The sequence below is a fragment of the Tetrao urogallus genome, assembly GCF_951394365.1.
Source record: "Tetrao urogallus genome assembly, chromosome: 2".
Taxonomy (NCBI): domain Eukaryota; kingdom Metazoa; phylum Chordata; class Aves; order Galliformes; family Phasianidae; genus Tetrao; species Tetrao urogallus.
Window position 1 is genome coordinate 7,386,890 of NC_136814.1, and position 115,004 is coordinate 7,501,893.

At 45.0% G+C, this 115,004-nt stretch overlaps 1 protein-coding gene across 1 annotated transcript; it reads left to right on the forward strand.

The window, feature by feature from the left end:
* Nucleotides 1–40,312: 40,312 nt before the first annotated feature.
* Nucleotides 40,313–88,683, forward strand: SPRED2 (sprouty related EVH1 domain containing 2; the record flags this gene model as incomplete). The annotated part of the gene is made up of 6 exons (XM_079550896.1): nt 40,313–40,359; nt 68,292–68,469; nt 69,699–69,867; nt 72,123–72,187; nt 87,308–87,457; nt 88,033–88,683. The coding sequence occupies 6 exons, from the start codon at nt 40,313–40,315 to the stop codon at nt 88,681–88,683; spliced, it is 1,260 nt and encodes a 419-aa protein (XP_079407022.1).
* Nucleotides 88,684–115,004: the final 26,321 nt, after the last annotated feature.

The window sequence follows — 115,004 nt, forward strand, 5'->3', positions numbered from 1 at the left end:
GATCTGTGCCTTGAAAAGCTGACAGTTTCTCTGTCTGTGCAGAAACCTGAAGGACACAACGTCACATGGAACAGTCTGTCCCAGCAAGAGGCTGAGCTACTAATATTCTCTGGTATTGGATAAAAGTAACAAATGCTCCTACTCTGGAAGAACTGTTAGGTGCAGATCTCAGTCAACTCAAGCTAACTAACCTTAAGGAGAAGTCAGCTCAGCATCACAGCCAGAGCTGGCCTGAAACATGGTTGGTCTCCCCACTTCTTTTAGCCCATAATCTACATACCCTGATTCCAGACCACAATGATGCACGGGTTGTCTCCCTACGCTAGGATATACACTTCTTGTTCTCCAGCAAGCAACGTGCACCTAAGACCAACTCTGAGCTCTGCACTCCAGTGCAGCTCTGCAGTACAAACATTTATACTCATTGACCCAAGAGATAGTAAGCAAAACCATCAGCTGTGACTGATTCACCTGTAATTTCTCTTTCTAGCTCCAGGTACGTCCTGTGAAACTGTTCGGGAGCTTTTCTTTGTATGAAACATTAAATGCACATAATTAAAGAAGTATTTGAATGAAGCAAAGCATCAAGTTCTTACCTTGTCATCAGAAAGCCTCTGATTGACCTTAGAATGTGGTTTGCCTTCACTCTTTACTGTAAGAACAGCAGTAATCCTCACAAAAGGCAGATTACTCCAACCTGCCGTTCTGTTTTAGACTACAGCAATGAAAAGAATGTCCTTGGTAATTTGGACTACTGTAGAATACGCCAACAGGTTTGTTTTGTACTCTAAAAGGAAAATCGTATAATTGCTTTGGCAAGACTGCACACCCTTCATTGTGTGAGGTTGTTGCAAAACCAGCAGTAAAGACATTTCAATACATTTATCTATGGCTTTGAAAAACTCCTAGGCCTATTCCTTTGCCCTCGGCACCCTCTTTTTTCTCATCCCAAAAGCCTCACAGCTTCAGTTCACCCCTGACTGCAGAACCAGCATCAGAAGTGAAACCTGAAAGGAACTGGTTGGGGAGAAGCAAGGGGGTAAGCAGTTTTTAACTAAAGGAGAAATAAAACTTAAATGGATTTTAGCCATTTTTAAATATTAAAGGCTGCAACCACAGAATCAAAGTTTTGTGTTTCAGACACTTTTATGTACTGGTCTAACTGAAAACAGCTTTGCATAAAAGTACAGTTTTGCAAGTCAGCCCTCTCCCATAAGGAGAACTAGCCCCTCAAGCTACTGCTAAGAGGTTGTTCGGCCTGCAGAGGTTCGGCTCCTTCTCTCATATGCTCCTGTTAGCAAAATAGGAATGAGCCAGCATCCCATAAACCCCTACACCCTTGAAATACAAGAGGCACCCAAGTCAAAGAGTAAGCAAAGCCATTAATTCGGCATTCATTTCCCTTTGAGATGCTTAGTGCAAGCTGTTTCTGGACTTGGATCTCACGAGGGCTCCCACACAGGTTTAGTTTTACACACTTTGTGGGGTTCCATTTACTTCAACAATTGCTAATGTTGGGAGGCTCAGGGACTCCAAGACAAACTGGAAATCAGCCGCTGTTTTCTCTTTAAAAAAAAAAAAAAAAAAAAAAAAAGACCCCATCTATCTGGAAAGCCCATTTGCATCAAGGGGGGGTTGGGGTTGTTAACCTATTACAGTTACATTACGCCATGATTAGTCCAACTGAAAGAAAACAGCAGGAAGAAAAAAAATAGCTCCCACTTCCTCTCCACTCCCAAGTTAGTTTATTATGTGTATTTGATGGCCCTTCATGACGAGGCAGTAAGACCCTGAACCTGCAATGACCCCTGTTTCCACGCAGAACATATGGACCTCAGCACAGGGGTTTGCCTGGACAGGGTTTGTTGTCAGTTCAGACTCCAACATCCCTGAGCGAGCAGAAAAACAAAAACATCTTTAACATAAAGTCCAGCAGATTTTGAATACTGTATGACAGTTCCTACCTTGTTGTTTTATAACTCGACACAACTCTGTAGGTGCTGAGTGCTCTGCACCCTCTGCACGTAAAGCACCATTCTGCACATGTTGAGCAGCATCACTCAGCACCTTCAACTCTTTTTGAACCCTGCTACAACTGCAGGCATTCAGCCCCTCTCCGGATGGGACACAAAACGAAGTTTACTTTGATCTTAAGTGCTGGAATTGTTTGTGATTAAACTTAATTTCTTCAAATCCCCAAATTTATCCATTCCCCTAACAATTGCAACTTCCCTGAAAACAACGCATGCAGAAATCACTAGCATCATGCATTCTATTGAAGATGAAGTTAATTTACACAATCTAGCCTTTAAAACACAAGGGTTTCACAACAAATGTGTTGCTATAGCAACAGAGTAAGCTTATGTGAACTTCAGGCATTCATATTCATAGAAACTCCTGAAGCAAGACTGACTGTTGGCCATAACATCCTTACTCTTGCCAAGATTCAAATAGTGCATGAATTATGCCAAAAATAAATGGGTGTGACTAATACAAGCACATAGAACACCAAGGGAAAAAGAAACACCCAAGCTTTTGCCTCTAAGGCAACATTTGTTGATAGAAAAGATGGGCATTTGGAAAGCATGCCTTTTCCTTCCTTCTATCTTTTTGCTTTACTTGCACTTCATAAAAGCCCCACATGCACATTTGCCTCCCATAAATTGTACGACTGCTAGTAATCGCACATCTTTGCAGTCTATAGAACAAATCTTTTTTTAAAGACTTGCTCCCTTTGTACTCCCCTGGTATTTAAGGAGCACGTGTGTGTTGGAGGAGGAAAGCCAATCTGTTTTAACTCATACACTTCTTTCTCACAGGGCTGCAAGCAATTCTATTTGCAGCCCCTGGAAAAAAGAGAAAAAAAAGCATGCCTAGCCTTAGCCTGTAACAAGCTCTGCAACGCTGAATTCGTTGAATCCCTTTCTCACATTCTCTCTTTCCTATATAATCTCTGCACTACAGCCCAACCAGCCCACTCTCATTTACCAAGGTCAGACTTTTCTAAGGGCCAGCCATGCATTTAACATGATGGATCCAGATCTGGAAACTTCCTGCTAATTACTGTGGTCACACTTCCTGATCCAACAAGCTTCAAACTGCACAGTAGTCTCTCAAGTGGAATAGGTCACCTAGCTGCTTGCTGCAGGTCATTCAGTTGGCAGGTTTCTCTTGATGAAAGATAGCTCTTCAAGGTAGCTGTTCCAACATGAACAGCAATCTTGACTAATTATATGTGATACACCCACTCTGACTCATGAGATAGCACAAAAGGGAGAGAGTAAAGGAAAGAAGATGAAGAGAAAAGAGAAGATAAATAAGGTAACTTCATAGCTCATCTTGTGCCACAGCCACTCTAAGTTTCACTCTTGATTCCATTCCCCATGGAACAGAAATTTATTGCAAATTTCAGATTCCAGGAACTTATTCCAATCAAGATGTGTCCTCTCTGTCTCTTCCTTGCCCAGCTCCTCTTCCTGGGCCATACAACAGCTCTGTTTCGCATTATACTTTAGCCAAAACCAACATTTGCTTCTCAGAACTCAGGAACTGCTCTCGGGTCTGAGGAACTCTATAGAGGCTGAACAACACATTGTTCAAAACAAACACAAAGGCAGCAAAAGCCTTCTTTCTGGCTGTCATTTCACTCCACATTCCCAGGGATGACTTTACAGAGTCTTACTCTGCCCAAAACTTGATTTTTTTTCTTAGTAGTGGAATTTACTCAAACACATGTTGAGAGAAGAATATGATGACATGAGAGGTCTCAGGATACTGTGGTAGGCAGCTATGAGCAGAGGTCTTGCTATAGGAAAATATACAGCCCATAGTATTACTGTTAAATTGACTTTGAAGTTTGGTGTGGGGATATGGAAGATGAGGTTCTGTGCATGAAGTGCTTCAACACTCAGTACACCAACGTCAACTTGCTTTCCTTTCTTTCAGAAAAAGTGACAGCAACAAAAATTCAGCTCAGCAGTTAAGTTCTGTGTGAGCAGCATTTTATCCAGGCTTTAAGATGATCATCTTTTGTACCCCAGAAATTTATTAGCATTATTATTTTTCATTTACCTCGACAGTAAATGGTTTTCAAGTCATTTGAATAGCCATTAAGGAGTCTGGAGAAATAGCCTGTTGCAACATGGTTGCTTCAGGACTGGGGTCACTTGATTGGATTTCCTTGCATAGATCCTGTTTCTGGTGTAGGTTGTACTGGTCTAGATACTAGTCCAAGTTTGTAGTTTGCTAATGCAAAACAAAAAAAGTCTAAGTCACCTACAAGCTTCTTGCTAGTTATAGTGACTTCTATTAAGATGGCTATGAAAGTTCAAGAGTGAAATATAGTAGGACTTCACAAAAACTCAACTTGTTGATCCATTTTGACCATCCATTAACAAGCCCCCTTGTGCATAGTAGAGAAAATTATTTCTGGTTTCCAGGAGCTGGCCTGGAAGCCAGGAAATCTTGTGTGAAATATAAAATCCATGAAGAATAAGGGGGAGGGGAAAAAGTTGATAAATCACAAAGGCTACAACTTGAACCACAGATTATTTAAGAGAACCTATGTCTGTGCTACCTGAATGCCTGACCTTGCTTTGCCCTGGATAGCTCATAATGTTGACAGCAAGTCACAACTTGTCAGTAAAATCATATTGTGTTACTCATATCAAGATGGGCCTGCCTCCAAGCAGCACAGATTCAACCAATGTCACAAATGGCACGTATTCATAATACTTTGCCAACCGACTGCCTATTTCCCAGCCATGAAGATTCTGGTAGATTGCCCTCCAGCCTCACTACTAACAGCTCTTCTGAGCATGCTGGGGCATTAGCAGGCAACACGCAGCCAGGCCTGTTCCTAAAAGCTTGCTTGAAGCTCTTTGAAAGGCTCACCTTGACTAACAGATACCTAGGTAAAATTACAATTCCCTTCCCATCAGGCCACAATAGTCAACAGAGAGGAAGAAACACAGATGGCACAGTGGAGCCATCCAATAGACTACTACTGAACATAGTTTACTTTTTATTTACAGTAGACAGATCATTCTAATCTGAGCCTAATCATTTAATTCTGAAATGTTGGCTATGAGTTTTGCCTTCTTTTTTTCCACAGTCACATTTGATTGATATGTTCATGAACTCTCCTGCAGTGCTTCCACTCCATTGTAGCCACAGTGTGTCACTATACCAAGTATATACATCTTCCTTCGAGAGTCCTTGTAAAGGATTTAAGCAGGATGTAAACATCACTCAAGCTCTAAATGATCTCTTCTTTCAGCACAATACCAGCACCTTGTATACAGTACAGACTAGCAAAAGATTCTGGAACTTTATTTCATTTTTACCTGTTGCATGTTTCTGGTGCTCTCAGCCCTCTGATGTAAATATTGAACTACTGAAAAGGAAAAGCAAATTCCCACTGTCTTCGTTCCACTAGTAGCCATGGCTGTATTTGTCTGGACAGATTTGAACATTGTCCACAAATGGATTTATCATGCTCTTTGGAGAAGCATGCACATAGGTCTTGGCAAACCTGGAGTTAAGATTTCAAATACACTGCCCTGTAACAGTAGTTCAGCTTGAAGAATTACAGGTTTTTCCAGATGTGAGCCACCATATTCAATCTGGTATTCATGAGATCAGAGAATCACAGAATGGTTTGGGTTGGAACAGATCCTAAAGAAGAGTTGGTTTCAGTCCTTCTTTGAGAGCAAGAACAACTTCCATTAGATCACTTTGCCCTTCTTTCAAGACAAGTATTTCATACAAGACAACATCAAATGTTTTGCACAAGACCTGGTCGATGATGTCAATCGCTCTTCCGTTAACCACTAATGCTGTAATCCCATCATAGAAGGCCACCAAATTTGTCAGGTCAACAAGAATTGACATTCTTAACACTAATTCCTCAAACAGCTCAGAACTTGTAGTTATGCCTTTCTTCAAGAGTCGTGATAAGTTGACTTTTCTGGAGGTGTGAGATTTTGACCCAGGTAAGCTCCCTTTTTCATTTCTTCCTTTTCTCCAGTATCCACCATCTCCATAGCTATGCCAGAGACAACTGATGTAAGCAAAACAAAAAAACCTCAACTAATTGCATTTGCAGGCCTAACTACTCCTAAGGGACATGAATTTGATCTCAAGCATCTGAAAGTTGCCCTTTGCTTCCTATACAGGCAACACCCAAAAGCTCTTCGATACTTTTTTCCCAGATAAGGGAACAAAAACTTCTGGGAATCGAGGAATCCTCTGCAAATATACAGTGTTACAAACATGACAATAAACATGTTCAGGGCTCTCAGGATTCCCTTGTTTCCTGCTCGCAGGATCCCAAGGGCTATGCATTTCTTAGCAGAGATCATACTGACCTCATCATCAATTACTAGGGACCAAAGGAAAAGACGACCACGAATATGTACGGACGTGAAGCAGAGCCACTGATGAGTATCTGAAGATGAGTCCTATAACTTGTACTAATAGAGGAGCTTAACTACTTATAAAAGAAGGGAAATAAACTACATTCCTAAGTCCTATTTAAAGCACTGGAGTTATTTAAAATAAGTACACTGAATATCCACTGAAGTGCCAGATTCAAAATGACTCTGCTCTTGGTAGATGAAGGCTTCAGTTTTCCTGATAGCAAGATGGAGATCTGGTGCTTAGAGATTTAAAAAAAAAAAAAAAAAAAAAAAAAAAAAATTCTCATTTAATTCAGTTGGTCTTCCTGTAGATCCAAACCTCGAGCACGTGCTCATGTATTTGATTTAACACAGAAAGGACTTAAGCACATGTTTAAGTGTTTTGTTGAGTGTTGCCATATGAATTTCAACATGAATTTACAGATCTATGGCTTGACTGACAGACTCAACCCTTTTGAACATGTATTATCTAATTAGTGCCCAAAGGGAAAGGCCTAGATATAGAACGTTTGTCTTTTAGCACACAGCATTTTATGACATCTTGACACTTATTAATTGCATTCAGTTTGAATATAAACAGTGTCACATGATTCTTAATTGAGAGTTGGCTCAAATACCATAAACAAAGGATTACAAGCAGAGAGCATGGAAGATATGTCTCAGGGGATGCCACAGGGAATTTTGGTTGTGTCCAGTCTTGTTTATTTTTAATTCGGTTTTCCTTATTTGAGGACACTTGAAGATGGTTCAAAACAGGCATGAGATGAGCCTGAAACATCACGTGCTTAGAGATGCTTGAAACTCCACATTTCAAAGAAAGAAAGAGTTATCATAGAAAGGTGAAAGGAAATTTCTATCTTCTTCCTCTCAGCTAGAGCAGATAGAACATTCTTTAACAAGGCCTATCTGAAGAGTAAAACTGAAGATAAGAAAACATGGATGAACCAAAATATACACAGAGTGATAACACAGACAGTACCACAGCTCTACAGAAAAACAAGGGTGAGATGCTGTCTCCAGGAAGCAAGGAACAAGGAAGAGGTTTCTGAAAAACCGCCTTGCCTTCTGAAAAAGAACAGTCAGCAGGAATGGTGCCAGCTTAAACCCTCGCCCCCACCTCCGCTCCATCTGCCAGCCTTCCCTCTCAAACGTGTTGCAACTTTATCACCTCCAGGTGCATAGACTGCAGCCTGGACCGTGGACTTCAGCCATCTCAGCTCAACGCGATACACTGAAACTTGTGACAGAGGCAAGATAAACTGCTTTTCCTAGCTTCATTGTTACATCTGGGAAACTCCTTCCTTGCTCAAGCAATTACAGACTCACAGGACTGACACCAACACGTGGTAGAACAAGTGGATGACAAACAATCCATTCTGGGTTTTAGGCTCTCCTACAGGCGGGTATGACACAGCATATGTTCAGAAAAACATGGAAACTCCTATGGGATTGCAGTACACAAGTCTAAATTCACATGGGAAACTAAGGACAGCAAATTATAGTACCCTCTTCATGGATGGATTATGCTGTATCATTATGCTAAGATGAAGAAAAATGCTGGAGCCTGCATTCTGGATTTGTAGAGCTGCGTGAGGCAAGCCCAAAGACATCTTTTCACATTAGCATGGCATTTATTAACAGGCACTGGAGTTGCATTTACAGCGTATCGTTCTTCAAATGACTGGACAACTTATTTTCATCTGCCTGTCAATTAATTCATTTATCATTTGGACCCTCCCTGTAAGTAAAAGTGTTCTCTCATAACTTTCATAGCATTGTACATTTCTACCATGTGAGGGAATCAAGTACAATTCATCAGAGCTTTCAATCCAAGTGAAGTATATATAGATATATAGAGACACGAAGAAACAGTGGTAACAGCATTAAATTTCAGAGCAAAATCATCTATTCTGCCTAACAATGAAGCTGTTCTCTAGGAACAAGACAGATTATTTGTAATGCTATCCACTGCTATTACCAGGACTCTTTACAACCCCCGATAAGCTTTTATCTAACATGTTTAACATGTCAAAGTCAATTTTCCTTTCCGCATGTATATTTCATAATGTTACTTAAGTATGCAGCCAAACACCCAAGTATTATATAGAGCATACATTTATTTATATTTATTTAATATTGTCCTAGCTCTTGAGAACTTTAAAAGAACACAAGACTTGGAAATAACTGAGGTCTCTTTAGGAAAACTGTGCCATGAAAAATTGTTGTCTCTCTCCCCCCCCCCCAGTAGCTTAATAGTGGAGAATTACTATTTTAAAAGTAAGAAATATTGTGTAATTGTATTTCTTTGAAGTTACATGTTGCAATATACAATACAATTTACACAGCCAGAGAACAAAGGATGAGGATATCTGGAATTCTCTATATGTTAGGGGAGATAACTTGAGAAATAAGAGATACACTCAGGTTCTTCCTGGAGCCATCAAGGTTCTTGACTTCAACAACAGCACCAGTCCCAAGCCAGCTCCTGGAACTATTGACAGTGCACTGTTCAGCTGAGGAACAAATGTTCAAGTATAGCTACAGGATGGCCATGACACAGATCAGGCTCAGTACAGTCATTGCTGAACTAGATTAAAAGCCCCCAGTGTCACAAGGGCAGGATGTCTCTGCCCTTGCTCCCAATCCTGCAGGCATGCATATATCAGCTAATCTAACAAAGCTACCACTTCTGGTGTCAAGCTGCTCCTGGCAGTACATCATTATTCTCAGCTAGCCCTGTACCACAGATAACACCCCACCATACCCAAAGCTGACTCTACATTGTGCAAGTTCAGGTGGCCCCACGTCCATTGCACAGTTATAAGCTACAACCCTGTGGCACTCACAGATCTACGACAACATCCTGCACGTGCCTGCATCTGTCCAAGGAACACTACACCTTTGCCCAGAGCACCTGCAGAGATACCACGTTGCTTCTTCTTACTGCTCACACCAATATTCATCACAAACCCATCTTCATCAGCTCACAACACAACAGTGGAATTAACAGGAGAGCCCTATCAGCCTCAGGATCCTGCTGCAACCCTTCAGGTCATGGAGCAACGGCATTGGTGGACAAAGGAAGGGCAAATGTTGTCACCTACCTGGACTTCCGCAAGGCCTTTGATATGATTCCACAACTCATAATTATCTCTTAACTGGAAAGATACGGGTTTGAAGGGTGGACTATTTGGTGCATAAGGAATTGGTCGGAAAATCACAGCCAGGGTGGTGTTGTCAATAGTCCAATGTCCAAGTGAAAGTCAGTGGTAAGTGGTGCCCCCAACAGGTATCTTGGGATAGGTACTCCTTAACATCATTATCAATGACGTAGTGCATGGGATCGAGAGCACCCTCAGCAGATCTGCACATGACACCAAGCTGTGCAGTGGTGTTGTGGTTTAACCCAGCAGGTAGCTGATCACCACACAGTTGTTCACTCACACCACCCCCCTTCCCAGAGGGATGGGGGAGAGAATCAGGTAAAAGTAGAGGTTGAGATGAAATTAGTTCTTAAGATAGAGAAAAGGATAATAGTTATGCATACATGAATGTGTGTCACAGGTGATGCACAAGCAATTGCTGGGCCTGCTCCAACAGCCCCATAGCCTTCTTGTGTTGGATGCTCCAGAACTGGATGCAGTACTCCAGGCGGGGTCTCGTGAGAGCAGAGTAGAGAGGCAGAATCACCACAGTCAACCTGCTGGTCACAATTCTCTTGATGCAACCCAGGATACTCTTGGCCTTCTGGGCTGCAGATGCACTCTGCCACCTCATGTTGAATCTTTCATCAACCAACACTTCCAAATCCTTTTCCTCAGGGCTGCTTTCAAGCTATTCTCCATCCTACCTGTATCTATGCTTGCAACTGCTCTGACCCAGGTGCAGCATCTTGCATTTAAGTTACTTTAGAAAAGCTCCTGAAGTCACTCTTTCCACCTACTGAGTGGATTCCTCTAATAAGCAACATTGAGTTTGCGTCACAGAGACACGTCTTTACAGCTAAAAAGAGAAGCATTAGCAAATGGAGACTCTGCATTATTATCTTCCTTTTGGAGGAGGCCTGACCTGCACACATGATGAATTCTGAAATCTCGTCATGAAATAAATAGGCACTCTCTTTTATTTGGAGCACCAGACAGACATTACTGTTTGAGATTTAAACAAAAAAAAAAAAGTCACACTTTCCCATTCATAATTCATACCTTGGACAGCACTGACAACAGTTAAAATGAAATAAAAAGGCTTCCCAACTATTTTGGCATTGCCTGGATGGTCATTGCATTTTAATAACAATTTCAATTAAGACAAGAAAACACCAGAATCATAACAACAGTGCTATTTTTGGAAGGTAACTGGGGGAAAAAAAAAAAGAAAGGAAAATGATTCATCAAAATAATTGCAAATTGCCTCGGGTTTAGATTCTGCCCTTACTTACACCACCCAGGTAATTCCATTTATTGCAGATGGATTACTCCAGGCAGGTACTGCAGTCATGTAGCTGTTGAACACCCTGTGCAGAATAGAGGCCCTCCAAGGCAAATACAGCTCCATGCATTTATACTTTTCATCAGGCACATATCCCAAAAGGACTATACTGAAAATAAAGTGAAATAAAAATTGAGACATCTGGCCCAGGTTTTAATTCTGCCTTCCTACACAAGGTTCTAACTGATTAACCAAGTTAGCACTGTGCCTCAGAGGCATGGGAAAGTATGGTGGTAAAGAGCTCATTTGCCCATTACTAATTCTTATTGTTGTTAGCTGCCAGAGTTAAGGATATAATGATTTAGAATTAAGATGTCAGAAATAAAAAAAAGATTAAAAACTTGAACACGCAACAACAGCATGCAGACTGGCTGTAGTGGCTAGATAACAGGCGGTAGTCATTCTTCCAGAAAAATGACTGGCACAGGAAACAATTTTCAGGGTAAAACACAGGATGTTGCTCAGGAGAGTGAGAAGACACAGTCTTTGAATTAATTCTCCATTACAGATTCCGAAAGTGAGATATCTTCATATATGGAGGAAGATAGGCCTTGTATTTTCATGCACCCTTGTGATGGCTTATGATGCCCCTTATGACTGCTCATGTTTCTCAGTCGCTGCATTCAAAATAAGTAGATGAATGAGGAGGAGTGTATCAGTGGAAGGTAAGAGAGCAACACGGCTGAGGGTCTCTTCCTTGCAAATGGTCTTTCTGTCAAGGCACAGATGATGACATCTTTGGTGAAATGCTACCAAAAAAGTTTTCACATGCACAGCTGTAGTCCAAAATGGTGATAACCAAGAAAGAGTCTTGAACTCCTGACCTCTTCTTAGTTGCGGCCCAGTGGTGGAGCATATAAAACAGATGTACCTGCCTCCATTAGATCCCTGGAACAAATGATCTGCAATGTAAAAGGACTCCCAACCAAACCGATTGGATTTTACAGGTCTTTAAGGACTAAATGCTTAAGGATATGGTTTCAAGAGAATGTGCACAGACACTTTTAATTAGATGCAGAAAGAAGTGCTTCACGGAATGAGAAGCTAAGGTGCAGCTGTGAAAATGAAAAGTTGCTTGTTAAGTGCAAGATTTCTCTCATACCTGAACTAATACACCTGCTTAGATTTGAAAGCAATAGCTGTTCTGTACCTATACTTCCCACTGAAGGCCAGGCAAGCATGGTTTTTGTCTTTGCTAAAGTTGCAGAAAAGACATGGGCAAACAGCACAGAAGAAAACAGCATTCCATTGCACAGCGTGGATGACATTTTTCTTTGCAAAACACTATGGGTTGATGGCAGGGTATTGGCACAGAGAAATTACATGCACTCAGTGACTAATTCAGTGTTGGAAGATACTGCTCCTATAGCTGATAGTTGAGACTCAGGCATCCTACCCCGAAATCATTTCCCATCAATCTTAATCACTCTGAAAGGATCAGCCACCAAAGGTTCCCAAGTCAGCTGGCACAAAAATGCCCAGACGCTGCCAATGTTTTGCGATCTACTTACTGTAAACACACAGCTAATGAATGTTCATTCCCTTGATGTTTCCTTTGGAAAGGGGAGGCATGTCTAAGATTGTTTAGGAGATATGTCGTACTCCAGAAAATGGATTAACATTCTGACACATCTTAAAACAGAAGCAGCAATGTCTTCAGCCAAATAAATAGTGCTATTGTTGTATAAAGACATGATTTATCTCAGGAGACTCATTGTATTCATCTCATTATGACTGAATATTATCATTGTTATGTATTTTGACCCCATAGATTGGAGAAGGGTAGGAACAAGTTTGATGCAGATGAAAATACAACGTTGTTATGGAAGCTTTTGCATGATATAGTAGCTTTGTGTCAGCCTGTACACTGCACATTTCCACCATCAGCAGTGGCCATTACTAACCCATGATACCCTCTTAGCAACGTCTGAGAGCATTGCTATTACAGCAAGCAGCATCTCCAAGTCTTTGCAAAATGCTGTCCTGCAACTGAAAATGAAGTTGTCACCTTCCCACAAAGCTAAGCTAGAGTCCGCTAAAGACTATCAGTAACCCACAGGGAGACTTGAACCCTCGCCCTTGATACCCAGGAGGACTACTCTTCTGAGTACTGATAGAAATTGTTAAATAACAGCACTTATACACAGATTTGTATTCACAGAGAGAAGGCTGAGAACTATGTTTTACAGAATCACAAAATCGTAGGGGTTGGAAGGTACCTCCAGAGACCGTGTCCAACCCCCCTGCCAAAGCAGGTTACCTACAGCAGGTAGCACAGGTAAGCATCCAGGCAGGTCTTGAACATCTCCAGAGAAGGAGATGTTTTAACAGTATTTTGCTGAGAACAGCTATTACAAACAAACAAACAGTTATTTGACTTGAGTTTCCTTCCACCCTGCAGAAATCCCTCCAGATAGATGATGGGACTTTTTGAACACAGGAAGAATCCAGCAGTAAGTAACTTGCAGATGCAGAACACAACACGCCTATAAGGCTGCTCTCACTGTCTGCAATCTAAAGCTTCAACACATCAAGAAAGTTGGAGACAATCATCCCATCCTCTCAGTTCTTCCACAGTCTTCCAAAAGGAATGGGAATCCTGCTGCGTGTGTGATCATGTTGCCATCTAGTGACCACAACCTGGAGAATACCCAAGCCCTAACACTCCTGCACAGGCATTGACAATGCCATGCATGGGACAACTGAATCTTGTATAACACAGACCTCAGGGAGAAGTCTAAGCTACCAAGACATACAAAATTATTTCCCCTAACGTTACAAGTCTCCCTTTAAGCAGGAACAGCAAATGCCTTGAGCAGGGTAATGAACTGAAAGCTCATAGAGATTGTAGCTCTTCCAGTAATTTGTGCCACCTTTCAGCTCCAAGGCCAACATGGGGTTCCCTTGCCTGAAATCGCATGGAAGGTTGGCAAAACCAACTACAACAGTTGGTCATAACAGCTGGGGTCTGCCACTCCTGTGGGATTTCCTCAACTTCTCCTTTTAAATACAAAAGAGAACAAAATCCCAGATATGTACTAAACAGCATAAAGTCTCTTCTACTGCTCCTTGAGCTTGGATTCAATAGATTTTCCAGATGGGGGGGGAATGCTACGATTTTACTGAGTCAAGAGGATGTATCAGCACTACTTGTTTTTATTTTTATTTTTTTTTTCCAATGGCCAAGATGCGCAGCCAAATAAGCTGAGGATTCCATACACAGGCACTTCTGAAATTCACAACTCACTGCTCTTAGGCATTTTGTACCAATCTGAGCCCAAAAAACTTTCACTGACAGAGTTGCTCAAAGCGTTTTTCCGACTTTGAATCACGGGGGGTACAAGTCTAGCAATTTTAGAAGGCCAACATCCTTGCCTAAATCCATATATGCTAAGACTATTTACATGTAGAGGGCTCTGAGTGTATACACGGGTGTGTATATAAGTATGTGTGTAAATATGTACACACAAATGGAGAATCCTTTCCAGGAACAAATTTATTTCATTCCCTCCCTCCCCTTATACACACATTGCTACAAAGTCACTTGTACAAACTGGCCAAAGATACAGATGGATTTGTATGCAGCTCTCTACAGCTACTATTAAGAGATTTCTACCCTGCCTAAGTTCAAGACATTATTCCAAAGTCTCTGTGTCCTGAAAATGACTTTGACACTCCAGATCATGTTCTGTGGAATTCCTGTTTTTCCTCATGCTGAGAGAATGCCTTCTGTCTTTCAGATTCTTTACAGATCTGTCTAGATCAATATCACCATGTTGGTTCTGTCTACATATGCAGTGTAACAAAGGCAGCTCATGTATTTTCCTCCTATTAATCTCTGTACTCTTTCTCTTGCTTTGGGATCTGAAAAGGCACTGATTTTTCCTTACTAAAATATAAATAAATTGTAAGCCATGTATTTCCTGATGAAATGCAGAAAATAGGCTGATTTTAGCATACTTTTCTCCTTACTCTGTAATAGAAGTCTCAATGTGGCTTCCTGAAAGGTACAACACACCCAAGAATTCCTAGCAGATATAATTTACTGGCTCTAATTTATTAGAGATCAAAGAACAGGGTAAATTGGCCTCATCTTTCTTGTTCTCCTTGGCAGTGGAACTTTTAGATCGCTCAGAAAAATCAAAAGGCAAGAGGAAGAGAAATGACGTAACAATATACAATTGCACTGGAGAGAAAAATCATAATCACATTGAAATACTTAAGGGACCCAAGAATGGTTTCTAAAAGCTTTCATGATAGTTAGATGCATAAGCAAACTCAGATGAAGACTATGAAGCACCACAGGCCTTATCCTCAACAGACACAAACCAATCTCAGTGCAGGTATGCCAGCATGCAATAGCTGAAGGCCTTCCTCCATTGCAGTGACGTTCTGGGGATTGGTGGGTAGGTCAACTCTAGAGAAACATGGAGGAAAGCACACAGCTACACACATTCCTGTCTGTGAAATATGGGAATTACATTTCTTATAACCTTTCCCAGCAAAATTCACCAGCCCATGAAGACCTCTGCCATTCCTGTGGGATTTGCATGAGTATTCCCAAAAGAAGGAAAAATAAACAAATAGAAGAATGGCCATATAGCTATATATACACACACACAGAATTGCTATTTTTTTCCCCCTACTATGCTATATTTGATTATTTCTACAGTCAATTAGCCTCTCACAAAAACATTTCACTAGCTGAAAAAACAGGCTGAAATTTTGTTCTCTTTTCTCCTGTGAGAACTTATATTCCTTTGGCAATTCCTTGAACTAAGATTTTCTTTTAGTCTTCAGCAAGCACTTCCATTCCAGAGAGGCCACCCAGAAGAAGAGAGGAAGCTCTATCATTTCATGATCTTTGAGAAGCGGAGTTCTGAATTCAACCCCATACTTACCCAGCTATCAAGGAGTTAATGTGTTGAGCAGCTACTTCATGATCTGCAGTTATGTATGTACTGATTAGTGGTGGTTGGAATAAAAGACTACAGCCCAAGGAAGGCGGAGCATTCTCAGAAACAGCAGTCTGGCAAGAAGCTGTCAAGGGAATAGATCCAGAACCCCCAAGAAGAATGAGACGGACTGACTGGGAACAATTAAGGAAAATAATCCCATTCTGTAGTTGTGGGGTCCCTGGAAATTCATGCTAACTCAGAATACAGAACAGACCAAAGGAAGATCAGACTGGACAACTCTTAATCTCTTGAGGGATAACAGTAACACTCCCCACTAGGAGACTGGCAAGCCTACTCCACTATTACCTCCCTATCAAATGTGATAACACAGCAGTGTTTCTATAGTGCTCCTATAGCAGGTTTCACCCCACTACAGATCAGGGAGCTGACCTGCTTGTTTGGGGGGGATTATTGAGCCAACAGCAGGGTAGCCGTTGTCTATCATCACCGAGGTATGCAAACTCTCAATCAACAAAGCAAAACTCTCCAACAGCTAGTGCCTGTCTCTACGTTCAACCATTTATTATCTGGCCTACATTATGCTGCTGGAAAAGTTATCCCAAAAGACAATAGGTAAACACTCACACCTAAGCCCATTAGTTCTTTGATCAGTCAGTTGACAGTGCTAGCAATTAGCAGTTGCTATGGGAAAAGCTCTGGTTGAATTTGCCAACATTACTGACTCATTTAATGCAGACCTACCCATAAGAAAACCCCATCACACCAAGGGACTTTCCTACTGAAAGAACTCCAGCAGCAGTCATGTCCAAGAAAGATAGAGAACACTGTATCTATTCCCCATTCTTGTATATGGGCTTCAGCGCCATAGCACAATGGAAAACACAGCAAAGACAGCACAGTAGCAAAGTCCTAGACTGGAGCAAATAAGCACATACTCAAAGGGAGCAGCTATAGACACAGAAACAAAGGAAAGGAAACAAAATGAAACAACAACAACAAAAACTACTTACCTTAGAAGACTTCAGGTAAGCAGAGATCTCCAAAAGATGCCCTCAATTCCATTGCCAACTCTTACATGAGGTCTGGGAAGGGGTAGATCCTGGCTCCAGCCCTTCTGGTCACTCAGATGTCCTGCATACAACTGTACTCCCCTAGGTTGGCCCTGCCTTCCTATAGGTGCTCAATCAATGCACCTGTGCTCGCCTGGGTTGGCCCTGCCTTCCTACCAGGTGCTCAATCACTGCTTCAGGCCATGACCCAGCATTTCTGTTACAACCATGAATCCATCAGTTGTTTTATCTTTTTCAAAACACAGTTTTGGCATAAATTAATATGAATCTGATTACCTCGATTCTCAATGCTTTCTTCTCTCTGTCTCTCAGTGAGTTTCAGTCCTCATGTAATCTGATGGCAATGAGATCCACAGACTATCTCCATGTGATGTGAAGAAGTGTTTCCATCAAGTGGCTGTTATCCCTTCTAGGAACTGGCTGCTTTGAAGGTTTTCTGTTCCAGCCAACATGGCTCTATGGCCACCTCTGCTTCTTTCTTTCTTCCACGTGACCTCACGTGAGAAGGGCATGTTCCTGGCTGTGCCCATGTCACAGGGCAGCAATCACAATACAAAAGCAGCACCTTCCCACCACCAATCCCACAAGTCAATTTATTACAACTATAAATGAGTACAAAGGAGTAGGTTATCTTTAAAGGCCAAAGACCCAAGTGGATCCACATGTCAAACCAGTGTGAGGAAGGACTGCAGATGAGGCCAGGCATGAGGGGGACTCTCAGTCATGAAAGTGCATCATGGGAGGGTGCAATGTCAAACACAGTTACTGCATTGGATGTGCCAGCAAATCACCTTCCACAGAGCATGGAGCAAGCAGAAAACTCCTGCCAGCATTCCAAGTGCTGTTCTTTATTTGGGGGACGCTATCACATTCCATCTTCCTGATCCTTGCACAGCAACGAGTCACTTCTACAACAGCGACTTCCTTCTGGCACGAGGGCACTCAAAAAGCTGAACGGGCTGCATATCCCCAGCGCTATTTTCGTACCTATGCTCTTCCTTTGTGGGAGGAGGACAATACCAAAGTTCATGGTTTGCATCCAGGCCTTGGGTATCCTCGAATCCCCCTGAGAACAGCGCGGCTGTGTGGAACAAAGAGGGACGGCCGCCTCGCCACGAGATGTCGCCCTCCCCTCAGGCAGGGCCGGGCCGAGCGGGGACCCCGCGGGTTGCCCCGCAGCCTTCTCCTTACATAGCGTGCTACGAGCAACCAACGTCCTCAAGGTGAAATCCCCCAAACCCAACAATCCAAAAAGATGCCGACTCTCTCGTTGTTAGGAGCCCGCGGCATCGTCTCGTGGTGACTCAGGGCTAAGCGAGCATCCCTCCTGTATCCCCATACCTGGAGAGAGCATCCCTCAAAAAATGACTAAGTGCAATAACTTGATCCTAAAACGAGTCTCTTGCAAAACTACACAGCCTCTTGTTGACTTCTGGAAGGTGGCTGCAAGTTGGGACTAAAAGAGTTGGCTGGGATGCAAACAGCTGCTGTGCTGGAAGGTGCAGCCACCTCCTACCTGCATGTCAGCTCCTGCCTGGTGCAGGGTTACCACCTTCCCAGCTCCACAGGTGGGATCATCTTCTCTGCACCCACTCCAGGCAGGCACACAGGCTAACGCAAGCAGCCTGACCCAATGGGCTGAGCTCAGCCTGCAGATAACTCCATTAAAGTAACAGTGCTAACAACCCTTCCGTAGGTCCAAAGAGATGGAGAACTGTTATTCCCCAGTGGTATCAGTGCACGGCCCAAATGGATGACCCGTTTCTGAAGGATCACAAATTCCTCACTTCCACATCCTTTTACCTGGGGACTGCCTGTACGGCTTTGCCCCTTTCGCTGTCCTGCTTCTGTCCCTTTATCTCTAAAACTAGTGAGATTTAGCAGGATAGCACCTGGAACCCAAACTGGGTGCCTACAGAAGCAGTTGTTAGGAGCAGAAAGCAGACTCTGAAGAAGTGACAGAATAAATAGAACTGCTGGATTTCTGAACTGCTGAGCAGCTTTCTTCCTCAGCTTTGAAATTCTACTCTCAGAAACAGTGTGAAGCGATGGAGCCAAGAGTAAGGTTAACTTCCTCTAAACGTACCAGTAATACGTCACTGAAGGTGTCTTTGTGGTCCTGGAGGAAGCCTCCTATCCCCTGCCGTGCATAACAGCTTCCTATAGCCCAACCAAATGTGTCAGTATTCATTCTGTTGTCTGAGACGCTCACACTTGTGACAGTAAGCGTGGGAGAGATGGGAGGAAAGAGGTCACCCACAGCAGGCTCTGAGCAATCCTGTGTGTATGGAAATGACGTAGGAAGGCTCAGAACAGGAATCTGCTCTCAGAAAACTTTTGCCCTCTCTGACATGAGGAGTCCCGTTGATGTCAGTGAAACAGGAGTGGCAAGTCCTGGTGCTTACTGAGGAGTCAGATTTCCCCTTTATGCATAGATAGATATTCACAGGGTTATTATGAACATCTGGAAAACAAATTCTTAACGATTGACAAGATCTTGACCATTTCCTTTTGGACAGCTGGCATAGAAGAGTAAGACTGACTGTAGGGTTTAAACTCACTCTTTTTTTCATACATAGCTTCATACAGAACCAAACAAGTTCTCTGCTTACACATAATTGTACTCATGAGCAAATTGTAACTGCTGTGGGTAAAGTTTTACCCATTTAAGTCCAAACACCTTCCTTTCTTCGGAAAACCATGCTCATTACAAGACAGACACAATGGTATTAGCTTTGTACAGTTCAGTGTTTGGTGCTTCTGGAAATGAAAGCTTAAACGATCCTAAACAATGTGCAGAAAGCTAGAGAGCAGAGTTATATAGTGATTCAATGCACAATGAGGAGATAATTAAACATGGAGCACAGGAGAATCCTATCTAATTGACTCCCTGGATCAGATTTTGTTGGCAACCACTGGTAGTGAAAATTAAAAGGCTAACAGATTCCATTTTCAAGAAGTGACTTTTAAGAGGAATGTATCACGCCTCATTAAGAATTTCTTTGGAGCTAACATGAATTATGCTCAGAACAAGAAATACTTCATTGCTATCTTTACTTACACTAGTTTGGTAGATTCAAGTGCCTCATAAGGTGGTTATTTTTGTTGCCATGGCGAAGATGATATTAACTATATATGATCAGCAATAGCTTCTCTATTTGCTCATAATCTACTCCTCCACTTTCCTCTTCCAAATACATGAGCATCAAGATTTTTTCTTCGTTCTTTTACTCACACAGGTAAGAATAATCTCTCAAACACATGCAGTGATGGCACCTGTTTATTAACCAGTCTGAATGAAAAGAAAAAAAGAAGAAAAAAAAAAGCAGCTCTGTTTGAGTAGCTATTTCAGACATCCAAAAATTTTTTATCACTGGAAGTTTAAACCTCCATTTTTTAGCCTAGCTTTCCAATGAAATGAAGCTTATGTGATTCTGCTGCCTGTTTACCTCGCTTTTACCACCCTCCTCCCCCAATTCACGTGTGTTTAAACCTGTTGGCCAATTCCAGCTAAATTTGGCGGAGAGGCAGGAAAAGAACATCCTTGCAGCCTCACCAAGCTTAATGAAGATCAGCACTGGGCTGAGGAGAGATACTGGAAAAAACACCCTCATTTTAGGAAAGACCTCACAGGTCCTCCATTACATGTTCAGCTCATGGGCTAACCAAGCAGCACACACACTCTCACCAGCTTGCCTGTGTCCTGGTGACCTGAGGTTTCCCACAGCCTGTGTCTGCTGCTTGCTGGCTGTAGGTGTGCTCATGGGTAGCTGGTGGGATATGTATGATAGATAGGGGTGGCGTGGTGTTGTGCAAGGCACTGAGGAAAGCTGTAGTTAACACCCACTTGGCAACAGGCACCTTCAAAGCACAGTAGTCCAAACTAGCATGATTCTTTCCCCATGATACTTTTCTCCATTCTATATAAGTAATTTGGGTAGGAAACGTATGGGAAAAATTCCTATACAAAATACTGCTCAGGAATATTCCATACCTTCCATAGCCACTGCCTCCAGATAGCCTATATTCTGCCCTTTGCATTCTGGCTGGGAGTCAGGACTGCTAGAATGATGAATCAAAAACATCCATAAGGAAAATGAAATGGAGGACACTCCTATTCAGTACATTCCTCCTTTGTTAATTGTTACTATATTTCATTCCAGCCCCCCATCCTTCCAAACTGCTGGGACTGTGACTCAGCTCCAGCAGTTTACACGCTCATAAGAGAGAGTAGTCCCCTCCTGGGGCTGATTTCACTGTCACTTCAGAAGCCCTGTTGCTCAGCAGGCTTGTCCATCATGCAGATCCTTCTGTGGGTCTTTCCTGCCCTGGATCCTGGATCCCTGTCTCATCCCAGGCATTTAACCACAATGGACAAGGACAAGGACACTCACAGCGTGAGGGCCCAGAAGGACAGCTGCATGAGGAAACTTCAGCCTTGCTCATCTTGCATCCTAGCATGGTCCAACCCTCACTGGATGTGTAACCTAAATGCCAGACTGTGAAAACCAGAAAGAAACAAAGCCCACTCTGCAACTCTGCTGCAGAAATGACAGCACATGCTGGCCAGGCAATGCTGCTTTGAAAGGACAACTATTTCTTTGGCTGTGGCACTTAATTTCAATAGCTTTTGTTTGTCAGGCATGAGTCAGCTCTGAAGCAAGCTTGTACCTTCAAGGTATGGTATAGATACTTCAAAGTTGACACCTCATAAGTCACTCTGTATATATGGGTAGCTTAACACTGCTGTTCCTAGGTAGCAATTACACTAGATGGCAGGTTGGAAGGAGGATTTTGCATAGCTGGTAACCAGAAAGAAGGAGCCAAAAGCAGAAGCTACTGAAATCTGTTTATAAGATAACTGCTGTGTCCTCCTCACTGAGAGATCACATAGATCAACACTGATCAGATGGAAACTGAGGAAAAAACCTAGGGAAAGCAAAGCAAAACAAAACAAAAAACAATGAATAGCAACAGGAAAGTAAACTGGAAATATATGCAAAAAGAAAAGATAGAGGGAAAATGGATGAGCCTGCCCAAGCTTCACCCCGTAAGTCCCAGTCCCTGGAGCAAGGGGATTACATGCAGTCCCCAGTGACACTAAAGCTATTTTCTCCACTTCCTATCCTCTGCAGAGAAGACTTGGAAAATGTGAAATAAAATAGAAAGCCTGGAAAGGCACTAAGATTTGGGTAGCAAACGTTGGATCTTTAAAATCAGAGCAACCTGATGATTCTGTGATGAATACCTGATGAGTACCTGATGAGTGCTGTGTTCAGTGTCAGGCCTCCCACTACAAGAAAGACATCGAGGCCCTGGAGAGTGTTGGGAGAAGGGAACAGAGCTGGTGAGGATATTAGGAAACGTTTCTTCTCCAAAAGAGCAGTCAGGCACTGGAATGGGCTGCCCAGGGAGGTGGATTTTGAGTCACCATCCCTGCAGGTGTTCCAGAAACATGTAGATGTTGTACTGAGGGACATGATTTAGTGGGGAAATGTTGGCAGTAGGTGGACGGTTGGACTGGATGATCTTGGAGATCTTTTCCGACCCTGGTGGATCTGTGATTCTTTGAAATTTGCCCCACAACTTTTGAACACTGAAGAAATGTTTGTAACGCTGGTAATATTGCACTGGTTGGATGAGTTAATAGTTTGGGCCCTAGAAATACTATACATCCATGTTGCTTTTTGGACAAAGAAGACCATTTTCATTATAAAGGTGTTGAAGTACAAATATGTAGTTTTCAAGTCAAAGATATCAGAAAGCAAATGACAAGGACAGAGATGTCTATGGACATGCTAAAGCCTGTAAGGCTTTGTATTATAAGGCTAATATTTCCAAGAACATCTTTAGATGGTACTTTCTTATTGGTAAAAGAACCAGCTCACACCACAATGACAATGGGACACTGTAATGATATTGGCAGCTGACAGCAAGTCTTCTACTGCTGTTTTAGAATAGGTCAGACACCACAAACCAGATTTAGAGCATGCTTTCCAGAGACATTGGCCACCCACAATTCCTACAGGGTTGGGCACAGACATCAAGCCAACAGCTGTAGAGCTCTTATTTCCAATGTTGTGTTTCCAGTCAACACAAAAGCTTAGGTAGGGAACATATTGTCAGGAATGTCTTCTGGGTTTCTCTTTTTTATGGTTGGGGTTTAGTTTTTGTTGTTTTGTTTTGTTTTGTTTTTTAAGCTTCTTTCCCAGCTAGTCTTACTAAGGAACAAGAAAATCAAATGACTTGCATGGAGGTCACAGAGTGAGTCACCAGCTCAGCCCAGTGACGGTCAAATAAAGCTTATTTGTAAAACTATAATTTTATAGTGCTCTACTGCATTGCTTTAAAAATGAATGTATGGGAAAAATACACCCACATATGACAAATGTACTTATGCTCTCTCTGCTTTGGGTGGACGTTCTGTTAGTCACAGAGGAGCATCTGTGCAAAGCTTTTTTTGTTGCTGCTTTTTTGCTTCTCTAGACATTTCATCAAATGGTCCCTGAGTCAGAAGAAGTGGGTTTTGCTATTAAAGTCTGTGTGGAGGCTGCATTCCAAAGCTGTTGGAAGATTCAAAGATAAATATTCTTTCTTTGAAAAAAATTTTAAAAAATTAAAAAATTAAGCATCTTCAGGTTTAAAACAAAACAAAACAAAACAACAATCCAAACTGAATGTAATGTTTATGAAGACAGCAACCAATGATCCTGCCTGTCACTTGCTTTGGAACCGAAACCCAAGAGGCACTTCATTAAAGCTTGAGTCCCTTTCAACTTGCTTTCAGTTGTATAACGTATGCGCCCACTGTGCTAAAAAAATGGTATTGATTCATATTGAAACTAATTCCAACAGCAACAAAATATTAGCCAGCAACCTCATCCAGCTACTGTGTGATGAACAAAGCTCCTTGGAACAGAAGCCATCTCTGTTCTGTGATTTGTATTTTATGTGGTGAGGGTGGAATTCAAGCCTGTAATAATCTGTCTCAAGAAAATACATGGGGGTGAGCGTATGGGGTACTGTTCTCTTGACTCAGTGTTTAGAAACCACATGCATCCTCTCAGATAGGTGGCTTACAGCCACAAAGGGAGAGAGAATGCAGTGGGGGATGGAAGAACCACACCGTCCCATGCAACTATGTACCATATACATACAATAATGGCAACACACATCAGAGGTGTAATATCAGGAGGCCAGGCTTTTATTTGACATTAATCTTGGTATGTTGCTCTGAGCAGCATCCCTGCCTTAGTGCAGAGCTGAGCAGCATCTCCAAGCCCAGAGCTACAGGGTTCTCCATGCTGTGGTCCACCATTTAAAACAGAAATAACAATGGAAGTCTTTGCTCACCATTCTACTGTTATCTTCCCTTCATGGCAGTACCTAAGCCAAGATGAGCTTGGAATTATTTTGCCCTCCTACATGAGGTAGAATAAGTGTTTCCTCCCTTGCACCCTGGGTGTGCTGAAGAGCAGGTGATTGCTCAAGGACAGGGACATCCAAAAGCTGAGTGCCAAGTTGAGTTCTTACCACATCCCACTTTGCCCATCTCCAGCAAAATCTCACAGCCGAAATGACCTACTTTGTGCTAAAAAGAGAACCCAGGATGTGGGGAGGGTCAACGTGTCAGCTCTGCTTCACCAGGCATTCAAGGGAGGACTTTATGCAAAGGGAAGGATGAGCCTCTGAAAGCAGAGATCCACAGAAGGAAAGCTGTTGGGCAAGACTGCACAGGGAAAGAGGACAGCTTTGTTTGAGCTGGCCTGGTCCCAGCATCGCATTGCCATTCTGACTGTGGTTGAGGCAAAAACAGTCCTCAAGCAACATTACTTAGGCTGGTGCATCTCATTTCTGATAGTCAGATCACCACGGCAATTATAGCTCATGTCCAAGAAAAGCCAAGAAGATGAATGAATAAAAATGTTGAAATATTAGATCATCAGTAGAACAATGAAAACCCCAAACAGATACAAACAATGTTACTGCCTTTTTTTTTTTTTTTTTTTTTGTTATCTTCAAGCTGAAAACCTGTTTGGGCCAGAATGAATTCTTTGGAATAGTGCTACTGAATGTGCCTATAGTTAGGAGATAATTTTTTTTTTAAAAGAGGTGTTAAAGCTGCTAGGAGATGTGATCATCACAATGAGGGACTGGTTGCAGCCTGCAGGAACCTGAAAAGAAACTGGTGAGTACAGGAGTTAGAAGGCATTGCTATGACAACAAAGCAAACCACCCCTGAAGAGAATAGAAAATATGTACAACCATGCCAAGATCATAAGCAAAGAAATGTATATTCTAAGAGGAGGCAAATGAAACATTGACTTGGAAAACAAAATTACGCCTTTAGCATGATTTCTCCTTTACACATGGCACCTCTTCAGGAAAAGCATGCATTTAGCAGAGGGAAAGAAACTTTCCTCAGAGCACTTCTTTGCCCGTTGCTTATGCTTCAAGGAGGCGGCAGAAATATCTGTGCTGTGCGTTTGCACTCCCAGATTTTGGTTAGTTGTGGTTGTTTAAGCCATCCATAAGGTGGTCTCTATGCTTTTCTTCCAACCAACGCCTACAAGTACTTGTGAACAAATGTACTGCTGGCTTTCTTACATTTTCCCTCCTAATAAAATTAATCTCATTTACCAGAAGCCTTTTTATTCACATTCAAAGCCTGAGATGCTCCATGGAGGGTTAAACCTAGAAATTCCTCTAGCATTCTGGCAGAGAACGTTTCCATGTTCTTCTACAGCTGCACATAAGTCATAAGCCAGATTGGTCCAGGCATTTGTCTGGACCATACCTAGCAGCAAGCTCCCTGGTGACACTGATGCTTGGTGACATTCAGCTCTTGAAATCAGAGCCAGCATGGATATTGACACAAAGATCCATACTCCGTGTGCCCAGTCAGGAGGGGGAAAATCCTCGGCTCCTCAAAGTGAAGGAGCAAATGAGCAGGCTGGAGAAACACACCACAGAAGCGTGTGCTGAAGAGGTGGTGAGCAGCATCTAGGGCTTGTTGCAGGAGTGGAGATGGGAAGCTTTGTGCCTCAGGATTGTTCTGTGCAGGGGATGTCCTACACAGGGAGAATTACACAGTTACTGCTGGAGACAGAGCCGTGGTGGTCCCTACCTGCACAGTCTTGTGTCTTCTGAGACATGCTGTACTGTGTGGAGTACATCAGGAACATCAGCAACCTAATGTGTGAACCACATTGTCCTGGATAGAAGCTATGTTGCAACAACAACAGCAGTGTTGGTGCTCTTGGCCTCCTGGGAGAGCTGCTGCCACGGAGCAGCTCGGGTCAAAGACCCCAGGAGGAACACGGCCAGTGCCACCAAAGGGAATTTCAGCCTACAGCAACGCCACCTACATACCCAGACATGCTAAACTGTCAGAAACACTCATCTGTCAGCAGAGCTCTGTCTACACCAGCCCTCTGCCAGCAGTGGGGGAGTTGATTTCTTTCCACACCCTAGAATTACACTGGCAACGCTCTGTAGGTTACACTAAGCCACAGAGTGCAGGCCACGTGTGCATACGCTTTGTTGGCCTTTATTTGATCCTGTGCATTAAAGGCAGCTGGGCTTCCCCTCTTTCCAACGAAATAATAATTACGCCTATTGTTCCCAGTGGGCATGGAGACCCTGTTCACACCTATCCAGAAAGACAAGGCATACAATCAACACCTTGCTGGGATAGAGAGCTTTTGTTCAGGTTAGTTATTACATGCCTTTGCAGACTGAAAACAGTGTTTCTTACATCCATTTCAGCTCATTTCCTCCCTGCTTCAGAGCTTAACTCCCTGCTTCTTCTCAGCTCTTTGTGCATGGATGTGTCTTTGTGCAGCAAAGAATCACTTCATCTCTGGGCCAAAATCCTTTAGGAAAAAAAAACACCTAAGTATATTGCTTGAGTAAGGTCTATCTGCAACCCCAATGTGGTGTTTTGCCCACTGACAACTTTAGCTATAAATATCTGAATCATCATATGCGACCTGAGTGAGAGGAACACTGACATCAGCTGGAGACATCGCAGCACCGAGCTGCTTGGAGATGTAGCCACTCTCTGCTGCCTGTCATCAGCATCAAGCCCATATCAGCCCATATCAGAGCACTCCCAAATCAGCTGGATTAACTTAAACCTCCTTTGTCAGCTCCATAAACTAACACAGTGCATAGCTGGGTGGATAGGCATAGCATTTTCTCTGCCTTAATACAGATAAAGCAGTATCAGTGCTGCAAAGGGAGAGGGTCTCAAAAAGGCCATTTTCCACACATATTATGTTAGTAAAAACACTAATAGCTATCTTTTGTAAAAATAAAGTGCAGCCACACTCATGCCATCATGGCAAACTAAGAAGTCCCATAGAACACGGTCCTGTCTCTTTTTGCAGCTGGCTCTAAATGCAATAGCATTTGGTGCCCTGGGGCCTCAGCCCTCCAAATTAACTAACAAGCTTTGTCTCCCACTGGTGCAACTGAAAGGTGATTCTCTGATCTCAGGAAACACTAATTGCTCCTTTTTCTTTGCCCTGATTTAATTTAAATAACATCCAGACCCGCCCTACCAAATAGCCACTGTAAGGAGATTTAAAAAGGTCTGTACTTAGAACATAGATTGCAGCAGTCAGGTGAGCAATTAGGCAAAAGTAAGCAACAAGTTCTAATCCAACAGGCGTTCACTGTTTGCTTCCTGTGACAACTGCTGCACCTCACTGATGCAGGATACTCAGCTGGATTTGACACAGCGCTTTGCTAATGAACTCTGTTTTCAGACTTCAGTGTTGTGAAGTTGGGCAGAGGTTTGGGATTTAAAGCAGGTAAAATGAAAACCTTCACCATTCAGCCCAGCACAGTGGGACTCCTATGTGCTTACACATCATGTGTGGTAGGAGCTAGATGAGCACTTCAAACCACTTTGGCAGCAATGTCCATGAAATACATGGAGGTCACTGTCATTGGAAGAGGGGCACTATGAGTTAAGGTGTTTCTCTTACAATTACCGGCTTAAAGCCTGATGATGGAAAAACAAAAGCAGACAAATAACAAGAACAAAACCAGCCCCAGCCTCAGTTCTCTTTATTTTCCCATTTTACCATCATCAGTATCTCATCAGCAGCCTGTGGAGAGGCTGAGGTAGCCCTGCAGAACACAGGCTGTCAGAGATTGGCAATGCTATCCCATGGGGTAGCCATGGAGCCCCGAGGGCAGGACCACAGCACTGTTACTTTGATCCTTTCGGAGCAAAAAGGTACAGCATTGCTCATGATGCTCCTTTCCTACTTCCATGGGATGTGCCTTTGCTTCTTGTGGCTGGAGATAATGCTACTTGCACTGCCTTGGACATTCTTCTCCAGGGTGATTCTCCTGAATGGGGACAGAGATGCACTTCCCCAGGCTCCCACCCCGCCGCCTGGATGACAGGGTTAAGTATCCAGCTAATGGCTCTGGGAAGTGCGGCTCAGCCCTTAGAAGAGCTGTTGTGAGGAAAAAGGGGAAGAAAGATTAAAGAGAAAAGAAGCAACAAAGCAGGACGGGCGACATCTGATTGAAATCTCAGGTTTCAGTCACAGTTTACTGAAACTCCCCCTACACACACACTTCGAAATAGTCTCATGACAGAATGAATTGTTCTACCAACAAGTGTAAAAGGAAATGATTAATTAACCCCTCCCATGCAAACTGATTACCAAGACTTCCATATCTCCAGGACCTGAGCAATGAATGAGCTTCCTGCGACTTCAGCCAAGCACAGGGAGGGTGCTGCTGTTAGCACTCACACTCCTGCCTCAGAGCTGTAGGGACTGCATAGCACATCTCTGCTCATCAGCAGTGCCATGAGCAGTAATTCCTGCAGTCTTTGACCTCGTGCACCGAAGCAGTCTTGGTTTGAATAGAAAAAAATAAGAAGAAGCTGTGCTTCATGCCCCACAGCATGCAAATGGAGCATTGGGCTAATGAGGGGATGGATGTTGCAGTCCATCCCGCCACACGGACGGGAGCCTTGGAGGCTCCAAGGGTAGCATGCCAGCTTGGGCTTTCTTTGTGAAACATGATGCTCAGTTTGCTGGGAACACCACAAGAGCAACTGGCCTCCTATCTCGCAGAAAGATAGAGTGCTACCAGCAGTTAATGGCAGGTATCTCACTCTTGTACACAACAGCTTTTGCTCCTGGTGATATGGGAATCAGGCACGAGTGGGATGCTCCTGCTTCTTGCAGCTCCTTCTCTCATGGTGGCATGGTTCCCAGCTGCTGATCTTACCATGCATCAGTCAAAATCCACCCCGCTGCTATCTTTGGCCTCCATGCTATCAGAGGCTGACCCTGGTTCAGAACTGCTCTGCTTCCACCCGCGTGGCACAGCCACAAGGCAGCAGGAAAACCAGGCTGTGTGCCCACCCTCATCCATCCCATGCTTCAGGTTGAGTGTCGAGCCTCTGCTCCTTCAAGGCAGAAATCACAAAACGTCACTGCCATAGGGAGTAAGAATGTAACCTCAGTCCCAGCGCACAGGCCAGCATCCCCCCTTCCCCCCTGAGGAAAATGGTTTCTGTGTTAAACTTTCACAACTAAACCTGAAACCCAGTGGTGTTTGCTTTAGGTTTTGTTACAAACCTAGAACACAGGCCAAGTTTGCTAAGAAAAAAAAAATGCTGGGCAAAGTTTCAAGCAAATCAAGACCGATTTATGGTTTCGAGTGGAAACCATATTCACTTCACTACTTTCACAAGGGTTTGATCTGAAACCAGGCACAATCTGGCAGCCAGGAGATGCCTTTTGTTTGGAGGCCCAAGTTAAATGGGAGCCCAAAGCAGCACATCCCCTAGCACCAACACTCCGGGGTCCCTGCAGAAAGCAGGAAGCTCACTGGTGCTCTAGGGATGCCCCATTGCACAGCCCCATAAGTCATCGCAGCAGCTGAGCACAGTGCAGCAGCAGTGATCCAACTCACCAGCTTTACTGAGCGATAAGGAGAATGCCTCACGGTGTGCACGTACTGCTTTATCTTTGGGCTCTCTCTCCCTCTGCCTAACACTGATACTTGTGTGTGTTTTAGGTCTGCTTTTGAAATATAAAACAAAAACAACTGTCTGATAAACGTGACGGCAACTGTGCCTTTGCTGAAGTACAGTGCAGCACAGGCAGAAAGCTGGGGAAATAATGGACAACCATTGCTTAACAACCCTGTGCCTGGCTCCAACAATCATGTCACGTCATTAAATATAATGTCTTGCTTTTCCCTGCCAGTTCTCCATCTCCCAAGTCCTACTTAATGCCTTATAGGTCCAGACAGTGGATGTTTATGGATCCTTGAGTCTGTTGAGATGCTGTGGACACGCAAGGATAACCCAACACCCCCAAGCCATGCGGCACCATTAGGGCCATGCCATCCATGACATACCAAGACATACATTTCTGCTTGGCTATACACTGGGAACAGATTTCATGGGATTAGCTACTGGGAACATTAAGTGCATTTTTCAGTTTTTGTGGGACTGGCAGGCCTATCTATTGACAAAAGAAACAGATGCATAAATACTGGTTTGCACATACCCATACCCATACTTGCATTTGAGATTAGACTTTGCAGAAGCATAGTATTTCATGACAAAAAAACCACTTTGTATAGGAGATCAAAGAATCAGCTTGAGATGCAGTGCCAGTCAAGTTGGCAGGGGAGAGGCGCAGCATCTCCAGCCATAGGCACCCCCTGAGACAGTACTGGAAGCCCCCCAGTACTTACAGAACATTGTCAAATAGATGGACACTGACTTTATACACGATGTCAGTGATGCCACCATTCTGCTTGGGCAAGTAGCAGGCCAGATTCCCAGAGAAAGGAAGGCTATTCCAGCAGGGGCAATTCTTGCTCACTCATGCCAGCCACTTCTCAAATCCAGTTTTCCATTTATATTTTAAGTATCCTCCTCAAAGGAGAAGCATATGAGGCTGCTCTTTAAAGGCTGACTGGAAAACAACGAAAAGAGAAAACTACTCCAGATGAAGCACAGCTGGACCACTTCTCTTGCTTGTATTATTGACTGCCCTTCGGGATATAAAGAAAGTTCGTGCTCCATTGTTCCAGTGACAGAGCAAGGCCTGCTGAGACCCCACCACTTCATCACAAAACACTGCATGTTGGAGAGACCACAAAAGACCACATCTGGCCAGCTGTGGGAAAGTCAGAAAAAGAATTAGCTAACTTTAAATGGCACAGATTCAGAATTTCTGCCTCCTGTTACTTGGAGCCCACAGCATCACTCTCTTTGTCTGGAAGGACACATGGCATTACAGGACATGGTTTAGTTACAGGATTCAATAGGTCAGGTTGGTGATGATGATAATGATGATTTGATGATGTTAAGTGTCTTTTCCAACCAAGGCACCCCTGTGATTCTATGTTGTGACCATCACCTATGCTGATGGTTACCTAACATCTGGTTTTAAAGTGCTACTGTGCTCACATCAGATATTAAACTGCAAAGGGAAGCCCCAGGACATGGCTGTCAGACCAAAGAAGTGCTTAGTCCAGCAGAGGCTCTGTGACCAGTTATTTACACTGGTCCTACCAGACCAGATTCCACCCACCCCTATCCACAGGTGCTAACAAGCCAGGCAAACATTTGAGCTGCAAATCACAGTGCTTCTTCAGTTGTTTGCTAGGGATGTTCCCCTCTTGCCTATCAGCATCACCTCTCTTATATGAGGTAAGCACAAGGCACTTTCTTCCTCTGCACATCCCTTGCCTGCCTGCTGCTGGGCAAGCAAGCCTCCAGCTCACAAAATCACAGAATGGCTCCTCTAGCACGACCTTGCACATCCACCCATGCATGACCCACCAGCAAACCAGAAGAACCTCCAGGATGTTGGGATGATGGGCACTACTGTGAGCCCCATCCAGAGCACTCAGGATATGAGTTGAAAGAGGACAAAAAAGCAAAAGATGTCCATTAAAAATTGCAAAATCAAACCATGCAATTTTGGAGCTTCCAAGATGAATGAAACATGCCAAATGTTTTCAAGCATATCTCAAATATAGGGGGAAAAGACATTCATATCTACAATCTTTGGGAAAAAAAATGGTTTGAAAATGCCACAGCATCTTGTTGCAATGCCTCTTAAACACAACCCTTTGGTTTGCTATTTTGAAGTGGCATTTTCCATTCAAAAGAGACCTGAAATAAAAGAAAGTGTGAGAAGCAAGAGGGGTGACTAACCTCAAAACAAAACATTGCATTCAGAATATGATTTGGGTTGACCCCAAATAACGTGTTGGGGTTTTTCTCATTTCCCCTGAACAAAACAGAAAAATGGGCGTTTATTTCGCTTTGACCCAATCCGGTTCTTTTTCTTCTGTTTCCCGGCCCCTGGAGGCTGCTATTATTTTCCTCAGATTTTCCAGGCTCTTTAAGCCTCCCTGCCATGCACTGCATGGACAAACATGTGACAAGAAGCCTTTTTCAGAGGCTTCAGAGCAAACCTAGACCTCAGGTACCCACTTTTACTCCATGTTAACTTTCCCCATAAGGAGCTAATCAATACTATCGATTCTGCCTGACTCACTAATTTCAGGAGTGCATACAAACCACAGTGCTGATATAGCATTTGTGTACGTGCAAGAAGCAGGCAGGGCAGGGAGAATCTGTTCCTATTTAATCTTCTCTCTAACTGCGGCATGAAGATCTGCTCCCAGGGCTCAGTTTCCACGACCCCAGAGCCAAGACAAGCTTTATCAGCACTGGAAGCTGCTGTGTCTGCCGATGGGTGCATATCCCCAAAAACAACAGCTGTGCTGTTGTGCAGCAAAGCTTTCGTCTGCTACAACATCCCAGATCACAGAAAGGCTTGTCGGGTCTCCACCTAACCTGTGTCTTTTTAGCAGCATTACCCCCTTGCAAGGGCAGCCAAGCATCAAGAGAAACACCTTCTTCCTTCCTCCCTCTTTCCCTTTTTCACACTTTTGGTGTTTTTGCATCCTCCTCAGTGGGTTTCCGGCAGTTCCTTTCCACCCCACAAAACAGACAGCTGTTCTCACTGTACCTGCGTGCACTCTGCCTTTTCCTCCCTGCTTTGTTTCATCTAGAAGATAAGCACAAGCGTGCAGAAAACCTTTCACACCATCCTCAACAGCTGAGATCTCGATGGCATTTTGCCCTCCTGGAGGTCCCACCGGTGTGTGCAGCTGTGCCTTTTTCAGCCCACCCAAACCTGAAGCTAAGTGTCTTCCAGTACTGGAAGCTCAGAGTTTTTGCTGTAGCCAGACTCACACTCATTTTCATGTTGCACATCGTTGGCTGGGGAGCCCTCAGCCCAAAAGCCACTGCTTGCTAGTGACTTGAGTATCCCCAAGAGTATTCCCAAGAGCTACCATCCCAAGAAGCAGGAGTAGAGCCTGGGGCTGGGGTTACAAGAGCATAAAAGGAGACTCCTGAGGGCCTGATCCAGCCGTCTTCTCCTTCACAACACAATAACACTTCCCAACACTGGCTCTACTGTATTCATCACCTGCTGTATTCATCACACATGAAAAGACAAAACCAAGTGCTCCTTTCCCCACAGCTGGCACTGAGGGACTACATGTCAGACTGTGCACTTTCTACCCCAACCGAAAGAGCACATGTATGCATTTTTTTCCTAGTTTAGAAAAGCAAAAAATATTTCTCAGGCTTTTGTTTCAAAAATCACCAGCTCAGGCATTTTTCAGCAAAATATTTCAATTAGAGCTTTATTGTTCTTTTTTTTTCTTTTTTCTTTTTTTTTTTTTTTTAAATTTAATAAGACAGATTTAGCCAGGGACAGACTCAGCAACAGACTCAATCAGAATCTATAGGATGCCATCACGTCCAAGACGGACACACCTGGGTAGCAAGCAAAGATTTAAGACTTATCTGAGGGCATGGAAGTAAAAAGAACAACATTTCCTTTTGGCTCCCATATTCATGGCTTCCAGATTGAGCAGAAGTGCCCTCCTGCAGTAGGCCTGCATGACACAAGACCTGGGAGATGGAGTGCAGATGGGGAGGGCAAGGAGGGAAATGCTGGGGACTGGAGGACCAGATGCTGTTGTACAGGAAACAAAAATCAAAAGAGGAAAAGGGAAAACATCAACAGCACCTTCCAGTTCAAAACTGCCTGTAACTGTTGCTCTGCAGATGAAATGTCAAAAGAGGCAGTGTCTTTTTGCAGTATTCCCAGACTGCTTTGGTAGTGAGCATTCCCATGCTTCCTTCTCCTCGTGAGCTTGGCCAGTATAATTGTGTCAAGCCTGGTAACCCCATGGGTGACTAGCTAACATCCACCATCATGGCACACCACAGAGCACTGCACCTCCGAAATGAGCCCAGCGTGCTCTCCAGCCATAGTGCTCAAGAGAGGGACACCCAAGGTCTGATACTTGAAATGGAGATTCCAAAACCCTTCCTCCCAACAGCAAGTTGTGGATGAGGGCTGTTTTAAACAGAGGTAGAAGAGGAAGGTGACTCCAGCTCCAGGCAGGGGTTTCACAGCCGTGCACATCTCCCAGCCAGAGGGAATTCCACACCAAATGACCACATAGTGTTTGGGCATCTTTCATGTCACAGTGCAGTTTCCACTATGAAAGCATATGCTGCACTCCATTATAGTAAGCGTGCTTTAATTTAGACTTCTGTGATGCAAGATCCTGAGAAGTGCATTTCAAATTGAAAAGGCAGATGGTTTTAGACACAAAAGCACAAATATGATACCACAAAACACTTTCTGAAGGGTGTGCCTTCTTCAAAAACACCTTCTTTAAAAAGACTAACATTCAGAGAGATGGCATGTGCCTGACAGTCATTATTAAAATAATAACAAATACAAAAAAGTAGGGGGGAAGCGTTGTAATTAGGAATCTAAGTCTAATTCTTTATCCAAGTTCCATGTTGGCACAGGTGCAAAGGAAAGGGCTCTTGTTTAGGCAGCAAAAAATATCTGTAGGTGAAAACACATCTTTGGATTGTGAAGAAAAAAAAATGTGTTTCATCTTTATGGAGATATTTTAAAACTTGGAAATCAAGATGTAAGGAATTTTTCCTAGGGTGGCAATGCAGACTGGAGCACATTCACTCAGGCAGCACCAGGCAAAAGATTAGAGCCATGTACAGTCTGATTGAGCGGCTCCACAGCACAGTGCTGTTTTAATCCATGCTGATATAAACCACAGGAAGAAAAGAAGCAGTGTAGTATTAAGCTTGAAATATTCGATATGATTCCAAAATCCTCCTAAGTTTGGAGTCATTCTGGTATTTCTTGAAAATTTGTTGGTGTAGATTTCTGTTCTTTCCGATATGAAATTGCAGAGAGGGTTCTAGGTGATTAAATACCAGTTGCAGTCCAGTGATTAAATGTGTAAAGGAGGTTTCCTTGTCCTACATGACTCCTGGTGCTCCCGAGGCTGACTGGTACCGCAGACACCTGGGCATTTCTTTGTCCCTCATTTCTCATGCTCTTCTTGTCCTTACCAAACAGTGTGGGAGATATGAGTGACAATCAGTATATGACACCTTATGTTAAGCCATGTACCATTTATGACCACAATGAGAAAATGCTGTATGATGAAATTTAAAGGCCAAAATCTGGATTGCAATCTCCCAGGCCTTTGATGAGTTTGTTTGAGTCTTGAAAGAGAGATTCCATGTTCATTACTTCCTTGGAACCAGAAGACTCAAGAGAAGACCCAAATCTCCTCAGAGCAGAAGCTGGTTTATAAGCAGCTTTCCAAAGTCAGAGCTATCCAGAGCACTTTGTGTGGCAATAAAGCAAATAGTGCAGCAATGATTTTGGTGCAGAAAGCAGCCATTATATACTAGGCAATGCATATATGGAAGGAAGATATCTGGAAGGAGAGAAGCAGCAAGGAGAGAAAAATAAAGGAGGGGCCCAGATTCTGCAATAGGTCTATTGAAGGCAAAACCAATGACAGCAGTGGGGCTGAACCAGGCAGCAATGGAGCCACGTGCCTTCCTCCTCCTGCACAAACCACCCCTCTGGCCATCCTTTGCAAAGCTGCAGCCAAACAATAATCACGTGGCAGAAGTACGTGCAGGAGGGGATGAAGTTCTCTCTTCCTAAACACAGCTTTCAGCACATCCATTTAAGTGTAAATGCTAGGGTTTATAGACTTCAAGAGAAAAACAGAATCAAAGGCAAATGGTTACCTGCCATGGACCTAAGAAGTCACCTTCACAATCCCTGAAACATAAACCAAATTCCTCCCAGGATGGAAATAAAGCCTGTTTTCCACAATAGCTTCCATCTGCAGTTTTTCAGCAAAATTCTAGATAATTCTTCATCCACAACCCTTCAATTGAACAAACTTCAATTTGCACTTTTAGCACAGGGATATAACAGCAGAAAGAATGAAGGCAGCCCTTTGGTGGCTACTTTGGCACACCAGTGCCTTGGGTTATTTCACTTTGCTGGCCCATACCTTGAGCTGTTTTGCTTTGCTGGCCTGAAGCTCCGATCCTCTGAACTTGCAATTGCAGGCTTCGTTCATCACACCAGCAAGTACTGAAGGAAATGTCACTGGCTGTAAGCGCAAGAGGTTGCAACCAGCTCCTGCAAAAGGCAGCAACTAACAGACAACCAGGGAGAAGGGCTGTGCGTCCCTATTCCATGTAGGCAGAGCTGGAATACATACCAAAGCACATGTGCCACCCCAAAAGACTTGTGTGGGGTGACTAATTACTTTTTCTCTTTAGAAGTGGGCAGGGAAGCATAATGTGTTCACGATTACAAGGACATAAAAGCAGCCTGTGATTATTTTTCATGGGAATTCTCGGGAGCGGCGATGCAGGTGTCTCAGAGGATAGCAGGGCCAGGTATTGCTCTCTGTGGGATGCTGACCTGCCCTCCCTGCCTCCTCACTGTGTGCTGTGGCCTTATCCCAGCCAGAGCTATCCCATAGCAAGTGGAGCTCCCCAGGAACTTATCTCCTGGCCAATACCCTATGGCGGGTACCACCCCAGATGGGCCAGGATGGGATGAAACTCCCCACCAGAGCTGCTCAGGCACTCAGCCAGGACTCTCTAAGTTTGGCTATAGGAAAGCAACTTTCTCAAAGTCAGCACTTGAAGGATCCAGGCATAACTCAAATAATCCCTCAGGATGGAAGAATAGATGAACAAAGCTCCGGTGTCTTCCCCACATCCACCCATTTCTGCTCTCTCTGAAGGCAGATCATTTGGCATCTGTTTGTTTGGCTCCCATGAGACTCTGGAAACAGCTGTAGTATAAACACAGGAAGCTCCCAAGGGTGGAAAGGCATCCCAAGGGAAGGCAGCTCTTCCCTGGTGCCACCACAGCCTGACTTTAGGACTAACCCCAGGACTTCCAGTGCATCAGTGCAGCAGTTGTGCACACTTCTCTCTGGATGCAAAGGGGCAGTGAACAACTGAAAGCAAAGCTCTGCCCACCCTGGTAGAGCCGCTTTCTGAATTCACCGGGTCTATTTTGGGGTGTGGGAAGGAGGCTGAAGCACTGAACACCAGATCAGAGCAGTTTCCTGCTATCTGCACCACAAAGACAATGTGTCATGTGCTCGAAAGATTAGAATTTGGGTTTTGTTATCATCCCCTTCTATCAAAAGGAAGTTATGCACACAAAGGAAACACCAAACCAGCATGAAAGGAGGGCTATAAATCATTTACTGATGAATGCTAAGAGGACGACAGAGAACCCAATAGGAAAGCAAGGGTTTTGAAAAGCCCCTTTTAACTCACAGTCACTACATTTCAACAACCCTTGCTTTTATTTTGGGAGAGGCTGAAAGAGAGTGCATGGTTTCAGAACTCAGAAAGCAGTGGGTTTGTTTTTGGGGGTAAAGCAACCAGTTTGGTAGTGAGATCCATTTTCTCTCACTTGTCTTGGTGTCCCTCAAAATAACCTCCTGGGAAGAGTACAATCATTGCAGGTCATTTCTGCAGCTTTTACATTCTGAGCTGTTGCAACAGGGGAAAAAAATGGGTGTAGATGTGGTACTGAGGGACATGGATAGTGGGCATGGTGGGCATGCGTTGGTGGTTGGATTAGATGATCTCAGATGCCTTTTCTATGGTTATTGTTGCCTTTAAAATACGATTACTACTCAGAAAAATGATCGGGTGAGGGGTAGTCATCAGGAGAATGGCGTGATTCAGGGCTGCCAACTTCTACTCTTCCCTCATTCCAAGTCACAGAGTGAGTCAGTGGAAAAGGCACTGAAATCAGTGCAGTCACCAAGGTGCCAGCGCTCATATGGGGGCTCCTACACCAGCAGTGTGGGAGTCTCCAGCCCAGAGGGGACATGTTGTCAAAGCAAGAATGTAGGAAGGCAATGGCAAAACTGCATTCCAAGCTCTGCTATGCCAAATCCTAGTGCTTCTCACCCTAAATCTGTGTCAGCTGAAGGTATAGCAGCCCGTGGGGAAGTCCATTTCCTGCTCAAATGTCCTCACATCTAGTTCTCTGCAACAGCTAAAATACTGCCTTGCACAAGGCACTTCCCATTCAAACATAAAGTGCGGAATATTCACAGCATGCAAATCATTAGTCTAGAAGCTCTGCCACCAACGGCTAATTAACTGGAGGTGCTGTAATGATCACATCTCGGGGAAAGGCTATATATGAGCAGTGCATGAGCAGAAGTCTCCCTTCAGCGAGCTGCTCCATTCAGAAAAAAAGCAGTCATTCTGCAAATGCTGCTCAGAGGAACCAGCGTGGTAACCTGTACAATTGGAACTTACCATGCAATTCTTGCCCATACAAACAGCATGTATGCAATCATAAGAGGGTTGCGAAGTGAGATGAATGGATCATTTAGCAGCACCCAAATTAGCATGTGAGTGAAAGCAGAGATCAAATGTGAGATCTCACAAATCCACAGGAAGTGACTCAAGAAATGAAGTATCGGGTAAACCTTCAGCTACCGTGTCTGGGAAAGGGTGGCTGCTCACCGCTGGGATGTGAAATACACTCTAAGTGCTGGGACCAGAACACCAAGCTCCCAGCACCAACATCAATGCACACACCCTAGTCGTCCACAGCAGGATGTGCATTACCATGATCTTTTAGAGATGGGATTTTAGTGACGGGCTTCTCGCCCTGCTGCGGCTCTGCGGGAGGCAGCAGCTACATGCTGTGCTCACTGCTTCACACGTATCCATGTGATGCTGCAGCTGAACACTGAGGAGCATGGAGTTAATGAGGAAGTTAGGAGCCTGTGTAATCCCAGCATCATTTGAAGAGAAAAAAAAAAAGGCAGGGAAGCCCCCAGCCATGAAAACCTAATATGGTGAGACCACCACAGCCATGGTCCTGGTCCCACCTCTGAAGGATGCACTGCTGCTCCTCAGGGTAACCACCCCACAGGCCATGGAGCTTGCAGAGGCTCTCGCCTCCACCATGCTGCTGGCACACAGTCCATCCAGTTTTTCCAAGTTTTCACTTCTGTTCCTGAAAAGAGAACTGATGCCGTCGGAAAGTCGCGAGTGCAGCAGCAGACATCTTCCCAACGAGGTGCAGAGGCCGAGAGCGGGACAGACAGGTCTGCCGGGACTGCTGGGCGGCAGCAGAATCATACATTACCCACAGACACCTTGGGCCTCATCATGAGGCTACGGGCCTCATCCCGCACCCACGGCGGGATTTCCACTCGCCCCGACGCCTTTCAGCACACGCCAACCGGGCTTACGCGCCTCCTGAAGAAGCGCCTCGCGGGTAAGGCCCCGGAACGAGGGGTCGGCGCCCCGACCTCGATCGGGGCCGGGCCGCGGGAGCCGGGCGGGGCGGGGCGTGGGGGGCGAGGCGAGGGGAGCGGCCGCACCCCGCCGCCTGCGTTTCGCTGCGGGGCTCGGGGGGCCGGGCCGGGGCGGGCCGCGCCGCCGCGGGGGAGGCGCCAGCAGCGGCCGCGTCCCCTCCTTCCTCGCCGCCGCCGCGGCTCCCTCCCTCCTTCCCTCCCTAGGTCCGGCGCTGCCCTGCCCGCCGCCGCTCGGCAGCGCCGCCGCTTCCTGCCGGGCCCCCCCCCCCCCTCCCTTCTCCGCCGCCGCCCGCGGCGCCCCGCCATGGCGTGAGCGCGGCCATGGGGCTGGCCCGGCGCCGCCGCCTGCCCCCGGGCGCTGCGCCGCTCCCCCGGGCCCGAACCCCGCGCCGCCGCCGCCGCCGCCGCGCCCCCGCGGCGCCCTCCCCGCCGCCTCCGCCGCCTCCCCCGGCCGCCGCCCGCCGCCCAGCGCGGCCGTAGCACCGCCGGACCGCTCCCCCCCGCCCCGCCCCGCCTCAGCCTCCCGCGCCGCCGCCGTCCGTCGGGCCCGGCCCGGCCCGGCGCGGCCGCCAGCCCCGGCCCCGCCGCGGCGCGGCCTCCCCCGCCATGTGAAGCGCAGGAAGATGCGGAGGCGCAGCCCGGCCGCTCGCGGCGAGGGATGAGCCGAGACGGGGAGAAGATGACCGAGGACGCCTACCCAGACGAGTGAGCGGGGGAGGACGGGCGGGCTGGGGGGGGCTCTCCGTGTGTGTATGTGTGTGTTTGGGGAGGGGGGGGTGCCGCTCCGTGGCCCCGCTTGGGGCTCCCCCCGGTACCCCCCCCACCCGCGGACGGACGGTCGGTCGGACGCACGGACACGCGCGTGCGTGAGCGCGCGGCCGCCCGCCCGCACATCCGCCGCCATTTCGCGCTCCCCCCGGGCCGCGCTCATTTGCATACCGCATCTTCATTCATAAAAAAAAAAAAAAAAAAAAAAAAAAGGGAGGAAAAAAAATAATAATAATAATAAAAAAATATCCCTCACACCGCGACGTGTGTGGGTGAGGGGGGGGCTCCAAACCTCTTCTTCCTCCCTTCCCCCATCCTAAAAGAAAATTATATATTTTCTGTTGGGGGTGGGGGGGAAGGGGGATCGGCCTGCAGCGTGGGGGCGGCTGTGCCCCCGGGACTCGGAATTTTTTGGTGGCTTTCTTTTTTTTTTTTTTTTTTTTTTTTTTTTCCGGGGGGGGGGTCGGAGCCCCGCCCCGGCTGCCGTTTTGTGAATAGGAGGCGGCCGTCACATGACGCCGCATTCATAAATCCGGTCACCGGCGGCCGCCGTGCTCTGAGGCCCCCCCCCCCCCCCCCCTCCTCATCCCGGAGCTCGCGTGTGCGGGGAGCGGCTCTCAGACACCCGACCCCTCTGTAAAAACCCCCCACGCAAATAAATGGCGGTGCGATGTGTGAAGGTTGTGGTGCAGAGCTGTGGGCTCGGACCCCGCGCGTTCTCATCCCCAGTTTTGCCTCGAGGGTTTTATGACAGCCGGGAAAAGGAGGCACTGAGCACAGTGCTGGGTGGGTGCCAGGTGCCGTGGGGAGTTTGGGGGCTGTTGGGTGTGTGGGGCTGGCACCCATAGCATTGGAAACAGTAACTGGCCAAGGAAATGGCCTCTGCCTGCAACACTTGTATAAGGAGGAGTGGTGGTTGGGGCACCTTGTAGCAAAGAGGCTGTAAAGCCGCGTTTCTGCGTCGCTTCTGACATTGTGGTTATTTTGAAGTCAGCGCAGTTCTGACAGGAGAAGCTGGGTTTCTCCTGCTGCTGCTGTGGAGCAGGATGGGAGGGGTGGTAAGCTCGCTTCCAGCAGACCCCTCGGAGGGCTCACAGTTCTCTCTCCAATGGGACGGCGCAGAGGTGGCTATGTGCAAAGCTGGCAGCTGCTGAGGGATGTGGGCAGCGGGCACGGTGGGGACGGCTTGCTGATTGGGCTAGTTGATCTTAGCGGTCTTTTCCAACCTTAACGATTCTATGATTGCACCCCGCGCCCCAGGCCTGCACTTGCCAGCCCGTTGGTGGGCATTGGGGTGAAGGACGCTCTGCATTGCAAGTGGAGGCCGTGTCGGAGCTGCTGCCCTGATCTCGGTGCTGCTGTGGGTACCGCTCCCTCCCGGCCCTTCCCTGCGCTGATGGATAGCACTGCTGCAGGTGACTCATGCGCCGTCCTTCCTGGCGGCGGTGGGTGATGTTTTTCAATCTATGTGGTGTTAGAAGAAATAAGGATGGGCCCTTTCCATAAGTTTGCTTGGGCTGTCGGAACAGCGGCAGCATCGCGTGCTATTTGCCCCAGATATCTGGCTTTGATTTGCATAGCTCTTCTCGTTTCACTGAGTGCACTGTGAACAAATGTTAAAAGGCAGATTACAGACGAAGCACCGCAGCCAGCGTGTGTTTAAAATCAGTACGTTGTCTTTTTCCCCATCGTTGGCTTTTTTCATTTTGCTTGGGGAGCTTTTCTTCCATATTTAGAGTGTTTGAACCATTTGATGAAACCAAAGAGGAGTGAGATGAGGCTCCGGCTGCACAGGCTCCTTCATGACTGCACCATTTCCGATCGATACCCAGAGGTCGATTTGTCATTGCTGGAGGATGTCTTGTTCTGCCCCCCGGGCTGCGTGCTGCCAGGGACCGGGCGATCGGCCGGCGTGTCGCGGCTGTATTTCTGGCTGCGAGTGGGAGGATTCAGCTGAATCGGAAGGCATAAAATGATTCAGTTACGCCCGAAGGCGGCCGCGGCACATCATTACGATGCAGGCTTCCAAGAAAGTCACAGGAAGTAATTAAATGGAAAAGGTCAGAGAATGAGGAAGTGTCGCTCCGCGGCGTTTCGGGATGGAGCTGGGAGCCCTGTGCCGGAGCTGGGGTGGGAGCTGCAGGCATGGCTGTGGCAGTGAGCTTATTCCTTCCAGCAAAGGGCATGGAGCTGAGCTGCTGCCCGGATCCCACCTCCTTCCATGGCTGCTTCAAGCACTCACCCCGCCAACGTAGCACTTTGCCCTTTACACTGAATTTTTTATTTTTTATTTTTTTCCCCCATTTTGCCCATTACTACTGATTTTTCACTGTTATAAGCCATCCATTCAGCTAGCTGTGTTTTTTTTCCTTTTCTTTCAAGCTTGAGCCAGAGAGAAAGGCATGGGACATACTTTGTGTCATGACATTATTGCTTGCAAATAGGACAGGAAATGAAGGGTTGCCAAAATATAACTGTTTATTTCTTGGCCTGAAAACACGGCTGTTTAAAATACTACATGTAAGTAGCTGCTTTGTTCGGTTACTTGGAGAACTTGCTGTTTCTAAGGGAATAATAGGTCTGTCGGATGGAAAAAGGGAAAGAAAAAAAAAAAGAGAGCACCCTTTCTGCTTCTGTCTTGGAAACAAGTTGAGAAGCAGCTGTAGATAGAGAGATTTTGGTGAGGGTTTGGTTGGTTCACATGGAGAAGGACCTGGGGAAGAGGATTGTTCTTTAGCCCAAACCGTCAGAAAACCCCAATCCTGTTCTTGGCTCAGAGAAATCTGAAAAACTTGCCTTTGGGCCAGAAAGTGGGTTTTTCAGCCAGAAGCAGCGGGTGATGGATGGTGCTTGCCCGTGGCATGGATGCAGCCGGGAGCTGCTTCGACCTGTTTCTGCATCGCGTTGTAATCTCGACCTGGCACACTCTCTAGCGTGGGTTAAAAGGTGGCTTTATCTACCCGCTTAATTAAATCCCGAGGCTGCAAACAAAAGCACGTTGCACAGCAGAGGCTCTTCCTTAACGTGGACTTGCTTGGCTGGTAGCTGGCTTGAAACCACAAAATTGTTTCCTTGGGGCCACCAAACCACAGGGAGATGGCGGTGGTTGTCATTCTCCAGGACGAGGGTGGAAGGCAGGAGCTCAGGAAAGAGAGGCAACGTCACCGCTGGCTCAGTCCCTCCATCACATACATGCTGGTATGCTTGAAGAATTGATAAATTCAATTCCCTTTCCTCCAGCAGAATTGGAACAAACGGTCCTCTAAGATACTGAACCTGGGAGAGATACACTTGTCAAGCTCTGGATATCGTTGTGGTTCTGTGCAGGGTGCTGGATCCCAAAAGAAGTGTCCCTGCTGGTGAATTCCACCCATTGGATGGCTTCACTGGGGTTCTGCAGAAGTGCAGATGCTGTGGCCCACTGGCTGAGGTGCACCTTGCACATTCCCAGCTGCTGAAACCAGCTTTGGCTGCAGGAATTGTTCCTTTCACTGTGTCCATTGAAAAATGTACTTTGTTTCCTTTCTTCTTCCTCTTTTCTCCAGCTTGCTTAACACTAGAAGATGATCCTTCTGGTGAGAGATGCTCAGGGGAAGAGAGAACAAAGATGAGTAAAATCCTAAGTACAGCTCTAGATACTGCACTGATGATACATGCCTTCTTCAGTGTGCAGAGTGTTTGGTATTTTGGAGGACTTAATGCTCCTGAAGAGGCATGGAAATGAAAACAAAAGTAGCTGGATGGCTTGTAGTATGAGGGTACAACTACCTTGCTTCTGCCTGTTGCAGTTGCAACCTGCAGTTGCAGGAGACTCTGATGTGTCGGTTGTCAATGGAGGGAGCCCAGAACTCGTTATGGATGGGATCAGCATGTTGGTACCTGTGTGCATCGCATCTGTGCTCTGTGCCTCTTCTCCTTAAGTCAGACAAGCAGCTGAAGTGCGATGCTGGCTGCCTTGCACAACAGAAGTAGGTGCTTCCCCTTAAAAGCAAGCTGTGTTTTATCAAAAACAGTATTACAAAGTGTGCTTTCAGGGCTTCAAAGATATGTGTGCCAACAGCCAGCAGGTTTTACCTGTTGCAGAAGGTTTCGGGGAGATTTATCCCAAATTATTATTTTTGTCTCCAGCCTCCTTGTTCTTAGGCTCTTTGAATAACTTTCTTTGACTTTCTTCACTTGCAACTCGCACTTCAAGGACTGTTTTGGTTTTATTCCCCCCCCTCTTTGTTCTCAAATCCTGTGCTGTAATCAGAGGAGAGATCTTGAGGCTGTCAGCTGAGCCCAATAGCTGATGGCTATTCCATCAAGGAAGGAAATTTCTTCCTACTGGCAAATGTGGGGAGGAGGAGTTGCAGGGCTCCATAGTAAAGCTCTTTTTTCGTGTGTATGTATTAAACATCCTTCCAAAAGTAATGGTAGGACTTGCTACTGTGTACATCTCCCTAGGAACAGAATTGTGTTTCTTGCAGGTAGCAAGTACATTTCCCCCCCCCCCGCCCTTTTTTTTTTTTTTTTTTTTTAACAAGAAGGTCCCTCTCATCTCTTCTGCTAATCTGTGGGAAGTGCGCATCGATATCTCTGAGAGACATGCTGTAAAACCTGATGGTGTTTTTTATGTAGTCCATGGGGGTGAAAGGGCCATGGTGCAAATGTGTGCTTGAAGGGGCCCGTGCTGCTCTGTGGGGACACATGCACATTGTGCACATGTGCTCAGATCCCAAGGAAATCCAAAATGCTTGGGCTTTAATTGTGTTGTGCATCTGTCCTGTGTGGCTACTTTTGCAGTCCCTAGGCCATTCATGCTTTTATTTATTGGTTAACTCACTTGCTGGTGGAGAAAGGCTGTTTGGGAGGACAAAGAAATCTATCATGTCTGCTCATACATATCATTTTAGGAGAGATTTCCCTTCTCTCACTGTGCCGTGAGATGTGGGGGCAGCGCTGGCAGCTGGGGTGCCTGCTGTGGGTCCCTGCAGTGAGAAGTGCTGCCCTGAAACCACCCATCCCTGTATTGTACTGGACACAAGCCAGGGGCTCAGCTCAACCTCCGTTTGCTGTATTTCTTCTGCTAACATGCCTCGACACTCCCACCTGGCTTTTAAGTTCTCATAAAGCCAGCTGGCTGCTTACGTGGCTCCGGAGTAGAAAGGTATGCCCCCAAGCTGATAGATATAAATGTGCGTGTGTGCTTGGGCCCCTTGTTTGCGGATCTGTGCAGGAGTGTGCTGTGGGGCCAAGGAAGGAACAACTTACCCAGCTGTGGACATGGAAGGTGCTTTTGTATTTTCCTCAAGTCAAGGGGATGCAGTAAGGAATTACTGGAAGATGCAAGTGAGGTTGAGGAGTAAACTCAGCTGCTGCCGCAGGGCTTCTGCATCTGGCATTGCAAGTTGTTTACAAACAGTCTGGTTCTTCAAAATTACATGGAGATCTGAGAGAATCAACGGCGCTTCTCCAAAGCATGCTTGGAGTTTATTTCAGCTGTTTACTTCAATTTTGTTCACAGAACCAGGGAAAGGTTGAAGTGGGAAGGCACCTCTGGGTCAATCAGGCCCAGCCCTGCTCCAGCAGAGCCACCAGAGCAGGGTGTCCAGGGCTGTGCCCAGGGCCATGTCCAGGCAGCTGCTGAAGTTCTCCAAGGATGAGACCTCACAGCCTGCTGTGTGCCTGTCTCTGTTCTCTTTGCACACAGGTCAGTGGATCCCCTTGAGGCCTTCTCCAGGCTGCTCACCTCTCTCTGCCTCTGCTCACAGATGTGCTCCCGGCCCTTGGTCATCTTCGTGGCCGTCTGTTGGGCTCACCAGTTTGTCCATGTCTCCTGTACTGGGGGGCCCACAAGTGGCCACCAGACTTTGGCTCAGTCCTGTAACACAATTCCTTTGACACACAGGCCTTTGCATCTCCCCACTGTTTGTCCGTGCCGCCTGGATAGGGCCCACAGATGGAAGTCCAGCAGCTGGATGGGAGGTGAGAGTCTAAACCCTCAGCATTTCAGTGCCATGGGTCCTTGCCATACCAGAGAGCCAGGGAGCAGAGAGTGTGTTCCTTATGTGCATCAGCACCATTGAGCTCAGGTTAAATTCACTGTGCTCCAAACTGTGCCTGCAGCAGGATAAACCTCAGACAACTGGATACGGGAAGATGCTGTGACCTTGTAAAATATGGCAGATTTCTTCTGGTGGGGGAAAGAGCCAGGTCCAGCATTGTCAGACAGCAGTGCATATCCCTGCGTTTCAGAGCTGGTAGGCTTGGCCTTTTTAAAGCACAGGTATAAATTACATTACATAAAAACCACTGATACTTCAATGATGTGTGTTGGGTTTTGTTGTGCTGTGTTTTTCACTGTTTTTTAACATTCATGAAATTACAAAAACTATCACTGAAGTTTTATGGTGCTGCCAACATAATTCATTCTTAGCTGCTAGTTGGCATGGGAGGTGCTAGGTTGGTTGCAGCCAGTCCTTGCTGTATGTCTTGCTGCTGGATGCGTGCAGTTAGGTGGCTGTGCAGACAGAAAGGTTACCAAGCTGGAGGGAGTGCTGAAATAGAGCAATCCCAGTGTTTGCACTGCCTCAAAGACCTGCTTTTAGAAAGGTATTTGGTGTTCAGTTGACGTAGGAAGAAAACCTAGTGCCAAGCTTGCTTTCTGTGGTTAAAATCACTAATAAAAGGCTGCAGGGTCATTAACCACTAGAGCTGCTTAAGAGAAAAAAATCTTGCTTTTTTTTTTTTTTTTTTTCCCTTTATTTTTCTGTAACAATTTAGTGTTTGGGGATGTAGTACAGTGTAAGAGTTCAAATGTTAAGTGGCTGGAAGCTTTTTAAGGAATGGTGAAGATGAGCTTTTTTCGCTTGTTGTCTGAAGAATGCAGTGTAGAAAGCTCAAATAGCTTGATGCGAAACTCTAATAAAGGAGAGAGAGAAAGGAATCTAAATTTGTTTTAAAGGTGTGCTTAAAAAAAAAAAAAAAAACAAAACAAAACAAAACAAAAAGTACCATAAGTTCTGCAGACAAGGATGACATGCAGACTTTTCCAGGAGAACCATGGCAACAGGAGCTGCCCCTGTTCCCTTGCTCCCATGGCTGGGGGAGCTCAGGGTGCCGGTGAGACCCTCACATCCCGTGTGCTCCGGGGGCCTCTGGGTGAGGGCTGGGGGGGAGGCAGGCCGGGGAGGAGCCGGAGGCGTGTGCAGAGCAGGAAGTTCTAGAAATACCCTCTGTAAACACTGCATCCTGCAGGAAGGGCGCCTGAGCCCAAATAAACCGTTTCCCTCTGTCTTTCTACATACGCACAAACTCTGCAGCTTCAGAGGAGCCTGTCGGATTGGTGATGTGTCTCATTATAGAGAGCCTCGGCCAAGTTAGGGGATAAAACTTCCTGGGTCAGCAGGCTTGTTCATCGCGATGAGTTCCCATTTTTGGTTAAAATGCTTGGAAACACAGCGGTGCGTGACTTGGAGCAGAAGCAGGCAGGGGGAGGTGGGCACTTTGTCCACTCGATTCGATGCAGGCGTACAGAGGGTTCTTCCCCACCTTAATGCTGTGTGTGTGTGTGTGTGTGTGTGTGTGTGTGCGCAGAAATGGCTGACAAGCAGGAGGGAAAGGGGGGGGGCAGAGCAGAAAGAGCCTCTTTTGCTGCTTGGGATTGAACTGCAGAAGGGTTTGTAGCTTGCTGGGACTGTCCTGGCGCAGTGCTGTGCTAGGCAGTGCTAAAATACCTGCAGCTGCAGCACAGTGGGTTCTACTGAACTTCTGTGTTTGCACACTAAAAATACTCTTGCTTTTCTCCTGATTTTTTGATGCTAGGTCCTAGAAACGCTTCTGTGCCCAGAGGCTGAGATGTGGCTGAGGTCTTCCATCCAGCTTCGGGGTTGGTTGCTCTAGCGCACAACTTCAAAATCACAGCCCGTGAATGCAAAAAAAAAAACAAACAAAAAAACAAGAAACAAACAAACAAAAAAAAACAGACTGCTTAAAACATCTGCTACCACCCATTCATTCAGCTTCATTCTGCAGGCAGATCTTTAAAGAAGGTCACCAAAGTAAATCTCCAGAGAGGGCAGAAAAGACCCTTTTCTACCTCAAACTCCCATAAGTAGCAAAAAAGGCTGTTCCCCAAAATCAACAGCCATGTGAATTATTCCAGAAATGCTGTACAGGCAGCTTAAAGATATTTAAATTGAAGCATAAAAAGCTCTGAGTGACACGTCCTATTTAGCAGGAAATATTTCTACTGACTATTGCTGGTAAGGCTTTTTTTTTTCCTTCTCCTTCTGTGCTCTATCTCTAAGGAAGTGTGGGCTACTTTTATCAGAGTATTGGTGGAATAGCTTCCCCAGCCTTTCATAAGGTCGGATAAAAAAACAAACACTCCTCCTCATGGGAAGGAAGGGATGGGGAAAGAAGGGTGTTTTGTGTACACTTTCCCATTCATATTTTAAAAGGTAAATATATAAACTTCTGGAGCCAGAGCCGCCTAGCTTATGCAATTGTAAGAGTTGAGAACAAGAAGCTTAATTGCTTTCTCAGTGCTTGCTTAAAGTGGAAAATGAGTGAGTGCTTGCTGCTCTGCTGCTGCTTCGGTAGACAAAATGTGCATCAAGGTCTCTGGTGACTTCAGTGATATGGTGACTGAGTGCTGACTGCAAACATACGTAGGGTTTGCATGTTGATTGGGCGGAGATGACGCAGTGAACTTTGTGTTCCTGTGCTTAAATTTTGAGATTTCAATGAAACACGACTACTGTGGAGGCTTTGTCTTAAGAAAAAACCAGTTAAATGTTGTTAGACCGTTTCCCTCATTTGCTTCCTCTCTGCTGCAGGAATAGAAGGAATAATTTTTCGTGAGACTGTTTGCAAGGTTGTGATTCTGCCTTTCCAAAAACCCTTGACCACAAGCCAGATAGCTGGATCCAGCACTTCCACATGGATGTATCTGGTAGGAAAAGAGTTGGGCTGATTTATTGCTTAGGGTACGAGTAGTTGAGGTGGGACTAGAAATTAGTCTTCCCACTCAGACCTTCTCCAGGTGGTTCTCCTCCACTCACGGTAAGCCCTGGTTACCTTTTTGTGCTGCAGATATTTAAAGCAGTCAGATCTTTTAGTCCAACTCTCCTAACCTTGGGTGTGCAGCAGGCTGTCTTCCACAGTTCCCTTCTTTGTATGAGAAGGGAAATGCCTAAAACCCAGTAATGCCCGAGCATCCGTGGAACTGGTGACAAACAAATCCAAATTAATGGCCGTAGCACAGGATAGCTGCCTCCTCTCTGGAGAGCACTTTTGCAGCTGCAGCAACTGCTTTTACCCTGTACACAAAAGAGAGAAAAGCATCGGCATCATCCTTGGGCTTGGCGTGTTTTGTCTCTGGTGGGATTCTGAAGTCATTTCCTTGCACGCGTGCCACTGGGCAGGTCTGTGTGTCCGGCCAGAAGGGCTGCTGTGACAGGATTTCAGGGGAGGTTAGCAGGGCTTCCTCAGGGGGTCCTTCTGTCTCCTCTTGACTTGAGAAACCCAATTCCCGTCAACTCAGTGCATGCTCAAAGGACGTATTTTGCCAGCATGCTCCTATGTCAGTAAATAGCGCATATGGCGTGCTTCTTCCCAGTATGGCATATTAGAACACAGTAGGGCATAGGATTGTCTTTGAACACCATGAAGTGTTATCTGGAGTTGTTCCTTGTCCAAATGCACTGCCCATTCTCTTGCCACGTAGCTGTGCTGTGTGCATCTGCAGAAGGACGACCCTTCCCCTCCAAGCTGCCATGGAGGATCTTGGCTGCTCCAGCGTGGGGAGCCTGGATCTCCTCTCTGATCTGCCATCTATGGAACAGTTGGGAATAATGTGCAGCATACGCTGAGTGTCTCAGTGAAAGCCAGAAAGGCTCTTTCAGTGGACTTACATGGATCCAGCTGAAAACGCTGCTGGTGTTTGTGAGGAACATGTCTGTGCCTGGAAGAGGTTGTCTCTTTGGATGATTAACTTTGTCTGGCCTTCAGCTGTGTGCTCTGAACCGAGCGTCAAAGAGAGATCCTTCACGTCTTTTCTCATCTTCTTATGGAAGTGACAGCACAAATATTAGGATGCCCTAAAAAAAAAAATTGATAAATAGCTCCCAGCGTTGCTTTTTAGTAGTCAGTGCTGGATCATTTTGGAGTATGTATGGAAACAGGCATCTGTGTGTAACGAGGCTGGTGGGGAGAGATTTGTTGACATAATTGCTGATGGGTCAGCAGAAAAAATACTACTGTACTGATTTATTCCAGCTTGTGGTTTTACAAACTGCCATGACCTGAACTTGGGCCAGTCAGGTCAACCTTTGCTTGAAGGGCCATGGGCAGGTGGTGACTGTTTTCTTGGAGCAAAGGAAGTGAAGTGATTAAGCCTAGCGGTGTGCTGTTTTCTGGCTTCTGGTGGCACATGGATTCCAGACAGGACAGCAGGGATGTGCTGTTGATTCTAATCCCAGCCGCACGCCTTTGTTATGAGAAGGAGTCCTATGCTGTACACAGCCTTAAGCAGATAGCTGAGAATGGGTGACCGAGACGTGAAGGCTGGCTGGGCTGGCGAGGAAATGCACAGGGCGTGGAGTCCATGGTGCAAAGAAAACAGTACAGTGAACAATGCCTCACAAAATTCTGGACAGAAAATATATCTAAAAGTTTAACAGCCTTTTGTGGAGGAAGTGTCACACAAGCTCCAGGAAAGTCCTTCTGATGGGTGAGGAACACAAGCTCCAGGAAAGTCCTTCTGATGGGTGAGGAGGCAGGAAACCAGGTAGGGTTTTCCTTGGGTGGCTCAAGTGGGCATGTAGGGAACCTGAAAGCTGAAGTTGAAGGGACTGTGCACGTTCACAGCAATATTTTATGTTTAACTTTGACTGAAAACTGTAGTCCTTAAAATTTGGGAACCTTTCAGAAATACTGAAAGGTTAAAATCCTGCCTTTGTATATTCATTTTATTTTGGAACATCTTGAATGCAGGAGCTTTTCGGCAGGAATGTGGCTTTGTCATTCATGATCTAATTGAAATGCTAAGTACTGACCTCTTTTGTACTGAAGGAAAATATTTGCTGCTATATGTGGTAACTTCCCATTGCAGGTTAGCCTTGATTTTGTCAGCCTGGCTTGTTGCAAAGCTCAGAAGGTGGTTACCGTCTTCCCTCTGATCGAACACACACAGACAAGCGTGGAAAAAGTCTCTTCTAGGTTGGGCTTTGTGGCTGTTTGTACAAAAGCACGTGCCAGCCTGGCATGGGGTTGCAACAGCTCAAGTATGGGTTTTGCAGTGAGTTTCTTCAGTATGTCAGTGCCTGATCTTCCATGTGTCACTTCAGTAACATAGGTGCCTGGACTCTAAAGAGGTCCTTGTTGGACCATGGCTATATGGCTTTGATTTTCTCATTTTCATCTCTTACACAGGACCAACACAGAAATGAAATCATTTGCTTTGCTGTAGGCACAGCAGACACACATCATCATAACCAAGATGGATTTGGTAGCTTCAAGCGTCATTGCATGGTGCAGCAGTTTTGCATTACATTCTCTATGGCTGTGGCTCTGATTTTGTGAATGCTTTTTGCCATTTGGTGCTTCTCTGTGTTACAGATGCATAAGTTAATCCACCCATGTCGTGTGTCGGGACCGGATTGTGGCAGGGTGGATTTTCATTTTATTTTTATTTTTTAGGCAATGTGCTGAACACATTCCTCCTCTCAGCTAAAATTAAACCTTCTCCCCACCCCAAACAACTCTCCCACCCATGGACTTCTACCATGCAAGGCATGAGAGACATGCAGAGCACACCGTAGGTTGGCACAGTGTTTCAATTAACTGTTGAATGCTTCAGCCTGGTGCATGTCTTAATTAAGCTTGAAGAGATAGCTTGCTCCAAGGTGAATAGAAAGCTTGCCCTAACAAGCACTGGGATGCCAACCCCAACATTACTCCGTATCAAAGGAGAAGCTTAACTTTAGTCTTATAAATTAGCATAGATGTTTAGTGCTGGGACTCTGGGCAAGGGAGCGAAGATCCCAAAATCCAAAGGTTTGGTAAAAAAAACAATCATTTGGTAATGATGTGAATTCTTTTCTCAAATGGTTAAAGGGCCAGCCTGTAAAGGAGAACATTCCCTTATCTCCTTCTCGCCAGCTGGAGCTCCTGCCTGATCCTGCCTGCTGCTTGCTTGCCAGAAGATCACGAGGAACTTCTAGGAGTGAGATTTTTGGGATAGTCCGTGTACCATCCTCCATACTTGCAGCAGCTGCTCGTTGCAGGCATGATGGACCTCCCCTGGCAGCAGAGCTCAGCCTCTGTGATTGCTGCCTTGGCTAGGTGGAGAGTCTGCAAGCTGAGGATGTTGTGGACGTTTTCAAAACCATTTGATTTTTGTGTGCAGTCTTGGACACCACGATATAAGGATGTGAAACTAATAGAGAGCATCCCAAGGAGAGCTGTGAAGATGGCAAAGAGTCTGGAGAGCATGGGGAGTGACTGAGGCCCCTGGGTTTGCTCATCCCAGAGCAGAGGAAGCAGAGGAACCACTAAAGCTTGGAAGGCTGCACTAGAGACAGCATGTTGCTCTGCTGTCAGAGTGTACCCAAGGTTTTATTGTGTGTGGTGGTGTTTCTCCATGCTATTTTTATGTGATCTGAATAAATGGTTTTAAAGAGCCAAATTGTGACTTCTAAAAGTGTTTGTTACTTCTTGGCAGAAGATGGAGGAAAAATAGACTCTCTGGCGTACACTTGATGAACTGCCATAATGGCAGGAGTCTACGTTAGGAGTTTTTGTGGAAGTGTTGTCTAGTTTGTATGGGAAGCTTGTTCCTTTGTAGCTAGAGCAAAGGGGTGAAGCTGGAATATCCAGGTGTCACTTCAGGGTTAAAACATCTTGCAGAATAACAGGGTTGAAGGGTGCACTCATAGGATGTGACTTCATTCTTACTTCCAAGCCCGGTTTTCAATTAATTAGATGTAGCACGAACCTGGCTGGTTCTCAGGGTGACTGGAAGCAGCATTAGACCTGGATGCAGACTGCAGCAGCCTTGGTCAGCACAGTGCATGAGGTGCTCACGACCATCTCACATCCTTCATTAGCCAGAGAGTGGCAGTTTCTTGATAGCTGCTTCCTAGAAGCCAATGCTCAAGGGCTCTGTCTGTGTCTATTATTATTATTCCTGTTTCTGCCTCTAATTGATTTGTGTAATTACCAACGCTGTCAGTCAGTGCGGAGAGTTACAGGGCGATGTAAAACATTGCTGCTTGTGTGCGTGAAACTCTGCTAACATGCATGGGCGACAAGAAAAAGAAAGAATAAATTAGCAGCTGGTCTACTTGGACGTGCAGCAATGAGGCAGAATTTTAATTAAAATAATCACTTGAAAAGGGAAAGTGAATCAGTGTAAAGCAGGTAGCCATAGCTAGCCCAGCTAGCTTGTGTGTGCTTCTGTGAGCAGACCATTGCTTTTCCCTTGCCATCAAGGAGTGTGTTGATATCGTCTACATCATTGTAATGGCACCAGTGTTTTTCTGGTCAAGAATAATGTGGATTAACTGGATTTGGAAATAATTTTGGAAGTGTACCCATTGGATCTTTGTTTTTCTATGTGATTTTTACTGCAATTTGTAAAGTGCTGCATTTTACTGCAATTTGTAAAGTGCTGTCACTGCTATCAGTTGGTGCCACGTTTGATACAGATAAATAGAAAACATGCAGCTCTATGTGTTCTGTATGTTGCACAAGTAAAAAGCACTTAATATTTGATAAAATGTGTAGTGATATCTATATAAATGTTCCATGAGTCAAGATACAAGTAGCATCTAATTCTTCACTGCCATTGTGGAAGAGGAAAAACTCTAAGTGGAAAGTTGAGTTGATAGTGCTGCACTTATTTTCTTTTTAAAATGTAGATCATTTTAGCCCACAGTGGCATCCTTTAGCACCCCTTAACCAGCGTGGAAATCTAATTATATTTCTTAAGCAGTGAATGTCCTAGTTCAAAGTGATTACTTGGAGCAGACATAAATAATTAGTCTAGATGCAGCATTAAATATAGCGCTTACAGGAATGTTTCAGAGGAATAAATATTTAAGCAAACTGTTTTGGATTTCGAGTTGCATTTCATCAGTGGCTTGGGGATTCTGCAGGTAGATCTCAGCTTAATTCAGCTTTTAGAGTAGCAATTCAGTATGTGTGTGTGGGACTGGTTGTAATGAGAGCTGTCCAGACAAGGAAGTAGAGAAGTTGTTTCAAAGAATACTTGGATGAGGACAAATTTATGTGGTGCCCCCTTCCCCTTCTCTGCTCACTGCCTTAAGGGAAGGCAGCAGACCCTGAGCAGCTCCGCATCTCAGCCCAACACAAGAACAGTCCTTGAAGGGACTGTAATTCAAAGTAGTGGTAGCTTCGTTTTCTTTTAGAGTCCAATGCAACTTTTCTTTACAGTGTTTTGTTTGGTTTGGTTTTAGTGAGTGTGACAATATTTCCCACAAGTATTGCCTTAATTGGATACTGTAGTGAATATACTGAGGCGTATCTAGAGCACCTTTGTCCAGTGGTTTATTGGTAACACCTACAGAACACCATGCATACAGTGACAGCCATTTCATTGCCTTGAAATGACTTCAAATGAGGTAAAACCCAAAAAACAATGTTGGCTAGCATAACGTGCAGGATGGCCTCCCTGGGCTGACAACTCTGGGGACCTGGGTGAGGAAACTCTTTGCAGCTGCTTTTGTACAAAGAATGGTTGACCTGCAGATGGAGGCTTCTTGAGCTTCAGAAAAACAAATATTCACTCAAAATAACATAAAAAAAATAAACTTCCACTTCTTCCTGTTTTTATAGTTTGCTTGTTTCCTCAGTGTCATGGTTTTGTCTCCAGTACTGTAGATTATTAATCTTCAGAGGATCAGGACCTTCATAGAAGTATTTCCTGTACATGTTTATCTGTCTTTTTAACAAATTAGTATCTACTAGTTCTATTCTGAATTTTCCTGCAAATAATAGGAAGCTCTCCCTCAATAATAAGGCTTTTTGCTAGAAAAATGTCTAGATGAATCATTGCCAGGGGTTAAAGTACCTTTTGTATGACTGAGTCAATGGCATCCTTTAGGACATCTGCAAGTAGCCCCACATTCCAGAGGTCACTGTCTTTGTGTTGGTTTTGGCAAAGCATTGTTTCAGCTACGCTTCATTCCTTTGGTTGTGAGTGCATCTGGAAGTCTCCTCTCCAAGCGTCACCTGGAATGCTGGAAAAGGGATGCTGCAATGTCTAGAGCCACACGTTTCCACCCGACCTGCTAGCAGGAAGAAGTGTGCAAGGCAAGAGTTGGCTGTTAGTCAGCAGAGGAGTCCCCATTTTGTACATCCAGCCCTTGTATTCACTTGCTACAATGGGATGCAGGAAATCTTTGAAGCTGCTACGCTGCTAACTTTGTTACTTGTAGCTGAACTCATCTTAGTTCTCAAATACATGTATTAAGTATGTTTACTTAAATACATTCTTCCGGGAATTAAAGCATGTGGTAGACGAGGACTCAGCTCCCATGTTCTCAACAGAGTCACTGCGGTTCAAGTACAGGCTGAACAGGCTGAAGCAAGGATGTGGTTTTCTTCCTTCCACCCTGGAATCAATGGTGTGACCGTCCTGGGTGACTGCCTGCCTGCTGGAATTGACGTGCAGAGGGATGAGTCGCAGTTCTGAATTAACTGAGATGTGCTATGACTTAGAGCTGGAGCGGAAATGACCTTGAGGAGCGTGGCTGCTTCAAAGCACAGTTGCCCATCCTCAAACCAAGGCTCTTCCTTCCTAAATTTTCTCATGTTCCAAGGGCTTAGTGAGAATAATTTAAAATAAATCCTAAACAAGCAAGTGAGGTGCTCGTAATATAGTTCAATGAAACTGCCTTTGGCAGAAAGAAAACAGAGTTCTTAAATGGTGCATTGAAGGATGAGATTGCATCTTCTGGGGTGGCTCATCAATTTTGTGTCCTTGGTAAACTAGAATTAAAACCCTAGCTAAATCTGAGTTGAAGAGGGGGAAAAAATAAGTTGTGGTGGAGTCAGATAAACGCTTGTGGTTCCATTATCATCTGCTGCACACACGTCGAGTGGCTGTAACACAGCTTGAGAAACTGAAAAACAAGTGGGAACTTGGAAAGAAAAAAATCAGATTGTCTTCATCCTCCCTTCCTTACTTGCTTAGTTTACTGGGGGTCAGCGGAGTATTTGCCCAAAGATTAGAGGTAACCACCTTTTTATCACAGGTTTTCAACAGGAAGCTTATGTTGCTTTTCTCCACTATTCTCTTGTTTTGTTTTGATGTTCTTAAACTTCTGAGGGTTCAGCATGCTTAGAGGTGCAGCTTGTTAAGTGCGTAAGCTGTTAGTTGTTGTTTCCAAAGCGTACTGTATTTTAGTGCTCTGTAGGGCGCTAGTCATCTGGTATTCACCACTAAGCCCGGGAGATGGAGGCTGCAGCCACCAGCTGATACTCACTGCGTCCCAAATCCTGAAGCTTCTCCATCATCTGCTCTGCTGGAAGACCACTGGAGACTTCGGTTAGCTTCAGCTATGTCAGGGAGCTCATAAAGACTTAGGCAAATCTTCCCTGTGAAAGGAATTAGTATGAAAATAGGAAGGTGCAGCATGTTGGACAACTCAACCTTATCCCTCAGAATGGCAGAGGATTACACTGAGTCAGTCTTGTCTGACGTCCTACTCTGCAGTATGTGAGCAAAGTGTTTCTCACATTTGATGTTTTCTGCTGGCACTCCCCACCACTGCATCTCACAGCATTGAAAGCAGCTGTCCATTAAAACACACTGTTGGAAGTACTAAGCTGTGACATGGGGCTGTGCTGAGGACAGCAGTGGAAACCAGGCTCACCACTTTAGGAAACGTTTGTTTTGCAAGGGAAGCAAAGGCAGAAATGTGAACAGGAAAGCCAACTGCAGTGAGAGAAAAATAGAAGTTAGGAGATGCGTGGAGTTGGCTGGAGGAAATAAAAAGAGGTGGTGAAAAACTGCTGGCTTCTTTAGGACATAAAGCCATCAGAAAGCTTACAGATAGTTAATGGTGAACATAGCAGTCCTAAATTAGCGATAGAATAGTTCCCGTGCTGCTAAAAGTCAAGGCAGAATTGTTTCAGACATCCCTTAAGTCTGTAAAGCATCAGCTTGCTCTTGGGAGCACTGAGAAGAGCTGGCTGTTGAGCTCTGCTGCCTGTTCAGCCTGTGAGATGTCAGACCTGGTACAAGAAAAACATGAATTCAGACACAAACCGTAGACATGAAAAGAATGTCATTCTTGAACTAAGTTTTTTGGGTTTGGTTTGGTTTTTTGGGTGTTTTTTTTTGTTTGTTTGTTTGTTTTGCACTTAAATAGAGGAGGAAGATTTGGGGTGTTACTAGCAGTTCTCAAGAAAGCTAGGATTAGCAGAAAAGAAGAGTTGGCATTACAAGTTGTAAATCATGTTGGCCTTCTTCAACCAATCTGTGTAGAGAACTCCCTTGGTTTGCACAGAGTGAAGCAAAAATGCAGCTTCTGTACTGCCATGCCTGAGTAGCATCTCCCTGTTTTACGAATGTGGGTGCAGTGATCTGATGCTGAAGGGATGCCTGTAGTCCTCCTGCTTAAATGCTGCAGTCTTTTTGTAGGTTTGTTGCAGTAGTTGGGATGTGTTTGCATTAGGAAAGTATTGTGTCTGGCAATATTAATATTCGTGTGAAGTCTGTATTGATAAATGTATAAGCAGAGTCGAGCTGTGTCATGGAGCAACTTGATCCAGTGGGTGGCAACCCTACCCACAGTAGGGCATTGGAACTGAGTGGTCTTCAAGGTCCCTTCCAAGCCATTCTGTGCTCAGAAATGGACATTTGTGGGCTGTCCATCCCCAGCACATTCCTTGACTGCAATCTGGACGAGTCTGTGAGACTTCAGTGTTTCTTATACAAATGGGATTTGCCACGCTGCAGCTGGAGGTAGCCCTTTTTGGCTGCTCTTCCAGTGATGTCTCTTTCTGCTGCATTTTTGTTTCCTCTTCTCTAGCACAACTTGGATGAAGGCTGGATTTTTTAAAACAATGTTGTAGACAACAAGGGTGGTGTGAATGAACTGGGTCTGTTTGAAGTGCTAGACGAAGAAAAGAAAAAAAGCTACGCTGAACGTGTTTATCAAGTCTTGGTTTTGCTGGTTTGTTTGTTTGTTTTAAGCTTCAGAAATGGAGAAAAACAACCTCCTTTGTGCCTCACACGGAGCGACTTCTTGCTGGGTTCGTGAATTGCTGGGGTTTGGTCCTATGTGCTGTGCTGACCCTGTGCTGCTGAAGGTCAGTCTGTTAGGACTGGCTCCAGCAGGCTGAGGGGATTTCATCCTCCAAATTGCAGTTTCTCTAGCAGCTCCTCTTGCTCCAAGCATGGTCTCAGCTCTTTGAACTGTGCTCACAGTTGGCCAGGAGGCAGCAGGAAACAGATCCGCAGCCTTGCTGGCTCTCTGGTTGCAATGTTTGCTAACAGCAGAAGCCTGCAGCAGCGTGCATCCTGCTTGAAACTGGGGAAAATGTTCCCGTATCACAGCAGTTGCTCACCGGTCCAAGCCAGGAAATGCACAGAAGCACTGGAGAATGTTTCACTGTAGCACTGAGATAGCAGCAATAGGCGTGCTGAGGTGGTTTTGGAGAGCATGGAACTCAAGGGAAAAGGAAGAAGGAAAAAAAAAGTGCACCAGCACTGACACATTTGGATCTGAGGTTTGTTAGCTCAGCCTTAAGTATAAAGAATCCTTGCAAAAGTAAGAAGCCAGCCAGTGATTCAGATTATGCTTACAAACACCTTGTGACTTGATACTGGCTTCCATTTGGAGAAGGCTCTTGGGAACTGAGCTCAAGGTGAACTGAATTAGGTGCTGCTGCTTCTTGCCTGTTGCACTCACTTTGTGCAGAGGGAATGCCAGGTCACAGTGTTGGTTGCAGCCACGAGCTGAGCATGCTGTCTTGATAAAAGGTGTTGTTTCCATGTGTAGTATTTCCACAGCGTTCCTCCCGTCTTACCCCTGATCCATGCACAACATACAAGTGACTTTGCAGAGAAAACCCAAGTTGGCTTGACTCCATGCTGCATTGTGAGTTTTTAAGAGGACCTCTTAAAAAAAACGAAAAGTAGGAAGGCAAGAAAATGAGCAAATACCAAGGAGATGTCAGTACTCGAGCTGCTGTTTCAAAAACATGATTACAACATGGTTTATTCAAAGATAATTTTGTCTTACACTGGGAGGCTAATTTCATCTTCCCTTGTCCCTTGAGAGAAAAACTTTAGAAACTGGGCTTGCAGCAAAAAGGGTAAGGCATCTTTGTTTAATTCTTTTTCTGGCTGACTTGCTTTGAGCTCATATGCTGAATTCTGGCTGGAGGCAGCTGAGGACAGAGCTGGTGTTTGCTGCATGGAGCATCTGAGGGTAACAGCAGCACTGCTACAGAGCTGGGAGAGGAGCACAGTGAGTGAGTTCACAGAGTCATAGAATGGTTTGGGTAAGATGATCACCTAGTTCCAACCCGCCTACTATGAGCAAGGTTTCCAAACACTGGGTCAGGCTGCCCAGGGCACCATCCAACAGCTCTGCATCCTTCTTGTGCCGTAGATCAGGCGAGTATTTTTCAAAGCTGGTTTCAGAGCCTCAGTGTCCCAGTTTTTGCCCATGCAGCTCGTGCTGAGAGGATTTTGAGCAGTGTTTCTTGCAGTAAAGCACAGAGAATAATCAAGGATGACTGCAAAACTTGGGAAGCACTGGGTGAGCTCCCCAAAAGCTTCCACAGGGCTGGTCCCAGCCTTTTGAAGAAGCTTTTGGGGTATAAAGTCTAGCTAGGGTAACACCTGCACTTGATTTTGGACCTCCATTGTGGAGGCATCAGTGACATGCTCCAGGGTCTGGTGTGACTTGTGACAGCCCCGGCTGCTCTTACTGCTTTATGACAGCCATATCGCCATTGTTTGATTTATTCACTTTTTATTATTATTATATCTTATAGCCTATCATCAGGGTGGGGAAGCGGGGATCTTTGGCCGTTCAGCGCGCTGCGAGCAGAAGGATGTTGCCAGTGAGTAATGGTGCAGCAGGAGCGTAGGGCGAGGGATGGCTGGGGGATGAATCAGCCGGCACGGCCCTGCACATCTGTCCAGGAGGCAGAGAGCGAGGAGGCTGAATCATGCAGAGGAAGCCACCCGACAGCTTCCAGCTGGGCTCTGCAGCAATGGTGAAATGCAGCGACCCGGGGGCAAGATGTAGAGGAAATGGCATCCCCCGGCAGGTCTGTGTGTTCCCTTGTGGCACCTTGTTGCTTTTTCGAATCTTTTTTCTTCTTTCTCCTCCTCCTCCTCCTCCACCCATCTGCCTCCTGAATCATTTCTGGATCAGCATGTGGTTTGTCAGTGGATATGTACAGTTTCTATGGAGTGCAGGCTTTCTCCTATGGATCTGTATCATTTTGGCAGGGCTAATGGTTAATGCACATTAGGAGAAGGAAATGGATACTGTTAGGGAAGCCACTTCCCTTGCTTGCTGCCTCTCTCCATGGATGTTTATCAGGGGTAGGATGGACTAAAAAGAGGTGCAAGGCAAGCAGGGTGTGCATGCTTGTAGTTAACTTATAGCAGGAAGCTTACAAGCAGGAATGGGACTGACTTCTTACGTGGTCTGATAGTGACAGGACAAGGGGGAATAGCATTAAACTAAAAGAGGATAGATTTATGTTAGATGTCAGGAAAAAGATCTTTACTCAGAGAGCGGTGAGGCCATGGCACTGCTACCCAGAGCAGTGGGTGCCACGTGTCTGCTTTGCCCAAGGCCAGGCTGGATGGGCCCTGGGCAGCCTGAGCTGGTGGAGGGCAGCCAGCCCATGGCAGGGGTTGGGGCTGGGTGGGTTTTGAGGTCCACTGTAAGTTAAGTCATTCTGTGATTGATTCCATGATTGATTGATTCCATGATTAGTAATGGCTTTTTGTTAATGTATTTACATAGCAAGAGGTTTAAAAAAAAGCTTCATATTTAAAAGACGCATCCTTCTTACTCCTCACACCAGGTTTTTGTGCCACTCCCACGGTTATGTGGCAGCGCTGGTATCACTTAATGTGTGAAACATGCTGGTACGAGGAGGAGCAGGATATTTGGCATCCCCATTGCTGTCACAGCTATCTGCAATGTGACAGGGGAATGGGGTCACGTGGAGGTGGTGAGGTCTTGTGCATCAGTCTAATAGATTGGTCAGTGATACTGCTCTGGGGCTTTAGGGGAGCAGTGTCAAAACCCTAGTCTCATTTTATAGAATAAAGAGTGATAAAACTTAGGCGAAACACAGTTGCTGCACTTGTTAGTTTTATTTGTTGTATTTACTAAGTATCATTCGTTACCTCATGTAGGACAGTTGTAATGTATTAGGAAAAAATCAAGATAAAAATTGATTGTGGCTTTAAAAAAATCATTTCAGGATACAGATCTCCTGCAACTACCTGTTTGGCTGGCCAGACTCCTGTGTGCTTTTTGCTTATCTTGCATGTGATACAAAACAAATACCATCTGTCATGCAATAACTTCCTTTCTCATTACAGTAAATGATAATACTAATTAGCTTTGCTTGGAATCTGTTAATATTTTGTACCCTTGCATGAAAGTAGTAGGACTTGGGCGTGCAGATCTGCATGTGCTGCTTGCCTGTTCAGTGTGCCACAGGGTGAATTATTCCAACAGCTTGCTTTAACAAAGTGATTTTTCTTGTCTTTCTCTTACTTACAACTTCCTAAGAGCTTCTGCCATGGGCAGCTGTAATGACTGACTGATCCTTTGAATGATTTTGAAGGCAATTTTGCAATCGCTGGCAAACGCACTGCCCTACAAAGCTGAGGGTTGTTCAGTAATCCATTGGGAAAGAGAGCTGTGGGGATTTGGAGGTTTCCCCCAGCTCAGGAGTGCTATTCTCTCATTGGAAAGTTTCACCACCAAGACAAAAGCCCACATGTGAGGTTTTGGAGCCCTTCGGAGCCAAGGGCCAGGTCTCAGTTTGCAGGGGTCCTGGTCTGCACAAGCAGGATGGAGCTGTTTCTCGTAAGCTAAATGAAATCCCACATCAGTGCTGAACAAGGGTCGCAGTGAAAGGGCTGCTTTGTTGGCTGCTGCCTTGTTGCTGGAGGGAAGCACGGAGGTGGGTGGCTGGGGTGCTGCAGGTGTCTTGGTTTTTCAGAAGTCCTTTTCCCTCTGAAGACAAACAAACAAAACTGCTATTAGTCTTTACTAGGAAGGTTTTTATGAGCTTTTGAGCCGCGCTGCAGGGCTGAAAGCAAACTGGGGCCTCAGCCCAAATGCAGCCAGTCTTTGTTCTGCCTTTATGGAGACCCAGAAAAGCAGTAAAGAACAAAAAATCAAATCAAAAGGTACCCTCAGCACTGAATAAAGTCACGTAATACCAAGAGTGCTTAATGGGACGTGCACATAGCACTGTGTGTGTCATGTAACTTCCCTGAGCTGGCTGACGGTGATTTCCAAATTCTGTTTCCTTTAGGGCAGGATTTTCCCCCTCCTCCTGCCTTGCTGCCTGCAGCACAGGGCACTGCTGTGGCTAGCGATATGCTTGGAGTTAATACGATCCTTTTTCCTCTTTTTTTCTTTCCTTTTTTCTTTTCCTGAAATGGTGGATCAGCATACAAGCCAAGTGTGCTGCTGAGCTGGGTTCAGCAGCTTTGCTGTAGGTGTGAGTTGTCATAGCGCATGGTGTTGGAGAAGAACAGCCCTTTCTGGTTTCAGAGGGAAGCTGAATGGCAGTATTAAATCCCCGTGAAGTATTCTTGCCCTGTTTAGAGAGAGAAATGTCCTGAAGGAGAGACTGTGAGCTTAACATAAGGTAAAGTGCCGCAGGACACATGTGCTGCAGGACTGGGCAAGCAGTGCTGGAGAGAGGGGTGCTGAGATCAGTTTGATTCATCTCCTGTTCTTACGTTAAGATGGAAGCAAAAATTTCTCAGCACAACTTTTTATTTTGTCAGCACTGGATTTCAATGACAGGACACTGGAGATCAGTCGTGATGTGATGCAGTGAGGAGCACAAGAACAACTTCCTGAGCACACAGTCAAATCCTGTCATAGAGTAGAATGACAGAATCACTCATGTTGGAAAAGACCTTAAAGATCATCAAGTCCTGAGATGGATAACTTTGTATTGGAATTGGGAAGATTTTTCATGGCTTTTACACGGATTCCACTTTAACATTGGATTTGGTTAAAGTGGCACAGATGTCATTTTTTCTTGCTGATATTTTAATGAAAAAGTGTCAGACCTGCAGGTAAATGGTACTGAAATATCAAACTTTATTTTGCTGTAGCTCTGTGTGCTGAAAATGCTTTTTTTTTTCTTTTTTTCCCTGACGAAGAGTTGCCTTGTGGTTCTGAGAGGAAGATAGCAGTTGTCATCTGCGGCTATTTCATCCTCGCTAGAGGGTTCAAGAACCAAGCAAGCTTTAGATCAAGAAGACTGGGCGCCAGAAATGATAGTTTGTCATGATGAGATAGGTGGTGCCCTATTTGCATGAGAATTGGTGAGAATGTGGAAACTTTAAAGACAGAAGTTTGAATTTTGAAACCCTTTCAGTGCTTGTTTGATGGAAGAGAGCTGCTTGCTGCCTGCTGGTATCTATCCAGCAGTAGAGCCACACCTGAGCTCTCCAGTGGGACGTCTGCAGGTGGTGATGAAAGGATGGAGGAGGACAGGGACCATGATGGACACAATCTGTTGGGAGCTAAGAATGAAGGCAGTGAGGAAAATAAATGTCAGGTTGGACCTCTGATGTGTGGTGGTTACCATTCTGCCTGAGAAGTGAAGATCTCCTGGCTTTGCGAGCTGGAAGAGGGGAGAAAGTACTGAGGTAACTTGAGGAGGCAATGGCATGGAATTTGAGAGATGATATTCCTCAAATGCATCCTTGTAGTTGGCCTCAGAAAATCTTGTGGTGATAAGGTTCAGTGAGTAATTACATTTTTCTCCTCATCAGTGTAGATGTTCCTTCAACTTGGTTGACTTTTCCTTTGTTCAAGTGCAGTGGCCAAGGGCACCGACTCATGCTGCCATCCCAGTGGTAGGACAGTCATGTCTCAAGTTTATTGGACAAGGTGGTGATGGGTTGAGGTTGGACTTGATAGTATTGGAGGCCTTCTCCAGCCTTTATAATTCTGTGGAAGTGAGTGAGTTTGTGCTCTGCTTGAACAGCCTTGCTAGAGAAGAATTGTCACCTTCTGAAAAAATATGCTATTAAATTACAGCAGGTGTTTGGAAGTGCTCGTAGGAGAAGGCTAGGCCCAGACATCTTATTCCTCCATCCTCATACCTGACAGGTACAGTTTCCCACCCACCAGACAAAGGAGTCAAAGCCAGATGTTTAATGAGGCTCAGGGCTTTTTCCCTGTTGGCCCTGCTGCATTGCAGTTGTTTAAGTACCATAGACTTCAATAGACAGTGCTGGCTGCACTGCACCATGCAGTTCTGGCATGCTGCAGGAAAGCACTGCTTTTCCCTGACACTATGGTCAGTCTCTTAGATGCACGAATGCCTTGTGAAAGTTGGTCTATAGATAAAGCAGCTGTGCTTCACAAAAATAGTCATTGAGACACTTCATGGTTAGGAGAATTCTCCATATCCTTTAGAACAGCAATTGCACCATTTTTAAAAAATACGTTTTTCTACATACATATGCACGCCCACAAGCTATAATTTTTAAAGGGTTCCCCTTCCCTTCCAATAAAAGCTACCTTTCCTCCCTGGGTTGATTATGGTTTTTGTTCTGGGTGGGGCCATCTAACAACCTGGGACAGCCCCAGCAGCAGCTGGCCAGCTGCCATGCAGCTGGGTGATCTGCAGACGCTTTCCTCTGCAACTCTTAACGCTGCTGAAGACAAATCTGTAGGGTTAAGATAGCAAAGGACTCCATTTAAGAGCATATTTAAGAATAGTTTGCCTGAAAGGCGTAGCATGCAAGCCAATAAAGTGAGGGGAACTAAGGCTGATGCTGGATTCTCAGCTGCTTTGCTTCTAACTATGTGAAAGATGTGCATCATCTAACCTTAGTGACAGTATCTCATTAACAGAAAAAAGCCAAATATTTTCACCCACCTCATTGCTGCACATTCTGGAATAGCTGAATTGCCAGGTTGTTATCAGAAAGTGCATGGGGCAGGCTTCAGTGTGATTGCTTCACTTCATGGTGCTCCAAGCCAGCCAATGCCCTGGAGTCTGCAGGCTGGTCCTGAGCTTGGGAGAGGTGGATGGCTTACAAGTAGTCAGAGCTTTGGTGTGTTCTCATAAAGTTAAATCTCAAGGAAAACAAACAGCTTCTGTGTGCAGGAAGCAAGGTCCATATATGGACCTGAAATAGTTGAATACCTCCCCAGCATTTATCAACACTGGTGTGAGGAAAGGAGTATTGCCTATTCTAGGCTTATGGATGGAAACTGAAGACAAGATTTTGGGTTGAGGGAAGTCTTGAAAATTCAGTGTGCACCTTCTGAGTGCTGATCTAGTGACTGCACCACACTGTCATGCCCTAACCTTCATTTTTCCTTTCTTTCTTATATTTTTCTACGTCCCTTGGCATCGATCACATGTTGGGAAATGTCTGTGGCTGGAGCCCAGTAAGATGGGTCCAAGCTCCCAGGGTAGTGCAGCGTCACCAATAACTTGATCACATAGCAAAGTGTGCCAAGCGATTATATGAATGGAGCCAGAGCTGCACCCTGCTTACCTTGCCAAAGGCGAACCCTTCTGCAGGACAAGGTCCTTTTCTAATAAGGGGCAGAGGTCTTCTTGCTGAGGTAGGGGATGGAAACTAGCTTTCCTTGCTTGATAGGGAGTGGCTCTTCAAATTGGGAGAATTGGTGTCATATCTGGACATGCCGATGTTGAGCACATGGATAAAATTGGTGGTCCTGATGGCAAAGATTGTAAAAGAGCTGTAGGTTGTGGTATCAGCCTGGATGGGAAAATGAAAAGCTGATGGCTTAGTGACCCATCACAATGTGGTTATAATGGGCAGCGTTTAGATCAGAGCAACTAAGTTATACACATAGGTATCCACCAGTATGCAAAAATCACTGAGCATAGAGAAATCACTGAGAAGTGCAAATCATTGATGGAAATTACAAAGTACTAAGTAACTCCTGATTTCTTGATTTTTTTTTTTTCTTTCCCCTTTAAGTGGATGATTTCTGCAGCAAAGTAACCGAAGACAGCATTACTTCTGGGACAGCCAGAGGCTCCCATTGGGGTAGTAAATGACAGAGAAAGCTGCATTGCAGGTGGCAGTTTTCAAGCCTAGTTGGAGGAGCAGCAGTTTGTCTGGATGGCTTTTGCAGATGGATGGGAAAGAGGGTGGTATCTAAAGCCTTTTACCTCAGAAGAAAGCTTGAAATTTAATGGGACTTCTCTAGAGAGAAGTCCGAGGAATCAATGTAAAAACAAGACCAAAACTGAGCCTTGGAAGACAGGAGATGGTTGAGGCAGAAAGGCATGGTTGGGTTTATTTGTTCTTTATCTATATAGACCATATGGGAAGGAACAGTACACAGAAGAAGAGAACACAAGTTATCCTGGATGGAAGCAGCTCAGTTTTTACACTCTAGGAAATCAGCTGGAGTGTTTTACTCAATTCTGAGCATTGGGAAGCCAAGGGATTAAAGTTGCCATGGATGAAGTCTAGGAAATACAAAGGTAACTGGATACCTCTGTAGGCATGCTTGCCTCATTTCTTGTACCAGAACATTGTGTTGAGAACTCAGATCAAAAATATTGTTAAAAACTTAGTTTCTTGGTTCTGGGAGTGCATGGCACGTGCCAAGTGCAGTGCAGGTAGTATAACTGAATGTTCTGAAAGCTTTCTATCAGACTGCTCAAAGTCCTCAGAGCAATAGAGATAAAATCTAAGCGTGTGTGTGCTGTGCTGAGAGGTTACTAGCTTGCATTGTGTAGCAAGAAGGAAGGAGCATCTATAAAATAAAATGGGAGAACTTCAGGGTGTTTTTTGCCAGATTGGCCCTGCTGCAGGAAGTTGGCCCTGGGCAAGTCCCCTTGTGCCTCTTGATCTGTCCTCCAAATGGGTGCAGGTTGAACTTTTCCCTCCTGATGAGCTCCCCTGGGGGCCTGGAGGTGGACGTAGATGCCCCCAAGGTAGAGACTCTTTGTGACCTTTCATGATGAGCAGTTTCTTCCAGAAATTTATTGTTGTGAGCTTATGATGTACTGCCTTTGAAAGCCCTTCAAAGAGCTGGCGGAGCTTCTTTTAAGAGTATGGCATGGTTCGCATAGGCCTGGTGATCTGAGCTGAGGTGATTCCTGTTTCCTTCCATCTGAGGTACCAGCTGGAGTCACAGTTGTGTTTTTACTGCAATGCTGTCGTGGTTACGGGGCAATTTCTGAGGGCCATCTTCCAGGCTCCATTTGGCTCCCTTGAGTTCCTGGGTTATGTGAGCTCCATGGTTTTTCCACCGCTGTGGAGACCAATTCCCTTACACATACCATGTGGGTGTTAGCCTTGGGGCTCCACTTGGCTCGTCCTGCTCTCCTCGTCCCCATCTCTAATAGCATAGCACGGCTTGTTTGATGTCTGTGTTGACATTGGGAAACTCAGTGGAGCCGTTCCTTGTCGTTCGGTGGGTCTCTTCACTATGGGGGTCTTGAGCACTCAAGACCACGCATTGCGGAGGCGGATTTCCATCTTGGCCACAAACTCTGCAAATGCACTGCGATCGGATCGGTGCTGCCGAAATACCGCCCTCAAGAAAAACACCCTGATGAGAATGTGTGATGCTCACAAAAGGTTCTGTTTTGTTTTGTTGCCATTGCAGTGACAGCTATATTGTGCGAGTCAAAGCTGTGGTTATGACCCGAGATGACTCCAGTGGGGGATGGCTGCCGCAAGAAGGAGGCGGCCTCAGTAGAGTTGGCGTCTGCAAGGTCACGTACCCAGAGGGCAATGGAAGAAGTGGATTTCTAATCCATGGTGAAAGGCAGAAAGACAAACTGGTAATAGAACCTAATTCAACTTTTGTCTGTTCTTATAATGAGAATTATCCCGTATCTGATGCTATTGTGTTCTTGTGCAAGATTTGAAAAATAAAAATAAAAAAGGCATGTACAGATAGAGCCAGATTGTACAAAGCAATCCCATCCTCATCTAGAAGACTGTTGCCATCTCTCACTGTCCGGCCGTCATGCTGCACGAGCAGGTAAATCTTCAACATCCGTGTGCAAAGAACCCCCCTCTGATTCCTTGAGAAAGAGCCTGCGTTTTTCTCACATCTAGCAGGGCTATGTGAGAAGTGAATTGAAGTGTAAAGAATCCATGAAGCCAGTCACATTGCACTGAGTAATGCAGCGCAAGACTTTAAAAACGGCAATGAATTATTTATGCTGCGTGCTGCTCAAGGTTCGAACAAGCAGGGTGAGAATATGAAGACAAGTTGTCTCTTATGAATTGACGCACTCGGTTTCTTCTGGTAGCTGTTTAGATGGAGGAAAAAAAAAAAGATGCTTTCCTTTCCCGTACAAAGCAAATTAATAAAGCCTCTTCCTTTTTTTTTGCAGAGTCTGGTTTAACTGTTGTATTTTGTTACCGCATTTTTATATATTCGATTCTTCTGAAATCCACTCTTATGAAGAGATGGGCTGGCTTAAAAATAGGCTCCCCACACAGGCTCAGGAAGCTGAGTGCTTGGGAAAAAAGTGTATATATATCGCTTGAGATGGAAATGGCCCTGCTTTCAAAAGTTCTGGTGCTTTAAAGCTGTTTATAGTGCAGCTCATCTTTTGCGTTAGTGTTTTGCTTAGGATGCTTTTTTTTTTACATTATTTCAAGCAATGCTTAGGTTTGGGGGAAACAGGGTAAGACTTAAAAGCTGTTTCTGTTCTCCTTGAGCATCACCCTAGAAATGATTTTTGGCACAGCAGCGTGGCTGGGCATGAGGGAGGAAAGAGAAGTGGGGGAGTGTAATAGCACCTCCTAAATCTGCCCCAGCGAAAAGTACCTACTCAAAGCCTAATGAAAAGATGAATGTGTGATGCTTATGAGAACAATTAAAGGATCTGGTGTTTATTAGTCATAATTTAGTAGGGAAGGATGTGCTCTCTACCAGCATAGCGCAAATCATGACTTGGCTTGCTTTTGGGGAGAGGAAGGCACTGGTTGAGGCTGAAGTGGTGACATCTGTGTCTTTGCTATGGGAAAAGTGACTTTGCTCCTCTCCTTTTCCCAGGTGGTGCTGGAGTGCTTCGTGAAGAAGGACCTGGTGTACACCAAGGCGAACCCGACCTTCCACCACTGGAAAGTGGACAACAGGAAGTTTGGGCTCACTTTTCAAAGCCCCGCCGACGCTCGAGCCTTTGACAGAGGCGTGAGGAAAGCCATTGAGGACCTCATTGAAGGTACCAGGGCGTGTGGAAACTTGAAGTGTGTTCAAAGCAAGGAGATGGGGAGATGTCAGGGTTGAATATCAGCCCTTGGGCTTGGAAGTCTCTTTGGTACTTCCAAGCGTGCCAGGGAAGCTCACTTCAGAGAGCTGTGTCTCTCCATTCCTTCAGGAGAGAAGGGATTTAAGCCTAAGAACTCTTTCATCCCGTCTGAGCTGGTCTGCCGGGATCTCACCCGTTAGTTGTTGTGTGGGTATGACTGCTTTTTTGATAGGCTGTGCTTTCGTGTTAGGGACAACAACAGCCCAGGCTCGCCTTTATGTGTAGCCGAATCTACTTACACTGAGTCTTTGTTAAATCAGCCGAGGATGAATTCCTGCACGAAGCTGAATTAAAACTTTGTTTTGTTTTTGCAGTAATTACTTTTGTCTGTGTCCGCTTGGCTGAATGGCTGTGCTTGAAGACTTTGTTGTTTGTTGGGTTTTTTTTGGTAATTCTTTAAAAATGCATTTGAATTGCCCATGCTTTGAAGAGGTCATAAATTCTTCCTCTTCACATCTCGCTGCAATCAGTCATAATACAACTATAATCCAGTACTACTTGATTTTATTTACATGAAAATTGATTCTCTGATTTTTAGCCATCCCACTTCATGCAGGGGCTCAGTGCCCTGTCCTTGCTTTACCATGTAAGGGATAGGTACCGAGTGGGAATTAATCCTCCATGGCTCTTTCCTGCTTTGAGGAAGGATCTTTTCAACTACTGGCCATTCGCTTTTTCCTGTTTGTTTGTTGACCTGAACAAATCATGGCTGACCCTCTGCTTTCTTCCTGCTTGCTAGCACAGGAAGCATTTTGATTCACAAAAGTGACATTTGATAGAAATGACACATGGCCAAGCAACATTTAAAGATTTTAGCTCAGTTGTATCGAGTATTTTGGAGATGCACCCAGTACATGGCAACTCCTATTCTTCTCTTTTTGATCCATTTTGCAGTGGAAGTATTTAAAACCGAGTTCCTCTGCATCTCAGATACTTCAAAATCAGCAACTCTATATTTATCGCATTAACAGCACAGACTGATCCTCATGAATGTGCTCCTGCTTAACTTCCAAATAAGGCTTTCTGAATGGAAAACAATCACTGGCACGTGCACACACAGTGTCAGGCCTTGGCTTTCATTTGCTGCTCGTTTTTTGTTTGCTTCATCAAATTCAGCAGGTAATATTAAGCAGGGCAAACCGTGCATCTGAAGCCTCATGAAATCACAGCTCTATCCAGTAGGTTATTTCGTGTTGCTTTGAAAATCTGTAAGTTTTGTGCACAGGTACAGTAATCCTGGGCAGCTTTGTAGAGAAAATCTAGATTATTTTTTATTTTTTATTTTAAAGCTATTGTGGCAACCTGCTTGAATGTTTTCACATTAACTTAGTGTTTTAAGTGGGCTTTCACACTTGGCTCTGCACATCTTCCTGCTTACGCAACGGAATGCAGCCAAGGCTGGTAGAGTTTAGCATTATATAAGGAACATTATTTAGGAAAAATTTCCAGAGTGAAGGTGCTACAAAGCATTTAGCTACTCTAGTTAGAGATGAATGTGGCTGCAACCCAGTATAATGAATCACCTCAATGAGGGGACACCCATGGGGTGAGAGGAGAGACCAGAGATGTAGGATACGATTTCCCACTTTTTGAGGCAGTTGTGAGTATTTTCCGTCTTTTTTTATGGCTTTGTGAATTTCAGTTCCTTTCAGATACATTGCTTGCATGGGGAAGGATGATTGTCTGACAAATAGCTGATAGCAGAGATGTTTAACTGTATTTAATAACTTGCTAATTTACAAGAAGAAAAAAAAATCAAAAACTTCCTTTTCAAAGTAAGGTTTGATTTTCAATAAGAAGTAATTTTTCTGCCCCAATTTCAGAGCATTCTTGAGGAGTAACTCATGAGTGGCCCTAAGCACCGATCAGCACGTAGCTTTACCGTTCTTCAGGAATGAAAGCCTTCTGCAACTGGAAATGCTGACTGCTATTTTTAGCAGAGTTAATTAGCATTGGCAGCGGTGTAGTTACATGTCAAGAAACACTCTCAGATGTTACCTTTCCAACCCAGCTAACAGCAGGTGGTTTTTCTTCCAAAAAAAGCCGCTTTTTACATCTATCCAACAAATAAAGTTGTTAGCCTGCAAGCATTCACCAACCTGGTAGTAATAACAATTGGAAAAGTTGCATGGAAGTGTCGTATTTTAAAAAAAACTGTTTATTTCTAGGGTCTACTACTTCCTCTTCAACGCTTCACAACGAGGCTGAGGTTGGCGACGATGATGTCTTCACAGTAAGTGCATCTCCCTTCAGGTCATTCTCCTTTGTGCTCTGGTTTTACACTGTCAGGTTTGAAAGGCTTAAGGGTTTTTTTGTTGTTGTTGTTTTATTACCTGGGTTTGGCTTCCGGCTTTAATTACGTTTGTACAGTGGGTGTGTTTTATTTGATGGAAGCATAAACCCTGCAGAAGGTAAACCTCTGCAGGAGCAGTTGGGTTTCTCTTGATCTCCCATTGCCACGTGAAATGCATGACAAAGCAGAGCAGATGTTGTCAGGGCTGGAAGTGAGCAAGTAATGTCCCTCCAGTTTAATATGCCTTGGTCTGAGTCGTTCTTCTCCGTATGTAAGTACAGTAGGTAGCTGCTTCTCAGGTGTGCAGTCAAGGAAATGAAGTTCTGAAAAATTGCCTTTGTTATTGGGAACAAAAGTCAACCTTGAAGGCGTTCGGTGCGTACGTGAAGGTAGAAAGTTCAGACAGCAGGAGGAAGGCACACTGGTACGTGAGCTACCCAACCAGTGGTGGCTGAAGGAGGAGTGAGTTGCTCATAGTGAATTTGTGGTAATGTCTGAAATGTGTTTGGGAGCTTTTTTGAAACAGGAGCGCCTCCTGTTCCTGCTGCACTTGAACACTTTGAAAAGGAGGAGGAAAAAAAAAACCACAACAAAAACAGTGAATATGTCAGATGAAATTGTAATCTGATCACTGATATTCCATGGACTGAAAACAACGCTCACAATGAGTACTTTGTTTTACTACACTTATTTACCTGGCTCCACTCACAACCCCCTTCCTTACACAATAAATGCCCTCGTTGCATGGTGCAGGTGGGGGTGGGCTGCCAGGTGGGATGTCCTCGTTCAGATCCTTCTTTGGGACACCCCTTTGCACCTACAGGGAGCAGGGCAGGGCTGAGGATGGGGAGGAGTGCTATCCATCCAGCCAAAAGGTGGCTTTGAAGGCCAAGTGAGATGGCAAAGGACAGGGTTTTGTGCTGTGCTCCCACCCAGCTGCTGGCACATCATCTGGCCTGTCCTTTTGTCATGGCTCCAGAGGCTCCAGAGGCAAACAACAGCAGGCAGGGTTAAAAGGTGACTTCCTGTGCTCGGCAGAAAACCCATCATTAGCAGCTGCTTCCCAGCTACCTGCCAGGGGTGATTTATAGGCGCAGAGCTGGGGGAGGCCCTGCTGGAGCCAGGCCAGCTTACCAATTTGTGCTGTTTTGTCCCCAAAGCAGGGCTCTTCTGTTGTTATCGGAGTGAGGACAGAGTGAGGATGGTCCCTGAATGCGTGGGCATCCACCAGCCAGCTCTCACTGGGTGAAGCATGGAAATGCTCCATGTTAAAGCAGTGAAAAGCAGCCTGCAGAAAGAGCAAAGGACACTTTTTTTTTTTTTTTTTTTTTTTTTTTAACTACAGTCCTGCCAGTTGACACCTTGGGAATGCTCCTGTATTCGTCCACAGACCCAACATTATGTTGATTTTTAAACTGGCAGCACTTGTTACAGGAGGAGGAAATTGATGCCATTTGGGATGTGTTGCATTATTTCAGGGAATCTGAGCGAACCGTGCACCCAATCCACTCAAACTCCTGCATTCCTCCAAAATGCTGAGGCTCTTCCCTCAGCCTCGCCTGGGTGCTCATCACCCAGCATCTTGGGTTTCTTGGGCTGAATCTCCCCATTCACTGCAGTAAAGTTCTTTGAAGTTCTTGGCTTGCCATTTATCTGGGAATCCTGCTAGATGATGGTGGAGCCTGAGATCTGCATAAGCCAGAAATAACACACTGAAGTGTATAGGGCTTTTAGACTGGAAGAAATTAATGTGCAGTGTTTTTTGGAGGCTGGTTTGTGTTCTGGTATTTTTACCCTTCTGTTTCATTCTTTCTTTACACCCCTTTTAAACTTACATGTGATAGTCCATTTGGTCCTCCTTGCCCAGAAAGCATTTATTACAACTCTCCTGTAAACGCTTTTCCCCAACCACAGCAATAGATTGTTAGGGTTTGGTTTTTCACTCTGTTTTAAAGAGAAAGCACATTTGCTCTTTTTATTTCCTAAGGTAGCTATTAAAATCTTTGCAGTCCTCCCCCGCTCCCACACATGGATGAATAAACTTGACTGCGTGCGGCAGAATTTTCAGAAGCATCTGCATGATTGAGTCATTTAAGCAGTCATTTACGCATCTCTGAAAATCCCAGCCGCTGCCTCCAGTCCTTGCTGCAAGGTCCTGCCTCTCCTTGAAGATGTTGCAATCTGTTCGACCGCTGCGGTCCAGAATTGGAAATGGAGCTTTGCGGATCAGTGCTGCAGCTCAGGCAGCAGTGCCCATCTGCCCCTTTTTTTATGGCAGCCCAGCCATCGTTCTGAAGCATGGATTGCGTCTTTAAAAACGGGGCTCTGCCGTCTGATAACTCTGCCGTGCTTTAGACCCGTAGTGATGAGAGAAATAAATACAGCCCTCTGTTCTGAGAGCCCTACCTAAGGGAGCAGAAAGCTGAGGTCTGTGGAATAAATGTCACTGACTTTGGGGGGAAAACGCTAATTTCTGAACTGAAATCTCCATTTAGAAGTTTAACAATATGTAGTTGTGTTTCTTTAATTCCAGATCCTCAGTAGAGCCCATAAATGTTTTCCATATGTTAGCAAATAAATTTCTCCTGTCTTGTACGTTATAAATCGTCTTCTCAAGAGATGCAATCTGAGTAAGACTAGCCATCCGCTCCGTCCCTGCTGGGGGAAGCATTGTCTTTGCAGCGGGCTGAGATTTGTCTTCATCCATCCAGCCTGCATCTTCAGACTTCTTTAATTAACATTCACTTTGCAAATACCATTTAATAAGGATCGAATGATTCTCTAGTTCCTCGGCCACAGAATTTGCTGTATAATTGAGTTCTTCTGCAGATTTTTTCCTTAATCTACACTTTTACTTTCAATTGCAGATAATAATCCCACATGACCACGAAATGAAAAATGTGAAGTGAGTCCAAGGAAAGAAAGGTCAATGTCTTCCAGAGTCTGCAGAGTGCCTGAAACAGTCTCTTTTTAGTAAGCCATCCAAAAAAACAGAGGTGTTCATTCTGAAACCCTATGGCCAGTGCAACTGAATTGCTGCTCATGTGTTTTTCAGATAAAAGGGCAGCAGTGTGCCTGCTTTAGTACTAAAGACAAGACTCCCACTGGCAGAGGAACGATGGCTCCTGTGTCCTCTCTGCTTTAGGAACCTAAAAATGGCTGCAGTCCTCTTTTGGCTTAACAGGAATGAGAGGAAAAAAAACCCCAAAAACACAAAGAAAACCAACCTTGCTAAGTTTCACAATCATGTTACAGTGGTAGCTGTTTCCTGCAATTAACAGTAATTCTAGAAATCCTAGTCTTTGTTGAAAGTGTGACATTCAGAGTTTTTTGCAGATGGTGGAGATGTGATCTAGTAAAACGTAGCTGAGCTACAGGCTTTGGTTCATTGACATCTAGACTCAATCCACTGCTTCTCTTGCAGATTTCCAGTATCATGGCTAAAAGCTTGCTTGCCTTCTTTCTCCAGAAGCAGAACAGGGCAGATGCTCTCTTTTTTCACTCAGGGGACGTGGACACACCTTGCTGCTACCAAATTTACCCATTGTTTTCCCTCCTGTAGATAGCTGGCATCCTGCTGCTAGGATCCATACCCACAATCTCCAGACTCAGACTTCCCCCACAAAGCTATATATTCAGGGTAATCCCACACCCCTCGCACCCCTTTCTCGACACAGAGATGTTCCCCTGTTGCTCAGGGATGCTGGAGCCAGGAAGCTGTCCCACAGCTTGGATGCTGCTGGCGTTCGTTGCTGGGACAGACGCGATGCTGGCGGTACGGGTTGTGGCAGATGTTAACGTTACAGCCCTCCTCGCATCTCTTCTGGTTTCATAATTAAAAAAACAGATTTCTCCCTGCTGCCTTTCCATGAAACCTTTTCCCTACTTTCATCTCCCATGTGGGCCTCAAGTGTGTTACAGCCTCACTATTAAAATTTATAAGATTTATGTTAGTTAGATAAACACTAAATCTAACTTTTCTTGCTGGCTTGGTTGTTTCATATTCAGATGGTTCTTTTAAAGAACGACTGCAGCTCATTTTCTTTAAAGTACATACGTAGAGACCCAGCCCAGTTACTTTGGATGACTATACTTGTGCATTTTATTTCTTTCATGGGTTTGCACTCGGGATTAAGAAGCAGCAAGAGCCTGCAATTTCCTTTTTTCTTAGGCTGAGATATGGTAACATCAAGGAAAAGCTGCTCTTGGAGGAGCAGAGCTCTGGATGGTACTGGTGGGGTGCAGTGCTTAGGTTGTCACTGCAAGCAAAGCAGCATTGATTGCTCCGTAAGACCAAGCAAAGCGACTGGGGACCCATCACAACAATAGAGTCAGGTGGCATTACCTGTGGTATTCTTGCTTAGCAATGCCCAGATAACAGAAGGGTTCAGTGCTCCTAACCACATCCTCTGGACTTGGAGCTGGTGTTGTAAAGCACAGCTATTCCAACTGAGATGAAAAAATACATAGAACCATAGAATACGTAGTTTGGAGAAGACCGCTAAGGTCATCAAGTCCAACCATCAATACATCCCCACCATGCCCACTAACCCATGTCCTTCAGCGCCATGCCTGCCCTTTTCTTGAAAAATTCCAGGGATGGTGACTCCACCATTTCCCAGGGCAGCTGTTCCAATGAATTACCACTCATTCTGAGAAAAAATGTTTCCTAATATCCAACCTCAGCCTCCCCTGGCGCAGCTTAAAGCCATTCTCTGTCATCCTATTGCTGTTAACCTGAAAGAAGGGGCTGACATCCACCTCACCACAACATTTTTTCCGCCTCTTTTCCTCAAGTTGACTTTGTCTGGATGAGTTTATGTCGGTCAGTGGGAACAGTAACATTCAAAGAGGTTTTCAGTAGGGAGAATCAAGTGGGAAGTTTTTCTCTGGTTGGCAGGACTTTATAGCGGTGTGCTTCCCCCTTCAGATTCTCCAGTTTCTTTTAAGTGATACTGGAAATTAACCCATTTATTTCTAATTATTATACAAATAAAGCAAGTTCTGCTTACTGCAGTGATTGGATACAATTGTCCCTGAGACAGAGATGTCACCTGGAAGGGCAGCTGCTGTTTTCCTAAGTCATTCAAAGCCACAGGAGTGATGATTGCCTGCCTTACAGAAGTTGTCAAGATACACTGTACATAAAATCTGTTTATTCTTACATATCTTGCAGGTTCACAATATGTGAATGAGGAGCTTAGGTGAGCTGATGGGAGAGATAAGCAGTGGATAGGTTTGAAGCTTTGCTTCCTTTGAAAGAAGGGAGACAGAGGACTTCTCAATTTCTGCATTGCCTTATTGTATTTATTGCATTACTTCTTGCTCTCAGGTCAATCTCTAAGGGGTAAAGCGTTCTGAGACCAGAAAAATGCAGTTCAGTGCAATTCTCAAATGCACTGAGTCTTTAAAACAATTTTCTCCTTTTCTCTCTCCTTTTTTTTTTCTTTCTCTCCTCTTTTTCTCAACCCCTATCATGCTGGTTGCTTTCCCCCACAGTCTACAGGCTCCCAGGTCCCTTGCAAGGTGACCTGTTGCTCCAGCAGTTCTGGCTGGAGGAAGCAGTCCCTTCAGTGAATTATGGCCTGCTCACAGCCCCTGCTATTTGGGGTGTGTGTGTGAAGACTGGCAAACAGCATCTGTTGTTCAGCAGCAGATTATTAAGCAGATAATATCTGTGTCGCGCTCCCTTGAGCCTTGCTGTCCTGTAGTTCTCTGTGTAGCTAATTAGAATGGTGATGTGGAAGTGTCAAACTGCTTTGCTGAGGGTAAGCAACTCCTCTTGTTGCAATCTTTGTTCTAAGTTCTGTTTTTATGGTGTGTTTTCTGGCTCCATCCCATTCCCATATACAAACACAGTTGGTTCTGCAGTGGGATTGGGATATATCCTGCGATCCTGCAGGAAACTGAAATCTGATCTTCTGCTACAATGGAAGTTTCCTTATAGCTGCATCCTGCCAGAACTTGTGTTACAGTTTGTGCACCGGCTGGGGATCCTTGTGTTCAATTTGCTCCTTTTCCCTTGCTCCAGTGATGCAGAGGAAATTTTTGTTTCTTTCTGTTTTTAGCACTTTTTCTTCTTTTCCCCATGCTTAATGATGATGGGGTGGCATAGTTAAGCGTGCCAGTTCTTTCAGTATTATCCTCACTTTGATTCTTGTGTTGTACATAACCAGCCTTGCCTTCATTTAAGTGATCTCCCAGCTTCCAAAAGCCTGTTTCCTTGTAACATACAGTCCTTGGAGGCTTCTGGACAGGAAGGGTATCAGCAACCTGCCTGTAGGATTTGTTGTCTGAAGGTGAATGGAGCGGTGCTCTGCCAGCTGTAGTTTGTAGCTAATGAGTTCTTGCTCTGAGCGTATTGCAGCACCACTTTGCACTTGCATTCAGCTAGCTGAGTGTTTGTCTTCCAAAAAAATAATTTGGCTTGGCGTGGTAATATACTGCAGCTATGTGATGAGTTGAAGTGTGAAGCTGTTTATGAGCACGTTCCCTTCTAATTCTCCCAAGAAGTGAAGGAGAAGTGTGCAGGCTGCTGTGCCATCCAGAAGGGCAGCGAGTGTGGTGAGGTTTGACCTTTGGGCACAAGAGCAGACAAACAGCCCAACCTGCACCACATCTGGGTCACTTGTGTTTCCCTTCGGTGCTCTGCTGTTTTCAGGGTGAAGCAGACTCTTAAAGGGAAGATTTTGCAGCACTTTACGAAATGAGTATGTGGCCTCTGATTTTGGCCTTGCTTTTTGTTCAGCTTTGGTTCCCCAGGCGTTTCTTCAGCACTGTGTAGGGGAGCATAGGTGAGGGACTCAATTTGAAGCAAGAAGCCCAAAGGAATCACATTTGGTTCCCCAAAACTTGAGCATCATACCCAAAACCACTGCCAGGGAATGCAGCTCCAGCTGGCTGCTGCAAAGCTGGCAGAGCAATGTGAGGCCCCTCCTGTTTGCCAGCACAGGGAAGTGACCCCAGAACTGTTTTCCCACAAGAAAAAAATGATCGTTTTCCAGTGGTTTCACCCCTACAGGGCCAGAGAAGCTCTTGGCTTCTTATGCAGCTACAAGACCTCCGGTACCGTGCTCATGTCAATCCTGCAATGCCACTGGATGTGTGATGCTCTGCAAAGCAGCTGATGTAAAACAGCCACACAACTCCCCCTGAGCACCTGGTGGCAGTCCCCACACTTTGCTTCTCCGGGCACTTTTGTACTGGTGGCTGATTGGGGCTGATGGGGATCTCAGCACCACTCTTTGGGAGAGGGGCTGTGATTTCCATACACTGTGTTTTGAACACAGGCAGATTGGGTTGGAATCCCACTGTTTCATGTAATGGGTATGGGCAAAAAATAAAGAGAAAAAAACAAATCGGTGTGGAGAGTTCAGGCCACTTGGAGCATGCACCCAAGTTTTGCTAAGTCTAACCATAATTTGGTTTTGTCCTCTGATTTTATTTATTTCTTTATTTCATGTTCTTGGATAGCTTGCAGAGAGGAAGGAGGAGTTTGGGAAAGCTAAACGATGCAATGTGCTCTTACATGAGGCTCCAGGAATGATTGTTCCTTTAAAGCGACAGTCTGCCCCTTTTAAATAAATATCAGAGAAAATCCTCCAGTTGACCAAAATCCTGCAGCAGGATGCTGCCCACACCCCCAGGCTTGTGCTGGTTTTAACTGAGAATGCAAAAGCCCTGGGAGCTCATTGTGGAGCTCTGCCCAGCGCAGAGATGCATTATGAACAACTGCATCTAAATAGCTGTGTTCCCTCCCCTCACCTGCCTAATGTGTTCTGCCAAGGGTCTGCTTTCCCTGTGTCTTGTAAATATTTTATGAAAATTAAATCAGAAGTGATTACAGCGGGCAGTTCATCTGTCTCTGGTTCTGACTGCAAGAGGAGAGGGAAGGCAGAAGTCAGTAAGTGCCACTGCATTTTTAAGCAGAGCCTGACATTTTTACGGTGCATGTGAAGAGGGTGTTTTTAAAGTTTGCATCAGCTGTTGGGTTCTATTTTAGTGATGGATTCCAGCTAAAATAACGTGGATGCTCAGAACTGTGTGAATAAATGACCCCTAACTGACTTCTTAAAATATCATATGAGTCTGCTATGGGAAGTCTGCACTCAACTGTTTTTCCTCTCTATTTGCATCCGAGTGTATTATACAGGAGCAGTGTGCCTATGAACTTGGAGGTTGCAGCGTTTCATCTGTACATAGCAAAGATGTGAACGATGGACTGGAGGCTCCAGTTCTTGCAGCTAATCTCGTTTTCGTCAGCATCTCCCCATTCCCCAGCCTTATTTTCCCCCTGCCTGGGAGTTTCTGCACGGAGGAGCTGGAACTCAGTGCTGAGTTATGTGGAGCCATCTGTTCCTGGCTGCCCCTAGAGCTGCACAGGCTCTCGCCATCCTCTGTGTGCGTTGCTCAACACCTGCCAGCCGAGCTTAATTCCTTTATTTCCTAGCATCCACATCAGTCTTCTGAATGAAAACCTTTTTGGCAGTGCTGAGTGTGAAAAGTTCCCTCTTAGCACCTGAAAATGGGGAGCCAGCGCTTCCCTAATTAATGGCAGCCATGCTGAGAGCAAGCATGTCAAAAACAGAAAACTTCAGGGAGGAACTGGGACCTGCACAGTAATGTACCAAGGCAGTGATCTGCTCTGTCCAGGTCCGCGCCCTGCTGTGAGACAGGGCTGCCTTGATCTGAGCTTTTCTCTTGTCACGTTCTGCTTTTCCCTTCAGAGTACCCGATGCAAAGACATGACAAGGTACATCAGCCCAGTGGTGGAGTAAGGGCAAGGTGAGAGATTTCATACAGGAAGGAGATGTCCTGTGGATGCTGTGTGGCTACAGTCTTCCCCGAGCTTCCGCAGGCTTTCAAATGCCCACCTTTGCAGAGCTGTGTCGGGTGCCTCGTATCACTGGCGAGCAGCTAAATGCAAAAATCTCTCCGAGGTTTCCCCCACAGCACATCTGATTGCTTGATGTATCGTTTTAGCCGTGTCTGATTCTCATGGGTTCACTTCAAGCCTTGCAGCGAGCTGCTAAGCCACATCTGTGGAGCATGCCGAGCTGACCGGCGATGCCAAGAGCGGCTTTAGCACAAGCTTAACAGAGATGATCTCGTGCACAGAGTCCTTGTAAATGCTCCTCCAAGTTTTGCTGACTTAAGGCAGCACAGCCACCGGGATGTTTCTGGCACCGAGCGCCATAAGCATGAAAGTTTAAAAAAAAATTAAAAAAAAATAAAGGTAGTAGTAGAGCGTCTGCCCTAAATACACAGGGCACATCCAGTGAATGGAAAACATGAAATCTTTTTCTAACTCTCTTGAATAGAGAGCAGTAGGCGTTGAGATGGGAGCTGAGAGTTTTGATCTTCCCCTCTGTGTGACGCTCAGAAGTGCTGTGTCTCTTCAGGCTTATGAATGAAAACTAGAAGGGAGAGGAAAGAATTGGTCTTGCAAGATTAGGCTGAGGGAGTTCTGAGAGACCATATTTTATCTTAATCTCTTTGGAAAGGTGGAAGTTTCTTTACTGTGTGTCCAAAATAGCTCTCAGACTTCCTCTTTGCAAAGTTCATAAACAGCAGAGGCTCTGCAGATAAACCTCAGCTTCAAGCACAGGTCTGTAGCATTGGCTCTCTTTACCACCCCACGAACTTTTATCATTTTTCCTTTCCGTAGTGATAGTGCAGCTGTGTTTTCCCTTTTTCCAGTGAATGAGGAGGGCTGTGCACACTGGTGCTGGGGCTCCCGAGCAGTTGAACATGGGCAGAGCAGGCAAACAGCAGGATGCTTCCCTGTTTTCCAGGCTCATCTTCAAGCTGTGATTTGGTGACCAAGTGGGGCTTCTTTTCCTGGGGATGATGTGAGACAGCAAGTGGCTCCCCTTTAGCACGCACAGGCTTCTCACAATGAAAGCAGGAGCCCTTTAGCACGCACAGGCTTCTCACAATGAAAGCAGGAGCCCTTTAGCACGCACAGGCTTCTCACAATGAAAGCAGGAGCAGCTGTGGAGAGGTTATGCTGCGGAAGTGTCTGCCTTGGTGAAGATGAGACCCACCACGTTCTGTGTTTCCACGTGGGCTGCATTGAGAACCCTTCAGGTGGGGATGATTCAGCCAGCAGACCTGCTGCAGAGCAGCGTGTGCAATAGAGAACAGGTTAGCTCACAGACAGCTCATGCTTCAGAAAGGCCAGGCTGGCACAGATCAGAGCCATTACTTGCAAAATGACATGTTCAACATTGTGATGCTTCTATTCCCCATCACCTTCTCCATCTCATGTAGCTGTAAAAATCCTACAGAAAGAACAAACCATCTTGTTTGACCAGCAATTATTCTTAACAGCAAACTTGCTGTAGCTGGCTGAGAGCATTTGTGGAAGCTGCAAGCAGCAGCTCCCATAAATTCCCTCAGGCAACTGATTTCTGACGAGCTGCTTCATAATTTGGAGATGAACCACTCTTTTTCCTGGTCACCCTGGATATTGCACTGTATGAACAAAACTGTTCCGTGAAGCCCTTGGAGGAAAGGTGATCCTTTCATCCAGATCAGTAGCTGGGAAAGGGGGAAGCTTCTTCTTATTTCTCATCATTTTTTATGATCGATACTTATCTCAGAATATTACTTAGGCACCTGATTAGCCGGCTGTTCTTGTGTAACAAATCCATTTAAATGAGAAGTAAACTGCAGTAAATTATTAACATAATCTTCTGCACTAATGACTAGTTTTTTTAAATTGAATGAGTCACTTCTTAAATTGTGAGAGGGAAACAGGGGCCAGGGACACTTTTTTCTTTCGTTTTAATGATTACAGTGCAACCATTTGCATGTAGAAATGCAGTGTTTTTTTCTCAAAGCAGCCGTATCACACATGCGGTACGTGTGCTCGCTCAGATACATTCAGCTCACTTGCAGAAGGAAATGTGTAGTGTGGGTTTTATAAAATTACTATTATGGCCATGATTAATGATTTTGTTATCCGAGCAGCAAAACCACAAGACTTTGCAGCCGCCATAGCAATCACAAAACTGCAGTATGTGCCGCACAGAATTCGCTAATTGAGCATCGAGGGCATGTTGAAACGGCGTTTCTTTGTGGACTCGCTGTTCCAACTGCTTTAGGTTTGGGTTCATTCCTCTTCTGTGACTACTGGGCATGTTTTCAATAGTTTTTTCTCTCTCTCTCAAAAAACAGTGGAGCCAGATTGGTTTCAGCAGGCTTTAGAGGAAGACAGTGTTTGTCTTAGAAACCAATGGTTTGGACATGCTTTTCCATCAGTGAAATAGCCTGACTCTAGAGACTGTGTGCTTTTTAGATTTATTCCTGTAAGCAAGTGTGTTATATTTGGGTGACCTGCAGTAAACCTCTGATGTCTTCCCTTTTGTCATCTTCCCCAAAATGTTCACTGCTGTGGTGGTAGCAGAAAATGCTAGCCAACACAGTTGTGTTGTATGGCACAGGAATTGTTTTCTGCTTCCATCACGGGTGAAGTTCTTTTCCTTGAGGTTGAGTCTGACTTTTAACAGTCACCAAGTTCAGATTCAGTTGCAGTTGAGTAGTAACCATAGTAGTAACGTGGTTGAGCACCACAGCTTTTGGGGCTTGAGCGTCATACCTTTGATTCTTGGTCAGTTACTTTCTTCTGAGAGCTTCTGTATGGCTTCTTGAACCGCATTATGGGATTTATCTCAAGTCCTTGCTTCTGTTTGAACCTTATCTGAGCACGTTCCAAGTGCCTTGTGTTCTCTTCCAAAGGACACAAGAATAATAATCACTTCCTACTCCCCTTCAACATGGGAGTCATGATTCTATAGAGTTCATCCTTCCTATCTTCACATTTCCTTCCATTATCTCTTTTCCAAGGTGGAGAGAGCCAACCTCACTAGTTAGCCCGTATTCAGAAACCTCTGTCCTGTTGATTGCCATGGGAGCTTTGCCATGGTGAAAATACCCTTATGAAGATTTCAGTGCTGGCACTTGTATTTTTTTTTTTAATCTGCTGATGAGCTCTCTGTCATAGAGCTGCTTGTTTTAACCCTAAGACCTCTTTTCTCAGCAGCAATAGCTATTTTAGAGTACATCATTGTACATGGCAGATCAAGATGTTCCCATCAGATTGCGTATTAGTGGTAATTAGAGTGTGTTGTTGTTGTTTAACATCTGATCCTCTAGCATCATAAGGTTCTTAAGCAAGTTTTCAGGGTCAGCTTTCATTTTTCTCCTCTGAATAACTTCACTGTCATGAGAAGGTTTTATCATCATGCTGCAACCCTGCAACCAGTTGCCTTCAGCCTTGTCAACCTGAAGGCAGCACAGACTTTTTTATGGAAGAGTGAGCAGAGAATTAGACTTGGATATCTTACTTTCTACCTTTATTGGTGCTCAGAGCAAGTGTTTGCATTGGCACACTGCCCCTCAAATCTGAGGACACGGAATGTGGAAATGAAGCAATTTTTAATATGGTTAAAGCAGAGGCCTGAGCCGCAGCCTCTTTGGTATGCTGCAAACAGGTTTTGTAGCCATGTTGACACATGTGAAGGAGAGGCTCAGTTGCCCTGCTGGCTCTGAAGGAGATGAAGGCGTGGAGCAAAGGGTAGATAAGGATCCAGCACGATAAAAATTGCTCCAGCCTTTCTTCCAATTGCCTCTTGCAGAAATATGGCTTTCCTCATGGAGCCATGTGTGCATTCAGCAAACAGCACACTTTGTGTTGGCTGGTTATAGCCCCCAGCTGTCCCTCTAAGATTGTAACAGCAGTTACATCCAGTTCGGGACTTCTTTCCATCTAGCAGAGCAAGAGAGTTGCAGGCCAATGTATGCCACCTACTCCAGATGAGTGAGTTTCCCAGGCTTCTTTGTGTTCACCATGAGCACCCACAATGTAGTTGGAGCATGCCCACGAAGGCTTGTCCCAGCAGGGCTCGCCTGCATTTCCACTGAAGGTGAAGGGTCCTGCTGGCATGGCACCATGCTAAATCCTTCTTCCTTTTTGGCTCATGACAGTCAAAGTTGAACTTTGAGAGCGTGCTACAGGGCAAAACTGGCAATACAGGTATTTGGCTTTCTGTTCTAAGAAGCTGAAATTGAAGCTCTGCATCCAGGTCTGCACCACATGCAGCGCTGCAGAAAAGTACTTGTAGGAGAGGGCTCTTGTTACTAAATCCTAACTCTTCAAAGGTTTTCAAAATAGCCTGGAAGCTTGATATTATTTTGAAGAACTTGCCTGTAGAAGCTGCTAATTTTGTCTTCAAATGTCCCCAGAAAGTGCTAGATATAGTAGAGCTTGAAGTTACAGGCACAAAACTTAGCTTAAACCCCAGGTGTGAAGTGCCTGCATCTAGTAAGAGATGAGGACTGGGATGATGAAACCATTAAAAGAAAAAAACTGAACACCAGTGCAGTTGCACTTTATAGGTGTTATTAGTATAACTTAAGGCTTGTTCTGATTCTAAATACTTGATTGTAAAATAATTGGGGGAAAAAAAACCCGCAACAATCTCACATGGATTAAAAGTAGGTTCACAAAGGGTGGGTCAGCCGTTCAAAACTCATCCTGCTTGTTTTACTTCTCAGATAACACAGTCTGACTTCACACCACACTGCAAACAGATCTGTGTATTTGCTTTCAGCAAAACAAGGTGGCAGTTCAGTGCTATACGAGTCAAAGTGGGTCGACTAATATTTTGTGTTGTAATGCTTTAAGGTGTGTTCACGTTTGGGCAGCGTCTTGCAAAGCGTTGTTTTGAGAATAAACAAATAGCCACAGTAGCTGTTCTTGTCTTCTTGGATTAAGAGATGTGTTTAGTACGATTCATTGAAAAATAATATTTAGAGAGTGCATTCTTGACCAAGAGAGAAGGTTTTTCAAGAAAAACCAGTCTTCTGCCATTGTTGATATAACCACCTTCTCCTGTTGAGTTTGTGTCTCCACCTAATGTTGTGGCAAATGGAAACCTCTCCGTTGGGCTTGCCTTAGCTGCAGCATGGGTTGTTAGTTGAAGGGGGTTGGAGATTTTTCTTTGTTTGTGGCACCAGTATTTTTGGAACATGTCATGTCACAGCTTTTCTGTCAGTTGTACCCATGGGCAAAAGGAGCCATCAAGGGGATGTTCATTTAACAGCTGTCCTTTGATATTTGTGGTAATGTGAAAAAGTCTAACCATCAATGGAAGGAATTAATGGGCCTGAACGTCTGGATATCGTAAGGAAAATACAAAGGTTGCATCCAAATATAATGCCTCCTGTTTTGTACACCATCTATCTTGATGCATGTCAGAGGCAGATGTTGATGGGAAGAAAGGGCTGTGAAGAGGGGATGGCTAAGACTGGGTTATCCTGCTGTGCATTTCTGCAGGAAGAGAAATAAACGTGTTAAGAAGCTGCACGAATTGGCAACACCACGTTACTACACGGTGTTTCACCCTTTCATAATCATTGCTGTGGAGCAGTGCAGTTAACTAACCTAAAGAAAGTGAGGTAGCAGTGTATAAAAATACAGGTAACGTTCATTGTACATTGAAGATTAGCGACAAAAGGAGAAGAAAAGCCCTAAAACTTTTACAGGAAAGCTGAGTATTTAAGTTGCCTGCAATGAACTGGAATTCACCATTTGGAGAAGAATGCTGAAAGAAGTTTTTTGACTCCGGAAGGCTTAAAAAAGAACCAGGATTTCTGCAGTCCTGAGTGCACATCAGGAAGTAAATGACAGCATCATTTGAAGGAGTTTAAATATGTGCTTCAGAGGTAGCTTCCAGTGTGAACATTCACCACCACGCAGTGCCTAGTACAACAAATAATGTGCCAACTGCATATGAGTGGTGTTGGTGAATATGTCACTGGTGGGCTATGGTATACTTAATTTTTCCATGTGTGTGGCAACGCGTTTTATGGCCTGGCAACAAACCTGCTTCTTTCAAGAGTTTTATGTGAAACCTGTGAAAGCTGCCTGCTGTCAGGTGTTGCCAATATCACAGGTGTGTGCAAAGTCAGTGAGTAGCAAAACATCTCTTTTAAGACTGCGTGCTGTAGCAGTTGGACATATTACAAGCTTTTTCCCCTTTCCATTTCTTACAGAATGCAACAGATAGCTCCTCCAACTCCTCTCAGAAAAGGGAACAGCCTGTGCGAACTCTGGCATCTCCAGCATCCTGCGAAAATCGAAGAATTTGCACTCGTGGGCACCTTCATGACCATTACAGCTCTGACCACTACCATCTAGAACAAGTAAGGCACTGCTCACTGTTGGGACACAAGGGGCTGTCTCAATCATAGTTAGATAAGTCCACATAGCATATGGCTCCCTACCACCAAAAACACTCAGAAAATCCCCACTCCTTTCTCCTCCTTTAGTTTTAAGTGGCATTTAATTATTAAAATAAATACATGTTTACACTGGCTTTAAAATGTTAGGTCTTTTCAGATCTTACAAGGAGCTTATAGTCAGGAGGAAGAATTACTTTTTACATGGTCTGATAGTGATAGGACAAGGGGGAATCATTTTAAACAAAAGGGAGATTTAAATTAGGGGAAGATCTCTTTGTCAGAGGGTGGTGAGGTGCTGACACATTGCCCAGAGAGGCTGTGGATGCCCCCAGATCCCTGGAGGTGTTCAAGGCCAGGTCGGATGGGGCCTTGAGCAGCCTGAGCTGGTGAGGGGCAGCCCTGCCCTCAGCAGGCGGGTTGGAACCAGGTGATCTTTAAGGTCCCTTCCAACCAAGCCATTCCATAATTCTGTGATTCTACGTGCAAACAGCTTATTAATCTTTTCTCCCTCTTTATCTCCGTCCCTGCTTCTACAGTCAGTACCACGATCCTACCGGCACGTCAACTTTCCAGATGACGATGAGGAAATAGTACGCATCAATCCTCGGGAGAAGATTTGGATGACTGGATATGAGGACTATCGCCATGCCCCAGCACGAGGAAAGAACTTCGATCCTGATGACGTGGACTCCTACGTACGTTTTGCCAAAAGCGAGTCCTCAAAACACGAGTACACTTATCCTTACGTAGACAACTCAGACTTTGACCTGGGTGAAGATATCAAGGGTGCTGTGATAAAGACTCAACCTGTCAAATTCAAGCCCAGACGGAAGGAGGATGGTGAGAGGTCACGGTGCGTGTACTGCAGGGACATGTTCAATCATGAGGAGAACAAACGGGGTCAATGCCAGGATGCTCCTGACCGCATCAAGACTTGCATCCATCGAGTGAGCTGTATGTGGTGTGCAGACACTATGCTCTATCACTGTATGTCCGATCCGGAAGGAGACTTTACAGATCCTTGTTCGTGTGACACCAGTGATGAAATGTTTTGCCTCCGGTGGATGGCCCTTATCGCCTTGTCTTTCATTGCTCCATGTATGTGCTGTTACTTGCCGCTTCGGGCTTGTTACCACTGTGGGGTCATGTGCAGGTGCTGTGGTGGAAAACACAAAGCTGCTGGATGACTACAAATGAGTTCGGTGTGTTATGTTTTTCCTGTAGTTCGGGGAACACATTGGTTTTGGAGCATTGAGATCACATTTTGATGCAGCCACTGTGCCCAGCAGCATCCAGAAACCACCAGTTTGGATCATTTTACGTTCGATCGTCTGGGGCTCACACTGCATTGATTTGCTCATCAAGTGTTCTAACTAACTAACGTACAGCATAGACTTTTGTATTATTAATCTGTAATCAAACAGACTGTCTTGTACATGTTTATATTATTTTTTCAGTTAAAACGAGTTTAAGAACTGCTTTAAATGGTGGTGGATTGTAGAACATCTCCAGGTTGTGTCCGTCTTGCCTCTGCTCGCACGGTACCATCGGTGTGCCAGCAAGTTTTGGCATTTCTCTAAGCGGGGTGGCGTAGTGAACGAGATCTCACTTGGAAGATATTTTAACTTGCTGTCAAGTTATTGTGTGTATGGAAGGTGTGCTAGTAACAAACTTGTACCACAACACAGTATTTCTGTCACTGGTTTTCTTTTGTTTTGTTTTTTTGTTCTGTTTTCCAAAGCCAAAATAGCCATGTAAGCTGCAGTTTCTCTTCTAGAGTCCATTGTCATTTCCTTCAGCAAACATCTTAAATTATTTCTCTGTTCTTAAAGCTCTACGAACAGAAAGCAAAGCTCAGTTACCATAGTCACATAACCATTGAGAATCTGGTAGTTCTCCTTACCTGTAATCATTTCAGACCACTACTTGAAAGGGAAACTTTACATGTTAGTGTTTTCTTTTTTCCCTAAATAACTTTGGAAAAATAAAACTCTGTTTTCAGAGTTCTGCCCAAAAGAAGGGAACTTTTTCTTTAGACAGCCATGTAATGATTTGAGTATAAAACACTACAGTTCCAGATGAGGAAAATTGTTGTTATGCAAAGAATTATTAACAATGCAATGTCAAAAGCACTATTGTAATCCATGGCAATTCTGGGGAAATGCTGCATTAAGTGGTGGATTATATGGAAAATAGTGTTTGTTTATTTTTTCCTGTATAATATGTGAGCACCAGAACACGTGTGTTCACGGTAGAAACTACGTTTAGCAGTCTAAACAGGTATTGAAAATCAAAAGCCAGGATGTTAACCACCACTTTCATTTCCTGACCTACGGTTCTGATTCTCCGGATGCTTACAGATGTCCAATGTAATGCATATGCAACCAGCATTTATGTAATTCTTTGTATAGGATTAATCACAGGAGTCTTTGCAGGAGCCAGACCGAAGCGTCTCCCTCACTTTCCCCTCCCTAGTTCACCACCCAGATTTATCAAGTGGATGCATAAGGTGCATACAGCGGGATAAAATTACTTTAATTTTTTTTAAATGTCATGTTGTCTTGTGTACAAGGCTTGTAATTAGCTGGAAAAAAAGAGTATTTTTCTAATATATTACAGGAATAGCCAAATAATTTTTATTAAAAAAAAAATGATTTAGCGCAGTGAGCTCTAACTAGCATAGTACAATCTGAATACTTTGAGGCAGCTAGGGATTGGCTTGTCAAAGCTGGCACTGCTGTTCCTGCCATAATTTCTTTCTGCAGTAAATTGCCAGTGAGCGCATGTCCTTTCCCTCCCTCTATTGCACATTGACATCAGTCTTAAAAGAGAGGATTTTGTTTCTTTTTTTTTTTTTTTTTTTTTTGCCAAATAAATGTAAAAGGAACGCTTGCCATTTTGTCTTGGTGGAATGTCCCAACGGTTCCTCTGAGAGTTAATCACAGCTTTTTAGTAAACCATGAACAAAGTATGCAACGTGCTTATACACTATAGAGTTCGGTAGGCTTAATTTGTAGCAGTTGCTGGGGATCTTTTGGTTGGAAAAGAAAAAGAATGATAATGCAAAAGGGATGGAGTGTTACACACTCGGTGATGCGTCTGGGTTTGCTGAATGAAATATAAATATTTTGTGCCTAATAGCAGTTGACAAATCTCTCAATGGTGTCTAGTAAACATCAAGCCAGCCTCGAAAACAATTTTATGGAACAACCTTTTCCTTTTATTTCTGTTCTCCGAGTTGTTTCATGTAAACAAACATCTGTAAGATCTTCTCTCTATAAAGCACAACACTACAAAAAAGATCTTACAGTTTTTTGTCCGGTCTTGAAGTGCCCCTATTTATTTAAGTAAAGTAGACATACTCCAAGCCTTTCCGTATGTCTGAAAATAAAAATAAAAAATAATCATTAAAAAAAAAAAAAAACCTCCCTTATTATTATTTTTTTTTTCCAGTTTTTCCTCCCTCCTTCTTCCTCCCTCTTTTCCTGTTGGGTTTTTTGTAATACTTGTAGATTTTTGCCGCGTGCGTTCTTGGGTTTGTGAAGGCAGTGGTGTAAGGGCACAATGATAGAAATGGGTGTTTTTTGTAAATATTCCTCCTTACTTTCCACACTGCTGCTGAACAGTGTGTAGCGTTCTCCCAGTCAGCTTTGCAATACTGACATCAATCATTCGAGAGAAATTATTCAGATTTTATTTTTGTATCTGTGGTAACGAAACATTAACCAAATTTGTTTTCTGTCATGAAAAATGTTTGTTTTTTTTTTTTCAAGCTATCGCTCACATTAACAAATTAAAGTGCCTGAAGCCTCATCATTATTGTATCTATATACTAAAAGTTAAAACCCTGTTGTATTGATTTTTATAAGCCTTTTTACCTCTGTGTAAAAAATATATATACAAGTGTATGATGTACATTTTAGTTCTTAACTTCTTTTTTTATTGTTTCTAATATGTATGATCCGTGTAGCTATTGCTTTAAAATGTACCATGTAAATACAAATACATCATATCAAAACGATGCCTTCGGTGTGGGGGTGTTTTTCAGGTGTTCTCTGTGATGTTGGGAGGGCGGCCTGTGGGTCGGCCTACCCAGCAGCCATGAAGGGCTGGGCTGTGACAGCACAGGATTTTCAGTCCTTTCTCCTCACACCTCGCCCCTGGGTGAGGGAGGGGGCTGCGTGGCCACGTTAGCTCCCAAATGTGTTTGCAAAACGGTCTGAACATTTCTGGGGAGCCCTGGAGGGATCGAGAAGCACATCTTGTATCCCAGCCCGCCACACAGAGCCCTAATGCTGGAGCTGCTTGATGTGGGCTGGCAGGAGGCTCTATAGGCATCCCAGGCAGCTCCACCTGCCTTAGGGGGCATCGACGCTGAAGGATGGAAGAGGAGTCACTCAGGTACACAGCCCAGAGGATACCAAGCTGCAGCTGATCGACTCAGAAACCAGGGAAAAACAGTGAGTATATACCTGATTTTATTGCAGCTGTTTCCAATGGGATCTCCAGCCCTGCCTGTGGCTTTCCAGTCACATTAGTCGCCTTATGGTTGAATCCGTCACAGCTCTGCTGAGATTCCGAGTCCACTTCTGCTTTATATTTATGTATTCCTGTAGATATATGGTCCCAGAATCATAGAATGGCCTGGCTTGAAAAGGGCCATAATGATCATCTAGTTTCAACCCCCTGCTGTGTGCAGGGTCACCAACCAGCCTGGCCTTGAATGCCTCCAGGGATGGGGCATCCACAACCTACTTGGGCAACCTGTTCATGATACAAGTTAGGATACTTATATTTGCTTTTTTTTTCACAAAGCAAAGTTTAGCCATGCACCTAAACCTTGCGGCCCTGTGGAGAAACATGCAGCGCGGGCCTCTTGTTTGGCTTAGGGAGGCCTCCATGGCACACAGAATCCTGCAGCCTGACTTGGCATTAGCTCTGCCTGCAAATAAATGGCTGGCAAAGTGACCGTGACAGCCTGCTCTTACAGTTCATTATGCTATCTTGACAAATTAGGGCAGGAAGCCTTCAGCTCCTGTAGCAAAAATGCTGAGTCATGGCCTGACCGATTGATCACCTGGTGGGAAGGCAGGGCCTCCCAGGGGAGCTCAGGTGTTTGCAATGTATCTGAGTGACCAGGAGTGGAGCCAAGATCCACCCCTTCCCAGACCTCATTAAGGGTTGGCAATGGAGGTGAGGGTCTCTCTGGAGATCCTGCCTATTGGAGACCTTCTAAAGGTAAGCTGGTTTTTATTCCTTTGTTTCTGTGTCTGCAGCTACTGTGTTTGGGCTGGTTCTTGTTTGCTGCAGCCTAGGGTTGTGCCACCCTGCTTCTATTGCTGTACTTTCCATCACATTATAGCATTACAGCTCTGTCCTCTGTCATTTCACATTCAGCTAGTCCTGCAGAAGGCCTGGATAGTCCCTGTATCTGCTTGCAGCCTGCAATGTCTTTTCTCAGACTTGTCTGTGTGTCAAAGAGGTCTAGGGATTTCTAAGCTGAACCAGTAAACAGTATGTTTGGACCCTGAGATTGCTGGAAAATACGAGTTTTGGCAAGATACAAGGCGCTAGGGAAGGCCAACAGCCTATTGGAGGCAGCCGATGAGGTGGCACATGGAGAGGCTGCAGTCCTGCAAGTTTGTAATCGTGTGAAACAAATGTGAATATTTCATGGGTCTGAGAGAAATCCATTTAGCTACAAATTACATTTTTAGAATAATCTCTCTCCTAGGCTGAGTTTTAGGCATTGCCAAAGGTGGTTTGGCATTTCAGAGTAAAGCAACTTCACACTGACTTGATACCAAATGTGTTGCTTCCTTTACCCTAATCAGACCACACCTCCCTCTCCTTTTTCTCTTGCTAGTGTCAGGAGCTGTACAGACCCAGTTCCTCTCTGTGCCTTTCTCCTGCGGAGGCATCCTTGGTCTCAGACTGGCATTATTACAGTAGTGTGAATTTCTGTCCTTGTAGTCTTTGAAATTAGAGAGAGGTGAGGGTTTTCTTGGCTGTGCTGTCAGTGACTGTAAGTAACTGTGACAAGCCTTGCCTCATAAAAGCAGTCTCAGATCAGGAAGGAGGACCAGCTTGGCATTAGCCACGAGCAGCAAGTTGATGAGGATGGGTGGAGGAATTACATGGGGAACAGAGGGTAGCTATGAGCATAACCAGCTCTGGTCTCTCCAGCTGCAACACCTATTTTCCTGCAAGATACAACAATAGCACTGGTAAGTATTTCTTAAGAGTGACTATAGCTGCCTTGCCTTGATCTCAGAAGCACAGTTTTTGCATGAGATGGGCTCACTGGTCAATCAGTAAAAAAGATTTTCTTAATCTTTTCTGCTCAGACAGCAGCTATGTAAGTCAGACAAATGGATTCAACCCCTGTGAAGATGGGTAAAGACCAAGAGTGTGAATGACTTGTATAATGGCATGTGGGGAGCTGGTGGCCTGAAGCCAGACTGTCCTTAGTACAAGTCCACGGTCTTCAGCTGCGGGTCAGTTCTCCTGTTACTCTCGCCCTCTGACTGAAGGTTAACTGGAGGTTTGGGCTTCTACAGGAGCCTCTCTGCAAGGAGCTCAAGCCAAACGGTCCCCACCAGCATGGAATGTGTAAATCTCCTTCCTCTGCTAATTCCGCTTAGAAATGCAAATTGGAAGTAGCTGTCAGGAAGGCTGGAAACGAGGTATCGCTGCATGTGTTCCTAATGCTTATCACAGGCGGAACTTGGCTTCTTACAAGGACCAAATGCAGCCTTTTCACATCTCCCTTGAGAGAGAGAGCTTGCAGCAACCGGAAATGCTTTCGTTCCTTCAGCACTGGATGCTCGATGAGTTAGCATCCTCCTAACACCTTGTCCTCTTCCAGGATGCTCAGCCTTCTGCTGTTTTCTTAACATACTGAATGAAGGGATTAAATTCTTTTGTATCTCGGTGGTATAAGAGGAAATAAATAGAAAAATGCTTGGCTTCCACCCAGAGACAAGATATTTAAATAGTGGAAAGTATGTGTGTATTTTTGGGCTGGTGTGCTTAGATCTCCACAAATATTTTCAGTTGCTTCCCTGCACTCGTGCACAACCATCCCATGCCATTCATCTCATTCTCCCATTCCCCACTTGTAAATTCATTTAGGAAGGGCTGACAGACTTTGGTTTGTCTACTGTGAGATTTCAAGCCTGCTGCTTAATGTCGTGTGAGACAGGATCTCGCAGCAGTGAGCTGTGAGAAGAGGAAGGCTTCTGAGAGCTGTGATGCACCCTATCGTTCAAGGCCAGTTGGATGGGACCCTGGCAGCCTCATCTAGTGGTTGGCAGAGCTGCCCGTGGCAGGGGTTGGAGCTCAGTGACCTTTGAGGTCCCCTCCAGCCTACACTGTTGTGTGATTCTGTGTATGTGCAGTTCCCTCTCCATACGCTGACGTGTACTTTGAGATGGTACAGAACAGAGAAAGTCATACAGACAATATTTAATTCATCTATCAGGGACATAATGCATCTCATAGTGACGTAGGGAGTCATTGATGTTAAGAGCTCATATTGCTGTACAGAGAAGCTAGAATCAATGCAAATGCAGGGATAACTAACAAATTATCAAGCCATACACAGCATTAAGCTTAATGCTTGCATAGAATTCTTAATTAGAGAGTGTAATGTGAACTGACATTTCTTTTTCCACATATCTAAGGCTATGTTGTGATAAGCTGCAGAATTGGCCAGCACCTGCTTTAAGGGAAATGACAAGGCTAGCATCAGGCTTTCCACCTGAAATAAGCATTTTTCTGATTCTTCACACTCTCAATTCCTTTGTGTAAGTGTGGTGCTGATACTGATGTGAAATTTCAATTTCATGAAAAGACAACAGGGCCAGAGAACACGATATGGCAAACTGTGAGAGCTTTGATCTTCAACTGTCTAGTTTGATAGTTTCCCAAATGTACTTTATCTCTGCATCTGAGGTTTCCTGTGCTCAGTTTGTGTAGTCTCTGACTTGATTCAGAAACTAAAAGCTCAGACACTTTTAAAATTTGAAGCATTAATGTCCTCGTGCCCTTGAGGGCCATTTCCAACCTTAAAAGCCAGGTTCCAGAACTACTGAACTCAAGTGATTTCACTTTAAAAGTGCTTACTCTTTACAGCTTCCTGAGAGTGATGATAAAAGCCAGGTTAGAAAGTATAACTTCCAACCACATTTTGCAGGCGTTCTGGCCAAAACTTAAAACAGAGAGCATTTTTACGTGCGCAGCCAGGAGAAGAAACACTCTGCTGCTTTTGTTCGTGAGTCTCAGCACTGCAAAATTCAAATGCCAATAAATTTGCTTCAGAAAACTCTGAGTAGCTAAAAAAGATCGGGTGCAGGCTAGGACTGAATGCAGACGCAGGACATGTGGTGCATCCCAGATATGAAATACAAATGGAAATATGACCAGCTTTTTTTCTTTTTCTTTTTTTTGAAGGGTTCCTAAATGATACCCCAGGCTCACAGTGGTGCATCCATAGGGCTGTGATGTTTGAGCTGAGGTACCCCCAGCAGTGTTTGTGTCTGTGTGGTGCTCTGTGCTTCTGAGAGAGGCATTCAGACCCGTGCTGTGGCTCAGCCTGCCAAGCAGGAAATGTATACACGCGTGTGAGTGTGTGCGTATCCTTTTGGAGCAGAAATCTGACATTACCGAGCTAAAAAGTGACAGTTACTCATTAAATAAACAAATAAGCAGGTAAAACTGCAGCTGTGTGGCTGCCCCTGGTGGCTTGGCAACAATGAATGGGGTTTTCAGTGCAGTGGCCCCAAGTATTGGGTATCACTGCAGGATTTCTCTGTTCGCTTAGTGAATAGCCTTCAGTGAGCGTCCTCATCTTGGGAAAAACCCCAGGACCCCATTAAGTGGTTGAGCCAGCCACAGACATGGGAAGACTTCCAAAGCAGAAACAGGAATAGCTGCAGGATGGAGCTCAGAGCAGTGTCTGCTGTGCTGTGATTTGAGAGCTGTGAGCTGAACGGTCAGCAGATCTGCTGCTCTGGGGCCGGTGACTGGGCTGCGAGTCATCCGTGTGCCTTTTGGTGAGTGGGAGAGCGACATGGAGGGGTTGGGGGCAGCCCGTTTGGCGAGACAAGTGCCCCTTTGCAAGGGTGCCAGCCGTACCGTTTAGATACAGTGTCTGCAATAGAGCTGAAACAGCTGTGCTGCCACCTGGGGCCAAAAGCACCGCGCGCCTGGGAACGAAGTCCTCAGCGTGAGCAAAGTCCTCACACTTACCCCTGCCTTTGCACTGAGCTCTGCAGGGCTGTGATGTGCAGGGGAGGTTGCAAGAAATGTCGAGTCTCTTTAATTTAAAAGCTCGAGCACACAACACATCTGCAGTACTGCAGTTGTTCTTCCCCAGGCTTGGAGTCCATTTGGAATCAAGTAGGAGAAGACTGGAGAGGAGCAGCCGTTTGGGTGCCAGCAGTTTCCATTCTCCAGGTGCCTGGTGTAAAATCCTGGCTCTGCTTAAGTCAGTGGCAAAAAAAAAACAACACACACACACACACACACACACACAAAAAAAAAAAACAAAACCACCCACCTACTTTACATTTAAGGGGAGCCAGGATTTGTCTCCTTGGATTTGCAGGGTTTAACTGGCAGCACCTCAGGGCCTGGCACCCAAAGTGCCCTGTTGCCTGGTGACTCCCTAAGGCAAACTTTCAGCAGTCTTTCTTCCTCCTTCATCCCCATCAGGAAGACACTAGACGCAATAATGTCAGCTTCAGCCCATAAAAAGAGATTTATTATCCTACACTGTGTGCCAGCTCTCCGAATCTGTCTTGAAAGGGCTGTGTTTGAAAAAGAAGCCGTGCTGCACGGTCACAAGTGGGTGAGTGAGGAGCAAGAGCATCCTGCTGGCAGCCAGGACATGGGACGTGTGGGTAGTGGGGGCCTTGCCCTGCTTCAACCACCAGCCTGGCTGAGAAGGCATTTCATTTAGAATTCCTTGGATATCTGTGTAGAGACAGAGGAAAGGTGTGCCTCCAGCAGTCTGTTCATCCCATCGTGAGGAGTGCCATTTCCATTGCCTTCTGACAGCAGGAGGACTCCAGCATCACTCGTTCTAACCTCAGCTTGTAACCTTTTTTCCTATGACTGACAGCCAAGTCATTGCTGTCACTTTGACCTTTGCAAACTTGCCTGGAAAATAATAAAGTATACATCTAGAAGGAGCAAGCAGTTCTGACTTTAAAAATAACTAATTGGCAGAGACGTTTCCTCAGCCACGTTTCATTCATTTTTGACAGCTTACTGGGTTTCAAGCTGGCAGCGGTTCTTTCCGATACTAAGTTGAATTTCCAAAGATTAAAAGGCTGAAAGGGTGCCTATGTAATACCATACAAGAGAAAAAGGTCCTGTAACAAAGAAGCGTCCCTGGAACGGCTGTGTTTTCAGAATCCACTCGCATACATAACATTTTAAGAGCTGTCACCATCAGAGCTCGTTTTATGGCCAGTTCCTGAAGGAAGTGGTTGTAAAGATGTGGCATGAAGAGCAGAAAATCCAGGTGCTGAGCAGAGAGCTTTTGAACTTGCAGCAAATGCGTGATGCTTTTTTCTAACCAGAACAACTGCTGTTTGTGACCATCTGAACTTTGAGCTACAAGAAAATGTCTTTGGGGTTCGTAAGGCTGATATCCTGTCTCTAACCACAGCCTGTACCAGACACTTCAAAGGCAGAGAATACAAGAAACTCTGTATTGAAATCATCTGCTAGTAGGGGAAATTTCTTCCCAGCAGCAGACAGTTTGTCATTGATTTATCCCCTCAAACAGGGAAGTTTATGTGCCTTCTTGGGGGAAAAAAATCCGATTGAATGCAACAGCGATGTGAGTTGATTCATTAAGCCTAACAAATTTTTATTTGAGATGCATTTGATTTCTCTGAAATGCGATAGCAACCCTTCTACTGTTTGCTCTGGAGATTCCTGTAGTGCCAGATTGGTAGTTTGTGGTTTTTTCCCAGCCTGTTTTTTGTACAGATAGCCCAAAAAATGTGATGATGTTTGGGAGCTGCGGCCCTTTGTTGCAGCTATGTTGCAGATGATGATGTCTCCTCCAAAGCCTTCTGTTGGCAAGTGTTTCTAATCCCCTTTTATGGATCCTTTAGGTTATTATTTTCTTTTTATTATTGTTGAGATGATACTGTGTTCTTATTGTTGTTTGGCTTCTCTGAAGCCTCCCGTGTGTCAAAGGCAAAGAATAGATTTGAGGGTATAATGTGGATAGTGGAAAGGAAGCAAATACATAATTTTCTTTATTTGTTAGACTGCTGTTGTCAGGTAATTTAAATGTGCCCATGCTGTAGCTGTAAATATAAGCTAGGATAAACTGGGTGTTCATGCTGAAGGTGTAAAGTCTGTATTTATCTCCTGAGTAAGCTGCCTTTGTTCCAAGAGGTGCTGAATGTCTTCACTTTTTTTCTGAAACACGTTGGATTTCCTAGATAGCTAGGTGTGAAATAGTGTATCTGCTGAGGTCAATGACAGATTTCCCACTAGCTTCAGTAACATTTAGCTGCCTCCAACACACAGAGTCAGCAGACTATTGGCAGATGTCTTTGTAAGAGCAGAGAGCAGAACCAAAATGCCTCTTGTGTTTGTCCGAGTTTTGTGCAAAGCTCTTCTATGCATTTTCCCGTCTCCAGTGAAGACATACAAGACACCTCCTCAGCATGAGTTGCCATCGCAATCTATTCAAAGGTCACCTTTTCAGTCTCAGCCACAAGGAACACAAGTGGGAGAGTTGCTCTGGGTAAAACAAGGCCTAGCCAGGAGCTCAGCCACATCGCCAAAGGCGGATCTGACGCAGTGGCTCATCAGTTGATGTTCAGATCCTACCTTAACCCTTCTGATTTGATTGCTTAGCTGGGTCTAACACGATGCAGATGATCAGCCTCTCTAAGCCAGGCTGTAGACAGCTGAAAGTAGTCACTAAGGGTTTTTACAACGTGGGTCCTGAGGCTCTGTGCCTCATTGAGTTTAATCACAGCTCGGTGTAAGAAGACACAAGCAAATTCAACTTTGGCTTGCACTCTGAAGGATTTGTATTTGCACAGTTAATCTTCTGCTTGTCCTACTCCCGTATTGGTTCTTGAACCTCACGGCTGGTGAAAAGCAAACTGAAGTCCTGAAGAAATTAATTTCCTATGGGCTTCATAAAAGTAGGCAGCTGGGCAAAAAGAAGAGCTGTTAGCACTGTCGCTGAGGCAAAGCAAAGAGTGAGCTCATCCCTGATTAGACACCAGGAAAACAGTGTGGGAAAAGACTTGCTGAGAATGCCCTACCTGTGGATGAGCCCTCAGCTGGCAGTCATGCCTGACTGGGCACTGGAGATCCACTCCACAAGAGCAGCTTTGCTTTTACACCATATCTCTTTTAAACAGCCAGTCATGCTCAGACACATCCTTTGGAAACCAAGCCTTGTTGTTTTCATCGCTTGTAGAATACTTGTTTTAACATATACCAATGATATCTGTGAGGGAAGTGACATGTTTTCCCAATCAGGGCAAAGAAATGTGTCAAGTGATGCCCTGTTTTTTTTCGGTCTGGCTCTAGCAGCTAAAGGGTCCGCTTCACTATTTGTTGATTCAGCTGAGTGTCAACTGTCTGCAGTGCTGTAGGTGGATGATCTGCTTCTTTTTTGTTGCCAGCTTGAAGTCTGCTTTCACCTTCTGTTTTTCTCACACTCACGCGCATCAGTACAACTATCTTTCCATCTATGAAATTAAATTATTGTAGTTGGAAAGTCAGTGTTTACAAGAGATTACCTATGGCTTTTATTTGCATGATGAGATTCCTGGGCTCCAAAGGGCTTAAAATGTCTGAGTCTTGCTAATAATAACAACCCAAAGGGAACGGTCCCACTGACTGTATGTAGGCCAAACTTAATAAGTTAACTCACTCAGCTAATGACACAGCATGTAGAGCCAAATGAATATGACTGCGTGTTAAGATAGCCACTGGCTACCAAAGCTCTGATCGGCTTCACAAATTAAATAGCACAGAACTGCCATTGCTTAGACTTTGGATTTCCAAAAAGCCACACTGAGACCAAGGGCAACAGTGATTTCTGAAGAAATGCCCATCTTTCTCTGTTAATATCTACACCAAACCCGTGGCTCGGGGGGTCACTGATTTCAGAAGCAAACATCTGGGATGTGTTCCCTCTGGCTGCAGGCTGGTACTACTTGAGTTGCCCAACTGAAGACTGTTCCCATGCTCCCCTTTGCAGAGCAGAGTCCAGCTTATGGAAATGTCACTGATGACTTGGGAAGCTTCAGCTGCACGCCTCACTGTGTTGTTCGGGCTCATGTGAGCCAAAGTTAGCAAAAAAGCTCTTAAAAAAAGGGGCCCTGGAAATGTCAGAGGGAGCCCCTGTTTATGTAAAGGACGAAAGCCACGTTGTCGTGGCTGAATTCCAGCATCTATCCCTGTGTGTTCAAGCGGATGATGGAGGTTTTCTTGTGATGGCTCCCAAACCGGTTGCTCTTTTACAGCCAATAAAGCTAAGTCAGTGTGCCTTCATTTTGCTGTGGGTTCAGCGTGTACAAAGGGCTTACAGTAAACTGTTAATTGGTGGCTGCCTGAGTGCATGTTTGAGCCCTCGCTTCGCCCATCTGTACAACGAGGGCACGAGAGGGGTCCCTTCCTTTTTGACCCTTTTGTCTAGTCTGGCTTGGCTGTAAGAGCTTCCAGACGGAGGCTGTTACCACATGGTTGCACACTGTCTACTGGGATGGGGACCCTGGTCCCAGTGGTAAATAACAGCCTTCATCATCTACTCTCACATTAATAAAATACAACCAGCAGAGTGATCTGAGTCATCTATCAAATAACCCACAGCTCCACCCGCGTGCAGCTCCTCCATATGAATCCTGAGGTTAATTTAAAAAGAGTCTAAGGAATGGCGAGCTCAGGGTGACTTTGGTTGAGTGCTGAAGATTGATGTATCCTCACAAGCTCTCTGTGCTGTTTCTCCAGGCTGGGGTTTTGCATGGTTCCTGGCCAGTCTCTGAAAGGCCGGGGCTGGGTTCCTAGCCACGCTGTGTGAGCTGTGCCAAACTGCAGGTTTAAATATTCATTGCATTCTTCACATGCCAAATCATCTAAGTTGGAAAGCAGGAGCCTAAGATTTTGCAAAGCTGCTTTTGCACGTAAAGACTATTAAAAATTCATCAGGACAAGGAAAAAACAACAACATTGCCAGTAGTAGAGAACTTTATGTTGACTTGGCTAACGCTGTGTGGGGCTAAGTTGGATCTAACCCGCATTAATCCACTTAAATGGAAGGGTGAGCCTGATCCAGTAAAAGCAATAAATCCTCTTTAGAGCTGACCAGACTATAGGAGATCGGGGCTGAATTGCAAACAGTTGGCAGGAGGTAACTGGATGGAGCCTGAATTTCCAATGTGCCAGGTAATTTAACCAGCGGCATCCCTCTTCACCCATCTCTCAGGAGTGGATCCCTGTGCTGTTGGCCCCAGAGGAGCGATGATAGACAGCGGGGCAGGCAAACTCCAGGCTGAGGCAGAGCTGGAAAGCTCCAAACAGCTCTCCCATACCGCAGGGAGTGGGTAGCAGGGTTAGCCCAGACAGCTCAGGGAACAGGGGTACGATGCAGGAAGGAAAGATGGAGCTTACATGAGCTCCTGCCTTGCTTGGAGGCAGTCTGAAGATACCAGGAGAGCCAGGCACCATCTTGCTCTGGGTGAGGGTCCAACTGTGTCCACATCTAAGGCTGAACTGGCGCAGGAGTAAATGAACCTGCATGCCTGGGAAGTGGCTGCGGCTACCGGACAGCAATTTTCTCAAGGCTGACCCAAGGCATGGAACTAAATCCAGACAGGGTGAATAGCTCCGTTTCCTTATTCCTCTGAGAAGCTGGGCCTGAATATGAAAGGCTGTTTAACACTTTGAAGCCACCCACAGTTCTGTCTTTGCCTCCCACACAAACTCCAAGGAACTGACTCATTCCCACCGTATTTTCAGCTGCGCGTAGATCCTGCTCTCAGCCGGGAAGATCCCCGTGCAGCCGAGCCAATGAAGCACACATTGTGACTTCAGTTAGCTGGGCTTGAAAGGGTTTCTCTACGCCGACTAACAGTCAACAGCGTCTGAAGGCATCTGGCCCGCTTGAAAGTAGAGTAAGAAGCATATTCTTTGGTTAGCTGTGTAATTTATGCCTCGTCTGCTGCTCCCTACTCATGATGCTTCCTTATGTTGACTGTTAAATAGCTGTCTGTGAAAATAAGTGATGCTGTCATCCGCCGTTAAATGGAAAGAAGTCTGCTCCACGAGCATGCACTCACCTCTCCTCTCCCCCTCTCTGTGGCAAACATGTTGCCCCTCTCTCTGTGGGGACTCTGGGTTTTGCAGCACTTCAAGAATGTGAGCAATACGCACAGCTCTCAGTGGTTCCTAACTCCAAAAAAGCAGCAAGCTTTTCTTGCAAGGCGAGAGACCGTGCTGTTCCCCTGCCCCCTGCCAACCTGGTGAGCTGAAATGCTCTTTCCAATTTGGATGGATGTCCTGACATCCCTGGAGTTCTAGCTCGCTAATTCTCTCAGTGCTGGGGAAAACAACTCACTTCTTGCTGACATCACATTGTCCTCCTGCTATGTCTTATCCACTGTGAGTCTTTACAGCTTCATGCTATGCCTGAACAATTACACCCACGTTTTGGCTGAGAAACAGAGACAGATGAAGGCAGCTAGAATTAGGACATGGGAGACCTGCCTTCCATTTTCCTGTTCTTCTCACCAAGCTCATTTCTGCTGTCTTTTTCCCTGCTGGGTAGCAGGTCTCTAGCAAATACCTGCAAGGTCACTGCCTTGCACCTTTTCCCTGCTTCTCTGTAGAACTATCTGTGGGCTATTTGGACTCTGCACCACTTCTGCATGCCATGACACCACAGCACTCTCTGCGGATTAATCTTTGCAGATTTTTGAGCATAATCCTGTTCGCTATATTGTTATAGAAGATGGGGAGTGTAAACACCTTCTCTGATGCAAAGGAGGTAGCAATGGACTCAAAGAAGGAGGAGGAGATGTGAAAAGGCACACATTATTTTCAGCGTGCTACATTTGCCTTCCTTCATGCAACTTTCTGAGCGTTTGCCCCCCTCTGCAAAAATCTGGGGCAAAAGCCTGGCTCCCGTCTGCACTATTGGCTGCCCAGGTGAGGAATTTACCTCTGTCACCACCTGGGAACTGAGCAGTGTGAAATCCTGCTCTTCCATCCTGCTGGCACCGAGCTGGCTTCCATCAACCACAGGGAGCTGCTGGGAGCCCAGAGCCCTGACCCACTCACTATGGCCACTATGAACTGGGACGTGAATAAACAAAACAGAGATAAAGGAGAGGCTGGGCTGAAAGCAACAGCTGTTTCCTATGGTCTCATGAGTAAATTCAGGCTCCTCTCGCTGACGCTGACGGGCTGTGCTTTTTGTCCTTATGCAAAGGAATGAGTGAGAGTGCCTTTCTGGTACAGCAGGGTGGGACTTGTTTACCCTGAAACATGAGGGAGCAGCTCAAAAGGGTTTAAGAAAGAAAAACATCTCTTTTAAAGTGTATTTATTTCAGGTAGTTCCAAAGCTTCTAGCTCTGTTATCTTGCTCCAGCTGTGATTCCGGGAGCAGAATTACATCCTATGCTTGCATGTGTCAATGAAACAACAGAGAGCAAAGTCTTTGGCTCCAGATAGCCTTTTGCTGACTACAGATGAGCTCTACTGTAGATCTGTTTGGATCCTGATGTAAGGATATATAAGCCATTTGGATTTTTAATACCTACATTAGTAGAAGGAGCAAAATCTCCTCTATGTAATTAAGCAGAAGTTTTGGCTTGAGCCTGGGAGAGGCTGTTGTTATAATGCCTCTCTAAAGCCAGGCTTGAGGGAACGGTTCTGCTCTCCATCCATGGAGCTGAGAGGAGAGCTTAGTGAGGAGAGATGGATTTTCCTGGTACTTCCCTTGTGTAAGCTCATTCTGTCTGTGTGGAAATCAAGTGCCCTTCTTCTACACAGCAACAAAGCCTTTGGGTATTTTCACAGTAAGAGAAAATTCTAACATTGTGATCTGGGAACCAGAGAAATGCAACCTATCTTAACCCTTTCAGTTACCAGGTTACAGTGCCTGAAAACCCTTTGCCAACTCTCTTCACCTTAACTTGTTGAGGAAGAGGGTTGTTCTTGTGGGTTTTTTTCTTTTTTTCTTTTCCCAAAGGGATGATTTTTTCGTGCTATGCTCAACAAGCCATCCTCAAGCTGATGTAACAAGGCCCCAGACTGTCTGCGTGGCCCGGCCACTTCTGTTTACATGTACAAAACCTGCAACAGATTTGGATTCCAGATTAGCCTGTCCCTATTCCCCCCGTGCCTCCCAGCTGCAGAAAGGTGGCTGCAAACTGCAGCCGTTTGCTCCTAGCAGCACTGGCATTGTCAATGCACAGACCTTCCCCATCGAAACAAAACCACAACCATTTGAACTGGTCCCATTTTTATGTTATTTTTTTATTTCTTTTGAAGCAGGTAGTATCTGTCTTACCATTTGTATTAGCAGACCCTGGTATAAGTCCCCCAGTGCCTCTGCCTTGCGGAGGTGAGGCCCTTAGCCTCAGCTGCAATGCAATCCAGCACAGCTGGGCCTGCTGGGCAGCACTTGGGGTCAGGGCAGCTGACTGAGTTTGGTGCTCTCTGGGGCAGCTGTGGGGTGCTTGTGCTGCTAGCACATGAAATACATTGGGAGAACAGGTCCCTTTGGCACCATTTCCTTGCTGGCTGAAGTGGTGAGTGACAAACTGGAGCCTTGATATTCTATTTACTGTGTTCTGGTTATCTATATCTTCCTTTGTTTTTGTTTTTTATGGGGGAGAAGGGAAGTAAAATCCCCAGGAAAGTGAAATCCAAGAGTAATCAAGCCTTAAACACTTCACGCTTTGTATGTTTAAAATGACTGCTACGTTGCTTTAGAACAAACTTATGTGCATAGAAATAAACTGCTGGTGTTTTAGAATGGGGTTGATAGGCTTTTTAAGGTTTAATATTAGCTGGAACTCAAATAGATCCCTTCAGCATTTCCTTTTGTATTTCTCATTTCTATTTTTCACCAAGTCTTGCCCATCTCTGCTTTCCCGAGGCTCTTTTTTGTTTATCCTACACGATTTCCTTCCTTCCTTCAAGTCCAGACCCCTTTGCTCCCCTGGGGCTTCCTATGATAGCTAGGCACTAATCATGTACTTCTGCCCCAGAAGCGCAGATAGAGGCTTCCTCCCCCTGCTTCCAGTCAAAGGAGGATGTAAGGCATAATGGTAATCTTAAACAACACTGCTATTCATTGTTTGGGAGATCTGGGAAATATCCTTGAATTCAGCTTGCTAAATTAGCTGCTTCTTGAGTAACCCACAGCTGCTGCGTATCTGTCCCATTACATTTTACAAAAATGCAGCAGTTCTCATTACATACAATATTCTCTCGACATATGGACCTTCCATTAGTTTATGTCTCTGTGTCGCTCCGTTGCCATGAATGTATACACAGAAACATTTTCTTTTGTACTTAAGGAAAAAAAAAAAAAAAATCAAACCCAACAATTCTTGAGAACAGATTAAAGACAGGCACTCGCAATTATTCAGATGGAGGAAAGATGTTGCAGTGCCTTAGAATACAGCCTCTGTCGGGAGCCAATACTTAGATTAAAATGTTGCTTCTGGCAGTAAAAGTGCAACTACTCGCAGTTTCCAGGCTTCGTCCTGCACATGGATATATCTCCCTTGAAGTTGGCAGGCGTCTTCTTGTGCATGCAGATCCTGGAAGGCAGATGGACCAGCAGCGTAAGGTGATGCACAACCATCTATCTGAGGTGCCTGAGGAGGCAGCAGTGTGATTTTTGGATTTGCTCTGGTGCCTTTTCTCTTTCCTAGTGGTTCACAGAGGAACTTGGTTTGGAGAAAAATGGATTTCTGGCATTAGTGGATTTACACTCCTTTCCCTTTAACAACTTCTCCGGCATAAGAACTTGAACAAACCTTGGGGATAAAGGCTTTCCTCTCTCCTCCCTCTTGTGCCCTTTCCTCAGCTTTGTTTCTCCAAGTGAAGCTATGTCCTTGAGGAAAACCCAGACCTCCATCTGTGCTCTGCTCCCCTTCAAAATGCTGCTTCCAGGGCGGTGTAAGCCACGATGCATCCATTACTTTAAACAAAATTGCAATGCTGGGACAAGCAAAATAAAGTTTTCCTTAGCTCCCTGGAGCACTGTTGGACACCTTCCCCTACCTAGGGCTTATTTCATTTCCTTCCAGCATCTGGCCAGGGGCGAGCAATGGCTGTGCTCTACCAATGGTACAAAAGTGCTCCGTGGCTGCGGGCTGATTGCTGCCACATCTCACGGACCAGAGGAGGGCAGCCCACAGCCTCTGAAGAGCACCTGAGCACCTGCTCTGCAGCGAGGCTGGCAGATATGCTTGTAGTGGTCTTGACTCTGTGATCGTGATCGGTAGGCCAGAACCATGTGCCTCAACACTGTTCTTCCACCTACCACAAGCTCTCTGTTTTCCATCACTCCCTCTGTCTGCCTTATTTTTCTTTTCCTGAATTGCATTGATCATACTCTGTTGTCTCTTGCCGTGAGCTGCAGACTTGCTGCTTTAAGTTTGAGGCTCTAGATTTGTCTCATTCTCCAGGATGTTGCTGGGTTTGATCTTGCCTGCTTCAGGAATGTGATTTCACGGCTCCCAAGTAACATTCCAAATGAAAAATGAATAATGAACTCTGCTCTGATGCTGGCTCCTCTTTCGTCCCTTTAGAACTGAACTACAAACATGCTTTCTCAAACCTCGGAAAAGGTATCCACCTGTCTGCAGATTTGGCCTGCGTTACTCCTGCATCTGAGCCTCCTGCAAGGTAAGCTCATGGCCAACATGTGCTCAGGGCCCTGTGCTGCTGGAGGGGAGGGTGACCCCACAGGAGCTGCAGAGCAGCTGGGAGCCTGTATCTGTGTAGTGATATGCATTGGGGAACTGCTTGTGCTGGGGGGCTGCTTTCTACTGATTCATGCGGGACAGGGTGCAGGATGTCCCCAAGAACTGCCCAGCTGTGTGCAAACCAGTCAGATGAGAGAGGCTGAGGGTGCTGCTGTGACCTCTGGTAGTCCCAGAGGTGCTTAATCCTTGTGATAAGGGGGTATCTCCTTCCCTTAAGATGAGAGATCCTTCTCACAGAACAGAGGGTTTGGGTTTCCGTTCAGTGGCCTCTAAATTCTTTGTCCAGAGCCCAGCAGCGTCTCTTCCTGGAGTCACTTAGGCCCATTCCTTTAGAAGTCATCCCTGATTGTGTTAGTATTTGTGCATAAATGAATATTAATGGTGAATGTGGTCTGACTACTGGGCCCATTTCCTCCCGCAGCTGTTTTTGTGTGAGACCCGATCCCCAAACATCTTGCGCACACATCTTGCAGCCTGGCTCTGCAGGCGAGCTCAATGGGGAGCGCATTGCCTTGCTGGTGAGGCCTGTTGTGGTTTCGGCACGGACGGAGCACATGGCTGCCGAGTGCTGTCAGGGTCTCAGCAGCCCCACATTTGCCTTACAGCAGACATTTAGGTACCCAGAGAACTTGCGGTTCAATTGAAAAATAGCTCATCTGCCCAAGGCCTCTCAACATGAGTGAGGCTGCAGCTAAACTGGAGTTTGGGGGGGGGCTGGATGTTGGGTTTTGCCGCTTCAGCTGGCAGTGAAGGCCCACCTGCAGCTCAGGGGGAAGTTACAGCTTCAGCTCTCCAACTGAGCACCAAATCAACTATTGAAACCACCTGTGTGATGGCACTTCTATTCGGGCTCTGTGCATGTCTGCATTTCTCCTTTTGTGGATTTGTCCCAGAGAAATTCTTGAGACTGACCATGGGACTGCTGTAGGAAGATGGTCTTTGGGACAGCAGGTTCTGAGACACAAACCCACGTTCCCAACAAACTGTTCTTAATCATTAAGTGAGCATCACCTTACAGATTGTGGATAATAGATTTATTTAAGTAGGGAAATCACGGTGCGACTCACGTGTCCAAACAAACTACCACTCCTCTTTTTTGATGTGTGATCCTCACGACCTGCAAGCAGCCTGCAGCGGATGTGTGCTCTCAGAAACCCTGAAGCAAAAAGCTCTGGCCGTCAGAATGCTGTTTGCACAGTGCTTTTCATGGGGGAAGCCTAACGCAGGATGCGCTGCAGGCAGCAGAAAGGTTCCCACTGTCTGAAATTAATCCCAAATCATTTGCCTGGATCTTGGTTTAAATCACACAATCCAATTACAACTTAATCCCATCAATATGAAATAAATGTTCCCACCTTTGGTAATTTTCTCCGTGCGGAAAGCTGCTCTGCAGCACACAGCCTCACGCCTGTCAGTGAGTGTGTATGTTGTGTTCCTGCTGCACAACAGGAAGGGGGGCAGAGGAGGATGGCTGGTGAAACACACAGCTTGAAAATCCTTCTTTTGGCCCAACGTGGGAACGCTCTACAGAGATACTGTCATGGATCCAAGCAGGCTGGGGTTAAACGGTTTCCTCAGCTTTTCTCCCTAAATCAATTTGAATATTCTTGGCAAGCTCTGTTACTATGCATGGTGGGCAGCTGTGATTCAAGCTGGGATTTTTTTTTCCCCTTTCTACTGTCCCAGTCTTCCTGTCTTGTGCAGATGTGATCCTTTCTCTCTGTCTGCCTAACAGCTAATTATTTTACCAGACCAGCCAATAGTCTGAAGAAAACAGACCACGCATATTCTTGAAAGCAACAACTGTGTTACAATGTTGGGGGGATGGGGAAGAAAAAAAAAAAGTCACTTCCTTCTGACCCACTCCTTAAGCAAACCTCCATAAATAGCATGCACGCTGACTAATAAGGGACCCATCCATCTCCTAAGTTAGTTACCCACCTTTCACAACAGAAATGTACGCTGTGTATCTGGGGAAAGTTGGAGAAAGCCAGCTTGAGTGTACAAGTCACCTTGCTAAAATCACCAGCGACCCAGAAATGTATGTGCCCATGTTGGTGTGAGAATGTGGATGGCACGTCAACTGCTCCCCAGAAACTGCCAGGGGTCACTGTGCTCACTGAAATTTCATTCCCAGCCTCTTACAGGCAATTATGCCCTTCTTTTAAATATTGGAATAAATAATTACTAAAATTAAAATAATTAGCCACTGAGTTTGGACAGTACTTCTGCAAAGCTGACTGCTCTGTAATAGTCTGTCCCATCCCAGGTGTGAGCTGTTGAGCTATCAGGTGCACCACAATCATAGAGTTGTGTTTTATGGCCCACAGCCTGCTTTGAGAAAGCCTACTGGTTTTGCTGGCACAAGAGGAGGAATAGTCCATTCCCAGACAACAGCCTTCGCTTGCTGCTGCAACGCAGAGGAGAGGTGTGCTGCCTTGCTGACCTTAGCCCCAGGATGAAACCTGTCTGCACCCTGCAACAGCAAAGAACAGCAGGTTAGTGGGGCTCACTCTGCTCTCAAGAGGCTGGTCTGTTCCTTGTGCCTGGGGATGTTGGTTTAAGCTGTGAGTGGTTGTCGATTTCACAAGTAAAGCAATAGTGTACGCATCCTGAGAGGAAGGAATGAAGGCTCTGAAAGAAAGCATGCACTTCAGGGTGAGGTGGAAGCTGGTCACTACTGTTTGGAAAGTGAAATTAGAGTCTAAGGTGCTAAATGCTGCTGCATTCAGGTTGAGGTCTTTACAGAGATCCTCTGTACCTCTGGTACAAAAGCTTCAGGACCTGAAACAATGCAGAAAATTCCACTGCTTTTTTGACAGGCAGCTTTTTTCCTTGGTAACAACTGCAAGCCCCAGTGCAGGGTAAAAACCAAAGCCTTCTCCCACCACGTTCCATCCACACCAAAGGATCCAGTACTCTAGACATACTGTTTAAAATTCTGCACAAGCAAATCCTCAGTTGTAAATGATCATCCTTATTGCACTGAAGGTAAGCAATGTTCAGCATCAGCTGCTTTCATGGATAAGCTGGGACAGTGAATCAGTGAATCCTCCTTACTGCAGAGTTGCAACTCCAAAGCTAAGTTGTTTTTGAGTAAGCAGTCCACTCCTAGAAGAAAGTTCCTTGCCTCTACAACCTCCTGCAGCATTAACAGAATCAGTACACAGAGCACTGCATCCCCACCACACTGCCTCATTCACTTCTCAAGAAACATGAGCAGCGGAGCAGGAACCAAAAAAAAACAAATATTCCTCACTTCTTTGCTATCTTTTAAAAAGTGGTAACAATTTAATTAGTTTTTCATCCTCCAGGGCTGTAAGTTGTTGTATAATTAGATAATGGGTAATGATCATACAACATTTTGTTCTCATATGGTACACGGGTTCCATCACTGAGAATGTTTCATAGGTTATTCCAGTTACAGCTCCAGGCTATCACCCAGCAATGCTATAGGAAGCCCTAGCTCCTCCCTCTCTTTTACAAGACTTTCTTACAGAGAACTATTTACCAGCATTACAGGTGCTTGCATAAATCCCCTCAGCTTTTACAAGACTTGCCACAGGGTAGTTTGAAGTAGCACTGACATACACTGCAATGGGAAAAGACAAAAATGGAATATTCCAAGGAAGCTGAGTGGCTGGGCATTTCCCAAAATATTGCTTCTCATGTCTTTAATGCCACCCTTGTACTTCATGCTTTGGCAGGAAAGCAATGTCAAGTTTACACTGGGTGATTCAGAATGGGAATTTATTGGACAACAGGAAAGTTTAGATTTGGAACAGCCCCCAAAAGGGCTGCTCTGCTCAGAAATATGCCTGATGCAAGTCAGGACTTACAGGATGTACTTGTGTTGAGGTCAGCAACTGTCAATTAATTAATTCATTAAAATACTTGGAGAGATTTAAAATGGGCACACAGTGAAAACATGCATGCAAGAGGATCCTGAAACCACTTAAGCTTTAGGGCAAACAAAAAGCAGATGGGAGATGGGTGTGGTGATGAAAAGGTGTAGGCAAGAGGCCCGTATCTGTCATTATTCCTGCAGCTACAATTTAATTACTGTTCCTCAGCTTTGTGGAAAGATTTTTTTAAGTTACAGGAAGGAGCACAAGTTGTGCAGTTGGAAGATGCCCCTCAGCATCATCCTAAATCTGTTAGAGATGCATAATATGCTTTATTTGTCACCTAGAATAGAAAATGTTTCCCTCAACTTCAAAATGAAGGAACTGCTTTCAAAACAACCTTAAAATGCAGAAGCAAAGTCCTACACTTCCTCTCCTCCCTGAGCTTCTCCTTGCACCAGCAACACCAAAGCAGAACCCTGCACGTGGCACAAGGAAGGCAAGGAGCCCTGCTCCAGCTGTTGGGGATATGCAGATGTGCATTGCAACCTTGGTTTGTACACTTAGCTGGGACAACAGGATGCAACAACGCGTTACAGAAAGGTAAGCTGCCTGCTTGAGGGATGTTATTTAAAGCTTATCTTAATACTGTGATGCAGCAGAGGTAAGAGGCTACAGTAGCACCTACTCAAAAAAGTAGCTTTTCTTTTCCTTTGAGTTCTATGATGGCAAAGTGACAGTGACTTATCTCAACAGGACAGCATACAAATTTATTGAAAAACAAACCAAAACAACTATTTCTGCCTGTGGCAGAAATGAAGCAAGTTTTCAGTTCAGATTTGAATACTTGCTGAAAAGTTTAACTATTTTTTTCTTAACAATTCTCCTGGTTGCTGAAAACAAAGGAAGAGAGATATTTGGATTAAAATAAAAAGAAAACCAACCTGCATTTTTCACCATAATGAAACAGCAAATGAGGCTCGTTTGTGGCAAATGCATGAAGTATCTGTAGGGAGGAAGTCACTACTGAAAAAGTTGACAAGCAAACACTGGCTGAGCAAAAGCCATGTCAGGCAAACCAAGCCAAGGCAGAGAGAGTGGGGAGCATGTATTATCATTGCTGCACAGAGGCAAAGCCTGCCTTCCCCCCACCTACAAATACAGTGATGAAATTAAGATTATAGGGGGATCTTTTTACCCCATCTATTGAAATCCGATCTACAACCCGTATCTAAGATGGCACATAGTTGGCCTAGTCCTTCAGACAAGATTCATCCAGAGCCAAACTACACTTTGGGTTATTGTAAGAAAACCAAAGTCGTTGTCTGCTGGAGACATAATGCCTGGGAATATCCATACAGATCAGCATGTGTAATGTGCTAGGATGAAGAAGCTGAATGAGCTTGCTACAAAGCCAGATAAATGAGTTTTTTCCACAACAGAATGCTATTATGTGGCTACCACGCATAGCCAGGTCACTGAAATCAATCAAGCACAGAGCTTGAACTAGGTAAGATTCCTCTCCAAGGCTACATAGTAAGTTAATATAAATATATATATATATATATATATATATACACACATATATATATTAATTTAAACAAACTAGGGTTGTATATATATACATATATATAGGTATATATATATTAATATATATATATAGGTATACATATATATAGGTATACATATATTAATTTAAACAAACTAGGAAGGAAGGAAATCTTGGCTAGAGAATGGAGATGGGGTGCCCTTTTCACTCTGTGACAGCAATCAATAGGGAACGTGCTATTCTGCCACATCAGATTTCCTCAGCATAAGCAGCGTGTGATAGTTTCATGATGAAAGTTATGTTAGAAAAAAATCCTGACAAAACTGTGATTTCCCAAAGGAAACAAAGCAAACGTCATCTACTTTGAAAAAAATCTGATTTTATTTTTATATTGAAAAGACCTGTCAATTTAAATAGATGTTTATTTCCATTCATGGTCTCAACCAGTGCTGCGTGTTAACATGCTGTTCAGAGCTGTATAAAAAAGCCATTTGTGTTACATAGGTTAACATCCTAGAACACTGGGGGAGGGGTTTGAAGCAGCTTAACGTTAAAAGCGGGGTAGTTCCAAAAAACTTACAGCTGATGCAGTATCTTCTAGTCTAATTTTATAGGAGCTGAAGCATGTTGCAAATAGAACCAAAGTTATTTGGTCTTCAAAAATAAAAAAACCAACAACATTAAAACCAGATTACTTTCATATAGTGCTTCAATAGTGAAGCTGTCAGCTGAGAGAACAAGAGAACAAACACACACTCGTGTGTGCTAACACATGGAGAACCACACTGAGCACAACTGGAACCCCATTCAGTCTGTGGATGTCGTATTCATTCTTCTGGATTCAGGATAGCTGTAATGCAATATGCTTTGTCTTTCTTTCTTTCTTTTCTCCCCCCCCCCAATAAATACATTGTTTCCATGAAATCCTAAGATACTGCATAATCAACTGACATTTATTTCTAATGGTGCTGTGAAGTTCTCTTGTGAAAGGGCCAAATTCCAAAACCTTTATTGAAGATAGGCACATACCTAACCGAAGCCAATGAAGAGGGGAGAATGTGGCTTAGAAAAGGGGTTCAGGTCAAGGTCTGGATTTGTACAATTGATCACGTGGCAGATTGTCATTCAAAAAAAAGGTTGTTAAGTCATTCTTTGGTTTATTTACACGATTCTCAAAGCTGTCCAGAAAGCCCAGAGACAGTCACGTGAGAAACCATAGCTGTAAAGCAAGCGCACAGCATTTTTAAATCTTTGTGTATTAAATGTTCAGAAGACTAGAGGAATTCAGAATACCCCTTACATTCACGTCCCCCAAAATCTAGTAACTGCATAAGTGCATGCACTGAGGCATGACCGGCATGCCTGTAAATTCATATTGTTCAAGTTAAGAGTAAATATAGCTGCAAAAAACCCCACCCACCTATAATTAAATGGTCATTACTAGCAATACTATAGCATCTGTCCTGTTGTTTAAGAAATGCAGACGTGGTCTCTCCCTGTTTGGCTCTCTTGGCCAAAAGGAAGCCGTCTGCTTGATTTAGAAAGAAAGCAACTTTTAAGAATCCAAGGGAGTTTAATATTTCCCCGTTCCCGGGGTCGATCATTAATGTAAAGATGTAGACAAATGGCAAGTATATGAAAGCACATCTCGTACATTCCAAGGTTTGGAAGTCAAAAGCAGATCTTAACCTCCTCACGTTTACATGTTATGGTAGGCTTGGAAAACTAAGTAAGAAGTGAGATAACATTTCCATGACAAGCAAAGTAGAACTACATCTAACTGGCATCCGTATGCGAGCAGTTTTTGCTATGCTTTGTGTAAGGCAGATTTGATTGTGCTGATCAGTCTGCTACGGGAAAGAAAATACAGGCAACTCTACTGGGAGAAGATGGCTGATAATTACTAGTGACAACTTCTAGTTTTCAGTACAACTCAGCTTTAATGTACTTTCTGCAAACAGCATTTTTGTCATTGTTTTTCACTTCCTTCCCCATCCCACCTAAAGTATCAAAAAAATCAAAATGAGTTGCAGATATTTACCAACCAACATCTCCTCTTCCAGTGCTATTTTCAACTAGAACAAACACAGGTCATTCTTTATAACCTACTGCCA